The 144,179-nt window shown below is 39.5% G+C and overlaps 4 protein-coding genes and 1 long non-coding RNA gene across 5 annotated transcripts; 1 reads left to right on the forward strand and 4 right to left on the reverse strand.

Annotated features, from left to right (window-relative positions):
• The first annotated feature begins 13,357 nt into the window (after positions 1–13,357).
• LOC104236247 (uncharacterized) lies at positions 13,358–14,442 on the forward strand. Its single transcript, XM_009790134.2, has 2 exons — positions 13,358–13,497; positions 13,609–14,442. Exons 1-2 carry the CDS (start codon positions 13,426–13,428, stop codon positions 14,440–14,442), a joined length of 906 nt encoding a protein of 301 aa, XP_009788436.1. The 5' UTR covers positions 13,358–13,425.
• Positions 14,443–56,928: 42,486 nt separating this feature from the next.
• On the reverse strand, positions 56,929–64,428 carry LOC104248175 (uncharacterized). Its single transcript, XR_011406562.1, has 3 exons — positions 64,256–64,428; positions 63,857–63,923; positions 56,929–57,219 (listed from the first exon to the last, which is right to left on the reverse strand). It is a non-coding gene; the product is annotated as an uncharacterized lncRNA (long non-coding RNA).
• Positions 64,429–68,879: 4,451 nt separating this feature from the next.
• Positions 68,880–73,288, reverse strand: LOC104245728 (uncharacterized). Its single transcript, XM_070173068.1, has 8 exons — positions 72,805–73,288; positions 71,969–72,165; positions 71,758–71,879; positions 71,547–71,648; positions 71,386–71,461; positions 70,897–71,304; positions 69,006–69,321; positions 68,880–68,911 (listed from the first exon to the last, which is right to left on the reverse strand). Exons 1-8 carry the CDS (start codon positions 73,286–73,288, stop codon positions 68,880–68,882), a joined length of 1,737 nt encoding a protein of 578 aa, XP_070029169.1.
• A 19,029-nt stretch (positions 73,289–92,317) lies between these two features.
• On the reverse strand, positions 92,318–92,665 carry LOC138889732 (uncharacterized). Its single transcript, XM_070173069.1, has one exon. It carries the CDS (start codon positions 92,663–92,665, stop codon positions 92,318–92,320), a length of 348 nt encoding a protein of 115 aa, XP_070029170.1.
• Positions 92,666–133,313: 40,648 nt separating this feature from the next.
• Positions 133,314–133,958, reverse strand: LOC138889733 (uncharacterized). The gene is made up of 2 exons (XM_070173070.1): positions 133,680–133,958; positions 133,314–133,577 (listed from the first exon to the last, which is right to left on the reverse strand). Exons 1-2 carry the CDS (start codon positions 133,956–133,958, stop codon positions 133,314–133,316), a joined length of 543 nt encoding a protein of 180 aa, XP_070029171.1.
• Between the last annotated feature and the right edge of the window lie 10,221 nt (positions 133,959–144,179).

Below are 144,179 nucleotides of genomic sequence, written 5' to 3' on the forward strand. Positions count from 1 at the left end.
CCAATAAGTGGACTCAAAGTATCCACGTAGGTAAGGCCGACACTCACCAAGTCTTCTATCGGGCCATGATCTTCTATGCCTGGTAAAAGATTTTTCTCTTTGGCGGGCTATGGTTTTTTCTTCATCTTTTTCTGCTTCTTCACTTTCCTCTTCTCCATCTTCTCACTTTCCTCTTCTTCATCTTCTCCCTTGGAGATACCATTTTCGAAGACCGAGATGAGACCCCCGAGTAGATGGAGCTCGAAGATACTGCCGCCAAGGATGCACCCTCGGGAATTGATTAGGCTCTTGGCTTTTACTATATGTATACTTTTTTGCTTCTTTATTTCTGTGTAAGGACCCCTCGTGGGCTTTTGTAATCATATGTAAGGACCCTTTGTGGGATTTTGTAATCACATGCTTATGAATATAAAGATGTTTCTTCAATTTGTCTCTGATTTATGCTATATCTCTTTTTATCTGTGTTTGTGGAGAATCTGAATGCATGACTCCACCGATGGGTGCGAATATCAAGCCCGGGTGCAAGCATTTCCTCTGGCTCTTGATTGATTAACTCGATTCCCCGTAAAACTCTTTGTCGTACCTTGGACCAAGCCCAGATTGGTTTTATAAACTCGAGTCATCGGGATTCCTGACTTCGAGTTGAATGAGAGTAGGGTTTCAAAATTTCAGTATGAGACTTAGCCTTTTAGACCCCGCGATAGTCTTCGATGGGGGGATTTGCTCGGACGCCTAAGAATAAAGACAGCCTTTAGGCTTTCGGGAGTAGTCCCCGACTGGGGGTTCGCTCAAGCTCGGGCTACTTGGAGACTTGTTTTGAACTCAGTGTAGATAGCCTTAAGACATTGCAGATAGATCCCGAATGAGGGCTTAACCGAGTTTAGATGGTACCTCGAGGCCAAGCCTATATGAGTAGAGTTTTATCACCTATCTTCTTCTTGAGAGAAGCCCTCGAGATCGGGTACCATCTCGAGTCTCGCAATGATATTAATGGCCCCTTAGAGCATATCTCTTCTTGGTGGAGGTCCTCGAGATCGGGTACCATCTCGCGATGTATAGTGATGTCATTGGCTTCCTGGAACCTATTTTCTTCTTGGTGGAGGTCCTCGAGATCGGGTACCATCTCGAGGCCTGTAATGAAGCCAATGGCTTCCTGGAGCCTATCTTCCTTTTGGTGGAGGTCCTCGAGATCAGGTACCATCTCAGGACATGCAATGATGCCAATGGCTTCTTGGAGCCTATCTTCTTTATGATGGAGGTCCTTGAGATTGGGTATCATCTCGGGACTTGCAATGATGTCAATGGCTTCCTGGAGCCTATCTTCATTTTGATGGAGGTCCTCGAGATCAGGTATCATCTCGCGGCTTGGTTGATGTGGGGGTCTCTGACCCCGAAATGTCGTATGGAAGCGTTAAGTGTATGACAAGGTTATGAAATAAACGAGGCGATCCCGTTGGCACATCTTCCCAGGGCGATAAAAGCTCTAGCCAGTATTTTTAGTCGGCCTTTAAGGAAGGTGGGTAGTCGCTGCTTTTTCCATATATAGGGTTGTCTTCGCCCATTTGAAGATTCCGCCAATCTGAGTAGTTATCCTCTTTTGTAGAGTTCTCCTTCCCTGCGTTAGGTCCTCCATCAAATTTAGTTTCGACGCTCTTGCTCAAATTCCCGCTCCAATTCTCTAATTTTACCACAGTCATGGCCGCTACGTCAGGGTACGCTCAACAATAAGAAGGGAGCTCCGCTTCTGGGCACTCTGTTTCGAGAGGGAATCTCCCGTCAAAGAATACTCCCAACGTTTGAGGTTATTGGAAGTATGCCTCAAAGTTCATTTCTTTAATAGGAGAGGAGCACCTTGAGTTGGTGAGGAAGGACTGTGGATGGGGAGAAAAGGTAGCATTGCAGGTACCTTCCCCGTAGGAGAGCATCATGGACCATGTCGAGGGAATTTTGAACGTGTACACATACCCTTTTATGCTAGACCCCCTTGAGGGGTTGTGCTCGACTTCTGTCGAAAGTACCAGGTTACCTTGGCACAGATTCACCCCTCATTTTGGCAGATAGTATTGATGATGAGGTTCTTTGCAGAAGAAGCAGGTCCTGAATTCACTCTTAGTCATCTCATCAGGCTGTATCGGCCCTTTCACCATCGAGGCCTGCTGACCTTGCGATGTTGATCCACCACGCCTTTCGTTGTTGATGACAAAAAAGATAGAGATTGGGGATGGATGAGCTGATTCATCCATGTATGGACTGTTGATATTATTCCAGTAGAGTTTCTGCCATTTCCTGAGGAATGGAATTTTACATATAAGTGATACACTCGTGCCTTCGTAGTTTTGTTTATGGCGAAGACGGGCTCCGTAAATGCTCCTTATTTTCTTTTCTGCAGCAATTTTGTAGATGTCGAGCAAGGATCCCAATCTACCGGATTGGGTTCGGAAGTTGACGACCCACTCAACTTATAATGAGCGTAAGTGGCGAGCTTTATCTAAGGATATGTGGGAGGCAAAACATCAGGGTACATGCTATGTGATTTACTCCCCCCTCTCTCGGAAGGGCGTTTTTTCTTTCTGCGTACTAACTCTATCATCGTAGGCATTGGGGAGTCTCTTAAAGCGAGGTCGTGCCCTTTAGGAGAGGGAGAAAGACAGCCGGCTTCAGGATTGAGGGATGATAATAATAACAATAAGCAAGAGAGGCCTTTGTAGGAAGACAATGATTGTAGCAAGATGAGTCCGAACCGGAGGCTTAGAAAGGGTGTATCAGCCAAACTTGCAGCACCCGAGGTCTTTGGCTCTAGAGAAATGGTCCCTCCTCCGCTGCCATCTTTCTTTACCGTCGAATATGCTTCGAGGAGCAAGGGTCTCTGTTGCTGACTTCTTCTCTTGTCGAAGGCACTTCGAGGGATGTTTGATTCCAAAGGGCGCGTATATCGGGCGACCGTGTCCCAAACCGGGGCGATTCTACCAGGGTAGATGGATCCAGACCAGTAGATGTACGCTAAAATCTTGAGGAAGCTCAGCGGCCCACTCGGAGGTAGGTTTAGGCCATTCGTACTGGTTTTATAGTTTTGTAATTTTCACTTTCTTACCATGTTTCTCTTCCACGGGCTTTTAATAAGCTCAAATCTAAGCTACTTCGCTGTGAGGCCAGATTGCGAAAAGCCATTGACGGGGAGAAATCCCTTAGGCTTCTTTGCGATGAAAGGGAATATGAGTTGGTACATTTACGGTATTAGGCGAGTCAAAGCTTGAATTATGAGAGCTACCTGAAAGAGCAGGTAGTTTTGTTCCGAGGGAGTGTATGTTCCTTCTTCTAGCTCTTGAGGCTAATGTTTTGTTTATTTCAGTTGTCGAAAAAAAAGGAGGAACTGGAGTGCCTTCGGAATGAAGCTGGCCGAGCCAAGCGCGAGTACGATGAGATAAAGTCTCACGCGGACGTTAAGGCTTCAGCGGGGAAGGGTGCTCTGGCTAAAGCCGTCACCTTTGAGGTTCAACTTCACTTAGCTCATGATAATAGCTTGGTTCGAATAGATATGATTACAAAGCTCGAGTCTGAGCTTTTAAAGATAAACGTTGAGGTTGTGGATCCGGGCTGAACCTGTAATGAGCCGAACTAAGGCTGATAAGAAAGTGGCGGTCTATTTGAAGGACGCTGCTGATGCTCAAGCTGAGCTGAGAAGGACTCGTGACCGCGAGGGCAGGAGCAAGGAATACGCTCGGTGTAAATCTCAAAGGGAAACCCTCGAGGATATCCATGCTAGGGGTTTTGACCTCTCGGAAGAGGTGAAGCAGGCGAAGGCGGACGAATATGGCGCTAAGTCACTTCTGTCCGATGCTGAGGATAGCGAGGATAAGGCCGACAAGCCATACTCCCCAAGGGGGACGTAGATTTCCTTTTCTGTTTACGTATATAGTACTTTCAAAGTACGTTGTAAATAGAGCTTGTATTTTCTCTCATATATGTATAAAAGGGAACCTCGCGGTTTTATTACTCCTGCATTTCTTTTTGCCTTGATTATAGCCAGATGAACTGGTCTTTGAGTTAAAAGGAATCCTTAAATTCATAGTATGGCCCTAGGGCTCATTAGGCTGGCCCGTAGGCTCTTACGCGCTTTGGTCGGTACGACCTTTTAGCATAAGCCGACGTTTGAGCTCTTATGCTTTTGCTCTTAGGAATATTTAGTTAACTGTTTCGAGTTTAGTCTCCGAGTCGGGTTTTGACTCGAGCTCATTCGACCCTCAAGTTTTTGTATTTAAAGCTAGCCCTTAGGCTTTTACACATTGGGTCGATATGACCTCTAGTATGGGCTGGCGACAGTGGCTCTTACGCTTTAGGTCGGTACGACCTTTAATATAGGCTTTATTTTTTCCTCGATAAAGATTTTTTGAAATAATATTTGCCTTTCTCTTCGACGGTTTGATAAAAACCTCGATTGTGAGTAGTTATATAGCGATGATCGAGCACCTCGGGAGGTTTGGCTCGGTGGATGATTATCTCGAAGCCTGTATTTAGGAGCTGACATGGTCGAAGCTCTTTTTCCTATGTCGAGGGTAGCCTGTTTAATCGATTCTTTTCAAAGTATATTCGAAGTAATTGAAGGCCTGTGATTTTATAGCAACGGTCAGGCGTCCCAGAGTCATGTTAGTTTGGCTGGTACAGCCTTGTGACCATAGTCATTTGTGTTTGGACGGAGCCTTTCAGTCCCGAGTGAAGTAGTTTTGGCGTCTATATCGAGGTATGCCTTTTTAGGGGTCATACAAGTTAGATATATAGCCTTAACTTTGAGATCAGGTTTATGCCTTTAGTAAGGTCTTACAAGTTTTACATGCCTTTGAGGTCTTACAGTTTTGGATACTTGGTAAAAGTATGGTTCATGCCTTGCTTGAGGTCTTACAGATATTGTCACTTGGTACAAATGTGGTTCAAGCCTTGCTTGAGGTCTTACAGATATTGTTGTTGCCTTATATAGGTCTTACGAGACTGAGGCTGCCCGTATGTGGTCTTATGGCCTCAGGTTTTGATAGGTCAGTGGGGGTGGCGATTGGCGGCAGTCTTCGAGTCATCGAGGGTTTCTTCGCTCGGGAACCATTACTTGTAAACTTGGTATTGCCTCATTGAGGGCTTGCGATTTTGGAGTTTCCGACCCTGAGGTCATGTGGCCTTGAGCTTTCGACGCCAGTCCCCGAGTGTTTGGGACATTTTTGGCTCTGGAGCTACTTTGTGATCTTGATGTTGCCTCATTGAGAGCTTACGAGTTAGGAGCTCCGACCCGGGGGTCACATTATTTTGAGTTGTTGACGCCAGTCCCCGAGTATTCCAGACGTTTTTGACAGAGGAGCCATTTTTTGCAAAAAATACTGAGTTTCTTTGATTACTTGGTACAAGTTTACACGTTTTTGCTGTTACGGGCTCGGTTGTTCTATGCGGACACAGTTCATTCGACCATTTGGCCTGGTACATTATTTTCCTATTGATACCCCACCTAGAGCATCTTGGCTTCAGTAGGTGACCTTCCGGGGGGATGCCCCCCAATATTTGAGGTTGATTGCAAAAGAAGCCTTAAATACTTGTTGGGTCTTCCTTAGTAACATATAGATGTTGCCTCGTTAAAACCTTGCCGGTAAAACCCTTCTTGGGATAAAAACCCGGTCGAAGGAAAATAGTGCAACGTATGCTTTTGAAACCTGAGGCCTTCAAGTTGGGAAGTGCTTCGCCGTTTTGATCGGGTACCTGCATTTAGGTTAGTATAAAATGTAACTGGAAAAAGGGTGATGGCCATACCTTAGTGTTGACGGCGCTTCGGATCTTGATGTGATCCAATCGCTTGTTATGAAGACTCGGTATGGTCCTTTATTTTGTTTAGTTGGGCTTAGCTGAAGACGTAGTTTGATATCGCTATTTTATTATTTGATTACCCTTTGGCTCCTTTGAGGATAGAGGTACTGGTGTCGGTGTCACATCGTGCACCGCGAACATTTCTCTTGCCGCATACTGTTCCCCGTAGACGGTTTTAATCGCATCCTTTGTCGGGAATTTCTTCATTTGATGGAGGGTGGATGGTACTGCTCTCATGCAGTGTATCCATGACCTTCCGAGCAAGGCGTTGTACCTCATGTCTCCATCGATGACATGGAATTTGGCATTTTGGGTTGTGCCGACAACGTTAACTGGGAGGGTGATTTCCCCTTTCGTTGTTTCACTCGCCATGTTGAATATATTGTAGACTCGAGAGGCGGGCACGATTTGGTCAAGCAGTCCGAGCTGCTCTACCACCCTCGACCTGATAATGTTGGTCGAGCTACCTGGATCCATAAGTACACGTTTAATTTGAAATTCATTTACAAGGAAAGAGATTACTAGTGCATCGTTGTGAGGCTAAGACAAGGTCTTGATGTCCTCATCGCTGAATGTGAGAGCATCCTCGGGTATGTAACCCCAAGTTCATTTTTCTCTGGTGATGGATATTTTTGTTCTTCTCATCATGGGCTCCTATGGGGCATCGATGCCTCCCAAGATCATGTGGATGACATGTTGTGGCTCATTTGTTTCGTTCTTCTTTGATGGCACCGGCATGTGCCCTTATGAAAGAATCTGCCAGCATGGAAAATGAGTCTATAGAGTTAGGTGCTAGGTTGTGATACCACATCATGGCCCCTTTCGAGAGTGTTTCCCCGAACTTCTTTAGCAAGACAGACTCGATCTCGTCGTCCTTTATGTCATTGCCCTTCACTGCGCAAGTGTAGGCAGTGACGTGCTCGTTGGGGTCTGAGGTTCTATTGTACTTTGAAAGCTCGGGCATTCTGAAATTCTTTGGAATGAGTTTTGGGGCCGCTTCCTGTGGGAATGGCTTTTGCACGATCTTCTTCGCGTCTACCCCTTTTAGAATCGGGGGTGCACCCGGAATTTGATCAACCCTGGAATTATAGGTCTCTACCTTCTTGTCGTTGGCTTCTATCTTCTTCTCGGCCAACTTGATCCTCTTTGTGAGGTCCTCGAGCATCTTTACAATGGCGGGGTCGGCTGCCGACTCGTTGTTGCTTGATCTCTCTTGTACCTGCTCGGCTGGGGTGGCCGTCCCCGGTGCTACCGTGCTGGGAGTTTTTTGGTGACTTTGCAGCTGAGCAATCGCCAGTTGTTGTGCCTGTAACCTCCCGTTCTTCCCTGGTCAGGGTTCTTTGGACTTCTTGTTGCTCTCCTTGGTGTACGCTCCTGTTGGTCTGGGAGCTTATATCGACGTGTTGGGCATCGTGCAAGACCGCGTGCACGGGAGTTGGTTCTGGTGCATTCTCATGGTTTCGTGGTGGTATACCAACACCTGGAACATCCACACCATTCTCTCCAAGCTCCTCAAGATTGTTGTTTCCACCTCCATTTATAGAGTTAGAAATTTTGACCTGAAATCGAAGATCTTGGAAAAGAAAAGGCGTGAAAAATAACTTGCGTTATGTAGTAAAACTAGCAAGAAAATAATCACTATTATTTTTAGCCCCACGGTGGACGCCAAACTGTTTACCATGAAAATGGTAATAACAATTATATTTGATTTTGTGGTTCTAAATATACGTGATCTATTTTTATGCTAGTTGTAAGGCAAAGAATGCTAAAGCAAGAGACTAGAAAGCAAGTTTATAGTTCGAAAATAATATAATAGTCAAACCAAACAGTTGAAGATCGGGCCTCGAGCTTGCTTATTCAGGGCCTCGGGGTTGGGTCTGATGTCCCGCCGAGGGTAATCGAGGGATGACTAACAATTATCAGAGCTAAAATAATGGCTCTTTATGATCAATGATAAGTGATAAATGAAGAATAATGGATAGAATACAATAAATGTAAGCAATAAATGGGAGTAATGATAGTAAGAGATTATATTAGAGAGCAGAGAGAATGTTCTTGTGTATATAGTATTGAGCAACAGATGTCTACAAAATGACAATGATCCCCTTTTTATATGAGGGGAATCCTAACATAGTACAAATGCATTAATTACAAAGATATGGAGATGGTACAGCTAGTTAATGCCTTGATTCGTTCTTTGACTAGTACACTAGACTTTGTCAGCCCTATTTATGCACCTTGGGAACTCCCCAATTTCTCTCCTTAACCGTCGGTCCGTACTGCCCCGAGGTCGAGAGTCGATGGCCCTCGAGGGATGAAACTCGACTGTAGTCTCGAGCCTTCGAGATGTGCTTACGAGGCGTCGTAACGACGAAAAATTGGACCCTCCGATTTTACCGTATACACACCTCTAATACTTCTATGAATAGAGTCATTTATGAAAGTTGTGCATTTTCTCGTTTCGTTTGTATAGTATGGATCATACCAAAAGAAATAAAGGATAGTCTTTAACATACCTGAGTCGATTCTCTCGAGAAAGATTACACTGTATTCCCTCACTATTGTAAAATCTCACTTTGCGGTATAATTAGGTAGACTTCGAATCGCACCTTACAGTATCTAAAGCAGCATCTAACCCACTACAAGTAGCAGAATCACAAGGCTCCATTCTATTATTATTCCCTCTACTCACATTTGAAGACAATGGAGGACTAGGACTATTATGCCTATTAGTAACTGAATCTAACCATCCTGAAATAGATGAAAATGGCTTACTATCAGGGGATGAAACATCACTCAATTTCTTGGTCTTTGTTGATGATGTTGACCCTTCTGAATCCACTGATTCATTTGGCATTAAATGGATTTTGTTGAGAAGATTTTTCATTTTATCTTTAACAAAAATTCTAAACAAAGTGTTAAAGAAAAATGAAAGCAGGCCATAACCCTCTCCATTGTCTCACTCCAAGCACGAATCTCAATACCAAAAATCACAATAAATACTAAGTGAAATTAGCATAATGAGCTAATTCCCCATCAAGTTTTTCCTAAGTATGTGAGCAAGCTAGAAGCTTCACTAGTGACTAGTGCCCCTAATCTCATATGACTTAAGACTCATACATATGCTTTTGGGGTGCTGCCACATGGGGGTGGGGTGGGCGATGTTAATCTTTATTCACTTATTAGGTAATTATGTAGTATCTCGTTATCCGGTAATTAACCAATTACTCGCATAATTAAGAATTGTCTCAAATTACTTAAAATTCTACTTATTTTTAACACACTTTATATAACTTACTATTACGGTCGTGTGGTACCCAGCAAAATAAATTCACATATTATTATTTTATTAAAACATTCATGTAAATTACATATATTTTCTCAACTTATAATTTTCCTAATCTCATATAAAGAGTAAAAATTTTCATACACTTAATTCATAAAATAATAAAAAAATAACCTTCTTTTCTTGCTAAAAATCTATCTTTACAATAAAGAAAATCCCGTAAACTTTCTCATTTTATGTGTATAATTGAAAGTAGTAATATTAATAACTATTTTTTTACAAACTATTTTACAAAATTGTTCCACTCAAAATATCATATCAAAATATATCTAAAGGTATCAAAGTTGTCAAACTTACAGGATGTAACATCCAAGGTGCGGGCCCGGGGGTCGACTTTTGGACCAATTTTTGGATTTTGTTACAAATTGAGATTTTATGATCCGGAATAGTTTCTTATGTGTTTTATTTGTGCCTTGAAATTAATTTGGTTAGATTTGAGCCGTCCGGAGGTCTTTTCACTCGAGGAGTGCATTTTTGAATATCGGTCTGTCGTCTTTAAGGTAAGTATCTTGCATAACCTTGTGTGGGGACTTCCCCTTAGGATTTGAGTCTTCTATGTTGATTGTAGTTCATGTACGCGAGGTGACGAGTGCGTGCTCGGACTTATATGTGGAAAATTGGCCTTTTAGGGTTCTTAGGTCTTTATATTCACTGTGTATGAATGTGTTCTTGACATGACTGAGTTTTCTATTTACTAGTTTCACCTCTACATGCTTAATTGGAATTAATTGCTTCATGTTTCACTCTTATTGCCTAATCGACTCCTATTTGACTTAACTGAAGAATTTCGTCTTCCTAGTGTCATGCTATCTTTTCATAGCTGCTTGTCTTATTTGGGAATTATCATCATCTCATCCTAACCTTGTTTAATCTTAAGTGAAGCTAAGATCATCTTTCCTTAATTGAATTGTCAAATATCCTCGTAATTGTCCAACCTTAAAATGGAGTTTAGATAACATATATCTTTGTTGACTTGCCTTTATTTGGGACTACGTGACTCGTGTTGATTTCCTTGTTATTTACTTGTGTATTGTGGGATCATCGCTACATGTTAGTTTTTCCTTTGTTGAATTGTTCCCATTATGCCAGCATTCTCTTTGTTGACTTGTCGTTGATTTACAGTTCTTGAGTTGATTTACTTGTCGTACCTTGCCTTATTGTCATTGTTGTTGTTGTACGTGTTGTGGTGATGTACGAGTTTTTTGTCGTGCTGTATAGTTGTCTCCATTGGTTGCGCTGCATATTTACTTTGGGACTACGGGACGGTATCTCGGGAGATCCTCTGCACATTCACTTTGGGACTACGGAACGGTATTCTGGGAGATCCCCCTGCATATTTACGATTTGGACTACGGGACGGTATCCCGAGAAATCCTCTGTACATTTATTTTGGAACTAACCGGGAGATCCCCCTGCATATTTACGATTTGAACTACGGGACGGTATCCCGGGAGATCCTCTGCACATTTACTTTGGGACTACGGAACGGTATTCCGAGAGATCCCCTTGCACATATACGTTTGGGACTACGAGACGGTATCCTGGGTGATCCCCTGTTATTATCACTGTGTTGTGAGCTGTTATTTTTATTGATCCTATCCCTGTGAAAACATTATATGTGCTATCCGTTCTTGTCCTTATGCTTGCTAGCTGGTATGAACTATATTAGGACACTTGCACAAGTATACACGTAGCTAAGCACCCTTATCGGATAGGAGGCTTCTTGATATTGTTGAGTATAGACGCACACCTTTGTTTATTGGCCTTCCATGTGAGAGTGGCTCCATTTGGCACGTGAGTTGTCAATATGATTATGTGGTGTGATGAGGGCACAGAACGCCAAGTGTTAGGGTTCTACTACTGAGACCTGTATTGTATGAATATGAGACGAGGTGTCACAGGGTGTCATATATTCGAAGTTTATCTATTTGAAAAGATTATATTTGAATAGTATTTATGTTGAAAGAACTATTTTTTTAAAAGAACATTTATTTGAAGGAAATATATTTAGAAACACTTTTTTATCACTTGAAAGGTTGACTATTTGATTGACGTTTTGCTGGTTAAAACTTAAGGTGAAAACCGTCGTAGTTGTTGAGTTATGACTTATCTTTACTGTATTGTGATTTCGAATTTGGGTTGTATTCTTGTTTACCTTTCTGTGTTTTCCTTATGGTGTTCCGCTGAGTACTTGCTGTTTTCTTTCCTTATTGCAATTACTATATTGTTAGCTCTATCGCGTAGTCTATATATACATATCATGTTTTGTTGTTTCTATATTTATACTTGTTCTGTTTATTAAACTAGTGGGTGTCTTGACTGTTCCTCATCACTACTCCACCGAGGTTAGTCTTAATACTTACTGGGCACCGTTGTGTGTGCTCATACTACACTTCTGCATATTTTTGTGTAGATCCAGATATTAATCGATAGTAGCTGTGTGGATTCTTGCCGAGGAGACTTAAGGTCGCCCTGTTGCTGCGTTCACAAGCTTCGGAGTCACCTTTCTATTTTGTATTCACACTGTTGTACTTATTTCCATACAGTTATGTTTAGAAGTTGTAGGAAACTCTGTGGAGCTTATGACTTGTACCACCGATTTTTGGGAAGATGTATATTTCATAAAGATTTCTATATTGAGACTGTTAGACGTTCTTTATTATGGTTGATATTTAGTAAATGTTAGGCTTATCTAGTCCCTAAGAGTAGGTGCCATCAGGAGATCCATCTGAGGAAGAATTGGGTCGTGACAATTAATATTAATCTGTGAAGAATATTTAAATATTAAAAGAAAGGTGAGAAGACTTCACAAAAATTTTATTAACTTTGATTGAGAGGGCTATTCCTCGATAGCAATGGTATTATAAAAAATTATGCAATGCTTTTATTTATCTATTTGAATTTGCTTTTCTATTCTATTTTTTCATATTCATTTTTTTCTTATATAGTTGATTTGTAAATTTTTCCTTATATCATCTCTGTTTGTTAAGATATTTTTTCTACAGACCTCTCTAACATGCTTACTCGTAACTTTATGCTGATTTTCATATAATTATTTAAATAACACAAGATATATATGTATAATATTACGAGGAAATTGCCATTTGTCACAAAGGGGAAAGTTTTTGGTAAGATCACTAACAATGAAGAGGAAGTTGAGAAGAAGAAGGTGATGGAATGTCGGATGTATATAGAATGAATGAGTGTATTTATAAGAAATAATATAGTGTTTTTAGAATGTTGTTATAAGGGCAAGTTAGGAGGAGAACAAAGAGAGAGTTTATCTTAGTAATAGAGGAAGTAACAAGTTAGGGGGAGACAGAGAAGAAAAGAAGGAAAGAGAGAGAATATTTCTCCTTTTTCACCTGTCAAAAATTTTGATTTTGTATCTTTTTTAATTCTTAAAACTTTCACATTTTATCTTTAATTTTTGAATATCAAGAATCAAACAATCGTGACTAATTGCGAGGGATAGACAACTGATAAAACTCATTTTTTTTTTTTTTTTTGAAATATCACTAAGTAGGTTGGTTTTTTTCCTTTACCTAAAATAGATTTAAGTCTCCTATGAAGGACTAATGAAATTGCAAATGCCTTTTCATATACACCATGAAAAACTCCTTAGAACTTTTCGCTAATAATGAGACAATAGTGCTTATACTAAGGGAAATATGCTTTTTTTGTGAAGACACCTTTTATATATATAGAGAGAGAAATATAGAAATAGATAGTCCTTTGGAAAAAAGAAGTATTTTTGTTAAGATTACATGCCAACCATTTTAGAAGATTTATTATTATGGTATGAAGAAATGGAAAAAAATAAAGAAAGAGGAAAAGAGAAACAAAATTGTAAAATTGATTATTTGAAGAGTTTTGAAGCTATTCAGAAAAAAATATTGATTTATAAAATTAGTTATAAAATTATAATAGATTTTTTCAAGAATTCACTAATTTATTTCTATGACCGCGCGAAGCGGGGCAAGTTAAATAGTAAAACAATAGAGGAAGAGAAAGAAATTGCGAGAAATGTTTGGATGGTTAAACTAAATGTTGCAGCTCTTTCAAAACCGTAGAATTGCTACAATTGATCCCAACCTACAACTCACAACTAGATTCAACCAATTCTGAAAGACCTATATTCATTTCTGTTTTCCAAATTTTAACAGTTTTAATCCACCGAAAATATAAAGCAGAAAAAAAAAAAGGAACATGAAAAACTACTTCACTTCATACATGTAATCATGAAAATTCTCAATTTTGTGTGGAGGATTACTGAAAGAATTGTCAAGTACAGTGTCTTATTTATGTCCAAGGTACATAGTATGTTATGCATCTCTTTCTCCATTCTTGCTTATTTCATTCTTTTAATCTAAATTTGGGCAGATCCAAAACCCTTAAAATTTCATTCGATTTTGAATTTTCAGGGATCAAATTCGGAAAGCAAAAAAATGCCAAGACGTCGTCCATTGTACACTTGTGTAGCTTCAATCTTTGCAATTATCCACATTGCTTGCAGAAAAACAGAGGACTTTAACGGACCTATCAGATCAATAATAGATAAAATTGCAATATGTATGAGTTATGTAATGCCAATTTTATACACCATGCAATTTCAATGGCTATTAGTCGTATCTTTTATAGATAATTGTATACTCACTTCAGAAATTATGGTAGAAAAGTTATTTCCACCAGCATCTAGACTTTTCGATAAGATAGATGAGCTAGCTTATGCTGCAGAAAGCCTACCTGGAAAATTTGATGATTCCATGGAAAAGTTGCCAATATTTATTCACCAGATACCATTTCTTGATTGGGCACTGTTCCATCTTATAGCGTGGTTGAACTTCTGGATTTCGCGTTTGACTCATTGGGGGTCCAGGAATGCTAGGGAGAAGGATATAACAATTGATGTAAATCACAATGATCAATATCTCCAACAAGAATCAACAGTTAAATCGGATTTGCCTGCTAAACTGTTTAGCCAATTGCATAACGCTGATGCTTCACATGAACAAATCATGGGAAATGATAAATCAGAATGTGGGGTAGATGAGAAAAAGATTACTGGGTCAGAAATTCAAGCATTTGTAGAGGCTATAAGTCCTGCAAGTTCATCGAGTTGTGATCCATTTGAGGACGCGGTTTCATCACCAATGTTTGGTTCTCATGAAGATGTAAGCAAAACAATTGAAATTAGTATGTCGAAAACCGATATTGGAAAGTGTAGCTACAAGGAAATGCTAGAGAAACGGTCTTAAGAAAGCAAAGAGAGCATGATCACAGTTTAGTGAAGACAAATATTGAAGATGAAAGAAGCATCATTAAAGGGGACAATTTTGGCACAAAAAATGAATGAATATTACAGAAAAAATCTCATTTCAGTTTTAGTAGCATATACATGTTTAGGATTGTAAACAAGAAGAAATTTATTGTAAAGCCAAGTAAATTTTGAAGTAGAATAGACTTGTGCATTTGTGTAATTCAGATTAAGCAGTTGTCTAACTCTCTCTTGCATCTTCAAGGGAGAGTTAATATTTTCCCGAGTGCATTACTCAAATAGTCACTCAATTATTTCAAATTATCTCCTAAAGTTACTTTACTTTCATTTGTAGCAACAAAGTCACTGAACTATACTTATTGCACTCAGAAGGTCACTCAACTAGATTTTCCAAATTTTGGATTGCCAAATACCTATTTTACCCTCTAAATTATAAACATTTATCTTCTTTTTATTTTTATTTTTTTGCTATTTAATATTATGATTTTTCCTTTTTAATTATATTATGGACTTACCTATAGAATAAATAAATATTATTTATAAATTAGAAAAATAAAAAGTATTTAAGCATGTATAATGCTGGAATAACAAAACAACGAGCATAGTAAAAAAAAGTTAATTAGAATAATTTGTTAGTAATAATAATTTTAGTATTAACAACAAAACTTCAAAAATTTATACACAATTCAGAATGAAAGAAAATAAAGGTTGTAAAATATATATATATAACATAGTATAATACAAAAATAATTATCTAAATAGAGATATTTTTATAGTATACATTATATATTCTTGAAAATTATGCTCAATTATATTATTATGTTTCTATCAACTTTCTGATGATACAAAGTTATGTCACCGGAAAGTAAGGGGACTATCTGTATAGGGTAAAATATACTATGATAAGTCATGCATGTAATATATATAATATAATTGAGCATAATTTTCAAGAATATATATGTATATTATAAAAATACTTTTATTTAAAAAATTATCTTTATATTACATGCATGGAATATATATTTTACAACCTTTATTTTCTTTCATTCTGAATTGTGTAAATAAATTTTTGAATTTTTGTTGTTAATACTAAAATTATTATTACTAACAAATTGTTCTAATTAACTTTTTTTACTATGCTCGTTATTTTGTTATTCCAGCATTATACATGCTTGAATACTTTTTATTTTATAATTTATAAATGATATTTATTTATTCTATAGGTAAGTCCATAATATAAATTAAAAAGGGAAAATCATAATATTGAAAACTTTAAAAAAAAAATAAAAGAATATAAATATTTATAATTTAGAGGGTAAAATAGGTATTTGGTAATCCAAAATTTGGAAAATCTAGTTGAGTGACTTTCTGAGTGCAATAGACATAGTTCAATGACTTTATTGTTACAAACGAAAGAAAAATAACTTTAAGAGATAATTTGAGAAAGTTGAGTGACCATTTGAGTAACTGACCCATATTTTCCTCTATATTTTTCGGTTTGTCCAAAATGAGGAGAGGAAAGAGAGTGTTACTTTTTGCTCTTTCTAACTTTCAAAAAGAGCAGTACACACATACTCTATTTTTTAGTGCTAATTTATTTTGTTTTTATATATCTATTTATATCTATATCATATCATATCATATTATACTAAAAGCGTGAAGACCTAAATATAAAATTGAATTACCAAAATGTCCTTAAAAACTGAATGACCTTTTTGTCCTTCATTTAAACATCAATCCTATAACATTATTATTGTACCTAAAAGTAAAAGCATCTCATGATAAATTGAGTCTTTTCTACTACTCCTAACATTCCATGGTAAATAAATGAGTCTTTTTTACTACTCCCTATATTAAATCATAAATCTAATTTATATCTTTTGAAACTTGTGAAATCTTTTTGCATTCCCAATCAAATTCATCTAATGCTTCATTTAGTTAGAATAATAATTTAATATTCTTGAGCCGGTGTTCCACCAGGAAGAATAAGCATGCTGATGGAGTCCTTCTCTTCACTTTTCTTTGACAAAATTATGGTATCATCCGTTAATAAAATTATGAATTGGCATGTTCTTTTTGCTTATTATTTCACATGTGTTTACCCAAGAAATTGTGTGCCCTCATGTAAAATTATTTTTCTAAATTTTGTATATTCTATTTCTTGTATACATACCAGAGTTGCATATACTAATCCTTTGAATTGTATTTACAGATTGTGAGAAAAAACAACGAATGAAATTACCTAAAAGACAATTCTGCTTCTGGTAAATTTAAGTGCTCTCATATTTTTGATTCAATAAGAAGTCAGATGATTTGATCCGTGCACTTTAATATTTCTTCTTTATTGCATATAATTAGGGGATAAGGCTTAGCTTTTTGTTTGATTTTCAATGCTCCTGTTTCTACTTTTTTAATAAGCACTTTAAGAATACAACATGAATTTATTTTGCAAATAAAATTAAACAGACGAACAAGAGAATTTGAATTTCCTGATTCTTTAATATATAGGAACTCCACTTATAAATTTTAGCTTGTATTTTTTTACCTTTCAAATCTTGTTTTATATCTCATGATTAACATTTTAAAATAATATATATGTCATTTTAAGAAGTTTATATTGATTTCATGGAATACGCACGTGTCTATCTATATTTATATTATTATAAATATTGAAACATCGAAAGTTAAAAGTTGAATTACTAAAATACCCTTCTTAATAACCTAAATATTTTAATTCTGAATAAGTATTATTTAATATTATTAACCTAAATAAATATTGATGTTTAAATTTCATTTGTCCTTGAAAGGCTGTGACCCTTTAATTTTGTAACTAACCATTTGAATTATAGAATTAATCGTTGGTGGCTTGTATAAAATGCCACATTCTTACATAGAAGTTCTTGTTTATATCTGCCAATGAAATATGAAAAAGCATTCTTCTTAACATTGATCAACATTAAGAAAATTCAAAAGTCACGTTTTTTTAAGAAACTCAAAAGTCAGTTCACAACTACGATCTTAATTATATCTCTTAAGAACAGCAATATGTATCATTTGACTTTACAATGACATAAATACAGAAGAAGAAAACTTTCATTTGTATTCCAATGAGTTGACTTCTCTTTTATTTGATCTTGAGGACTCTTATGCATATTTACGTAATGATTTTGTTGAGTGTAAAAAGGAAAGTAAAGTTTTTGATGCCTGAACTAGTATTAATTGCTTTATTTATCTTATTCCCACTTTTGAAAGAGCATTCTTGTTGAATTTTGCTAATGCTTCTATGAGAAATGGTAAGAATATTTCTTTTGGTGTCTTGAGTGACCATTTTAAGTAAAAAGAACCTAATTTTATTGATTATTTTGTGAAGATTCAACAATAGAAAGTTGCTAAGGGTAAGATAGGCCTTGAACAAACACTTTGGCATACTTTTTGTCAAAACTTTTTCTTTTGCCCAAAAGCAAAAATGGTATGTACGTTTGGGTGATGTTTATCTAAGGCCATTGAGGTAAAGACTCTTAACTTTGAGTATCGTGATATTCTTTATATGATGATTCATGATATTTGCATATCTCTTAAGTTGTCATGTGAAGTTATTGGAAAGCGTGCACATATTTGGGGATTAAAAATTGTGTTTGACCCCGTAGTTGTTTCATATCATGGTGAAGTATCTTTTTTTTTGGATTGAAGAGTATGATTTTTATTGCTTCTTATGATACTTGGTTATGCCATAAAAGTGTGTACTTTTGTTGAGGATTTTACAAGATTGTGGTTTTGTTGGAAGCAAACTTTACGCTCTCTTGATTCTTTTCATAAGTATTATTTTTCTTAGAGTCAAGTTTGTGTCATTCGTGTTGGAGATGTGTTCTTTATAGATTATGACATTTGGATATATCATAAGAGTGTCACTTTTAAGTGCAAGATTATGATCTTTGATCTGTTAGCGTGGACATACAATGCTTTGATTGTGATTGACTTGGTACTTAGGTTTGCCTCTTTCTTGATTTACACGGTCCAAATTCGAGGACGAATTTCTTTCGGGAGGTGGGGGGATAGTACGACCCAAGATAGCCAACACGCGTTTTGAATGTCAGTTGATGGCTACTATTGCAATTGGGAGGCTATGTGTGTAATTTGCCATCAAATGAAGACTGCATGTAATTGGAGGCTATACTTGTAATAATTGACCATATTTAGATCCTTAGAATTGGCTTAGGGGTATTTGATTCATTTGTAGCTAAATAACTACTCTAGTATAAATAGCCCTTAAGGATTTTATTTTAGGTAGACTTGATTTACGATAAACTTGAAGACATGTAAGTCTTACACTCTATTCTTATCTTTTAATTAATGCATTTATGTTTATGCCTTTAATTCCTTTATTGCTTTATTTATGCTTTTATTAGTGTTAAATTTCTCTTAGTTGGTGAGCAATTAGTAGTGAATACTTAATTGCTTAATTACTTTATCCGAATTTTCAAGAGTTGTCAATCTCTTGAGGGTTTTCTGTAACAACTCGACCAGTCGTTTTGAGCATTTGCACTTCACTCAGTATTTTACGGGCATGAGTAGCTCCGTATGATATATTATGACTTATGTGAATCGTCGGTTTTGGTTTTTAGGTTATTCGGAATTGATTTGGAAGAATGATTCTCAATTAGGAAGCTTTAAATTGGAAGAGTTGACCAAGTTTGACTTTTTAATAGTTGACCTCGGATTGGATTTTTTATGGTTCCTTTAGCTCCATTGGGTGATTTTAGACTTAGGAGAGCATTCAGATTGTGATTTGGAGGTCCGTAGTAGAATTTGGCTTGAAATGGTGAAAGTTGAAATTTTGAAAACTTTGGCTAGGAGTGGACCTTTTGATATTGGGGTTGGATTCCAATTCCAGAAATTGGAACAAGTCTGTAATGTCAAATGTGACTTCTGTGCTAAATTTCAGGTCAGTCAGACGTGATTTTATAAGTTTCCGGATCGATTGTGGAAGTTTGAAGTTTCAAAGTTCATTGATTTCGAATTGAGGTGTGATTCATCGTTTTGATGTTGTTATGAGTGTTTTGAGGCCTCGAATAGGTTCGTATTATGTTATTGGACTTGTTGGTATATTTAGATGGGGTTCCGAGTGGCCCGAGTGAGTTTCAGACGAGGTTCAGAGCATTTTGGAAATTTTGGCTAAGGCTGGTGGCTGTTGGTTCTCGTATGATCGCACCTGGGGCTGGTTATGCGCATGTGCGATGGTCGCAAAAGCGAGGGAGTGTTGGCTGGGGAGGCATCACAGAAGAGTCAGGCGCAGAATTTGTAAGGCCCCGTCAAAATTTCACTCAAAATCTGGGATTTTGTGGTGCCGAGGTAGGCTTATGTGTTAAAAGTATGGACTTTTTTGGTTGAACAGTGCGCTGCAAAGTTGAAGGAAAATATTTGGCAGAATTGGGCATTTTTTTAGCTCATTATGCGACCGCATAATCACTCTATGGGCCGCAGAATGGCCGTAGAGTGAGTTAGTCTTTTGGGCCATTTATGATGTCATTTTTGTGGCCCATTATACGACCGCAGAACCATTTCGCGGGCTGCACTCTGATCGCATATCCAACCTTGAAGTTTTTTTAGATGGAGGTTCTGCGGCGCATTATGCGACCACAGACTGGTCGCATACTAAAGCAGAAAATGTCAGTTTTGGAGTGCCAATTATGCGGCCCACTTTGTGGACTGCAGAATCATTATGCAGTTGCATATGCGACCGCAGATCTGTGTCGGGACTCCTATATTTTTAATTTTTGAACCCGACCCCTTCCTAATATAATACCTTTGGGGATCATTTTTGAAGGCAAAGTCTTTCATTTCTAGAGAGATGATACCATAGAGTGAGAAGGAAAGTCCCTAAGCTCTTCATTCATCAATTCTTGCTCAAAGTTGAGGAATTTGTAAGACGAACTCACTAGGTCTTCATCCTAAGAGGTAAGAATCTATACCCTAGGCCTTAATTTTGAAAATTAACTAAAAATAAGTAATTATCAAGACAAATCTTGGGTAGAGGAGTTGTTTATCTTCCATGCATGTGATATCAAAGAGTGTAGGAAGATTGTAAGCTAAAAATTATAAAGGATGGGTTGTGGGATGATGAAGTCTTTCATAAAAGGACCTTAAAATCTTGATGCACACCTAGTGGTTGATAAAATGTCCAAATGAGCTAGAATTATGATCACCTCCCTAATTTTGGTTCAACTTGTTATATTTCCAAAATAGATTGAAGTTGCTAAGAAATTCGGAAATAATTTAGAGTTGAGGGAGCTCAATTGAGGTATTTTGGCTAAACTCCTTCTTCTTAGAATTGAATCCCACGGTGTTCATGTAATTGGTGTAAGTCCCAAATTGATCATTATAGAATTGGTTATTCCAAGTATGCTTTTGTTGAAAAAATATGTGTTCAATGTGTATTCCAAATGCTTTCATCATGTTATCTTATCATTTGAGGATGTGTTCAAAATATGAAAAATGTGTTAAAAATGTTAAGACTTCAAGTCAAGTTCGAATGAAGGTTGATATGCCAAATTGTATGAAAAGTGTCTATGTTCCTAAGACTCCCAAATTGCCCATATGTGCATTTACTGTCTTGAATAGAAAGCCTTATTGTTATTGATGATGACAATGATGTTGAAATGTGGAAAAAGAACTTGAATTATGAAATACGGCCAAGTGCCAAGTATGATATTACAATTATGGACACTAGTGCCGATGAAACTACAAAAATGTGAAAGAAGAATAAAGTGAGATGATTGATAGAAAGTGGTAATGTCTCAGGTGAGACAGCCTAGCTGATCGGGTCGTGATTGGACGCCATGCCGCACACATGGTGGTGGATGTGCTAGAAATATAATTGAAATTGTGATTGCGGTTAATGTCTCAAATGAGAAGGTCTAGCCGATCGTGTCATGATTGAACTCCTGTCACGACCCGGATTTCCCACCATCGGGTGTCGTGATGGCGCCTACTATTGGAGCTAGGCAAGCCAAATATTTAAAACACCTTTCCTGCTTTCTTTCAAACAATATAATAAACGAGACAAAATTTAAGCAGAAGACTTTAAATCTAAATCAACTGAAAACCAAAAGTGTGGAAGTTTAATACACATCACTACCCAAGGTCTGGTGTCACTAGCTCACGGACTACTACAGAATACTACAAACAATGTCTGAAAGGAAATACATCATGTTTGTCTGATACAAGATGAACAAACGAAAAACATGGAAAGGGACTTCGGCCTGCGAACGCCAGCTAGGCTACCTCGAGAGTCCCTGGACTGAAGACAGCTCCCAGAAATCCTACTGCTGTGGTCCGTAAGCTGCTCCCTGATCCGTGCACAAAAATTTGCACATAGTGTAGCATCAGCACAACCGACCCCATGTGCTGGTAAGTGCCTGGCCTAACCCCGACGAAGTAGTGACGAGGCTAGACAGTACCTACCACATTTAACCTATACAGATATATATACAACAAGTGCAAGAAAACAATAACAAGATAATACAAAGTAAAACTGGGAGGGGACATGTTATCGGGGAGTAACAGATAAAAATGAAATATCGGAAATAAGCAGAAGAGACTCCCGTTCCCATGATATATATATATATATATATAAGTGGATATATATATATATATATATATATATATATATATATATATATATATATATAAGTGGACGGCGTGCCACACGATCCCATAATATCATATATAAGTGGACGGCGTGCCACACGATCCCATAATATCATATATAAGTGGACGGCGTGCCACACGATCCCATAATATCATATATATAAGTGGACGGCGTGCCACACGATCCCATAATATCATATATAAGTGGACGGCGTGCCACACGATCCCATAATATCATATGTAAGTGGATGGCGTGCCACACGATCCCATAATATCATATATAAGTAGACGGCGTGCCACACGATCCCATACTATCATATATAAGTGGATGGCGTGCCACACGATCCCATAATATAGTTCATAATATCTGACTTCATATAGTAGACCCCTTCAGGGGAGAATAACAACTCAATACCTTTAACCCAGCAAGGGTACAGCTAACAGCCCAAAATATCCCGACAAGGGAGAATATATATATCAGTCTACACATCCTGGCAAGGGAGTATTTACAACACATTATCCTTTTAAAATCCATTCTTCCTCAACTAACACATTCATGTTCGAGCTAACGCTCCAAAAGTACACCAATCGCAATTTTACCTCAACCGTTCATACTATGTGAAACTCATCAAATAAACAAGGAGTTTGTGTCGCATTATTCGAATTAAAAGCAATCAAGACTCACGATCGTGCTAGACTCCGGTGCATAGATAACTGCCACCATGCCTATACACCGTACTCCATATTAGCAAGTAGCAAATATCATCCTAATCCTATTCCCTCAAGCCAAAGTTAGAACAAACACTTACCTCGAATGCTCCAAACTCAACTCACGCTTCTAGTATAGCTTTACCTCTTGATTCCACCACCAATCCGCTCGAATCTAGTCATAAGTTACTTAATCACATTAATAATTACTAAATGAATCATCCCCAATGCATGAAAATAGATTTTTCAAGGTTTTTCCCAAAAAGGTCAAAAATACCCCCGGACCCACGTGGTCGAAACTCGAGGTTCGGACCAAAACCCGGTTACCCATTCCCCCATGAATCCAAATATATGATTTGTTTTTAAATCGGACCCCAAATTGAGGTCCAACTTCTCAATTTGTAGAAAACCTAGGTTCTACCCAAAACACCCAATTTTCCCTATGAAAATCTTTGATTTGAAGTTGAAATTATGTTAAAAGATGTTAAGGAATAAAGAAATTAAGTTAGAAATCACTTACCAATCGTTTTGAAGAAGAAAAGTTGTTTGGAAAATCGCCTCTTAGGTTTTGGGTTTTTGAAAAGTGGAAAAATGACTGAAAATCCCGAATTTATATATATGTTGGGGGATGGCGCGGACCGCGCAGAAATGCACCGTGGCCACGTGGCTGCCAGCGCGGACTGTGCGGAAATGTACCGCGGCCGCGCCGAGGGAGGGAAGAAGTGGGCTCTCTATGAACCCACCCAGCGCGGACCGCACTGATTTGGTGCGCGGCCGCGCTGGTCGACCCTATGAACCCCACCACGCGGACCACACAGAAAAGCACCACGGCCGCGTGGCTGCCAGCGCGGACCGCGTGGAAATGGCCGCGGCCGCGCTGGGCCTGCAACATCTGAACCTGTATATTTTTTTCTAAGTCCAAGACCTCCCGGGCCCCATTCAAAACTCACCCGAGCCCTCGGGGCTCTGATACCAAACATGCACACAACCTTAAAAACATCTTACGGACTTACTCGTGCGATCAAATCGCCAAAATAACATCATATACATAGGATCAAGCCTCAAACACATGATTTTCTTTGAACTTTCACAAAAACTCAACTTCCCCATTTTAAGTCCGAAACACGTCATATGACGTTCGTTTTTAGCTAAACTTTACAGATAGTGCTTAAAACATATTTAAGACTCGTACCGTGCGTCGGAACCAAAATACGAGCCCGATACCACAGTTTTCTGATCAATTTTCTTCTTCATTTTCCTTAATTAATTTCAGAAAACAATTTCACACAAAAATTCATTTCTCGGGCTTGGGACCTCGGAATTTGATTCCGGGCACACGCCCAAGTCCCATATTTTCCTACGGACCCTCCGGCACCGTCGAATCACAGGTCCGGGTCCGTTTACCCAAAATGTTGACCGAAGCCAATATTATGCATATTAATACTAAAATTCATCAAATGTTTCACATAATTTACATATTCTAACATAAAAACTTTCCGGCTACACGCCCGAACTGTGCACGCCAATTGAGGCAACTAAAAGCGAGGTTTTCAAGGCCTCGGGAGCACGGAACAAGGAAGAATTACGGTGATGACCCCTTGGGGCGTCACATTCTCCACCTCTAAAACAACCGTTCGTCCTCGAATGGACAAAAGAAAAAAGTACCTGAGTCGGAAAATAAATGAGGATAACGGCTCTGCATATCGGACTCGGACTCCCAGGTCGATGCCTCAGGAGGCTGACCTCTCCACTGAACCCGCACCGAAGGAAAACTCTTCGACCTCAACTGTCGAACCTGCCGGTCTAGAATAGCCACCGGCTCCTCCTCATAAGACAGATCCTTGTCCAATTGGACAGTGCTGAAATCCAACACGTGCGATGGATCTCCGCGATACTTCCGGAGCATAGATACATGAAACACGGGATGCACAGCTGACAAGCTAGGTGGCAAGGCAAGTCTATAAGCCACCTCTCCCACACGATCAAGAATCTCAAATGGACCGATGAACCTAGGGCTGAGCTTGCCCTTCTTCCCAAATCTCATCACGCCCTTCATAGGCAATACACGGAGCAATACCCGCTCACCAACCATGAAAGCAACATCTCTGACCTTGCGGTCTGCATAACTCTTCTGTCTGGACTGATCTGTATGAAGTCTATCCTGAATAATCCTGACCTTGTCCAAGGCTTCCTGAACCAGATCCGTACCCAATAATCGAGCCTCTCCCGGCTCAAACCATCCAACTGGAGACCGACATCGCCTACTGTACAATGCCTCATACAGAGCCATCTGAATGCTGGACTGGTAGCTGTTGTTGTAGGCGAACTCTGCTAAAGGCAAAAACTAGTCCCACGAGCCTCCAAAATCAATGACACGGGCTCGGAGCATGTCCTCAAGAATCTGAATAGTCCTCTCGGACTGACCGTCCGCCTGGGGATGAAATGCTATACTCAACTCAACCTCGGTGCCCAACTCTCGCTGAACCGCTCTCCATAAATGCGAGGTAAACTGCATACCCCGATCCGAAATGATAGATAGCGGCACCCCATGAAGGCGAACAATTTCCCTGATATAATTCTCGGCTAACCTTTCGGACGAATAGGTGGCTGCAACAGGAACAAAATACGCTGACTTGGTCAGCATATCAACAATGACCCAAACTGCATCAAACTTTTTCCGAGTCATCGGAAGTCCAGTAACGAAATCCATCGTAATCCTCTCCCACTTCCACTCGGGAAGTGCAATCCTCTGAAATAGACCACCGGGTCTTTGATGCTCGTACTTAACCTGCTGACAATTCAAACACCGAGCCACATGCGCCACGATGTCTTTCTTCATCTTACGCCACCAATAGTGCTGCCTCAGATCCTGATACATCTTCGCGGCGCCCGGGTGAATAGAATACCGAGAACTGTGGGCCTCCGCTAAGATCAACTCTCGAATCCCATCAACATTGGGCACACAAACTCGCCCCTGCAATCTCAATACACCATCATCATCTAAGGTTACTTTCTTGGCACCTCCACGCTGCACCGTGTCTCTCAAGACACACAAATGGGGATCCTCAAACTGCCGCTCGCGGATACGCTCTAATAGTGAGGAACGAGCAACCGTGCAAGCTAACACTCTGCTAGGCTCAGAAATATCCAACCTCACAAGACGATTGGCCAAGGCCTGAACATCCAAAGCAAGCGATCTCTGGCTGACTGGAATATAAGCAAGACTACCCATGCTGGCGGACTTCCTGCTCAATGCATCGGCCACCACATTGGCCTTCCCCGGGTGGTATAAGATAGTAACATCATAATCCTTTAGCAACTCTAACCACCTCCTCTGCCTCAAATTCAACTCTTTCTGCTTGAACAGATACTGAAGACTCTTGTGATCAGTGTAAACCTCACACGTCACGCCATATAAGTAATGCCTCCAGATCTTCAAGGCATGAACAATGGCTGCCAACTCGAGATCATGAACCGGATAATTCTTCTCGTGGATCTTCAACTGCCTCGAAGCATAAGCAATGACCTTGCCTTCTTGCATCAACATTGCACCAAGCCCAATACGAGATGCATCACAATAGACCGTATATGGCCCTAAACCTGTGGGCAAAACCAATACTGGTGCCGTAGTCAGAGCCGTCTTGAGCTTCTGAAAGCTCGCCTCACACTCGTCCGACCACCTAAACTGGACACCCTTCTGGTTCAATCTGGTCATAGGGCTGCAATGGATGAAAACCCCTCCATGAACCGACGGTAGTAACCTGCTAACCCCAGGAAACTCCGAATATCCGTAGCTGAAGCTGGTCGAGGCCAGTTCTTGACTGCCTCTATCTTCTTCGGGTCTACCTGAATACCTGCTGCTGATACGACATGACCCAGGAATGCGACCGAACTCAACCAAAACTCGCACTTTGAGAACTTAGCATACAACTGACTATCCTTTAGGGTCTGAAGGACCACTCTGAGGTGCTGCTCATGCTCCTCCTGATTGCGGGAGTATATAAGAATATCGTCAATGAAGAATATCACGAACAAGTCCAAATAAGGTCTGAACACTCGGTTCATCGACTCCAGGAACGCTGCTGGGGAATTAGTCAATCCAAATTACATGACTAAAAACTCATAGTGCCCATACTGAGTGCGAAATGCTGTCTTGGGGACATCAGACGCCCTAATCCTCAGTTGATGATAACCAGATCTCAAATCTATCTTTGAGAACACCCTTGCACCCTGAAGCTGGTCGAATAAATTGTCGATCCTCGGCAGTGGATACTTATTCTTAATTTTAACCTTGTTCAATTGCCGGTAATCGATGCACATTCTCATCGAACCATCCTTTTTCTTAACAAACAACACCGGCGCACCCCAAGGTGAAACACTGGATCTAATGAAACCTTTCTCAAGCAAATCCTGTAGCTGTTCCTTTAACTCTTTCAACTCCGGCGGGGCCATACAATATGGCGGGATAGAAATGGGCTGAGTGCCCGGGGCCAAATCAATACAAAAGTCGATATCCCTTTCGGGCGACATACCCGGCAAGTCTGAAGGGAAAACCTCAGAAAACTCCCGAACAACGGGCACAGAATCAATAGAAGGGGCCTCCGCGCTAGAATCGCGAACATACGCCAAGTAGGCCAAACATCCCTTCTCGACCATACGCCGAGCTTTCACATACGAGATAGCACTGCGGGTACAATGACCAGAAGTCCCTCTCTACTCTAAACGGGGTAAATCCGGTAAGGCTAAGGTTACGGTCTTGGCATGGCAATCCAAGATAGCATGGTACGGGGATAACCAATCCATCCCCAATATAACATCGAAGTCGACCATGTCCAAAAGCAACAGATCAACACGGGTCTCAAGACCCCCAAACACTACGATACAAGAACGATGAACTTGGTCGACCACAATAGAATCACCCACCGGTGTTGACACATAAACATGAATACTCAACGAGTCACTAGGCATAACCAAATAGGGCGCAAAATAGGACGACACATATGAATACGTAGATCTGGGATCAAATAGCACAGAAGCATTCCTATCACAGACCAGAATAGTACTTGTAATCACAGCATCTGATGACTCAGCCTCTGTCCTGGCTGGCAAAGCATAACAACGGGGCTGGGCCCCACCTCCCTGAATCATATCCCTGGGACGATCTGCTGCGGGTTGACCCCTACCTCTAGCGGTCGAAGCTCCACCTCTAAGACCTCTACCTCCACCTCTATGTCCTCTACCCCCGCCTCTAGCTGGTTGGGCAGGCTGTAGGGCAACTGGTGCCTGGATCATCGGGCGAGGACCCTGCTGATGCGAGCGGCTGGAAGCTCGAGGGCAATATCTGGCAATGTGACTCACATCGCCGCAAGTATAACAAGCCCTCGGCTGCTGAGAATAACGACGTGGTGGTGCACTGATAGGTGCTGATGGTGAACTGAAGAGCTGCTGGTCAGAATACTGCGGCCGAGAACCGCGACCACCTAGTGTACCATGAGAAACTTGGAGAGCTGACTAAAAGGGACTCGAAGGATGGCCTCTACCATAAGAATCCCTACCTCCAGATGAGATACCACTGAATCTACCAGAATGACGGGGCCTCTTATCAGACCCATGACCACCTCCCTGAGAAAGTGCCATCTCTATCCGGCGGGCACCATCTACCGCCTCCTGAAATGAAATCTCACTACCGGCACTCATGGCCATCTGAACACGGATCGGCTGAACTAACCCATCAACAAACCTCCGCACCCTCTCTCTCTCGGTAGGGAGTATCACAATGGCATGGCGTGCAAGATCAATAAACTGTGTCTCATACTGGGTAACTGACATCGAACCCTGCTGGAGACGCTCAAACTGCCTGCGAAGGGCATCCCGCTGAGTAACTGGGAGAAACTTCCCCAGAAATAACTCTGAAAACTGATCCCAGGTCAATGATGGCGACCCTGCTGGCCTGGCTAAACAGAAATCTCTCTACCAAGTCTTGGCCGATCCTGCCAGGCGAAAAGTGGCGAAATCGACCCCATTGGTCTCTACAATACCTATAGTCTGTAGAACCTCATGACAGCTGAATATGAAATCCTGAGCATCCTCTGAGGGAGTGCCACTATATGTAGTAGTGAAGAGCTTGGTGAAACGGTCAAGCCTCCACAAAGCATCCGCGGACATAGCCGCACCATCACTGGACTGAGCCACAATAGCTGGCTGGGCTGCCACAGCTGGCTGAACTGCCACGGCTGGATGAACCGCTGGAACCAGAGCCTGAGGAGCTACCGGCTTTGGAGTACGAGTATCGGGAGTCTGAACTTCTCCCCCAGCCTGAGATGTGGCTGGAGCTACGGAAAGCAAACCCGCTCTAGAAATTCCCTCCATAAAGCCTACCAGTCGGACCAAAGCGTCCTGAAGCACTGGAGTGGCTATGAAACCCTCTGGGACCTGAGCTGGGCCCACTGGAACAGCTGGGGCCAGAACCTCCTCCTCAACATCGACCTGAGGCACCGTCGCTGGAAATGCTGCTCGGGGCTGAGCTCTGCCCCGGCCTCGGCCTCTGGCATGGCCTCGGCCTCGCTCTCTGCCCCTAATAGGGGCTGCTGCTGGGGGTTCAGGCTGTTGCGCGGTAGAAGAGGAAGCACGTGTCCTCGCCATCTCGAGAGAACAAAGTGGAAAGACAATCAGTACTTGAGAAACAGAATCGCACGACAAGAATGAACAAGGTAAAGTTTTCCTAACTCAGTAGCCTCTGCGGGATAAATACAGACGTCTCCGTACCGATCCCTCAGACTCTACTGAGCTTGTCCGTGTGTTGTGAGACCTAAGTAACCTAGTTCTCTGATACCAACTTGTCACAACCCGGATTTCCCACCATCGGGTGTCGTGATGGCGCCTACTATCGGAGCTAGGCAAGCCAAATATTTAAAATACCTTTCCTGCTTTCTTTCAAACAATATAATAAACGAGACAAAATTTAAGCGGAAGACTTTAAATCTAAAGCAACTGAAAACCAAAAATGTGGAATTTTAATACACATCACTACCCAAGGTCTGGTGTCACTAGCTCACGGACTACTACAGAATACTACAAATAATGTCTGAAAGGAAATACATCATGTTTGTCTGATACAAGATGAACAAACGAAAAACATGGAAAGGGACTTCCGCCTGCGAACGCCAGCTAGGCTACCTCAAGAGTCCCTGGACTGAAGACAGCTCCCAGAAATCCTACTGCTGTGGTCCGTAAGCTGCTCCCTGATCTGTGCACAAAAATTTGCACATAGTGTAGCATCAGCACAACCGACCCCATGTGCTGGTAAGTGCCTGGCCTAACCCCGGCGAAGTAGTGACGAGGCTAGACAGTACCTACCACATTTAACCTATACAGATATATATACAACAAGTGCAAGAAAACAATAACAAGATAATACAAAGTAAAACTGGGAGGGGACATGCTATCGGGGAGTAACAGATAAAAATGAAATATCGGAAATAAGCAGAAGAGACTCCGGTTCCCATGATATATATATATATATAAGTGGACGGCGTGCCACACGATCCCATAATATCATATATAAGTGGACGGCGTGCCACACGATCCCATAATATCATATATAAGTGGACGGCGTGCCACACGATCCCATAATATCATATATAAGTGGACGACGTGCCACACGATCCCATAATATCATATATAAGTGGACGGCGTGCCACACGATCCCATAATATCATATGTAAGTGGACGGCGTGCCACACGATCCCATAATATCATATGTAAGTGGACGGCATGCCACACGATCCCATAATATCATATATAAGTGGACGACGTGCCACACGATCCCATAATATCATATATAAGTGGACGGCGTGCCACACGATCCCATAATATCATATATAAGTGGACGGCATGCCACACAATCCCATAATATCATATATAAGTGGACGGCGTGCCACACGATCCCATAATATCATATATAAGTGGACGGCGTGCCACACGATCCCATAATATCATATATATGTGGACGGCGTGCCACACGATCCCATAATATAGTTCATAATATCTGACTTCATATAGTAGACCCCTTCAGGGGAGAATAACAACTCAATACCTTTAACCCGGCAAGGGTACAACTAACAGCCCAAAATATCCCGACAAGGGAGAATATATATATCAGTCTACACATCCCGGCAAGGGAGTATTCACAACACATTCTCCTTTTAAATCATTCTTCCTCAACCGTTCACATTATATGAAACTTATCAAATAAACAAGGAGCTTGTGTCACATTATTCGAATTAAAAGCAATCAAGACTCACGGTCATGCTAGACTCCGGTGCATAGATAACCGTCACCATGCCTATACACCGTACTCCACATTAGCAAGTAGCAAATATCATCCTAATCCTATTCCCTCAAGCCAAAGTTAGAACAAACACTTACCTCGAATGCTCCAAACTCAACTCACGCTTCTAGTATAGCTTTACCTCTTGATTCCACCACCAATCCGCTCGAATCTAGTCATAAGTTACTTAATCACATTAATAATTACTAAATGAATCATCCCCAATGCATGAAAAATAGATTTTTCAAGGTTTTTCCCAAAAAGGTCAAAAATACCCCCGGACCCACGTGGTCGAAACTCGAGGTTCGGACCAAAACCCGGTTACCCATTCCCCATGAATCCAAATATATGATTTGTTTTTAAATCGGACCCCAAATTGAGGTCCAACTTCTCAATTTGTAGAAAACCTAGGTTCTACCCAAAACACCCAATTTTTCCCATGAAAATCTTTGATTTGAAGTTGAAATTATGTTAAAAGATGTTAAGGAATATAGAAATTAAGTTAGAAATCACTTACCAATCGTTTTGAAAAAGAAAAGTTGTTTAGAAAATCGCCTCTTAGGTTTTGGGTTTTTGAAAAGTGGAAAAATGACTGAAAATCCCGAATTTATATATATGCTGGGGGCTGGCACAGACCGCACAGAAATGCACCGCGGCCGCGTGGCTGCTAGCGCGGACCGCACTGATTTGGTGCGCGGCCACGCTGGTCGACCCTCTGAACCCCGCCACGCGGACCGCATAGAAAAGCACCGCGGCCGCGTGGCTGCCAGCGCGGACCGCGCAGAAATGGCCGCGGCCGCGCTGGGCCTTCAACATCTGAACCTGTATATTTTTTTCTAAGTCCAAGACCTCCTGGGCCCCATTCAAAACTCACCCGAGCCCTCGGGGCTCTGATACCAAACATGCACACAACCTTAAAAACATCTTACGGACTTACTCGTGCGATCAAATCGCCAAAATAACATCATATACATAGTATCGAGCCTCAAACACATGATTTTCTTTCAACTTTCACAAGAACTCAACTTCCCCATTTTAAGTCCGAAACACATCATATGATGTCCGTTTTTAGCCAAACTTTACAGATAGTGCTTAAAACATATTTAAGACTCGTACCGATACCACAGTTTTCTGATCAATTTTCTTATTCATTTTCCTTAATTAATTTCAGAAAACAATTTCACACAAAAATTCATTTCTCGGGCTTGGGACCTCGGAATTTGATTCCGGGCACACGCCCAAGTCCCATATTTTCCTACGGACCCACCGAGACTGTCGAATCACAGGTCCGGGTCCGATTACCCAAAATGTTGACCGAAGTCAACATTATGCATATTAATACCAAAATTCATCAAATGTTTCACATAATTCACATATTCTAACATTAAACTTTCCGGCTACGCGCCCGAACTGTGCACGCCAATCGAGACAACTAAAAGTGAGGTTTTCAAGGCCTCGGGAGCACGGAACAAGGAAGAATTACGGTGATGACCCCTTGGGTCGTCACAACTCCGTGTAAGAATATGGTTGTCACGACACAAATTTTCCACCCTCAGGAGTCGTGATGGAGCCTACTAGTGAAATCTAGGAAAGCCAACCGAATGAACTATCTACCTTATTTCCATTTTTAATCCAATAACAGTTAAGAGCCAACAATTAGATAACAACAGAATTGAATAAGTGGAAGACTGCATTGTAAAGATTTAATAATACTGCTAATACCAATCCATAACAAATCTACCCAAGACTGGTGTCACAACTTCACAGACTGTCTAGGAGTACTACAAATAAAGGTCTGAAAGAAATAAATACAACACTGTCTCTGGAAATACATGAAAGAAACATGAATAGTAGATAGAAGGAGACGCCAAGGCATGCGGACACCTGCAGGAAAACCTCGGATCACCTGATGAACAAGAAACAATAATCTCACTGCGGTCCGAAGTCTACAACACTGGGAACTGCACAAAAAAGTGCAGAGTGTAGTATCAGCACAACCGACCCCATGTGCTGGTAAGTGCCTAGCCTAACCTCGGCGAAGTAGTAACGAGGCTAGGACCAGACTACCAAATAAACCTGTGCAATATAGCGTACAAAAATAATAGGAAGAAGATAACAATGATGACAACAATGATCAACCAATGATATAAATAGCAGGCAACAAGAACACCATAAATGTTTCTCAACAAATAATAAATACAAGTGCAATTAATTAATCAAGTCCTTCAAATATAAATTTTTCGCCTATAAATCCTTCAAGTAATAATCTCTAAGATAATATGTTTTTCAATAAATATATTTCAAATATATTTCCTTCAAATAAATATCGTTCAGATAAGCATCTTTCGAATATAATTCTTTCGAGTAAAGGTCACCTTGTGACACTTCATTTCATAATCATAAATAATATAGGTCTCAACCCACTTTCATATTTTCACGGCACCTCGTGCCCATATTTATGTCACAACTGCACGGACAACTCACGTGCCATTAAATAAAATCATAATATGTTCCCCGACACCTTGTGCCAACATATTCCTGTCTCACATTGCACAACAATATTCTCATGTTACTCAAATCATAGGTTCCATAACCCAATACAATTAAGAATGTTCAAGGAGCCTCCTTCACTTAACATAAAGCAGAGTACAACTTCCAACCCAATTTGAAAATCAACAAGAAAAGATGAAGTTATTTTTAGAAATCATTTGATAAAGAAAATACCATTTTCAATTAAAGTACAATATCGAAGGAATCGTTACCTTTAATATGAGAAATTAATAAATCAAAATATAGTAGAAATTCCTTTTTAAGTAAAGTACAATCTCAAACGGTTTAAGGAAACTTTAGTTGAAAAATCAATTGAGTTAAAAACGTAACAATTCTTGAAATTTGAAGTATTGGACATATTAAAAAAATAAGGCGAGGTATTGTAAACACTATGGATTCCAACACAAAGGATCACAACAGTAAATGGATCTAAACAGTTAATACACTTGAATTGTTAATAACAAGTAAACACAGCAAACAGAAAGTGCACGGCATCATCCTTCGTGCTTTAACACTCTCTCACCAAAATAATACACGGCATCACCCTTCGTGCTTTAACACTCTCTCAACAAAACAACACACGGCATCACCCTTCGTGCTTTACACTCTTCCTCACCCAAGCAACAAACAAAAGGCAAATAGGGTAAGGGAATCTATAACATCGAAATAAAATTAAGTAATAACGGAAAATCAGTAAATAAACGTACAGGACAACATAACTCAGTTAGAATCAGGAAAAATCAAAGACAAATGCACGACATCACCCTTCGTGCTTTTACTCTCGTCCTCACCATAAGAATCAATATAAACTGCATGGTATCACCCTTCGTGCTTTATACTCTTCCTCACTATAAAATCAATATAATCGGCACGAAATTGTGCATCGTGCGGCACGGCATCACCCTTCGTGCTTTAACACTCTTCCTCACCCAAACAACAATCACAAGAAATAAGGGCAAGGAAATAAATGAAATCACAATAAAATCCGGTAAGAGAACAATAGTACAACAATCAAATCCCGGCAAGGGAAACAACATCAAAACAATAACATCCCGGCAATGGAGACAATATCATGATTCTCTCTCTCCTTTCTTCTTTCACGTTTACTTCACAATTCTATTCACAACTTGAGCCAATGCTCTACAATGTTCAATAATTCAATTCTCAACTTGAGCCAATGCTCTACAATGTTCAACAATTCAATTCTCAACTTGAGCCAATGCTCTACAATGTTCAACAATTCAATTCTCAACTTGAGCCAACGCTCTACAATATTCAATTAACAATAACACTTCCACAAGTCATATTCCTCAATAGAAATTATCATATAGAGCATATACAATACGAAACGGAGTCACATTAATCAAAGTATAAGACTCACGGGCATGCTTGACACCAATGTATAGATACTCGTCACCATGCATATACGTCGTACTCAACAAATAACACATAACAAATAGGACACAACTCCTAATCCCTCAAGCTAAGGTTAGACCAAACACTTACCTCGCTTTGCAACCGATTCAAAATTCCAACAAGCCTTTGCCTCGCGAATTCGTGCCCGAAATTCTCAAATCTAGTCATAAACAATTCGATTCAGTCAATAAAAATTATAGTAATTAAATCCATATGAAATTCTACATTTTCCATTAAAAATCTGAAATTGCACTAACAATTCGCCCGTGGGGCGGAACCCGACAAGACTTATGAAATATGAAACCTCATCCAACCACGAGTCCAACCATACCAATTTTACTAAAATCCGACATCAACTCGACCCTCAAATCTTCAAATTAAACCAAGAGGGTTTTCAAGACTTTCCCAGCTAAAATCACCAATTAAATGCCAAAACTAGTAATAGATTCGGGTAATCTAACCAAAATTAAGTTAAGAACACTTACCCAGTTGTTTTCTTTGAAAATCTCCCGAAAATCTCCTCTCCCTGATCTCCAATTTGATAAAAACGGAAAATGGGGGCACTGTTCACGCGTTCGGGGTACTATTCACGCGATACTGTTCACTACACTATTCACGGGGGTGCTGTTCACCGACACTGTTCATGGGTACTATTCACGGGCATTGTTCATGGATACTGTTCATGATGCTGTAAAAAAAAGACAGTAGCTTCCCAAAGAGAATTTCAGCAGCTTTTTCTACCCGTTAACCTTCCGAAATTCACCAGAGGCCCTCGGGACTTCAATAAAATTCACCAACAAGTCCTAAAACATGATACGGACTGAGTCAAAACCTCAAATCGCATAAAATAATGCTAAAACCATGAATCACACCCCAATTCAAGCATAATGAAACTAAGAACGTCCAACTTCTATATTCGATGCAAAAACCTATCAAATGAAGTCCGATTGACTTCAAATTTTGCACACAAGTCATAAATGACATAACGAAGCTAAGAAAATTTTCAGAACTGGATTCTGACCCCGATATCAAAAAGTAAACTCTCCGGTCAAACATAAGAAATCTTTAGCCTTAGATTTCTAGATTCTGTTAAATGGCGATAATTTGATCTGGGGACCTCCAAATTCGCTTTCGGGAATATGACCAAGTCCCAATTCATGATACGGAACTATCGAAATGGTCAAAACTTTTATCCGGGTTCGTTTGCTCAAAATGTTGACCGAATTTAACTCAGTTGAGTTTTAAAGCTCTAGTTCACAATTTAATCCATTTTTTCACATAGTAACCTTCCAGAAAATTAGACGGACTCTGCACGCAAGTCGATGAATTATTGATACCGCCTTTCAATGTCTTAAAAATACCGTGATGATTATTTTTTAAAAATGACATTTTGGGTCATCACATTCTCCACCTCTAAAACAAACGTTCGTCCTCGAATGTACTAAAAATTATTCTCAGGTTACCAAATTGATGCTTTTACTTCTACACAAATATTCGCGATTGATCCCACATTACCGCATTCGACATAAGTCCGACAACACCATTTCAATTGAGATTATTTCCTTTATCCATATTTGTAAACTTGAAGACCAAATTTTCTTACACTCCAATCATTTTTAGAAAGGTCCGATTTTCACGTCAACACACGATATTAATCTTGACTAGATATAGCAACTTGTGCCTATGCACCCATCAAATACGGGGTATTACATTCTCCCTGATTTCGGGTCATTCGTCCTTAAATGAGAAGTAGAGTCTGTCCTCCAACACATAATGTAACTTATCTCTTTCTTTGCACATTTCAATATCCCAAATTTTTCTAACTCCCAAATTTTGCAGAAATTTCGGCAGAGTTTCCCCTGTAATTGGGCCTATCCACCTGTCAGAGTAACACCAAAACAACTCCTAACAACATGTCCACAACCCAACAACGCACCAAAAAGTATATATCAATAACACTCATCTCCGCATTACAAGCACGGCACTATCACAATGATATCTTGACATAAAACGCATAATATGTATGACTATAACCACATCTCTGGTCTTAATGGTTGTTCATAATAGATTACAACATCGCCAATTAACCTCGTGTTAACAAAATTTTGTTTCAAACCTCCAGTTTACTAACAACAAGGCATGAAGATCTTATAATTATTTACCCGAATTAACGAGTCACAATTTAACGCCACCTGGGCTCTCACCTTGTAGGTTAAAACTCAATAGTTACAATACAATTTTGGCAAATTATGCACAGAGATATTCATACAAAAATTTTCAAATAAGCCTAATAGGGATGACTCCCTACTAGTGCTATAGCACAAATTTTAATTTTCACAAAAGGAGAATTTAAACACATAAATTTTTTTCACCACCAGGACCTCGTCCTTATATAACATCCACCTCAGCTTGTAGCCCGGTTTAAATATTTCATATCATATAAAATGTGAGGATCTCATCCTCAACTCTGAATCACAAGTATTCTGCACATTGTGCCAACTAAAATTTTCCATTTCCTTTCTTCCTTTTTTCACATGATTTTGGTTAAAAAAATCACAACATACAATGATCCCTCATACTGATAGGGCATAGATTTTACAACTAAAATTAATTATTTAGAAATTACATCAAACTCATCGAATTGATTCACAAAAGTCACTTTTAGCCTCACAACTATTTTATTGACCAACACATAATGATAGACATGACTATCTCCATATAATCTCCCAACATAAGTATTCACATATGTAGATTTAAGAATTACGAAGCTCACTCATAAGTGGAGCACAATAGGAGAACTTTCCTCGATACTCAAAACCGAATCAAGTTAAGGAAATTTTGACTTTATAATAATTCGAGACCGTACTTATAACGATACCGTCTGGTGTAGCAACCTCAGCCATACTATAGAAAATATATCAACGGACTGGGTCTCCACCTCTAGGAGTCTCACCTCCACCTCTAATATCCTGACCCCTACCTATTGTTGGTCATGTAAGTGGAGTAGTAACTGCAATGGGACATGTAGCCTGAGTGCTTTGATGAAATATGTCTCTCCCAAGTCTAGGATAATTTCTCAGGATGTTCCTAGTATCACCATTTTCATAACAACCCATCCGCAGTTCGACTGCTCATACTGAGTCTGTACCGGATAACTTAAATAACTATTGCAGGAAATTCCATGCCACTGGTACATTAAAAGATGACTGCCCCATGCGAGTGTTGTGATTAACTTAAGCACTAGGAGTATACTGAATATGTTTCCATAACCCCGCTGATATTGAAATGTAGAATTATTAAGGACGAGGGAATATCTCAAGTCTCATCATCATCCCATTCAAATATCAACTCTTAATCATATACGAGTTTTTGGAAAACCTTTCAATACCACATAAATACATCTCAGGCCAAAATTGGTATAACACATGACCCCGCAATTTGATCGTTGACAGTGGAATCCCCTCACTTGGCACAAAGCCATAGGTCACAACATCCGATAATCCACAATATTTGACCTTCACAACTCAAATAAATCAACTAGATGTCAAGGTATGTTGAACCCCAACACGATTCATTAGGTGATCTCTTGATACGTCTACATCTTCCGTCGGAGCCATAACTGGTCTAGTAAATACATTATCTTTCCACTACCTCTACTTGTCATCTGAAACACAACAAAATCAACCCCATCACTTTCAACTATTCTCACGTTCTGCAATACTTCATAGCAGCGGTCAATATAATCCTGTGGGTCCTCAAAAGATGCACCGCTGAAAGTGGTAGCGAAGAGCTTGGTGAAACCTATCCAACCTCCGCAAAGCCTCCGAAGACGTAGTTGATTTATCCGGTCTGTGATGTTGTTCAGCTGAAGAAGCGGTATGTGACTTTGCCATTCGTGAAAGGACAAGAGTAGAGGTTTCAATTTAGCAATGAGAGAAAAAAATCGCACGACAGAGAAGAATGAGAGCGAAACTTTTCCTAACTCTGTAGCCTCTGGATAAATACAGACGTCTCTGTACCGATCCCTCAAACTCTACTAAGTTTGTCTAAGAATTGTGAGACCTATGTAACCTAGAGCTCTAATACCAACTTGTCACGATCCGAATTTCCCACCCTCGGGAGTCGTGATGGCGCCTACTAGTGAAATCTAGGCAAGCCAACCAACTGTACTATCTACCTTATTTCCATTTTTAATCTGATAACGGTTAAGAGCCAACAATTAGATAACAACATAATTGAATAAGTGGAAGACTGCATTGTAAAGATTTAATAATACTGCTAATACCAATCCATAACAAATCTACCCAAGACTGGTGTCACAACTTCACAGACAGTCTAGGAGTACTACAAATAAAGGTCTGAAAGAAATAAATACAACACTGTCTCTGGAAATACATGAAAGAAACATGAATAGTAGATAGAAGGAGACGCCAAGGCCTGCGGACGCCTGCAGGACTACCTCGGATCACCTGATGAACAAGAAACAATAATCTCACTGCGGTCCGAAGTCTACTACACTGGGAACTGCACAAAAAGTGCAGAGTGTAGTATCAGCACAACCGACCCCATGTGCTGGTAAGTGCCTAGCCTAACCTCGGCGATGTAGTAACGAGGCTAGGACCAGACTACCAAATAAACCTGTGCAATATAGCGTACAAAAATAATAGGAAGAAGATAACAATGATGACAACAATGATCAACCAGTGATATAAATAGCAGGCAACAAGAACACCATAAATGTTTCTCCACAAATAATAAATACAAGTGCAATTAATTAATCAAGTCCTTCAAATATAAATTTTTCGCCTATAAATCCTTCAAGTAATAATCTCTAAGATAATATGTTTTTCAATAAATATATTTCCTTCAAATAAATATCGTTCAGATAAGCATCTTTCGAATATAATTCTTTCGAGTAAAGGTCACCTTGTGACACCTCATTTCATAATCATAAATAATATAGGTCTCAGCCCACTTTCATATTTTCACGGCACCTCGTGCCCATATTTATGTCACAACCGCACGGGCAACTCACGTGCCATTAAATAAAACCATAATATTTTCTCCGGCACCTTGTGCCCACATATTCCTGTCTCACATTGCACAACAATATTCTCATGTTACTCAGATCATAGGTTCCATAACCCAATACAATTAAGAATGTTCAAGGAGCCTCATTCACTTAACATAAAGTAGAGTACAACTTCCAACCCAATTAGGAAATCAACAAGAAAAGATGAAGTTATTTTTAGAAATCATTTGATAAAGAAAATACCATTTTCAATTAAAGTACAATATCGAAGGAATCATTACCTTTAATACGAGAAATTAATAAATCAAAACATAGTAGAAATTCCTTTTTAAGTAAAGTACAACCTCAAACGTTTTAAGGAAACTTTAGTTGAGAAATCAATTGAGTTAAAAATGTAACAATTCTTGAAATTTGAAGTATTGGACATATTAAAAAAATAAGGCGAGGTATTGTAAACACTATGGATTCCAACACAAAGGATCACAACAGTAAATGGATCTAAACAGTTAATACACTTGAATTGTTAATAACAAGTAAACACAACAAATAGAAAGTGCACGGCATCACCCTTCGTGCTTTAACACTCCCTCACCAAAACAATACACGGCATCACCCTTCGTGCTTTAACACTCTCTCACCAAAACAATACACGGCATCACCCTTCGTGCTTTACACTCTTCCTCACCCAAGCAACAAACACACAAGGCAAATAGGGTAAGGGAATCTATAACATCGAAATAAAATCAAGTAATAACGGAAAATCAGTAAATGAACGTACAGGACAACATAACTCAGTTAGAATCAGGAAAAATCAAGGACAAGTGCACGGCATCACCCTTCGTGCTTTTACTCTCGTCCTCACCATAAGAATCAATATAAACTGCACGGCATCACCCTTCGTGCTTTACACTCTTCCTCGCCATAAAATCAATATAATCAGCATGGAATTGTACATCGTGCGGCACGACATGAGCCTTCGTGCTTTACACTCTTCCTCACAAAATCATGCACGGCATCAACCTTCGTGCTTTAACACTCTTCCTCACCCAAACAACAATCACAAGAAATAAGGGCAAGGAAATAAATGAAATCACAATAAAATCCCGATAAGGGAATAATAGTACAACAATCAAATCCCGGCAAGGGAAACAATATCAAAACAGTAACATCCCGATAAGGGAGACAATATCATGATTCTCTCTCTACTTTCTTCTTTCACGTTTACTTCACAATTCTATTCACAACTTGAGCCAATGCTCTACAATGTTCAACAATTCAATTCTCAACTTGATCTAATGCTCTACAATGTTCAACAATTCAATTCTCAGCTTGAGCCAATGCTCTTCCCAAAGAGAATTTCAGCAGCTTTTTCTACCCGTTAACCTTCCGAAATCCACTCGAGGCCCTCGGTACTTCAACAAAATACACCAACAAGTCCTAAAACATGATACGGACTTAGTCGAAACCTCAAATCGCATCAAATAATGCTAAAACCATTAATCACACCCCAATTCAAGCACAATGAAACTAAAAACGTCCAACTTCTATATTCGATGCAAAAACCTAACAAATCAAGTCCGATTGACTTCAAATTTTGCACACAAGTCATAAATGACATAACGAAGCTATAAAAATTTTCAGAACTGGATTCCGACCCCGATATCAAAAAGTCAACTCTCCGGTCAAACTTAAGAAATCTTTAGCCTTAGATTTCTAGATTTCGCTAAATGGCGATAATTTGATCTGGGGACCTCCAAATTTGCTTTCGGGCATATGACCAAGTCCCAATTCACGATACGGAACTACCGGAATGGTCAAAACTTTTATCCGGGTTCGTTTGCTCAAAATATTGACCGAAGTCAACTCAGTTGAGTTTTAAAGCTCTAGTTCACAATTTAATCCATTTTTTCACAAAAAAAACCTTCCGAAAAATTATACGGACTGCGCACGCAAATTGATGAATTATTGATACCACCTTTCAAGGTCTTAAAAATACCGAGATGATTATTTAATTTAAAAATGACATTTTGGGTCATCACAACGGTGGTATTGTAAATGATGATATATCGGTAATAAAGATCTCCCAACCTAAAATCATGGAAATTTACTTGAAAACTTATGCGTTTCTTAACTTGATATTTTGGTATTTTTTGAGGCTTTTCTTGATTTCATGATTGTTCCTCCTTGTATTGTTGTTCATTTTATTGAGATGATTTTTAGTTAAACATATTAGTACTATTCGACTATACTAACGTCCCTTTTGCCGGGGGTGCTGCATCTTTAAATAGATGCAGGTGGTTCTATAGTAGGCAGTGTTGATCAGCAATAGTGGTACACCCTCTTCCCAGCAGACTTGATGAGCCCCACTTCATCCCGGGGTCATGTATTGTATCTTTAGTTCATATTATTATCAAATTTTGAGGTATAGTTGGAGCCTTGTGTAATGACCCGACCAGTCGTTTTGAGTTTTTACATTTTGATCGCTAGTTCTCGGGCATGAATTGCCCTGTGTGATGTAATATGACTTATGTAAATAGTTGGTGTTGGGTTTTAGGTTAATCAGAATTTAATTTGAAAGAACAGTCTCCGATGAAAGCTTTGAATTTGAAAGATTTGACCAAGAGTTGACTTATTTGTATATGAGCTCGGAACGGAATTTTTATGATTTGATTAGCTTCTTTGGGTAATTTATGACTTAGGAGCGTGATCGGAATTTGGTTTTGGAGGTCCGGAGTAGAACTAGGCTTGAATTGGCGAAGTTGAGATTTTGGCGATTTCCGATTGGTAGGTGAGATTCTGATGTGGGAGTCGGAATAGAATTCCGAGAGTTGTAGTAGCTTTGTTATGTCATTTGAGATGTGCGTGCAAACTTTCAGGTCATTCGGGCGAGGTTTGGTTGGGTTTTTGATCAAAAACGTATTTCGGAAGTTTTTAGAAAACTTAGGCTTGAATTCGATGAGTATCGGGTAATTTGATGTTGTTTGAGGTGTTTTGATGATTGGAACAAGTTTGAATGATGTTATGGGTTATGTTGGTAGGTTTGGTTGAGGTCCCAAGGCTCTCGGGTGTGTTTCGGGAGGTTAAACGGATCAATTTCATGTTTTGAGAACTTAAGAAATTGCAGGTTTCAGTTGCAGGCATTTTGGCCTTCGCGTTCGCGAAGGGCCGGGATTCTTAAGCATTCGCGTTCGCGAGGGTCCATGACATGTTCGCGAAGGTTTGTGAGAGGACTGTATCGCTATCGCGAGGGTGTATACGCGATCGCGTAGGAGGAATTGGATCTGATGGTCAGTTAGTAATCGCGTTCGCGATAGAACAAACGCATTCACGAAGGTCAACGCTATGGAAGCACTGCGTTCGTGACTGGCATGTCGCGTTCGCGTAGGGTAAAGTTGGTCAACGCAATTTTTGTGCTACGCGTTCGCGGGTGGTTGACCGCGTTCGGGAAGAAGGTAAGTCAGGCTTGGGCAGAATGTTTTTAAGTCGTCTTGTCCGCGATTTTTGGGTCTATTTTCACCCATGGCTCCTCGTTTTTGGATATTTTTGAAGGAAATTAAAGAGGGATTCAAGAGGTATCGACTTGAGGTAAGAATCTTGGTCTTAAAACTCGATTATATTGTGAAATCCACCTAGAAATTCATGGAAAACTAAGCCTAAAATTGAAGAACTAAGGCTTGAGAAATTGGACTTTTGATTTGGGATTTGAAGGACCATTTGGGGTCGGATTTGAGAACCTTTGATATGTATGAACTCGTGAGGAGATAAGGAATCTAATGATGTGAAAATTTCTGAGTTTCGAGAAGTGGTCCCGGGGCTCGGGTTTTGGTAATTTTGGGATTTGTGCCGGATATTGATTGTTTTCGCTTGGGCTTTATTTTCCTAGCATATTGTGATGTATTCGTTCTGATTTTGGATAGATTCGACACGCGTGGAGGCCGATTTGAGGGGCAAAGGCATCACGAGCTAGGGATTTCGCCGGTTCGAGGTGAGTAATGATTGTAAATGATACTCTAAGGGTTTGAAACCATGGATTGCATATCGTAGTGCTATATTGAGGTGAGACACGCGCTTGATGATGAGCGTGTGGTCGTTTACTATTGGGGATTGTCACTTGGTCCGTCCTGATTGATGATTTTACCGCGTATTTGACTAAAACTTATTTGTTATCATCATGATTTGGGCTGATCGCCATATTTGGACTTCGTGCCAACTATCTGAACCCTTCGGGGATTTTTATCACTATTTCCTCACTATTTTTGAATTATTACTTGAACTCATTCCTATTGATATCTATTGTTTTACAAACTCAGCCACTTTTACTCAGATTTGAAACTTAAATGATATTTCTAAATGATGTTTTGGGCCGAGAACTACTGTTTTACTTATGCCCGAGGGGCTTGTGATGATTTTTGGACTGAGTGAGGCCGATGGCCATATGTGAGGATATATTAAGTGATATGAGGCCGAGGGCCTAGATTTGATGCCACGAGATGGCTTGATATTGCGTTTGGGCCGTAAGGGCCCCCTCTCGGAGTCTGCACACCCCTAGTGAGCGCGGGTACCCATTGTGATCATAGAGTGAGCTCGAGGGTCTGGTACTGTTCTATGTGTTTACTTTATTTCCATTTGTCTGCCATTACCTGTTGATTATGTTACTTGATGTGTTATCTTCCTGATTGCCTGGCATTACCTGTTAAATTGAGTGTTGAGCCCGAGGGGCGGATTTCTGTGCTTATCTGCACTAATTGTTTTGCATTTATTTGCATAACTGTTGAAAAACCATTTTAAAAAGAGGTTTAAACTAAGCTAAGATATTTCTAAAGATTTCACAACTTCACTTTTTTTTCTCAAGGGTTTTACACCGCTTCTATACAACATGTTGGTTTGTTTTACGTGATTTCTTACTGCTCAGTTGTTATTTACCTTTATTTCTTACTATGTTGGAGTACTCACTTTACTCCCTGCACCTCGTATGCAGATGCAGGTATGTATTCACCTGGTAGCGGGTGTTGAGTTGATCGGAGGCTGAGTCATTGGAGTTTAGCAAGGTGGCTGTCAGCGTTCATAGCACCGCTCTTCTCCCTTCTCTTTCATCAGTCCTGTTTTGTACATTCAGACCTTTTAGTCGTATTTATACTCTAATAGATGCTTGTGACTTGTGATACCCCGGTTTGGGCTGTGTCAGGATGGTTTCTACTATTGTTATCGTTATTTTCGCAAATTATGGTTATTATATCATGTTTTAGAACTACTTATGGTATTTAACTGTTTAAAAGAGGCGGTATATTTTGGTCTGGCTAGACCTGTCTTCACTAGAGGCGCCATCACGACTGGGTTCGGGGTTAGGATCGTGACAGTTGGTATCAGAGCCTAGGTTACATAGGTCTCACGAGTCATGAGCAGGTTTAGTAGAGTCTCGCGGATCGGTATGGAGACATCTGTATTTATCCTCGAGAGGCTGTAGAACCTTTAGGAAAACTTCACATTCTTGAATTCTTATCGTGCGTCTTTGATTCAGCTTGAAAAGTAACTTTTGAAATTCCTTCCACGCATTCGTATGCGCGCATGAGCGCTCAGTATCAGATATGCATCGATGGCTTGTATTTCCCTGATCAAGGGGCGAGATACGATCTCTGTGTGTTGATTTTGGGCCAGTCTGGAGGACTTGAGGCCGGATTTTTTGTCTATAGCTTGAGCACCGAGGTGCTGATTGTGTAAGCAAGTGCTTTTGAATTTATATGTTCGGTATTTTTCTCTATTAATGGAAGTGACGGCTGGATGGCTATGTAATGCGAACGTTAGTGCTGCGAGATGTATTCGTATGATTTAGAAGTGACGAGAAAGGTCTGCTGGAGGATAGAAGAACTATTAGGTTCTCGATTTCTGTCTTAATTCGAGTTATAGCCCGAGTTATGGGCGTGTGAAGAATCTTTTCATGTCTCCTAGTTGGGAGTGGATTAGATTTCATATTGCGGTATGAGTTCAGACTCAGGAAGACTAAGCGACTGCGTAATGGTTATGACGGTGGAAGGTATACATAAAAGTTAGTTTAAGGAGAAGCAGGTGGGTTATCTCCTGTGAAGTGTTCTGGAGTTGTGTGATCTGTATGTTGTCTGTTAGAAGATCCCATTTACAAGTGAAACATATGTATGAATTTAATTTGGGTCACCTAAGAGATTGGGTTTAATTGTTACGAGAGTAAATGCAAGATTTGTAGAAGATATGAAGTACCAGATGGTGTGTGTTCCACGAGCTTATGAAGGATTGAGTTAATCTCACTATGGTATTATGGCAGCAATAGAGTATATGCGTTATGAGTTATTGAGTGTGTTTTGATCTATGGCTTCGGGCCAAGTGGGGGAGTCTGCTATTGATTAGTTGATTGCACGTTTATGTGCTATGTTGGCCCCAATTTGAGGCGTTCGGGTGAATCAGTTATGGCCTACGGGGATTGAGACCGAGGATGGCTCGAGTAAAGTAAAAATTCTTAACAAGGTGTATAGTATGCTTCATAAGTGTGTAAGAATCATGGAATGTCTTGAGTTGTTATTGGTAAAGGATGCTCGGTGCATAGAGCATGAAGTTGCTTGGTTGTAATGGAATGATGTCACATTCTGCGGTGTCGGAGTGCTAATGAGGCATAGGTTGATCGGTTCATTTGATCAGACTAATTGTAGTTTGAGTAGAGTGAATAACTCGTGGGAGTGGTTCTAATGTGTTCAAGATTCTACATGTAACAATAGGGTACGTTAAAGTTGTATATGTGGTTAGAGACTGAGTTTTCATTGGAAGATGTCAAGATTTGTGGTGTTTTCTATATTAATTATGGGATTCTATGTATCAGTATCAGGAGGTAACGAATTTAGATTTGCAGGAAGTTCTTCAGAGCAAAGTATATCGAATGTGGTGCTTTTGAAAACATTTAAGAGAGTACTCAGCAGCTTATGAGCCTTAGACAGTGTAGTTTCATGCTTGGGTCTCCCGTGGTGAGTATGGGTTGAGGAATTGTGGTATTTTAGCAAGAAGAAGTGTCAAGCTAATGGTAGATCAGAGGGAAACTCGAATAGATAGGATAGCGTAGTAGTAGGCCAGATCGGTATGGTAAGGATATGATTAGTTCCTTGGGTGTTTTCGAGGTAACGAGTCTCTGCAGGTGTTTCACCGCAATTCTTTTGGGTTTTAGTGACATGCATAGCTCGGTTGAGTTAGAAGGATTCAGTCCTGATGAGTTAGTGTCGTGCAAGAGGAATTCGGGGAGTTCTAGATGGTTTCCACCACAGTTAGAGAGGTATATTTTTCCTATTGGCATTAGAAGCATGGGATATATAGTGGTTCTTTTCTAGATGGGATAAATGGGAAGTTCTTGGCTAGTGGAATGCATAGTTGCTTGCAGTTCGGAAGGGATATGAAGTTCTCATGGTTATCCTAGAATGGTATGGGTTATGCGGTATGTTGTAAATGATTGAGAATTGCGTGTGTGAGGTTGCGGTTAGGTTTTGAGAGGAAGGTCATAAAATTCTTAGGCAGCACGAGCAGTTTCAGATGATTAGAGGAATGATCTTCAGATGATTAAGGAAATGGTATTGCTAATTGGAGTGATTTGACGAGGTTATATGTTTCAGAAAAGACAATGTGATTTAAGTTGATGGCACTTCGATAGTATTGCGGCACTTTCTCGTTAGATGGACTGCTGACATTCGAGTTTGCTTGGGGGAACAAAGGAATATTTGAATACCTCCCGTGGAGTGATTTGGTATTTGAGGTGTGGTATGTGTTCAGACGACAGAATTGGGATCAAGTATGAAGATTCATGTGCTATATGGAGTTGGAGACTAGGAGTCCTCATGTTTAGGCTATGTAGTGGTTGTGAGTCGCGTGTGTCGGTACTGTGTAGTGACTATCGAGGTTTGGAGACCCGAGCGGATCTTTTGTTGTTTGGTATATTAGATTTTGGATGTGATGTTGGGGTTTAGACTGGTTGTCTCCGTGTTGGGTTATTCCGAACTATTGCGCTTTGGGCTATGCCGAAAATGCCACGGGTTGAGTGGCGAGGTGCGTCGGATTATGTTCTAGTAGAGTGGTTTATATTTCAAGGACCCAATAGATGGTTGGGAAGGATTGCCTTTCTTAATTGGGCCTTCGTGATGGATGTTAGTGCAGAGGTTTCTACCATTGATTCAGTTCCGGTGTTGAGGGACTTTTCGGATATGTTTCTTGTAGCCGGGCATGTCGCCGGGCGAGGTTGCGGATTTCGGTATTGATTTGGTGCCGGGCACTGTATTGTATGGCTTCGGCAAGAGTTATAGTAGTGGAAGGAGCAACTTCAGGCTTCCTTGGTAAGGAGTTCGTTGGCAGGCCAATGTGGATGCGTGTTCTAGCTTGAGTCGGCTTGGTTGGCCCCGAATTGTATTGTTGAGGGATAGGTTGATTCGACTGTTATTGAGTTTATTATTGATATGGGGAGATCTATGAGTTGCCTTTCTGTGTTGCGAAACGTTATAATTTGTTGGTTATGGGCACACATGGTGCGGTTCTATTAGGGTTCGTAGTGGAAGTCGAGCGGGAAGAGTAATTGGGTGTTGCTCGGTGAACGATGTATTGGTTATGTCCTATCGGGTTTGCGTGGTATATGTTACTTGTTTCACCGTGGGTGTAATGATCTGATATGGTTCCAGACATAAAATCGTGCGTGGTTGTCAATTTCGAGCATAGTGACTTGAGGTGTTTCATGTGGAGCAGTGTTTGGATAGGATCGCACATTGCAGCGAAGCTATATGGGATATGACCTTACAGGTTAGATTTGTGTGTTCTATTCTATGATGTGAGACGGGTTCCAGCCTTGTGTTGTGGCGGAACTGGTGAGCTTGAGTTGTGGCTTAGGCCTCTATTGATGTGTCATGTCACCAGAGTTGTGTGTTGGATTATAGGAGATTGTTGGGATCATCAATGAATACGAACGGATTCGATTTCAGCATGTTAGAAGGTTAATATCGAGGTTCGGCTCGGAAATTTGCTATGGAATTTGTCAGAGGAGAAGTGGCTTCATGAATGGGTGATCTGAGAAAATGGTTATGGTTTATTGCGTATTTCATTTATTGTTGGCAGTATATGACAGTGTTGGAATGAGACTTTGGCTGATAAGAGGTTTTCTACCAGTATTCGGTTGTTGTGGACAACTGCTGTGAATAGAAGTTATCGCTACGAGTGTTTGAGTTATGTGGTATATCATGGGATTGCTCCTGAGGTTGCAGGCATGGGTTATTACAGCTGGTTCAGGTCTATTCAGAGTATAGGTGTGAGGTTTTGATCGTATTGATGGTTTCAGAAGTGGAAATGTGGTTCTATGGCTTAAGGGCCAGACTGGATTGGGTAATTTCAGTTGCAATGTGTTATCGGACCTATATGAGATAGGGTGACATGGGATCACCCCCGGGTATATGCATGGTAAAGTTATTCAATTATTGGTTGGCTTCTAGAACAACTCTGGGTACGTTCGAGGACGAGCGTGTGTTTAAGTGTGGGAGGATATAACGACCCGACCGGTCGTTTTGAGCTTTTGCACTTTGATCGCCGGTTCTCGGGCATGACTTGCCCCGTGTGATGCAATATGACTTACGTAAATCGTTGGTGTTGGGTTTTAGGTTAATCAGAATTTAATTTGAAAGAACAATCTCAGATGAAAGCTTTGAATTTGAAAGGTTTGACCAAGAGTTGACTTATTTGTATATGAGCTCGGAACGAAATTCTTATGATTTGGTTAGCTTTGTTGGGTAATTTATGACATAGGAGCGTGATCGGAATTTAGTTTTGGAGGTCCGGAGTAGAACTAGGCTTGAATTGGCGAAGTTGAGATTTTAGCGATTTCTGGTTGGTAGGTGAGATTTTGATCCGGGAGTCGGAATGGAATTCCGAGAGTTGAAGTAGCTTCTTTATGTCATTTGGGATGTGTGTGAAAAATTTCAGGTCATTCGGATGTGGTTAGGTTGGGTTTTTTATCGAAAACGTATTTCGGAAGTTTTTAGAAAACTTAGGCTTGAATTTGATGAGTTTCGGGTAATTTGATGTTGTTTGAGGTGTTTTGATGATTGGAACAAGTTTGAATGATGTTATGGGTTATGTTGGTAGGTTTGGTTGAGGTCCCAAGGCTCTCGGGTGTGTTTCGGGAGGTTAAACGGATCAATTTCATGTTTTGAGAACTTAAGAAATTGCAGGTTTCAGTTGCAGGCATTTTGACCTTCGCGTTCGCGAAGGGCCGGGGTTCTTAAGCATTCGCGTTCGGGAGGGTCCATGACATGTTCGCGAAGGTTTGTGAGAGGACTGTATCGCGTTCGCGAAGGTGTATACGCGATCGCGTAGGAGGAATTGGATCTGATGGTCAGTTAGTCATCGCGTTCGCAATAGAACAAACGCGTTCGTGAAGGTCAAGGCTATGGAAGCACTGCGTTCGTGACTGGCATGTCGCGTTCGCATAGGGTAAAGTTGGTCAACGCAATTTTTGTGCTACGCGTTCGTGGGTGGTTGACCGCGTTCGCGAAGAAGGTAAGTCAGGCCTGGCAGAATGTTATAAGTCGTCTTGTTAGCGATTTTTGGGTCTATTTTAACCCATGGCTGCACGTTTTTGGAGATTTTTGAAGGAAATTAAAGAGAGATTCAAGAGGCATCGACTTGAGGTAAGAATCTTGGTCTTAAAACTCGATTATATTGTGAAATCCACCTAGAAATTCATGGAAAACTAAGCCTAAAATTGAAGAACTAGGGCTTGAGAAATTGGACTTTTGATTTGGGATTTGAAGGACCATTTGGGGTCGGATTTGAGAACCTTTGATATGTATGAACTCGTGAGGAGATAAGGAATCTAATGATGTGAATATTTCTGAGTTTCGAGAAATGGTCTCGGGGCTCGGGTTTTGATAATTTCGGGATTTGTGCCCGATATTGATTGTTTTCGCTTGGGCTTTATTTTCCTAGCATATTGCGATGTATTCATTCTGATTTTGGATAGATTCGACGCGTGTGGAGGCCGATTTGGGGACAAAGGATTCGCGAGCTAGGGATTTCGCCGGTTCGAGGTGAGTAATGATTGTAAATGATACTCTAAGGGTTTGAAACCCTGGATTGCACATCGTAGTGCTATATTGAGGTGAGACACGCGCTTGATGATGAGTGTGTGGTCGTTTACTATTAGGGATTGTCACTTGGTCCGTCCCAATTGATGATTTTACTGCGTATTTGACTGAAACTTATTTGTTATCATCATGATTTAGGCTAATCGCCATATTTGGGCTTCGTGCCAACTATCTGAAACCTTCGGGGATTTTATCACTATTTCCTCACTATTTTTGAATTATTACTTCAACTCAGTCCTGTTGATATCTATTGTTTTACAAACTCAACCACTTTTACTCAGATTTGAAACTTAAATGATATTTCTAAATGATGTTTTGGGCTGAGAACTATTGTTTTACTAATGCCCCAGGGGCTTGTGATGATTTTCGGACTGAGTGAGGCCGAGGGCCATATGTGAGGAGGATATATTAAGTGATATGAGGCCAAGGGCCTGAGATACTTTTATACGTCACGATGTGGCTTGAGTGAAATGAGGCCGAGGGCCTAGATTTGATGCCATGAGATGGCTTGATATTGCGCTTGGGCCGTAAGGGGCCCCTCCCAGAGTCTGCACATCCCCAATGAGTGCGGGTACCCATTGTGATCACAGAGTGAGCCCGAGGGTCTGGTACTGTTCTATGTGTTTACTTTATTTCCATTTGTCTGCCATTACCTGTTGATTGTGTTACTTTATGTGTTATCTTCCTGATTGCCTGACATTACCTGTTAAATTGAGTGTTGAGCCCAAGGGGCGGATTTCTGTGCTTATCTGCACTAATTGTTTTGCATTCATTTGCATAACTATTGAAAAAGCCATTTTCGAAAGAGGTTTAAACTGAGCTAAGATATTTCTAAAGATTTCACAGCGTCACTGTTTTTCTCAAGGGTTTTACATTGATTCTATACAACATGTTGGTTTGCTTTACGTGATTTCTTACTGCTCAGTTGTTATTTACCTTTATTACTCACTGAGTTGGAGTACTCACTTTACTCCCTGCACCTAGTGTGCAGATGCAGGTATGTATTCATCCGATAGCGAGTGTTGAGCTGATCGGAGGCTGAGTCATCGGAGTTTAGCAAGGTGGTTGCCAACTTTCGCAGCACCGCTCTTCTCCCTTCTCTTTCATCAGTCCTGTTTTGTACATTCAGACCTTGTAGTCATATTTATACTCTAATAGATGCTCGTGACTTGTGACACCCCGGTTTGGGCTGTGTCGGGATGGTTTCTACTGTTGTTATCGTTATTTCTACAAATTATGGTTATTATATCATGTTTTAGAACTACTTATGGTATTTAATTATTTAAAAGAGGTGGTCTGTTTTGGTCTGGCTGGCCTTGTCTTCACGAAAGGCGCCATCACGACCGGGTTCGGGGTTAGGGTCGTGACACCTTGTTGCGGGCACTATCATAATACTTTTTTGTATCTTTTAGAGGCTCCGTAGACACGATGTGGGTTATACATTGGTGCTAGAAAAGTCCAACAACCTATATTGTATTTTGATCACTTATTCTACTTCAGACCACATGAATGTGGGTATTTTGAGGCTTTAAACTGAAGTAACTAATGAATTGATTTAGTATTGTATAAATGATCTCTCTATTATCGAATTAATGAAAAATATGTCTTCTCTTTATTCATGAGTGAGTTTGGGTAGAAAGAATCTAAGCTTGCTCAGCCATGTTCACTCGGTTGAGCGTCGGTCGCGCTCCCCAAGTTTGGGGCATGACAGAAGTGCAATCGCAGATGCGACCATGGCCATCGCAGAAGTGGCCTGTCTCGCAAATGCGAGCCTTTTCCCGCAAATGCGGAATCTGCTAGGCAGAAGCTATAAAATTGAGGTTTTGGTTCTTTTATCATATTTTGAGCTATGGACTTTGGAATGGAGCAATTTTTGGAGCAATTTTAATCACAAGGATTGGGGTAAGTATTATACACTCGGTTTTGATTACATTTCATGAATCCATCTTCATTTTTAGCAATTGGTTGATGAATTTAAAGAGAAAAATTGGGGGTTTTGGCCTAAAGTTTCATAATATGACTTTTTGAGTTTTGAACACTAATTTGGACTAAGATTTGAGTGAAACTCGTAGGGTTGGACTTGTAATTGAATGGGTTGTCAGATTTTTTGAGTTTCATCGGGTTCCGAGGTGCGGGCTCGAGTTGGAATTTTCGGCCGATTTTGGGCTTTTGATTCAAGATTTGACCTTGTTCGATTGGGATTGGTTCCTTTAGCATTGTCTGATGTATTTGAGTTGCTTTTGGCTAGTTTTGAGTCGTTTGGAGGTTGGTACGCATGAGATGGCATTCTTGGAGAATCGCTTGGCTTCATCGGTATTGCAATTTTCTTGTTCGAGGTAAGTAACCCTTATAAACTTAGTGCTGAGGGTATGAAACCCTGAATTACGTGTTATGTGATTGATATTAAGGTGACGCACATGCTAGGTGACGGGCATGTGGGCGTGCACCATGTGAATTGTAACTCCGACTACAAGAGAAGTGATTATTAGCGATGAAACATCCAGACGTTAAAAGCCCAAATATGGTCGCTATAGGTCACTAACGACCGGGCAAAAACTGGTCGTCACCGGTCACTAAATGCGCCGTCGTTAAAAGTTAACGACCAGATTGGAGTTCGGTCATTAAAGATTCTTTAGCGACGACATATTTTATGGTTGTTATACTTACTCTTTTGTGACCGAATTTTCCCCTCGTTGATTTGTCATCCGGTCGTTAAAGCTCTTTAAAAACAACCACAAATTCGATTACTATAATTACTTTTAGCGACTGGAGTTCTTTTTGGTTAATTTTCTGTTACTTTTAACGATAATATTTTTAACGACTAATTTTATTTCGCTAATACCTGTTTAACAATTTGACAATCCAATCATTAAATAGTTGTAATGACCATATTTTCCTTCACTTATATGAAATTTTAATAAATGCAATTAGATAATTCATAAATTTTTCCATGTGTTTGCAATAATATTCATTGTTCCATATACTTATACATATACATCAGAAAAAATAATAAATAATCACATGGATTCACATAAAATTAATCTGTCAATTAGAAAGAACAATAAAACAACACATTACTAGAATATACACACATCTAAACTGTATGACTTTCTCACTATCAAATCCTATAAGATAGAAAACAAAATTATAATATATGTACAATGACAACATCCCTACACAACTGCCAAGAGAGCTATACGATCTAATACGCATCAACTTGCTTTGTACTTCTTCAATGACATCCTCATACTTCAAATTTTTTATCTGTTAAAAGAACAAGCTTATGTCAATTTAGTAAAAAATTCTCTAACTATTATATTTAAAAAAAATAAATGAATAAATTTAATCACCGTGTTAATTGAATAATTGGAGTAAATAAATCAAACATGGCAATTATAAATCTAAAGCATAAGACAAATTTTTCTGGAATTCAAATAACCTTTATTAAAAAGTTTCAAACATGGTGAAAGAGAAAGCTAATAATACTAAATGTATAAGCATAGGGTATAACTGTGCAAAAAGTGAATGAGCATGATAAGAACAGATAGTTTGGCCAACAACAAAGGAGAAGACCAAGAAGAGTTGTGCAAGAATGGAGATAAAAAAAAGCGAATGTTGAACAGGGTGATATTTCAACTACAAGTGAATTAAAACAACAACATCAGCTAGTTAAGAAAAGTCAAGAATATGATTGGGAAAACTATCACTAAAGATGCAACAAATCGGAAACATATACAGAGAAGACATCAAGGGAAAGGGACAAATGAAGCCAACCCACAACATTCTTAAGAGGGAAGGATGTGATCACTGAACCAACTAGGAGTGTATAGTTTTGAGGCTTTACAAATAGCAGAACATGTAATTAAGAATACAAAACCACCAAATCATGGTGGAGGATCCTCTTAATAGATGGCTTGGGTGATTTAGAACATAAGGGGCATCAATAAAAGATATAAACAAAAAGGGTTAAAAACAACAGCATTTCTAAAAACAGAAATTATTAGAAGCAGGCAAAATAAATCAGCACACATAATTACAACAATAACAACTCAATAAAAACTCACAAGTGGGATATGGAAGGGTAGCATGTATGAAGATCTTACCCCTACCCCGGAGGGATAGAGAGGTTGTTTCCTAGAAACCCTCGGCTCAAGAAGAAAATAGACAATAGAATCTATGACAACAACAAAAATCAGAAAGATAATATAAGCATTGTAGGAAACATAAAATGGATGGAATTCACTATATTCTAGTGTAAAACATTTTTTACGTGATCAGTTTAAGCTGTGATAGCAAATACAACCATATTTAGCAGATCACCATTTAATAAATATCATACAATCTTGTTGTAATTATCTTACAAGTGACCCGATTGTGTAAATCTTTTTATACCGCCAGTACGTTTTAAGCTCCTTCCTTTATTCTCCTGTCACGTCTCCCAAAATCTTGAAAGAGCTCTTCTGTTACTAACGACTGAGATAACCCAAGAAAGCGAAAAAGATATACTAACCAAATAAGAGGCTGAGTTTCTTATTTTTGTTCATTGATGCAAATCTGTTCACCATCAAGTTAATTTCGGGTGGGGACCTACTCTTGTTTTCATATTTTTTACTAATGTTTATCATCTTCTTATTCATAAGAGTTCGTATAGTATTATAACATTAACGACATTCATATCATCACACGAGCAACATATACTAATAATCACTATTGCGAGTGAACTTTACAAATGATAAGAGCTAATGTACTGTAAAAAGTTTTCCAACTTTAAAATTAACTGATGATAACTGAACAAAAAAGGTAATGTACCGTTATAAGAAGCGGTTGGTATGACTGGTAAAAGGGTGTTACATTATCATAATATAAGAATCAAAGAAAGTGAGGTTCCAATGATCAAAGCTAATGGATGGTTGATGTCCATATAGATAGTCATGAATATCTTAATAATTGAAGTAAAAGAAAATACAAAAATCTGTGCTCTCCTATTTTATGAAATTATGCACCAGTTCAAACCAAGTAATACAGAAGTCAAACATTACTTCACCTACATGGACTAGTTCAAACCAAGTAATACAGAAATCAAACATAACTTCACCTATTCAATATGTGAAAGCCATGATACCAATTATAGTTAAATATATGTATTCACAAGTAAAGCTGCAAATGGCTGGAGATATTTTCTCCAATTAATCTAGGGACTTTCCTTTTATCAAGAATCTTTTTTGGTATCAGCACACATAATACATTGAGATAAAAATATCAAACAAGCTAATTCATGAAACTTATGTCATCTTTTTCCTACTATTATTGTGTTTGTTTGTATCTTGAATGACACTATCTAATGCTGCTCAATATCAATAAAGAGTTAAAAATAAAAATAAAAAAGGCCGCAACTCCATATGGTAGAGACACTACCATTTCTTTTTATACCTACAAGCACTTGCTACTACTTTTTGTATATTACTAATAAAACTATGTGCTAAAGCATATTTGAAAGTGACACTTCGAAGAACAAAATAGATATCTCTGTAGAAATCCAGGAATAGAGGTATCTGATTAGTTGACTGCTATCCAGTAATGTCATGACCCAAATCCCGGTCGTGATGGCGCCCAGCACACTACTAGGCAAGCCCTACCATTATTCAACACTTAACCCAATTTATCAAAAATAGTGGAAAGAAATATCAATTAAGCAAGATTAAAGTACTGAAGATTTTAACAAAATACACAATATAATCTCACTAGGACCCGGTGTCACGAATCTGAGCCTCTAGAATACAGAATATCATCCTAATACATGGTATATCCAAAGTCTGATAATGCGGAAATAAAGAGATAGGATAGGAGGGAGAAGATCAATGGCTGCGAACGCCGTGCAGCTACCTCGATACTCCCAGAAGCTGGATCTGCTGATCAACTGGATCTACTGAGCCTGAGACTGCCCTGGATCTGCACACAAGGTGCAGGGAGTAAAGTGAGTACTCCGACCCAGTGAGTAATAAAAGTAACTACAGTCCGAAGATAAGAAAATCCAGTAAATACACAAAGTAAGCTAAAATCCAAATATACAGCAACATATGGAACTGAGCAGCTAAACACCAGTATAAATACAAATACATGAATGCAATGCAATGCATATGATGGTACATTCCAGTACCCACTGCGGTGTGCAACCCGAGCCATCCATATTTATTTATCGTCGACGGCGCTCACTGGGGGTGGGTACAGACTCCGAAGGGGCTCCTACAGCCCAAGCGCAATATCTTGGTCAGTCATTGTTACCTGACCGGTCAGCCATTGTTACCTGACCAATTTATATCATACAGTGCCATTGTTACTACTGTTCAAGTATATCATCCAGTGTCATTGTTACCACTATTTTAAGTATATCACACAGTGTCATTGTTACCACTGTTTCAAGTATATCACATAGTGTCATTGTTACCACTGTTTCAAGTATATCACACAGTGTCATTGTTACCACTGTTTCAAGTCACTTTATAATCAGTCCAGAAAATAATATAATAAGCCCCTTGGGCATTTACAAAACAGAAGTTCCCAGCCCGGAATACATTTAAAAATATCATTTAAGTTTTCAACACTTAGAATTATGGCTGAGTTTGCAAAACAACATTTAAAACCTTGGACTGAAATTAAATGATATGCAAATCATGCTAAGCAGTAATATCAATCCTCGAAGGATTTTACAAATCGGCACAAGGCCCCAAACATGGCATCAAGCCCAGTAATATCAATGAAGTATGTGTATCAATCACCAGTATAGTATAAACATCACACGGGATGGACCAAGTCACAATCCCCAATAGTATCCGACCCCGCACTCGCCATGGAGTGCGTGTCACGCCTCAATATAGCGTTACGATGTGAAAGTCCGGGGTTTCAAACCCTCAGAATAGCATTTACATCTATTACTCACATCTAACCGGCCGTAGACTAGTCCGCAATGCCCTTTCCTTTTGAATCGACCTCATTGCACATCGAATCTAGTCAAAACCACAACGAATACGTTACAATAGACTAAGGGAATATAACCCAATCGAAAAGACTCGAAAAATGTCGAAAATTCCGAAATTAGCAAAACCCGAGCCCCGGGCCCACTTCTTGAAAAATTACGAAAGTCACATCACCGGATTCCTCGTCTCTCCACGAGTCCGTACATATAAAATTTACTAAAATCAGAGTTCATTTGGCCCCTCAAATCACCAAATCTTATTTTCAAATCCCTAGGCTTAAATCCTCAATTTTTCTACAATTTTCATGCTTAAATCCATACATAATTGATGTACTTAACTCAAAATAGGTGGGGATAACTTACCTTCACATTGATGATGAAAATCCCCTCTTGAAGCTCCCCAAAAATCGTCCATACTTTGAAGAAATGAAGAAAAGTGAGCTAAATCAGTGTATAAAAGAATCTGTATGTGCTTCGTCGAGTTGTACCTTGCACTTGTGCTATACAAGTTGTACATCCTATTAAAAATTTTCCTTGTCGGACACCTTCTGTTTAAACACCCATAATGTCTTGTATAAATATCCAAATGACAAACAGTTTGAAGATTTAGAAACTACACTCAAAAATCTTTAACTTTATAGGTTGTACACCACATAACTCTTTATATATCCCGAGATATGAGCTTCTAAAGTGCATCGTAAATTCTGCCGAAATTGCTCCAGTAGCCCTTTTCGATCCATCGTAACTTTCTGAGATGATATCCAAATCGCAAATGGTTTAGCTTTCCGAAAACTAGAATGTATTTGCTACAACTTTCGTGTTTTGCACTTTTTCTGATTTCTTATAAATTACAAGATATGAGCTTCCAAACTGGACTACTCGCAACAGAATTTCTGCAATTTTCTGCAATTTTTCCTAAGTCCGAAATCACTCCGAGACACCTCCGAAACACTCCCGAGCCCTCGGGGCTCCAAACCAAATATGAACACTGACTCTAAAACATCACACGAACTTGCTCGAGCGATCAAATCGCCAAAATAACATCAAAATCAATGATTTGAGCCTTAAATCCAAGAATTCTTTCAAATTTCATAAACTTTCAAATTTTCCAATTTAAGGCCGAAACCCGTCAAACAACGTCCGTTAGTAACCAAACTTTACAGGAAGCGCTTAACCAACATATATGACCTGTACCGGGCGTCGGAACCAAAATACGAGCCCGATACCATTACTTTCTGATCAAATTTCATTTTCATTTTCCTTAAACATTTTCAGAAAATAATTTCACGAAAAAATTCATTTCTCGGGCCTGGGACCTCGGAATTCGATTCCGGAAACACGTTCAACTCCCATATTTTTCTATGGACCTTTCAAGACCGAAAAATCACGGGTCCGGGTCCGTTTACCAAAAATGTTGACCAAAGTCAACTTTAACAATATTAAATATCAAAATTCTTCAAATTTTTCACATAATTCATATATTTCAACACAAAAATATTCCGGACACACTCCTAAGTCCCAAATAACCTAAAGAAGCTATCCAAAGCATAAAATTCGCATTTCGAATCCGATATCAAAATTTCCACTTCCGGCCAAATTTTCTCAAAATCCTTCAATTTTCCCTCTTTAGCCGAACGACTCCAAAATGACCTACGAACCTCCGAATCCACTTCCGATTGCGCTCCCAAATCCAGAATCACCATACGGAGCTACTCCCAGTCTCGGAATCCCAAACGGACATCAATAACACTGAAATGCATTTTAAACCAAACTGATGCAATTTCTTCTAAAATGCTATCTTCCACAATAGGCGCCAAAACGCTCCCGGGTTATCCAAAACCCGATCCGGGCATACGCCCAAGTCCGAAATCATCATACAAACCTGCTGGAACCTTCGGATCCCAATTCCGAGGTCGTTTACTCAAAATTCCAATCCTAGTTCATTTCTTCAATTTTAAGCTTTCAAAATGAGAATTTCCATTTAGATTTGACTCCAAACTTCCTGAATTTTAATTCTGACCATACACACAAGTCAATATACCTGAGATGAAGCCGCTCATGGCCTCAAACTGCTGAATGACGCGCCGGAGCTCAAAACGATCAGTCGGGTCGTTACAATCTCCCCCACTTAAACATACGTTCGTCCTCGAACGTGCTGAGAACTACACTGAAGTAGTCTGAAATCACTTGTTTAACACATCATGCACCTTCCCATGCTACCACTACTCCGTTGAGCACATTAGCTCGATAATTCTGTAGATATACTTATTTATTCAAGCAAATAAGCCATTAGGCCCAATTCCAACATCCTGAATTTCCCTGCCAAGCCTGTTTCCATCATACGACCACCATATCAATCTCCACACGCTGTACCCAAACATGACTGCATAACTTTGCTGAATTCACACTTTGCATCACTTTACTCATAGAACCACAATAACATTCTTTAAACATAATAGTCGAAATTCCACGAATCTGATGCTCCCATTGCATCTCATGATCTACACAGGTCTTGCTCTAGTTTATTTTATTATTATTTTTTTTACACCGATACGACTGAAGAGATGTGCCGAAATTCACAACCAACTGCTGAATCAACAATTCATTGGATCTACACTCCTGACAAGTTCCATTACCTTGTCCCAAACCAAAGAATGATCTTTGCTCTATAATATACTTCATATAATCAGTTTGCACTGACCCCAAATCTAGTAACCTCGTCTCACCCAGTACGAACTGCTCAGGCAATAAGCCACCTCAGACATAATCAAAAATCCCACAAGACGCCACAATGTGCCAGTATGCTATCAATTCGAACGCGATACAAAAGGAAGGCGAACTCTAGAAGGAACTACTCAACTCGCACACTAACATAGACTTCCTCAGAAAACAGGGAAACAGAACACACAAAAGCAAATATGGGCACTGAACTGAACATCACACTGTTGCGGCGTGCAACCCGATCCAAACAACATACCCATGGCGGTGTGCCACCCGATCCACATATAGAACTCACATAAGGAGATATACGTCGAGCTGAATAGCTCATCACATCAAAATACCGAATATCGGTCATAAACACACTAAGGTGCATAATATCATTCCCAAGGAAACATATAGCGCTATAGGCTACAAACTCAAGCACAACTGAGGTGCGATACATGATCTAAGTCTCATCCTGCTCATATAACATCACCGCTGAGCGGAACCTCAACACATAAGGAATTTACCAAGCCGTCTCACAACTCATACGGTGCAATATATCTTTACATGAATTAACTGACCACGAAATAAGACCGCGACTATCCTTCCATAAAGAGCGCATTGCTGAAATAAACACAACTGGCCTGACGTAAGGCTCACTTCCACATTTAAATCTATCCACCGACCTCAAGTCGATCCTGATCGTGCCAAGCTAGGCCAATAATCTTTCACAGGTCCATAACCCAATAAACAGAGTGCCCTCCAGGCATAAATTCTCAAATGGATGATATTACCAAAATCCTCATACTTGGTTTAAATTTCTAATTAATCAAGTGACTACATGTCACACTTATACAATATTCCTGTGGGACAAGCTCCCACCATCTTCCGAAATAATTAACGTGTCTGCACATCCAAACCACCAGCTGCACTAACGCTGAAAAGCGATCAAGAATCCCTAACCAGGATGCAAAGCCTTTCTCACAGAACACCGACCTCAGGTGATACTGACGTCAATACCCATCTTACTCAAAACACTGAAACTCATATACTGCTCATCCGAGATCGTGACATCACAGTCATTGACCAAACTGCAACCTTGGTCCTTACTTCAAATTCCATACCACTCACTGCACCTCACGTGCCAATATACGATAGACGCGATTTCCATCACAACTCTGGAACCGCCGATAGGCTAATACTTCATCACATAAGACTTTCCATTTAACTCACTTCAGGAGAACTATAGCAGCATACAGGCGAATCCTCATAATCGTCGAATATGCCAATCTCTAAGTAGTTGTCCAAGCCACCATAACACTTTCTGGGATCCGCCTACTCATAATAGGCCCTAACAAAAGAATGCTTCAGAATAACATCAATCACTGCGGCCGACAAGCCTCACATGCATAACTCGATCACGCTGAACGAACCGATCACTGACACCAGTATACCAACTCAACTATGGCTAATCAATCTACTTCCTTCCAATTTATCCTTGATTGCCTTAGAAATAATAATATCTCCCTTTAACACCTAACTTATTTCAACCAAACTCACCCCGAGTGACCTTAAATCACGAGACCATGCTGTCTCAAATACCATGACCATTTCATGTCTCTCAAATGCTACACCGCAAGTCAAAACATCATAGAACATTCTGTGCCTTTCTTCATAAGCTGCTTCAAAAGCTTGACTCTTAACCGTACTTATAGACTCAAAATCATTAGGCACCACACTTTACCTCTTGAATTAACTAGGACCGCTATTGAGAGCCACCCAGCTCTGACTTGGCCCCGAATGCAACCAACTCTACTGAATTTTATAACATATGAATACCCTCTCGATAAAGCACCTAGAGGGATCACTTCCCTCGAAGCCTGCACCTATACGAGGCATAAATCATGAATCTTCCCTCAAGTCTGAACATGAGCCAATAAGGCTAACCATAGCATGCATCCAACAATTCATTTACTCAAATTACCACTCATGGTCCTTTTCCGTAGCTGCAATAACCCACCAATACGCCAATAACCAGAATTCACGCAGGTAATAAACCGTGCAATCAGCTAATCCACAGCAAGCTCCCCAACTTAGCTCGAAGCCATAGATCACAACACATATACTCTATTGATGTCGTAATATCATGGTGAGATTAAACTCACTCCATCATAAGCTCGTGGAAACACAAATCATCTGGAATTTTAACTCTTCTGTAATTCTTGCATTTACTCACACAACAGTTAAGCCCACTCTCTAGGTGACCAATTTTTTTTTTTACTAAGTCCTAAATTTTTCAAAAATTTCGGCAGAGCCTCCTTTGTAATTGGTCCTATCCACCTGCCAGAGAATCACCAAAACCATCCTAACAACACATCCACAACTTGACAAAGCATCACAATGCATATCAATTACATAAATCTAAATTGATACATGGACATGCGTTGCACCTATTTGAATCATAACACATAGAAAATACCCTTCAACCCTTCATTATTGGGCTATTCAACCAAGTAGGAATATATTCTTCCTTTAGTATTTTCGACCTTCGAGGTGGTCTCCTTGACTCAATGATTTCCTCATAATATATTTACGGAAGCGATCTGAGCTCCCAGACTTATCTAACTAGGAGACACGAAAAATATTCTTCACGCACCCATAACTCGGGCTACTCAACAAATTACAATAAGAAATGAATCACTTAACAGTTCATCTACTATCCAGTAGGCTTCCTCGCCACTATCAAGTCGTACAAATACACCTCGCAACACTAACATACTCATCACGTGGATATCCAACCGTCATTCCGGCTAAAAAGGACAATAATGAACATATGAGTTCAATATAGCGTTACGATGTGAAAGTCCGGGGTTTCAAACTCTCAGAATAGCATTTACATCTATTACTCACCTCTAACCGACCGTAGACTAGTCCGCAATGCCCTTTCCTTTTGAATCGACCTCTTCGCGCATCGAATCTAGTCAAAACCACAACGAATACGTTACAATAGGCTAAGGGAATAAAACCCAATCGAAAAGACTCGAAAAATGTCGAAAATCCCGAAATTAGCAAAACCCGAGCCCCGGGCCCATTTCTCGAAAAATTACGAAAGTCACATCATCGGATTCCTCGTCTCGCCACGAGTCCGTACATATAAAATTTACCAAAATTGGAGTTCATTTGACCCCTCAAATCACCAAATCTTATTTTCAAATCTCTAGGCCTAAATCCTCAATTTTTCTACAATTTTCATGCTCAAATCCATACATAATTGATGTACTTAACTCAAAATAGGTGGGGATAACTTACCTTCACATTGATGATGAAAATCCCCTCTTGAAGCTCCCCAAAAATCGTCCATACTTTGAAGAAATGAAGAAAAGTGAGCTAAATCCGTGTATAAAAGAATCTGCATGTGCTTCGTCGAGTTGTACCTTGCACTTGTGCTATACAAGTTGTACATCCTATTAAAATTGTTCCTTGTAGGACACCTTCTGTTTAAACACCCATAATGTCTTGTATAAATATCCAAATGACAAACGGTTTGAAGATTTAGAAACTAGACTCAAAGATCTTTAATTTGATAGGTTGTACACCACATAACTCTTTATATATCCCGAGATATGAGCTTCTAAAGTGCATCGTAAATTCTCTCCAGCAGCCCTTTTCGATCCATCGTAACTTTCTGAGATGATATCCAAATCGCGAATGGTTTACTATTCCAAAAACTAGAATGTATGGGCTACAACTTTCATGTTTTGCATTTTTTCTGATTTCTTATAGATTATAAGATATGAGCTTCCAAAATGGACTACTCGCAACAGAATTTCTGCAATTTTTCCTAAGTCCGAAATCATTCCGAGACACCTCCGAAACACTCCCGAGCCCTCGGGGCTCCAAACCAAATATGAACACTGACTCTAAAACATCACACGAACTTGCTCGAGCGATCTAATCACCAAAATAACATCAAAATCAATGATTTGAGCCTTAAATCCAAGAATTCTTTCAAATTTCATAAACTTTCAAATTTTCCAATTTAAGGCCGAAACCCGTCAAACAACGCCCGTTTGTAACCAAACTTTACAGGAAGCACTTAACCAACATATATGACATGTACCGGGCATAGTAACCAAAATACGAGCCCGATACCATTACTTTCTGATCAAATTTCATTTTCATTTTCCTTAAACATTTTCAGAAAATAATTTCACGAAAAAATTCATTTCTCGGGCCTGGGACCTCGGAATTCGATTTCGGAAACACGTTCAACTCCCATAGTTTTCTATGGACCTTTCAAGACCGAAAAATCACGGGTCCGGGTCCGTTTACCAAAAATGTTGACCAAAGTCAACTTTAACAATATTAAATATCAAAATTCTTCAAATTTTTCACATAATTCATATATTTCATCGCAAAAATATTCCGGACACAATCCTAAGTCCCAAATAACCTAACGAAGCTATCCAAACTGTAAAATTTGCATTTTGAATCCGATATCAAAATTTCCACTTCCGGCCAAATTTTCTAAAAAACCTTCAATTTTTCCTCTTTAGCCGAACGACTCCAAAATGACCTACGAACTTCCGAATTCACTTCCGATCGCGCTCCCAAATCCAGAATCACCATACGGAGCTACTCCCAATCTCGGAATCCCAAACGGACATCAATAACACTGAAATGCATTTTAAACCAAACTGATGCAATTTCTTCTAAAATGCTATCTTCCACAATAGGCGCCAAAACGCTCCCGGGTTATCCAAAACCCGATCCGGGCATACGCCCAAGTCCGAAATCATCATACGAACATGCTGGAACCTTCGGATCCCAATTCCAAGGTCGGTTACTCAAAATTCCAATCCTAGTTCATTTCTTCAATTTTAAGCTTTCAAAATGAAAATTTCCATTTAGATTTGACTCCAAACTTCCTGAATTTTAATTCTGACCATACACATAAGTCAATATACCTGGGATGAAGCCACTCATGGCCTCAAGCTACTGAATGACGCGCCGGAGCTCAAAACGACCGGTCGGGTCGTTACAAGTAATATGCTAGTGAATTAGAATTTTCTAAATACTTGAAATAAATTCATTGTCTATGCATAAAAATTTGTGAAAGTTTTATAGAACATTCTTGAGTGTAGAAAAATACAAAAATTAGATAAAATATTATATAATTTTGTCGATTTAACATAAAAGAAAAGGGAAAACTTTAGCGAAGGAAAAATAAGTTCTATAAGTGATCGAAAAATAAGAGATTGAGAAATATATAAGCCTTTCAAAGTGAAGCAGGATGGTGATCAACCAGTTCATGCACAACAATTATTTATTTATTTCATCCTTCAACAAAAAAGAGCGAGGGACCTGAGTTGTTGACATGAAAAATAGAAGAAAGTTCTGCTTATTCATTTGATTAAGAAATACTCATCATATCATAGTGGAACTATAATTTGCTTAAAGAAAGACATGACAATAGAAAGTGACAAGGTGGATAAATAAATGAATATGACATGTGATAATTGTAACAAGTTGGTAAAAGTTTACTAACCTTTCAGATGCATGTATCTGGTTCAGTTGAAGATGGTGTTGATGAAGGCTGACCAGAGTATGTGCTTGCAAGTTGTGCAACTGTATTCTCCAAGTTATCCAGGCGTCTATTTAGTGATAGATTTTTTTTCCGAGTTGCATTCAACTCATCCAACAGTGCAGCCTTAGAGGAATTACCACCTTTTAACTCCTTAGCGGTTATTCCACCACCAAATCCAACAACATTGCTCTTGCATTGAGGTCCAAAGCACCTTTCTACAACCTCAATATTTGTAAGAGACGGCTCGGATTGTACCAGTTCTTAAATTTCGGCCTAAAAAGGTATAATATTTGAAATAATGTAATACTTTGATAAAAGGAAGGGTGTAAAATGAAATTTATCAATCAACATACATATTTTTCATTGGTTTCAGGTTCGACAAGCTTATCGTCCTTCTTACGAGTCTCAAAGAAAATAGTCTCCATATCTGGTGGATTACCATTTTTGCCTCCCTTCGCATTTAAATAAACAAGTCACACAATTCTTTTAAACAAAGATGGGGTTTCTTAATACAATAGCACAATTTATTTACCAGATCGTAAATAATCTCTCTGATAGGCTTGCTGCCCGTACGATGAGGCATAATAAACTTAGACCTATTCACTGAGTTTCTCATACTTATTTCCTATAACAACAACAGAAAATAGAAGGTGTGGTATGCCGCTTAAAAATTAAGATGCTATAAATATTTATGAAGCCATACCTTAAACTTTTCAGATAAGAAGTACTCCTTGACCAACCATTCCCAATCACTCTTGTCGACCCCCTCTGGCACATCCTTTAGAATGTCGCGCAATGGCTTAGACTTCACAATCAAGTGCAGTTATCCTCTCCAATTACTCCATAACCTTCTCATATGTTTCAAGACATTATCTCTTTGACTATTTATGTCAGCACTATCAAATTTGTCCTATAATATTTAAAAACATCATCAAACATGAAACTCAAAAGTTTGAGATAAACAAAGAAGAAAACTTAAACCAACAATATGAAATTAAATATTTGAGAGTTACTAGTGACAAATTAATTTATCTCTTAAGATGACGTGATTATTAAATGCAAAAATAGTCTCGACATCATAATTCGACCTTATATGAACATTCCAAAACAACATGAGAGAAGAGCAGATTCATCGATATGATTCATAATATACATTCAACAAACAAAATGCTCTACTATAAGCCTCACCAGGTCATGTCATCTTGTTTTGCAAATTGAACACTTACTTTTGACTTTGAAACATCAACTTCTCAAGTTGAACTATTTGGTAAAGTCCATCTCAGCTAAAGGTCAAATATGTTATGTTCAGCTAACTACATGCTTAAAGACATATGTGCTTTATTAGCTTTTGGAGATTAATATATGGCTGTAGTTGGTTTCTAGTGTTGTATAACTTGTTCATGGTCTTTTTGTAGTTGGAAGAAGGGCAAGTGAGAATGCAATCAAGACTGGAAGAGGAGGAGGAAGCCAAGGTAGCTCTAATGAGCAGGATACAGAGGCGAACTAAACTGATCCTTGTTTCTTCAGAGAATTCAATCCTTGGGTATTTGGGTGATGTTGTCGGGCCTCAGAAGCATTCATTTGTCGAACATCTGAGTCAACAAGCAACCAAATAAGACTGATTCACCTAATGGGATGTAACCACAACACACTCGTAGTGCTGATTTTTTATATCTTTAATAATTTATACCATTTCAAAAAAAGTTTCTAGTTCCTATTACATAGATACTTCTCTTCTAAAAGTGTATCAGTACTCATTAACATAAGGAATGACATGATTTGATGATTTTTTTGTACTAAAAAAAGGATGTTATTGTCTTTCTAGGGGAAAACATTTCTTACTACCTTTGATGATGAGAAAAAATACAATAAAGACCATAGGAAAAGATACTGCTAAGAAATGGATATTTTTCTCAGTTTATGATGCAGAAGAAATAGGATATTGGGGTTCTTTAGGAAAGCACAATAAACTATATGTTTCTACTCATTTAATTCTCTTTTTGAATTCCTATAAACCAAAAAAAATAATATAACAACTCGACAGATGTAATGATGTAAAGTCACTAGTATTTTATTTTCATTTGTGAACGAAGAAAAGGAGAAGGCAAAACAACAAGATAATACTTTAAATTCTTACAGTAACAGCTTCCCACATATGGTCCAGTTTATATTCTTCAATGTCTGCCCATGAGTGTACGCGCAGTGGGCACACATTATGGTCACGAACTAATATACCTAAGTGTCTCACAAATGAGGTTGAACCCAACAACTCGATTGTGGTAGAAAGTGACGCTGAACGTTTCTCCAACTTTGAGTCTTAGAACATTTTTACACCAATTCTTCCTCTCACTTTTTTGCCTTTTCAGATTCGCATGGACCTGATAATTTTAAATTTAATTCAAACAATAAAAAAGTGGTAAGTGGCAGTGCAATAACAACAAAAAGATATTACAACTTGAAACAGTGAAATACTTATTTCGTTTCTTTGAGTGTCTTGCATCACTTCAACTTCTTGTGGGAGGGAAACATCATCTTCTAGTGGATCAAAACCAGGAGGTGCAAGACTCCTATTCTGAGCTAGTTCGTTCAGATAAGAAGCTTGTGCATTACAATTTTTACTTTTGCCAATCGGGAGTCTCTGTTCAGCGTTTACTCTTACCGAACCCAAAGTTCTGAAGTTTTGCCCTCGTCCCCTTGCTAAGGCGCCAAGTGCAACAAATGAATGCTTAACAGTCTTTGAAGTTGATTCCATTTTAAACTTCTGAGATTTTGATGGATTCATCTCAACCTAATACAACAAAAGAAAGCAGAGTGTTGCTAAGCTAACTTGATAAGAAAAAATAGTTCAACAATTTGTCAATAAGAAAAGGGATGCCTACTAGCACTTTGACTCTTTTTGAGGAATGGGAGTGCATTACAACCTAAATGTATTAACAAGAAACAATATTTGGATTATGAAAATATCCCCACAATTCTTCACAATTGTTTCCAACAACTGAAACATGGAAACTCAAATGAGTAATCATTCTATTCATAGATATAATTGCAACCCAAGAAGGTGATACAATGTTTATAAAAACTTTATAGTTTAAGCTCTAAGGAGTTCATAAGAGTTCAAGGGTCTTTAACAAGTAAGATGTTGTTTGCACTAAAAGAAGAGTATACCGACTTTTTCTCTCAAGCTTATTAGATATTTACTTCTCTTTCAAAACATCTTGAACTTTAGCCGTAATGTCTATCCGATGCAAAGAGGAATAGCATTCTAATATTTTCTTATCTTTTTATGCACCGACTATCCTCCCACATCCTGAAGCACTCTCCCAAATAGTTAGGCATATTCCAATGGAGTCCATAGAGATTGGAGAACGTGCTCCATAGATCAGTATCCAGCTTTCACTGAGGGAGCAGGTGACTGATTGTCTATTCTTTCTTTTCACACATAAAGCATCTCTTACGCTGTTGTATCACCTTCATAACCTGGAGTAACGCTGCTCCTAAGTATGCTATTGGCACCTCATTTGCCTTACAGAGAGTTAGCTCAATATATGGCTAAGGTCTTGTGAGATATGCAGGTTTGAGGAATCCTTACGTTTCCAAAAAGTTAAATCATTCCAACTCAAAGCCTTCTTGATCATCATGCTGAAGCTTTTCATCACGAACAGGAGAAGCAGAGGAGATATCAGAACTTTCCCTCCCCCTCTCTCCCCCTCCCACCCCCAAGTCCCTCTGGTGAAACCGTTTTGGTCCTCAGACACCAAGCTGTCTATGCCAATTGGCTACACAACACTAGCCTTCCATGTGACCTCTAAGCATCCCATGCTCCTCCTAGGGTGACTTGAACATGAACAGTATACTTGTCCACTCTAATCATTGTCCTAATTTGCTTCAGCTGTTTGACTACCAGACACATATGCATCCTAAGACAACACCTCTTCAGTAATATATAGGGTACAATTAAGGTTCTAGGATTTTAAATTTTTCCAAAGGAAATATAGAAACTGGGAAAAGAATAGATTATAAAGCCTATGCCACTAAAGTAAGGTATACATATGTCCATATTGATCGACAATAAAGTACTGAGATTTGCATGCATGCACTTTAGGTTTCAACGGGGATCTAACTAGTGCAACTAAACGCGCTAATTAGATGAGTCCAATATGAACATTGTAAAGAGTTTAACAAATTAAAAGCAAACATGATAAAGTTCCAAACCTCAATGAGTTCTTTTCCTTTTCATTTGTGTAGAATTATCTAACTCCTCAAAATCACCATCCTCCTTCTTCATAATGTCAACAAAATCATGAGGTTGAACTTTTTGTACAACATGTCATCCTTTATTGGAAAGATCATCAGCATAAAATACTTGTAATGCTTGGTTGGCTAATACAAAAGGCTCATTTATTTTCAGAAAGCGTTGGCGGTTAACCCTTACAATGCCATATTCAACTACTTTAACTCCCTTTTCTTGGTCATATATATCAAACCACTTACATCGAAACAAAATCACTCTTCTACTTCCAACAAATTGTAACTCAAGAATCTCGGTTAGTTCTCCATAGTAATTAATATTTTTATTCTCTTTATCTGTCTCACCAACTACAACCACCCTACAATTCTGAGTTCTTAAATCTTTATCATAGTCTTGCACATGAAACCTATATCCATTAACAACGTAGCCATGGAAACTTGTTACATATGGCGTAGGACCACGTGACAATGAGACCAAATCTATCATTTTCTTACTATCATCGTGTTTGTGCAGACCTGCAACCTATCATGAACAAGTACATAATTTAACAAATACTATTTGCATACTTGGTTTGAAAACTAATAATTTCTTATTAGTACTCACCTTTTCTTTTAACCAACTAATGAATTGCCGATCCAAAGTTTCTTGAGAGTTAATAGCTGGATTTTGTGAAAACTCTCTACAAAATTGAAGAATAATATGTCATTTTAAATAAAAAAGTTAGAGAATGTATAAGTAAATTATTGGATCAAATCATTGCTTACTCGAGAAATGGTTGAACTTCATCACAGTTCTTTAAAATATAAATATGTGCTTGCTCGAATTCATATGAATCAAATCTGTATTGTTTTCCACCTCTTAAAGCTCTTCCAGATTCACAAAAAAAAAATTGTTAAACCTCCATCACATTCTACAACACCACCATCACAATTCCATTCAAGGCGATTAAATTTTGTTTCCATTGTATGTAAATACCTTGAACATAAGGTCAAACATTCAGTTGCTAAATACCCCTCTGCAATAGAACCTTCTGGGCAAGCCCTATTACCAACTAAAGACTTCATAAAGTATATGTATCGCTGCATTGGATACATATGCTGATATTGAGTAGGTCCAGCAATCTTAGCTTCATTAGCTAAATGAATTGGCAAGTGCTCCATGGCATCAAAAAAGTAGGAGGGAATACCTTTTCTAACTTGCACTCAGTTTTCGGAATTTGGCCATCAATTTGTTCTAATTCTTCCATGCTTAAATATTTTGCTCCAAGAATGTTGAAAAATAAAGACAACTCAATAAGTGGTTCACTCACAGATTTGCAAAGCATTCCACGTATCGCAAGTGGGGCTAATATTGTAGTAATATGGCAATCATGACTTTTTAAGCCTGAAATTTTACGATCTTTAAGGTTGACACATTGAGAAATGTTTGATGAAAATCCATCCGGGACCTTCAGATTTTTTAAGAAATCACAAAACTTGTACTTCTCTTCAGGAGATAATGTGTAACATGTTGTTGGTAAGTCATATTTATCCCCATTTTTTATTGGATGCAAATTCTTTCCTTATATTCATCGCTTGCAAATCTATCTGAGTTTTTATGGTGTCTTTGGTTTTTTCATTGATATTTAAGAGTGTCCCCAAAATATTATCACTTATGTTCTTCTCAATATGCATCACATCTAAATTATGACGCAACAATAGAGTTTTCGAATATGGAAGATCAAAGAAAATACTCTTCTTATTCCAATTATCACCCCTGCTCTCGTGTGATATTTTAATCTTCTTCTTTGGATCCTTTGTTAGTTGTAACCCATCTAAATCAGCCACTTGACCAAGTATATCTTCGCCGGATAATATTTTTGGTGGTAATCGTCACTCCTTAGTGTCATAAAATGACTCTTTATCATTCCTCTATTTAAGATCAAGAAAAGAAAGCGTTTATGGCCCATATAACACTGCTTTTTACCATTTTCTAACCTAATTGAGGAAGTTTCTTTATTGTAACAAGGGCAAGCCAATTTACCTTTTGTACTCCATCCAGATAAATTCGCATATGCTGAAAAATCATTAATGGTCCATAGCAAAGCTACATGTAACATAATGTTCTTTCTAGCCGACGCATCAAAGGACTCCACTCCAGTTTTCCATAATTCCTTTAATTCTTCAATCAAAGATTGGAGATAAACATCAATAGCATCTCCCAGACTCTCAGGACCAGGGATAAGCATCGACAAAATAAAATTCTCTTTCTTCATGCATAGCCAAGGTGGTAAATTATAAGGAATAAGTACCACTGGCCAAATGCTATATGGAGTTTTGAAATTTCCAAATGGTTGAAAACCATCTGTAGCAAGTCCTAGTCGAACATTACGAGACTCAACAACAAAAGATTGGTGAAGTTCATCAAACGTTTTCCATGCTATTGAATCAGCTGGGTGCCTCATTATACCATCATCAACTCTTTTGTCATGATGCCATGTCATCAAAGAAGATGTCTTTGAGGACATAAATAATCTTTGAAGTCTTGGCTTAGAGGAAAATAACGTAAAATCTTATATGGTATTTTTTTTTCCACTTCTACATTTTATTTCCCTGCTATGTTTATCCTCTTTCCACCTAGATGCACCACAAACTTTGCAAAATTGAAGAAGCCCATCATCCTTCCGATATAACATGCAATCATTCTTACATGCATCAATCTTCATGTAAGAAAGCCCAAGGTCCCGAATTATCTTTTTTGCTTCATAATATGAAGCTGGCAAATTTGATTCATTAGGAAACAAATCTTCCTTCAACATTTTCAACAACATTGTAAATGACTCATTACTCCAACGACCAATACTTTTAATGTGAAGCAATTTAATCACAGTAGAAAGTTTAGAAATTTTTGAACCTTCGTACAGTGGTTGATCAAAATCCTTTAAGAGCCTATAAAAAAATTTTGCTTCCGGATTTGGTTCCTCCTCAACAAAATCATCACCGCCCGTTTCTATATTGTCTCTATCGAAATTGGGGTATAAATATCTTAAAATCACATGTATTTCATCTTCACCGTCACTATATTCAACGTCATTATCATCTGCAAGCTCAGAATCTGAATGTGGGTCACCTAACCTCTCCCCGTGGTGATACCACAAAGTATAATTTTGAATTATTCCATATACTATTAAATGTGACTTAACCTGCTCACGTTTTCCTGAATATGCATTACCAAATTTGACGCATGCACAACGTATTGTGTGTGTTTCTCCTAGTCTTGTAAAAGCATAATCCAAGAATTTCTCCACCCCAAGTTTATAAGCATCATCAAGTCGATCATGAATAAGTTGCATCCATTGTTTGTCAAGTTCCATAATCTAGTACATGCATAATATGTATACAATAAAATTATATTAACAAAATAATGCAAAAGGAGTAAGAAGTAAATGGAATAAAATTCATTTACATAGATTAAGAATCTATGAATATTCATATAGTTGCATAAATAATTTAACTGGTTAATTAAGAATTTATGAATACATTAGATTGTCAATTATCTTTATCAATGTAATCTAACATGACTTGTAATCTTTGTAGTTTATATAAATATTGGCTTGATTAACCGTATTTCTAATTTTTCTAGCACGAGTTCCGGCATAATCGATTGTGTTCTGGCCATTAACTTTTCCTTTTCCCTAGTTAGAAAGTCTTGTTTTTTGTCATCAAGAGCTTAAAACTATGTACTTTCACAAGTTTTAATTTCAAAATAAAGATGGTAACTTTTTGGTTTATCGGTTGCTAATTTTTATCTGTTTAATTGGTTTTGCAAAATATGAAGCTCCACTTTTGAGATAAACACAGAGATACCATAATGAGATTTGATGCCTATTACGTATTCAGTTTATCAATTTACACAACAAATTTGCATGACAAATTTCCATAAAAATGCAGCAGCAATTGTCCGTTTTCATACAGAAATCCCACCAAATTCATATAGCAAAATGAAAGCAAGGTAACAAATAAGACGTCCTCTGGTAAACCAACAGATTATACAAACTCACAAAATGAAAATGCAGCAAAATCCACTCCCAGTAGCGCTGTTGACCTTGCGAAAATCTGGAATTCTACTTATTGTTTAAGGGGTTCAAATCAGAAGTTATTCTACGTATTTTGAGTCTAGATTACTTAAAGTTGAATGTTCTGTTATATATATATATATTGGTGATCGAGAAATCGGTCTGGGGCCGATCCTTTGGACCAACTGTAACCTTCAAAACTTGGTAGATAATGGGCCCGCCCCTCTACTGTAACGACCCGACCGGTTATTTTCAGCTTTTACACTTTGTTCGTCAGTTCCTGGGCATTATTTGTGTGATGACCCGGCCCGTCGTCTCATGAGTTACCGCCTCGTTTCCCCCATTTTTATGCTTCTTCATGTTTCGTTATCGGTATTCGGTGTTAGAGTTAAATCGGATTGGCTTTGATAGGAAATGAGACACTTAGTCTCTTTAAGGAAGACTTGTTTTGGAAAAAGTTAACCGGATATTGACTATTGAGTTAGAGGGCTCAGATATGATTTTCGGTGATTCGGTTAGCTTCGGGGGATGATATGTGGCTTAGGAGTGTGATCGGAATTTATTTTGGAGGTCCGGAGTAGAATTAGGCTTGAATTGGCGAAGTTAGTATTTTGGCAAATTCCGGTTGGCAGGTGAGATTTTGATACGGGGGGTCGGAATGGAATTTCGAGAGTTGAAGTAGCTTCGTTAGGTGATTTTGGATATGTGTGCAAAATTTCAGGTCATTCGGACGTGGTTTGGTCGAGTTTTTGATCGAAAGTGTATTTCAGAAGTTTTTAGAAAATTAGGCTTGAATTCGATGAGTTTTGGGTAATTTGATGTTGTTTGAGGTGTTTTGATGATTGGAAGAGGTTTGAATAATGTTATGAATTATGTTGGCATGTTTGGTCGGGGTCCCATGAGGCTCGGATAAGTTTTGGAAGAGTTTTTGGAAGATGTTGTCGTTTGAGCATAAGCATGTAATGATCCAAAGGTCCATTTTTAGTTCTAGAGATCGAAATTTTATTTCAAGATTTCCAGAATTTAAATAATGAATTATAGGAGTGATCTGGAAAGTTTGGTCTAACTTAATCAAGTCGCGATTAGGTTTTTGACACGAAACATGAGTTAATTGTTTAACGAGAAAAATGGGTATTGAACTGAGAAAAAGAGCTCCGAATTGAGTTCCGATTGAAGTTCTACGTTCGTACTATTATTTTTGACTCATAGAAACAAGAATCATCGAATTCCGAGTTCGTATGATGGAGTTTGAGCCATTTTAGTGAAAAGAAAAGTGATGCAATTTCTTTGGTTGCTGCTGTATTTTTTTTAGCAGCATGAACAGTAACCCCCGCGCGCGAACAGTGACCTCGCGCATGAACAGTAACCGCACGCGTGAACAGTACTTTCGAAAAATTCTGGGCAGTGAGTTTATAAAACACTTCATCCGCGATTTTGGATCATTTTTCCTCCATGGTTGATCATTTTGAGAGCTTCTTGGTGGAGATTAAAGAAGGATTCAAGGGGGAACGACTGAGGTAAGTTTCTTGGACTTAGAACTCATTTTTATTGTGAACGCCACCGAGAGATTCATGAAATATAAGCCTACAAATCAAGAACTAGGGCTTGAATTTTGAAACCAAACAATTAGGATTTGATGGGTCATTTGAACTCGAATTTGGGAGTTCTTGGTATGTATAGACTCGTGGCGAGACAAGGAATCCGGTGATGGTAATTTTCTGAGTTTTCGAGACGTGGGCCGGGGCTCGAGTTTTGTCAAATTCGTGAATTTTGATATTTTGCGATTGCTTTCGATTGGGTATTGTCTCTTTAGCATAATGCGACATATTCGTTGTGATTTTGGGCAGATTTGTCGCACGAGGAGGGTAATTTGAGAGGCAAGGGCATAGCGAGCTAGACTTCGACCGTCTTGAGGTGAGTAATTGATGTAAATGATGTCCTGAGGGTTTGAAACCCCGAAATTTCACATCATAACGCTATATTGAGGTGACTTGCACGCTGGATAACAGGCGTGGGGTAGAGCACCATTGGGGATTGTGACTTGGTCCGTCCCGAGAGATATTTGTACCGTGTTTTCTACTTGAACTAAATTGAGAATCATCCTTACTTAGATTTAATTGTTACATTTGGGCTTCTTGCCAATTATTTGAATCCTTCAGGGATTGATATCACTGCTTTCGCATATTTTGCATATCATTTGACCTCAGTCCAAGGTTTTAAATACTGTTTTGCAAACTCAGCCATCTTTCTAAGATTTAAAAACTTAAATGATATTTCGGGCTGAGAACTACTGTTCTACAAATGCCCAAGGGGCTTATGATGGTTTCTGGACTGAGCATGGATTGGGTTGCGCGCCGCAGCAGTATTACATTGATATTGAGGCCGAGAGCCTGGTTGAGTACATTGATATTGAGGCCGAGAGCCTAGTTGATTATACTGAGATTGATTTGAGGCTGAGGGCCTAGATTTGATGCCACGAGATGGCTTGATATTGAGCTTGGGCTGTAGGAGCCCCTCCGGAGTCTGTACACACCCCCAGTGAGCGTCGTCGACAATAAATAAATGGATAGCTCGGGCTGCATGCCGTAGTGGGTACTAGAGTGTACCATCATATGCATTGCATTGCACTCATGCATTTGTTTTTATCGGTTATACCTGTCTCAGTATTTGGTACTCTGATTTAATTGACTTGTTGTTTCACTATTTGTTGTTCTAAATTGCCAGTTATAGTTTACTTTGTATTTTTCCATGATTTCTTATTCTCAGCCTTTATTTATGTTTATTACTCACTGGGTCGGAGTACTCACATTACTCCCTGCACCTTGCGTGCAGATCCAGGTACACCACAGGCTGAGTGAGGATTTGTTTAGCTGAACAGCAGTATCCGGGAGTATTGAGGTAGCTGCATGGCATTCGCATCCTTGATCTCTACCCTCTATCTCTATCTTTTATTTCACATTTTTTTTCTAGATAGACTTGTAATAGGTGGATATTCTGTATTAGAGGCTCATATTCGTGACACTGGATTCTATTGGGCTATGGTGTAGTATTTTAATTGAACTTCCGCAGATTTTATTATTAATTATACACTTGAATGTAATGACTTAGTAAATTCTCTATGATATTTATCTATAATCTGAATAAGAATTTGGGATAATGTTGTTGAATGGTCGGGCTTGCCTAGCAGTGTGTTGGGCGCCATCATGACCGGGTTGGGGTCGTGACAAGTTGGTATCAGAGCCTAGGTTAATTGGTCTCACGAGTTATGAGCTGGTTTAGTAGAGTCTCGCGGATCGGTACAGAGACGTCTGTATTTATCCTCGAGAGGCTGCAGAACCTTTAGGAAAACTTCATATTCTTGAAATTCTTGTCGTGCGACTTTGTTGATCCGAACACTAAAAATTTCTATCAATCTATTCTCTCGAAGATGGCGAGGACTCATGCTACTGGACGAGGTGGACGACCACCAGTACCACCCACTGATGCCACCAGAGGCCGTGGACGCGGTCGTGGGCGTGGCAGAGGTAGAGTAGCGCGGGTAGCACCTGTTATTCCACCAGCTACCCCAGTTCCAGATTAGGCTCCAACAACTGTACCAGTTCAAGCACTAGCTATGCCTATTGTGATTCTGGGTCTTCAGGAGACCTTGGCTCAGATTTTGACAGTTTGCACTGGGCTAGCTCAGGCGATCTCAGGCACTACGCCGCAGCTACTTCACAGGCCAGGTAAGGCACCCAGACTCCTGTTAATCGCACAGCTGAGCAGGTTGTGCAGGGATTGCAGACACCGAAAGTTGTTCCAGCTCAGTTGGTTGCACCAGTTCAGAACCTTGTGGTCCCAGCTATGCCAGACAATGAGCAGCGTCGTCTCGAGAGATTTGGTAGTCTCTAGCCTCCGACATTTAGTGGTGCAGAGGGCGAGGATGTCCAGGGTTTTCTCGACAAGTGTCAGCGTATGCTTCGCACCGCAGGGATTTTAGAGTCGAGTGGTGTATCTTTTACTACATTTCAGTTCCAGGGAGCTGCATTTACCTGGTGGGAAGATTTTGAGAGGCGTAGACATGTTGGTGCAGCGCCCCTTACTTGGCAGCAGTTCTCCACTCTATTTCTGGAGAAGTATGTACCTCAGTCCCGCAGAGAGGAGCTGCGTAGGCAGTTTGAGTGGTTGACTCAGGGAGATATGTCCGTGACTCGGTACTAGATGAGATTTTCACAGTTGGCTCATCATGCTACTTGGATGATTCCGACGAATCGTGAGAGGATCCGGAGATTCGTGGATGGTCTTAACTACTCTCTCCGCATTTTTATGACTAGAGAGAGAGTATTAGGTGTTTTGTTCGAGGGTGTGGTTGACATTGCTTGTGATATTGAGACAGTTCTCCGCAGAGAGAGAGGAGAGGGAGGCCAAGAGGCCTAGAGGTTCAGGCAGCTTCAGTGGTGCTCCGTCTAGGGGCCAGTTTCAGCGTGTTAGAGGTCGTTCCTTCAGACCTCCTCAGCCGACCCATCCAGAGTATAGTAGGACATCTTCAGACCGTGGTCATCAGGGATTTCAGCAGGGCCAGTCATTACTTAACGCTCTCCCAGCTCAGAGCTCATCCTATGTCCCTTCAGTTCAGGGTTCATCTGCACCGAGTGCATCGGCTGGTCATTCAGGTGCGAGGGGTTCCCTCCAATTCCCTTCTCTAGTACCTGGTAGTTGCTATGAGTGTGGAGAGTTTGGTCATATAAAGAGGCAGTGTCCTTGACTTCGTGGTGGTCAGTTTCAGTAGAGGGGCCAAGCTTCATTTTCTGCTCCAGTTTCTTCAGCACCCGCCCAGTCAGCTAGAGGTGGAGGTCAGGCATCCAGGGGTCGCCCCAGAGGGGAAGGTCAATCAGGCGATGGCCAGGCTCGTTTCTATGCTATTCCAGGCAGGACAGATGTTATTGCTTCAGATGTTGTCATTACAGGTATTGTTCCAGTCTACCACAGAGATGCCTCTGTATTATTCGATCCCGGATCCACCTATTCTTATGTGTCCTCATATTTTGCTCATCATTTGGGTACGACCCGAGGGTGTCTTGCTTTACCTATGCACGTATTTACCCCGGTGGGCGATACTATTATTGTAGACCATGTGTATCGGTCTTGTATTGTGACTATTAGGGGTTTGGAGACCCGAGTTGATTTATTGTTATTGAGCATGGTAGATTTTGATGTTATTCTGGGCATGGATTGGCTATCTCCATGTCATGCTATTCTAGACTGTCATGCGAAGATAGTTACTTTGGCTATTGCGGGTGTTCCGAGGATCGAGTGGCATGGTATGACTGATTATGTTCCTAGCAGAGTAATTTCCTTCTTGAAAGCCCAGCGTATGGTTGGGAAGGGTTGTCTATCATATCTAACTTTTGTGCGAGATGTTGGAGCTGAGACTCCTAGTATTGATTCTGTCCCAGTTGTGAGGGATTTTCCAGATGTATTTCCTGCAGACCTGCCGGACATGCCACCGGATAGGGATATCGATTTTGGCATTGACTTGGTGCCGGGCACCCAGCCCATTTCTATTCTGCCATATCGTATGGCACCAGCATAGTTGAAAGAATTGAAGGAGCAGCTTCAGGATCTCCTAGACAAGGGGTTCATTCAGCCTAGTGTGTCACCGTGGGGTGCGCCATTTCTGTTTGTAAAGAAGAAAGATGGCACAATGAGAATGTGCATTGTCTACATGCAGTTAAATAAGGTAACAATGAAGAACAAGTATCATTTGCCTCGCATTGATGACTTATTTGATCAGTTTCAGGGAGCGAGGGTGTTTTCAAAAATTGATCTCCGTTCGGGCTATCACCAGTTAAAAATCAGGGACTCAGATATTCTTAAGACAGCTTTCAGGACTAGATATGGTCACTATGAGTTTCTAGTCATGTCTTTCGGGCTGACCAATTCCCCAGCAGCGTTCATGCATTTGATGAACAGTGTATTTTGGCCTTATCTGGATTCTTTTGTTATTGTATTTATTGATTACATTCTAGTGTACTCGCGTAGCCAGGAGGAGCACGCCAAGCATTTGCGTGTAGTGTTGCAGAGATTGAGGGAGGAGAAGCTTTATGCAAAATGACATTCTTGGGACATATAGTGTCCAGCGAGGGTATTCAGGTTGATCTAAAGAAGATAGAAGCAGTGCAGAGTTGGTCTCGACCGTCCTCAACCACAGAGATCCGTAGTTTTCTCGGATTAGCAGGCTATTATCGCCGGTTTGTTCAGGGGTTTTCATCCATTGCGTCGCCCTTCACCAAGTTGACTCAGAAAGGTGCTCCATTTGTATGGTCAGACGAGTGTGAGGAGAGCTTTCAGAAGCTCAAGACAGTTTTGACCACAACTCCAGTATTCGTTTTACCATCATCTACAGGTTCATATACTGTATATTGTGATGCTTCGAGAGTTGGGATTGGCTGTGTGTTGATGCAGGAGGGTAGAGTTATTGCATATGCTTCTCGTCAGTTAAAGCCCCATGAGAAGAACTGCCCTATTCATGACCTAGAGTTGGCTGCTATAGTTCATGCCTTGAAGATTTGGAGGCACTATTTATATGGCGTATCTTGTGAGGTATTCACTGATCATCGTAGTCTTCCGCATTTTTTTAAGTAGAAAGACCTTAATCTGAGGCAGCGAAGGTGGCTTGAGTTGCTAAAAGATTATGACATCACTATTTTGTATCATCCGGGAAAGGCCAATGTAGTGGCAGATGCCTTGAGCCGAAAGGCAGTCAGTATGGGGAGTTTGGCGTACATTCCAGTTGGGGAGAGGCCATTTGCAGTTGATGTTCAAACCTTGGCTAATCGGTTTGTGAGACTGGACATTTCTGAGCCCAGTCGGGTGTTGGCTTGTGTGGATTCTCGGTCTTCCTTATATGATCGCATCAGAGAATACCAGTATGATGATCCACATTTGCTTGTCCTTAAGGACAGAGTTCAGCATGATGATTCCAGGGATGTGACTATAGATGATGATGGCGTATTGAGGATGCAGGGCCGTATATGTGTGCCCAATGTAAATGGGCTTAGAGAGTTAATTCTGGAGGAGGCCCGCAGCTTGCGGTATTCTCTTCATTCGGGTGCCGCGAAGATGTATCAGGACTTGAGACAACACTATTGGTGGAGAAGAATGAAGAAAGATATTGTAGGTTATGTAGCTCGGTGTCTCAACTGTCAGCAGGTGAAATATGAGCATCAGAGACCGGGTGGTTTTCTTCAGCGGATGATTATTCCAGAATGGAAGTGGGAGAGAGTTACCATGGATTTTGTGAGTGGTCTTCCTCGGACTTTGAAGAAATTGGATTCTATTTGGGTGATTATGGATCGGTTGACCAAGTCCGCGCACTTCATTCTGGTGTGTACTACTTATTCTTCGGAGCGGTTGGCAAAGATATTTATCCGAGAGATTGTGCGATTGCATGGTGTTCCAGTTTCCATTATCTCAGATAGAGGTACTCAGTTTACTTCCCAGTTTTGGAGGACTTTTTAGCGAGAGTTGGGTACCCAGGTGGAGTTGAGCACAGCATTTCATCCTCAGACGGACGGACAATCCGAGCGTACTATTCAGATATTGGAGGATATGTTCCGTGCCTGTATGATTGATTTCGGAGGTTCTTGGTATGAGTTTCTTTCGCTTGCAGAGTTTGCGTACAATAATAGCTATCAGCAGATCGCACCGTATGAGGCTTTGTATGTGAGGCGGTGTAGATCTCCAGTTGGCTGGTTCGAGCCCGGCGAGGCTAGGCTATTGGAGACAGATTTGGTTCATGATGCCTTAGAGAAGGTGAAGGTGATTCAGGAGAGGCTTTGTACAGCGCAGTCGCGTCAGAAGAGTTATGCGGACCGGAAAGTTCGAGATGTGTCCTACATGGTTGGTGAGAAGGTCTTGCTGAAGGTTTCGCCCATGAAGGGTGTTATGAGATTTGGAAAGAAAGGAAAGTTGAGTCCACGATTAATTGGACCTTTTGAGGTACTTAGGAGGATTGGGGAGGTGGCCTATATGCTTGCTTTGCCACCCAGCTTGTCGAGTGTGCATCCGGTATTTCATGTTTCTATGCTCCGGAAGTATGTTGGGGACCTGTCCCATGTTTTGGATTTCAGCACGGTTCAGTTGGATGGTGATTTGACCTTTGATGTGGAGCCAGTTGCTATTTTGGGTCGTCAGGTTTGGAAATTGAGGTCAAAGGATATATCTTTTGTAAAAGTGTAGTGGAGAGGTCGGCCCATGGAGGAAGCTACCTGGGAGACCGAGCGGGAGATGCGGAGCAGATATCCTCACCTATTTGAGGCTTCAGGTATGTTTCTTGACTCGCTCGAGGACGAGCGTTTGTTTAAGTTGGGGAGGATATGACGACCCGGCCCGTTGTCTCATGAGTAACCGCCCCGTTTCCCCCATTTTTATGCTTCTTCATGTTTCGTTATCGGTATTCGGTGTTAGAGTTAAATCGGATTGGCTTTGATAGGAAATGAGACACTTAGTCTCTTAAAGGAAGGCTTATTTTGGAAAAAGTCAATCAGATGTTGACTATTGAATTAGAGGGCTCAGATGTGATTTCCGGTGATTTGGTTAGCTTCGGGGGATGATATGTGGCTTAGGAGTGTGATCGGAATTTATTTTGGAGGTCCAGAGTAGAATTAGGCTTGAATTGGCGAAGTTAGTATTTTGGCGAATTCCGCTTGGCATGTGAGATTTTGATACGGGGGTCAGAATGGAATTCCGAGAGTTTAAGTAGCTTCGTTAGGTGATTTTGGATATGTGTGCAAAATTTCAGGTCATTCGGACGTGGTTTGGTCGGGTTTTCGATCGAAAGTGTATTTCAGAAGTTTTTAGAAAATTAGGCTTGAATTCGGTGAGTTTTGGGTAATTTGATATTGTTTGAGGTGTTTTGATGATTGGAAGAGGTTTGAATAATGTTATGAATTATGTTGGCATGTTTGGTCGGGGTCCCATGAGGCTCGGATAAGTTTTGGAAGAGTTTTTGGAAGATTTTTGTCGTTTGAGCATAAGCATGTAATGATCCAAAGGTCCATTTTTAGTTCTAGAGATCGAAATTTTATTTCGAGATTTCCAGAATTTAAATAATGAATTATAGGAGTGATCTGGAAAGTTTGGTCTAATTTCATCAAGTCGCGATTGGGTTTTTGACACGAAACATGAGTTAATTGTTTAACGAGAAAAATGGGTATTGAACTAAGCAAAAGTGCTCCGAATTGAGTTCCGATTGAAGGTCAATGTTCGTACTATTATTTTTGATTCATAGGAACAAGAATCATCGAATTCCGAGTTCGTATGATGGAGTTAGAGCCATTTTAGTGAAAAGAAAAGTGCTGCAATTTCTTTGGCTGCTGCTGTATTTTTTTTAGCAGCGTGAACAGTAACCCCCGCGCGTGAAATGTACTGCATTTGTTGTAGCGTTATGACATGGTTTACGTGTTTTCTTACTGCTCAGCTTTCATTTATTTTTATTACTTACTAAGTTGGCGTACTCACATTACTCCCTGCACCTTGTATGCAGATTTATTGGAGTTAGCAAGGTAGCTGCCCGACGTTTGCAGCATTGCTCTTCTCCCTCTTGTCTTCCTTAGATTGTATTTAGTATATTTTTAGACTCTTCGTTGTATTCAGACCTTAGTAGATGCTCATAACTTGTGACACCCCGATGTCGGGCTTGTGTATTTATTCTGCACTGTTCATTTAGACTTACATTATGAGATATTTAATTAATTAAAAGCTTAAAATGACTTTTGAATAATGGTTAATTCGGGAATTGTGTCGGTCGGCCTAGTTTCACGATAGGTGCCATCACGACCGGGTCGGTATTAGGGTCGTGACAGAATCTCTTTGGAATCAACTCCAGGGCCATACTTGGTTTGAACGATAATAGCATATACTTCTTTGAATCCGGCCCTTTCAATACCGGTGGTGCCCCTAGGATCTGATCCATCCGAGCATGGAAATCTTTAGCATTTTGATCCATCCGATCATTTATTTCCCTCATGAACCTCATGATCTCAGTTTTAAAAGGATCATTTGTGTTATTATCATTTTCGGATCCATTGCCTACACCACCTGCTTATTTATCATTAAATCTAAACTCCTTCCTTGAAGCGATGTTACCGGCTCTTTGCACTATCCGATTTGCAAGCACGCTATTAGGGGCTCAAACTCCTCTATTGGAATTATTAGAGCCAACCGAAGGTGCTAGCTTGAGCTCAATCATAATCCGTTCATGTCTTGACAGATGATTCATAATATCCCTTTTCTGCGCACTCAGAACTTTCCCTATTTCGACAATAAGTTCATCATCCATATCATCAGGGTAGGACTCATCACACGCCGAGGATTTCGTTTTTCTTCCAAACTGGAGTTGTCTTATCATCGTCATTACAAGTTTTAGTTGTTGAATCATCACGATGATCTCCATCACAGAAAATATCCTCACGCTCGTTGTTTTTCCCAACATTAAAAGAGTTGTTAAATTCATTATTTGCCATATCTGCTTTTACTTTACTAAAGAAAAATGTCAAAATACTTTAGTAATAGATGAATAGATCAATGTAATACCACAACTGTCTATGCCCCACGGTGGGTACCAAACCGTTTACTCGTAAAATGGTACAATTGAATTTATAACGTAGTTTATAGACATGTAAGAATAAGAAGTATCTAACTACAGAAATAAATTAATTAAGAAAATTTAAAGAAAATACAAACTGGTTGTGACCTTCTCCGGAAGTAAGAATAAGAACAGAGTATTGAGCAAAAAGATGTAAATAGAAAGCAAGAGTAAGTTTTGCCCTTTTGCTACAAGTATTTCGTGTCTACAATGAGTAGAAATTCTTCTATTTATAGCTAAATTCAAGGAGACAAGATCCCCAAATCTAGTTTTCTTTAATATGAATAAAGACCCCTCTTGATAGATGCATAACGGTTGAGTATAAGTGCAAATATTTTTTGTAACGGTCGCTTCTTAAATGTTTCCTTCTTCAACTAATACCTCACTTTCAAACTTTCATCTCTGGTTCCAATGTCTTCGGAACTCACACAACAGCGGTTACATAGGCAGGACCGATGCCAGCTATTTGCTGACTCATACCTTACTTGTCTTTACTACGTGTTAGCTCGGTGAACGTTCACCTGGCATTCATCAATTATCCCTATACAATTGCTACATAAAATATCTATCATTACGTTTTGAGATGCTATCTATATCTAATTCATCACTAAATTAGATTTATGATGAATTTTTATTGTTTAACTCGATAATTTGCTCATTGCTACTTTTTTCGTTGCAGTTAACCAGTCTAGAATACGTGGTACCTAGAAGATCATATTGTATATAATTAAAATTTAAAAAAAGGAAACATAGTAGATTATTGACTTTCAAAACTATCTTGGTCATTGTATAATTTGTCAGGCCATTTTCTACTTTGTTGATTAAATAGGACCAATATTCTTATTTTTAAGAGCTTGTATTTTTTCAGATTTTATTTTATAACATAAATATACTATTTAATACTTCCTCCATTCCAATTTATGTGAACCTATTTTACTGGGCATAGAGTTTAAGAAAAAATGAAGACTATTTAAAATTTGTGGTCCTAAACATGTCAAAAAGGGGTCCAAAGTATTTGTGTGGTTATAAAAGCTTCTTATTAAGGGTCGAATTGTAAGTTTAAGATAAATTATTTTCAAATTTAGAAATGGGTCATTCATTTTAAGACGGACCAAAAAGGAAATAGGTTCACATAAACTGGAATAGAGGGAGTAATATTTATATATTTTTTAAAATTTATATTCATTGATATAGAATACGCGTGCATTGCCCGTATCCTAGGACTATTACATTTAAAAGTCCAGCTCATACTTATTTCATTATTCAAATAACAAAATAAAATAAACAAAAAAAATTAAATAATGGAATAACGTGTTGTAACGACACGATTGATCATTTTGTATAATTGCGCGTTGTTTACCCATTTCGTGCTTCACACATTTGGACCCTTTGATTCTTGGCTTAGAAGCCTAAGTTCTTTATGTTGACCAATGGTTGATTTTTGTAAAAATGACCCCAAAGCGGTGTTTGATGGCTCCAATAGCTTTGTATCGTGATTTTGAACCTAGTCGTATGCCCGAAATCGAATTCGGAAGTCCGTAGGTTGATTTGTGTTGTTTTGCCAAAAATTGGCAATTTTAGATTTAGAAGTTTGACCGTAGGTTGACTTTTAGCTATCGGGTTCTGAATTTGATTTTGGGACTTGGAATAGGTCTATTATGCTATTTAGAACTTGTCTGCAAAATTTGATATCATTTGGAGTTGAATTGATAGGATTCGAACGCTTAGTTGTAATTCTAGAAGTTCTTGAAATTTGCTTTGAAATTCATGCGTTTTAATGTTTGATTCGTAGTTTTAGATGTTATTTTTTTGTTTTGACTATGCAAGAAAGTTTGTATGATATTTTTAGACTTGTGTGAATATTTGGTTTGGAGCCCCGAGAGCTCGGGTGACTTTCGGACATGTTTTGGAGTGTTTTGGATTGAAAACCAGAAATTTGGTGTGCTGATGCGTCTCGTGTCGCATTTGCGAACACCAGGTTCGTAATTACGACCTTAGTAAGGGATTATAGGTATCACAGTTACAATGCCTGGGTCGCAATTACGAAGGAGGCTTGGGATGGGCTAGGTTCGCATTTGCGACAATTTTATCGCGTTTGTGAGGGGAACAGTGTTCGCATTTGTAAACCTATCTTCGCATTTGTGAGAATTTCTGTGATGACCCGATAGGTCATTCTGAATTCTAGCACTTATTTTGGTGTTACGAGACCTCGATTAGCTTCGTGTAGTGTTTCTTGATTTGCATGCGCAATAAATATCTTTTTCCAGAAAGTTTTTATGTGAAAAAGCTGAAGAAAATATGAATTTTGGCCATAAAAATGATTTGAGTTGACTGTGGTGAATATTTTATATAAACGGACCTGGATCAATATTTTGACGATCCCGATGGATCCGTGTCATGATTTAAGACTTGGGCGTATGCCCGGAATTGAATTCTGAAGTCCCTAACTTGATTTGACATGATTTGTTGAAAACTAGTCATTTGAATGTTTAAAGATTTTCGAAGTTCGACTGTAGATTGACTGTATTGCTACCGAGTTCGAATTTTGGTTTCGGAACTTGGTATAGGTCCATTTCACTATATAAAACTTGTTTGCAAAATTTGGTGCAAAACAGAGTAGATTTGATAGGATTCGTACGCTCGGTTGAGAATTTGGAAGTTCTTGAGTTTATTTAAAAATTTCATGCATTTTGATGTCTGGTTCATAGTTCTAGGAGTTATTTTGGTGTTTTGATCACACGAACGAGTTCGTATGATGTCATTACACTTATGTGCATGTTTGGTTTGGAGCCCGAGGGGCTCGGGTGTGTTACAGACAAATTACGGATCATTTTTGGACTTAAGGAATCAACTGGTTTTGCTGTTGTTGGTGTCTGAGAATTTATGCTTCGCGGTCACGAAGGCGAAATTTGGGGCTAGGGTGGATTCCTTCATCGCGAACGCAATGGAATGGTAGCGAATGCGAAGAATTGTAGGGTTTACCCTTCGCGAACGCGACCAGCCTCTCGCGAATGCATAAGGTTATAGGGCCTGGGAAGGGAGCTTGGCCGTTACTCATCGTTAATGCGATCATTGGATCGCGTCAGGTCTTTCGCGAACGAGAAAAAGACCTGATGCCAGTGATTAAAACAGACCAAAAATTCGGGATTTATCCCATTTCTCAATATTTTCAAGTTTGAACTAGGCCTAGAGGCAATTTTGAAGAGGTTTTTCATCCCATCTTCATAGGTTAGTAGATTTTAACTTGTTTTATTACATTTCCATACATACCCATTGATTTTAACCTTTAATCTATGCTTTTTATGGTAGAAATTAAAGATTTAGGAAGAAATTGGGAATTTTGAGAAATTGAGATTTAGACCTCAAATTGAGGTCGGATTTCGAAACTAATCATAAAACCGGGCTCGGGGATTGATGGGTAATTGGGTTTTGGTCTGAATCTCGGATTTTGACAAGTGGGTCGGGGGTTGACTTTTGTTGAATGCTTTCGAAAATATTAAAAATTGAATATTTCGCTCGTCGATAGTTTCTAAAGCTTATTTTGAATTATTTGAACTATATTTGGTTAGATTTGATTGGTTTAGAGGCTAATTCTTGTCACGTCCCAACCTCCGGGAGCGCGATCGGCGCTCAATCGAGATAGCCCGGTCAAGCAAGCCTACACAATACCTTCTAGCAGAACTCACTCATAATAAAGATAAGATCTATCTCATTAATTGGACAATGGGGAGGATCATTAACAACACCAATTCATTATCATTAGGTACATCGCTTGTAATTCTCATAATACATACACATCCATAGTTTGAAATGGAACGTGTGTATTAATACAATATTACTAGTTTCACTTTCCCAGCACCAACATACCACCCACACTATGTCTACAGAGCCTCTAATAGATACAAAAGAGAACCATGATAGTGCTGGCAACAAGGCCCCGGCTATATCTCAAAATATAATACACAAGGAACAAAAGATATACGACCCCGATATGAAGTGGGGCTCACCAAGTCAGCTAGGAAGAGGGTGTACCACTATCAATGATCAAAGCCGTCTGCTGTGGAACCACCTGCATCCATTAAAGATGCAGCGCCCCCGGCAAAAGAGACGTTAGTACATATGGAATAGTACTAGTATGAATGACTAAGAACCCTCTCAATAGAACGAGTGATAACACAAGGAAGCACAATCATACAATCAATGGGAGCCTCAACAATTCCAAAACATCAAGTTAGGAGCAAACAAGTTTCAAGTAAATTTCCATATTTTAGGTTTGGAGATCTTATCACCGATATACCACCATGATTTTTGCAAGGAGTCCGATCACGGACCGATTGACTAGGCCGTCTCACCCAAAGACACCAACCACAATTACAATCATTATCTCAATCATAATATCAAGCATAATATCAAGAAAAATCACCATTATGTGTGTGGCATGTTGTCCGATCACAACCCGACCGGCTAGGTCGTCTCACCACAATGCCGTGTGGATTGACATCACCCTTTTTCTCCAGCAATCATCTCATCCCAGTAAAGGGGAATATTCTTATCATATCAATCTCATCCCAAATAAGGGAAATAATCACAATGCACTTCTACACCGGCATGTGTAGTTTCGGGGTTAGGTTATTTCAACGTACCCTTCATCGGTGACTAACAATACTCCCAAGTTGTTTATTACTTAAAGGACTTTTACATGTCTCTCAATTTTATTGGCACTAGTGGCCCCAAATGTAATATCATTCTTGGCACGTTGGCCGTATTTCATATTTTATGCACACCTCTTTTCACTTTCAAACATCATCAAGGATCATCAACAACAAAGCATTTCTATGCAAGACTTTAAGTCCACATGTGAGCAAGTAAGAGTCTTAAGAACATAGAGATTTCTTACGCAATTTGGCATAATAGCTTTCATTTTAAACAGGACCTAAAGTTATAACATTTAGATATACAATCCATACTTTGAACACATTCTTAGGTAGTAACACAACATAAAAAGAATATTTGAAACACACATTGAGCATATATCTTTTGTCACAAAGCTTATAAGGACATTGTGGGGTTCAATTCTAAGAGAAGAGTTTAGTCAATATACTTTGCCTCGAGCTTTTTAAATTACTACGATGTTCCATAATTCCTAGCCACTTCGATCTATTTAGAAATATAGTAAAATTTAACACAAATTAGGAAGGAATTCATGGTTCCAGCTCATTTGAGCATTTTATCAAACACTAGGTGTGCATTAAGGTTTCAAAGTCTTCCTATGGAGGATTCCTTCATCCCACTGCCCAAAGTTTACCCAAATGACTTCAACAATCTTCCTACTACCCTTGATGGTACATGCAAGCATAATCAACAACTCCCACACCCAAGAATTTCTTTTCTCATTACCTATTTCCAAATTAAATCCCGGAATTAAAGGCTAGGGAGTAGAATCTTACCTCTAGGATGAAGACCCAATGAGTTTTCTTGTGAATTCTTCAACATCGAGCAAGAATTGATGAACAATAATCTTAGGAAATTCCCCTCTCACTCTAGACCACTTCTCTCTATCTAAATATCAGTTAGGACTAGCCAAAATAACCCACAAGTTGTTTTTATGAAAATGGGATCGGGTGAAATTTTCCAAACTTAAACACTACGAAGAAGGGTCTATGGTCGCGGACCGGACTGCAAAATAGGTATGTGACATGCAAAGGGGATCGCAGAAAAGGGTCCCAAAACTGGGTTGTTCGGGTTGGTTCTGCGGCAAGTCTGCGGCCCACAGACCAGTTATGCGGTTGCATAATGTGTCGCAGAACTTCCCTCCAAAAATCTTCATTTTGGGTTCTGCAACTAATGTGAGGCCCGCGAAACGATTATGCGACCGTATAATTAACTGCAAAAATAACATCCAAAATTTTTCCAACTCTCTACTTCACTCTACGGAAAATCTTTGGTCCGCAAACCAGTTTTGCGACCGCAGAAAATGCCCTGTTCTGCCAAAATTTTCTCCAACTCCCCAGCGCACTGTTCAACCTAAAAAGTATGTACTGCTGTACAATCATCACTACGTAAGTCTATCTTGGCACCACAAAACCCCGAGTTTTAGGTGGAATTTTATGGGGCCTTACATCTTCCCCTACTTAAGATCGTTCATTCTTGAATGAGGGCCAAAATCCGCTATTAGAAACCAATGTGACTCAGTTGCTATTTCACACACCAATAGTTCCAATTTTTGTACTAACTCCCTGAATTTGCAAAAATTTTGCTAGAGTTTCCCATGTAACTAGGCCTATCCACCTGTTAGAGAATCCCAAAAACCAACCCTAACAACATATACATGAACCAATGATGCAACGTAACATAAAACAACAACAACTGTGGCTTCACAAGCAGTATATTACCAAAAAGAAACACCCTTAACATAAACTGTACAAATGATACATAATTCATACGGAACAATTTCATAGTATCGATTATATAAATAATCAAACAAATGGGAGTACTTCATCTTCATCTCTTCCTCGGCATCCCAGGCGGCCTCTTCTACCTGTTGTTTTTGCCATAGTACTTTCACGGAGGCAATTTCTTTATTTCTCAACTTACGGACTTGCCTATCAAGAATGGCAACTGGAGTTCTTTATAAGTCAATTCCTCGTTAACCTTAATAGTCTCAACTGGAATAATAAGCGATGGATCTCCAACCACCTTCTTCAACATGGATATGTGAAACACCGGGTGTACTGAAGACATCTCTAGAGGTAGTTCAAGCTTGTAAGCCACCCGACCAATCCTCTGAATGATTCTGTACGGTTCAACATGCATCGAACTCAACTTCCCTTTCTTACCAAACCGCATTATACCCTTTATGGGATAACCTTCAAGAATACCCAATCATCTTCTTTGAACTCCAAATCCCTGCAATGCACATCCGAATAGGACTTCTGATGACTCTGAGCAGTTTTCAACGGTTCTATAATGATCTTAACTTTCCCCATAGCCTGATGCACGAGGTCTGGCCCTATCAACTCTGCTTCCCCAATCTCGAACCATCCAATGGGAAATCTACATCTCCTACCGTACAAAGCATCGAACAGTGCCATCTGAATGCTAGAATAATAATCGTTGTTGTAGGCAAATTCTATGAGTGGCAAATGATTATCCCAGCTACCCTTGATGTCAAGAACACAAGCACACAACATATCTTCAAGCATCTGAATGGTCCGTTGTGCTTGTCTGTCGGTCTATGGATGAAAGGTTGTACTCAAATTCACCTGAGTACCCAAACCTTGCTGAAATTTCTTCCAAAAGTATGCCGTGAACTTTGCCCCTCGATCCGAGATAATAGAAATTGGAGTGTTGTGCAACCTAACTATTTCCTTTATATATAACTGAGCATATTATTCTGCTATATCAGTAGCCTTGATAGATAAGAAGTGAGCTAATTTCGTGAGTCGATCAGCAATTACCCAAATCGAGTCATACTTACAAGAAGTGCAAGGTAGTCCTACCACAAAGTCCATATTAATCATCTCCCACTTCCACATTGGAATTTCTATGTTTTGTGCCAACCCACCAGGCCGTTGGTGTTTTACTTGCTGAACATTTGGACATCTCGCTGCAAAGTATGCTGCATTCCTCTTCATATCATTCCACCAGTAGACTTCCTTAAGGTCATGATACATCTTTGTAGAGCCCGGGTGCATGAAATACCTAGAAGTGTGAGCCACGACATGATTCTTTCTCGAAAACCATCTATATTTGGAACACATAGTCACCCTTGGTATCTTACTGTACCATCATCCATGGCAAGAGAAAAAGTTGTGGTCTTACGTTTATGAATCCCCTCCTTCAATTTTACCAACAATGGATCGTCATACTGTTTCTCCTTGACTTCCACAACTAGTAATGATTCAGCCCTACTTTGCACAATTACCCCTCCTTCACTAGAGTCTGCGAGACGAACTCCCAAACTAGCAACCTCCTTGGCTAACAACCTTTGATATACCTTCAAGTGAGCTAAATTACCTATAGATTTCCGGCTAAGAGCATCTGCCACAATGTTAGCATTCCCTGGATGATATAGAATATCGATGTCATAATCCTTGAGTAACTCAAGCCATCTTCTCTGCCTTAGATTCAATTCTTTCTATTTGAAAATATATTGAAGGATCTTATGGTCTGCGAATATATCCACACGGACCACATGTCACACCTCCTTTTTTTCATCCTACTCCCCCGGAAAGGGGGGCGTGAAGGAGTTTTTCCATTTAAAGGACAATCGGAATGGGATTTAATTATTAATTATTCAAAGTTGCCACTTGGGAGATTAATGGTGTCCCAAGTCACCGGTTGCATCCCGAACCGAGGAAAAATATGACTCTGTTAACAGTCCGCGAACCAGAAATCCGAGTAAGGAATTCTGTTAACCCGGGAGAAGGTGTTAGGCATTCCCGGGCTCCGTGGTTCTAGCACGGTTGCTTAACTGTTGTATTTAATTGTATCTAATCTTAATACATGTTAGCTTATCTGCCTTTTATTCGTAAACCGCTTTTTATCATTATTTATTTTATAAGAATTACGATGTCGTGAAAACGCGTTTCGAACCCCGTCGCAATCAATGCGCCCGTGGTTGTTGACACATTTCGACTTCATCGAGATTTGCATTTGTGTCGCATCAATGCGCACCCGAATTTAAGAAGGGAATTTAATTAAATCGTGCCTAAAGATGCTAACGTAATATGATTTTAAGGAAGACCATGGAATTTGTTAAATGGCCATCCCAATTTCTAATCATGCTAATAACCCATTGTTGACAGTCCGCGCATGATTTATTCAGGCGAGGCTAGTAGCAATCCCGAAATAGCTACGATTTCCTATTTATTTGTGTGTCTCTACAAGACTAGTTAATTTGGAAATAGATTACACTGAAATAGACTAAGAACCAAATTTAAAAGAGAATTGGGCCTGTCTCATGGCCTTGATGCGGTCTGAACGGCCCAACGAAGAGGGGTATATTTCCATTGCAACAATCAATATAATATCCCTGAGTCATTACACTGAACATGCATACCTTCCTTTTAACAAAAGCCATGAAACTCCAAAAATCCCTAACCGATCTATCCTACCAATTGCCTATTAAGACCTGCTGTTTTTAGTGAACTAAGTCAATTATGAATGAGTTTGTCTCATGGTTTCCAACTGATTTCAACACCAATCTACTTACCATAATTACGATTTTCCTTCCACACGATTTCAGAATCTTAAAACAAAAGCAAGCCTTCTACTACACTATAACGACGAAAATACCAATAATTAAGCTAAATGTAATCAAACTTACTCATGAATTCGCATGTCATGTACATAAGTCTAATTGCTACTGATGACTATTGAATTCACACAAACTTTTAGATCAGACCAGGCCCATGCTCAAAGCTATTTCAAATGCCCAATTCAACAGTTCAAAATTGCGCATCATTCAACATGCAATCGACCCCTACTGAACAAGTTTAATTGTACACATATCTACCAATTACATAACAGGAAACTACACTATCAAAAATATAGGATGCTTTCAGTTGAATAACAGGCCCTGGAACATTTTGTTTCAACTTCACCGAGCATACATCAGTGAGATTCAGGGAAATGTACCTGGAAATTGGAATGTAAATAGAGAAAAGGAGAGGAATCAGCTATTTTCAACAGCAACAGCAACCAACCCAGAAGTGTTACACCATAGAAACACAGGCAGATTGCTATGAAACCAAAATATAAGCAAATTCCCACAGATCAGTTTAACATACTCCTAACATACCCCTGACCCTCACAGCTAAAACCAAAAATAGTAATGAAACTGTGAAGCTGTTTCAGATTTCTCCATATTTTGATGTTTTTGCTTTCTGAATAGTTTTTGGAAAACAAAATGCTGATTGAAATCAAAAGCAATAATGAATGCTCTGATTGAGACTTAGAGTTCAAGGCAGAAAGATGGAGAGCAGACCCCCTTTCCCAAGGCATTTTATGCCGTTTTATAGGCAACCCCAAAGAGAATAGACTAGAATCTGATTTACCAATCAGTCCCTCTCTATTTTCAAATTAGTCCCTCTAGTTTTATCTTTCTAAGCAAGTAACTGCACTACAATTATTTAAAATTTACACTTGAACCCCATTCTAGAAGGCCCTAAGGTATTCCTCTACCCATACAATTCCTATACTGCCCTTCCCTATACCTTGGTATTACTATTCCTATCAGAACTACCCTTTTCCATACCTAGATTACCCCTGAAAGCCTTTCAAAATCACTGAACCTACCCTCATCCTTAACAGCTATACCCAATATCCTAAACCATTCTGAAACTAACTGAAATTAATCAACTAGCATTCAGAAACTAGCTAATCAGACTGACTGAACCAATTTTGTTCAATTATACCACTCAGACAAGCTAAACGAATATAAACTGAGCTTAAGCTACTACGACTAATATTAAATGAACTTAAAACTAATTCTTAAACCATGAACTTATAATCATTCAACCAAATATCAAGCTCAGAATCAACAGTAATTAACAAAACTTAAACTAACACATTCAAACCATGAAATTAACATAACAAATAACGAATAACAACTGTAAATAATACTTCAATCATGAGAGTAAAAGAAGCAGTAAAAAAAATACTCACAAAGGCATAAGGGATTCCGGCGAGTCATGAACATCTGAATCCTTTCAGATTTTTGACGCGTAACATCCCTAACCATGTGTTCTTACAAGAGAAAACATGGTTAAGGATACTACGGTTCGAAATCAAAAGGATTTGGTTTTAGGGTTTGTCAGAAATTTTCAGATCTAAGATTTGGGCCGTTTCAGGGTGATTTGAAAGAAAACAACCACGGATTAGTGTTGAGGAAGGGCTGGGGGTTGTGGGGTGTGATTTTGGACTGATTTGGACGAACTTGTAACCCGGCCGGAAAACTTCAAATTAAGATTCGAAGAGTTCCGGCCTTGTTCAAGTTGAACCAACAGGTGCAATGGAAAGAGGAGAGTGAGGGGGATCTGTGGTGTTAATCTCAGGGTGAATGGCATAGTTTGTGTTCACCGCCGACAAGGGATTTAGGGGCGGCGCGGATTAGGGTTTGAGGAGAAGGGGTGGGGTGAAGAAGACGATGCAAATGGGGGTAGGGGGGAAGGGTTCGGACACTTAAATACTAAGAACCTCGTCAGTTCCGGACCGTCGGATTGATGAGATCCAACGGTCCTGATCCAAGGACCCCGAAACGACGTCGTTTCATTTAAAAGGGGGGGCAGACCGGGTAGGGACTTGGGCTGGACTGAATCGGGATGCTTGGGGCATTTGGGCCAACGGATTAAATGCAAAAGTGGCCCAAATTTGGCCATTAATAACCACTCCCTCTATATTCTTTTTAATAATAACTTTTCCATTTTTCATTTTGCAATCTTGTATTTTTGTATTTATTTTTCTGATTTTTACAAAGATGTGAAATTAAACTAACAATTAAGCTAAAATCAATTAATGCCTAAAATTAACTTAATAACTATTTGCGACCGTTTCACAATTAAATAATAAAATGCAAAAGTGAACTATTTTTGTCATTTTCTTCATATCCTATTCTAAAACAAATTAATTCCTAATTAATACTAAAGTATAAAATTATATCCTAAGTGCGAATGCATATTTTATGTATTTTTTGTATGAGTTAACGTGCACAAATAAAAATGCAATAATTATCAGAAAATGACACCAAAATGCACAATAATGAAGAAAAATCATTTTGTTTGAATTTTGGGAATAATTCATATATAGGGCAAAAATCATGTGCTCACAGCTGCCCCTCTTTGCTCGAAAATATGAAAGGTTTTCGGGCAAAGATAAGTGAGCAAATACGAACGATTTTTGCCCGTTCAAATATTCCGTTGTGAAGCATTTTTGAAAAGTTTGACCGCATCCTGCTTCAGAGGTTGCCTACATAGTTCGGGAGTTCGGGAGTGTCTGGTAGCTGGGACTACCAGGAACAGTGATTGCACTGCGCTTGTTGTTGTTACTGCTGCTGTTGCTGTTTGCTGACCTCCCTTATTACATCGTGTCAAAGATAAAAGAAGCTAAACTAACTATGCTCTATGAATTATAACAATCCTATCTAAATCCTTCAAACTCGCTCTTGTACTTCCTTGTTGCCTTGTTGTCTTGTTCTTTCTTGTTGTCTCATTGTCTTGTGCTTTCTCGATAAAAATCCATATTGCCATTCCCTTAGGCGGACCCCCAACTTCTGAAACTTGAACTGTATGTATTCCTCTGTGATACAGGCGGGATCCTGACATGCTGGACTTAAAACCAAAATCACTCCTCTATTATCCAGGCGGGCTCCTGATTTCGACTGCTTAAAATATTCAACACCTCCATTTTCCAGGCGGGCTCTTGATTGCTGAACTTAAAATTGAAATGCTCCTCTATTATCCAGGCGGGCTCCTGATTGCTAAACTTAAAATATTTAACACCTCCATTTTCCAGGCGGGTTCCTGATTGCTAAAATTCAGCTGTATGCCTCTATTCTCCAGGCGGACTCCTGATTGCTAAAATTAAATTGTATGTCTTTATTTTCCAGGCGGACTCCTGATTACCAAAATTAAATTGTATGTCTCTATTCTCCAGGCGGACTCCTGACTTTCCAAAATTAAATTGTATGTCTCTGTTTTCCAGGCGGACTCCTGATTGCTAAAATTAAATTGTATGTCTCTATTCTCCAGGCGGACTCCTGACTTTCCAAAATTAAATTGTATGTCTCTGTTTTCCAGGCGGACTCCTAATTACCAAAATTAAATTGTATGTCTCTATTTTCCAGGCGGACTCCTGATTACCAAAATTAAATTGTATGTCTCTATTTTCCAGGCGGACTCCTGATTACCAAAATTAAATTGTATGTCTCTATTTTCCAGGCGGACTCCTGATTACCAAAATTAAATTGTATGTCTCTATTTTCCAGGCGGACTCCTGATTACCAAAATTAAATTGTATGTCTCTATTTTCCAGGTGGACTCCTGATTACCAAAATTAAATCGTATGTCTCTGTTTTCCAGGCGGAATCCTGATTACCAAAATTAAATTGTATATCTCTATTTTCCAGGCGGACTCCTGATTACCAAAAATAAATCGTATGTCTCTGTTTTCCAGGAGGACTCCTGATTACCGGGTATATGACCTACATCCTATTATCCAGGAAGGTCCTGACAATTTACACTTGTTCTAATCGTGCCAACTTTGCAATCAAATTCGATTCCCCTTATGCATTTCAAAATTATCTTGTATTTAATCAAACCGCACTTTGCAATTAAACCTGGTTACTACTTATCTTCCTTCTTGGAGAATTTCTTTTCAACGACTAACTTTCTGCCCCTGTTACAATCAAAGAAAATTTCGTCAGTTTAAAATGGTGGTTAATTGATGGCATTCTTGCTGAAAAACCCTTCCCCTACATTGCTTTGTGTTGACTGGTTTCCACATACTGTCCCTGAACCGTTTGACTTTCTGACCCACTTTCAAATTTCCCGACATCCGGCGACCGAAATGTTTTACACCCCTGCTGTTGTTTTACTTTTCTGACCTTTTTGTTTGAGCTTTTGCCTTTCCCACGACATTTCCCAATAATTTCCCCGATGAAACTTCCGTTAATTCCCTGTATTCCAGTTTACATCATGTTGTTTTTGACATGCTCTGACCACGTTGTGCTTTACAATTCCGGAAACTGGTAGTGAGCTTTGAAGTCCCTTCTGCTTGCTTTGACCAAAGCTAGCACTGGAATATCTCAGTTAGATAAAACCCTCAACAGAAAAATGAAATGCAACGATTTTTGAATTAAGGACAAGAAGAATCCAAAACCAGATGATTGTTTTAAGAAGAGAAGAAAAAGAAACTTATCTGAGCGAGACGGCTGGTACCCATGGTTATGACATGTATTTTGGATTAATCGGCCCAATCTGTCCAAATAACCAGCTTTTAATTGTCGTACCTTGTTGCCCAGAACTCCCATCAATGGTTTGAATCACTCAGACCTTACCCTTGTTTTCCTGCGGTACCTCGAAACATTTTTCCACCCACAACCTTTTTGCCTTTTAACCTTCTTTCAACTCCCTTTCGCCTCAAGGTGCCCATGCGGGTTTTCACCAATAAGACTCTCTCATTTATTTTTCTCTCGGCTCCCGTCGCCTTATGGTGCCCGTGAAGGTTTTCACCAATAAGACTCTCTCATTTTACTTTCATTTTTCTTGCTTGAACCGAAGTGTCGCCACTGATACGAATTACCGTCACCTGCTCGACCTGGCATTTCTTAGAAATTGATCAAAATGTCTTTCTTTGGACCGTAATATAGGCTTTTGGATTGGGTTAGAAATAAAGGTATAAAAGGCTCAAAACAATTTGAATGGGTTCAAATTACAACTTTCGGAATCCAACTTTCCTAACACTCACAACTTCTGCCCTAGTTTCTTGCTTGGGGATTTTTGGATTTCTATTTGGTATGACTGAACCTCAGAGTAAGGCTGCCTACGTACCCTTTCGGGATCAAGTCAAACGTAGTTCGTTTAAACCTTTGTTGTTGTGCTTTTCTTTCTTTTCTTTTTCTTTCGCTTTTCTTTCTTTTCCTTTTCTTTTTTTCTTTTCTTTTCTTTTCTTTTCCTTTTCTTTCTTTTCTTTTCTTCTTCTCTTCTTCTTTTCTTTCTTTTCTTTCTTTTCTTTTTGTTTTTATCTTCTTTCTTTTCCTTTTGTTTTTCTCTTCTTTCCTTTATGTTTGGCACCTGTATTCCCTGATAGTGCCGTTGATTCCGAAAGAGGGGTATGAAAAATAAGTAAGGCTCGAAGGGGATAACAAGGGATAAGAGTGTTTGGATAGCTGGACAAAATGCCTTCATCATTTCAATCTTTAAGATATGCCAGACACAAACATATACATTCAGAAAATAAAGAAATCATGCATAGTATCTCTTGACCGCATCAGAATTGATGGCCATTTCTACACATTTTCCTTCCACATCTGTCAAATACAATGCTCCGTTAGACAACACTCTGGTTATTACAAATGGTCCCTGCCAGTTTGGAGCAAACTTTCCTTTCGCTTCAGCCCAATGAGGCAAAATCCGCCTCAGGACTGATTGCCCGACTTCGAATTTCCTTGGACGCACTTTCTTGTTGTATGCTCTTGCCATTCTTCGTTGGTATAGTTAGCCATGACACACCGATGCCAATCTCTTCTCGTCAATCAAACTCAGCTGCTCAAGACGGTTTTTCACCCATTCATCATCATCGATCTCAGCCTCGGCAATGATTCGCAGGGATGGGATTTCCACTTCTGCGGGTATTACTGCCTCGGTACCATATACCAGTGAGTAAGGAGTCGCCCCTACCGAGGTGCGAACGGTGGTGCGGTATCCTAACAATGCATAAGACAATTTCTCGTGCCACTGTCTAGATCCCTCAACCATCTTCCGGAGTATTTTCTTTATATTCTTATTGGCTGCTTCAACCGCACCATTTGCCTTGGGATGGTACGACGTAGAATGCCTATGAGTAATCTTAAACCGCTCGCATGTCTCCTTCATCAAATGACTATTAAGATTAGCCCCATTATCTGTGATGATTACCTTTGGAATCCCAAACCGACAGATGATATTCGAATGCACGAAGTCGACTACCGCCTTCTTAGTCACAGATTTGAACGTCTTAGCTTCCACCCATTTGGTAACATAATCTATAGCTACCAAAATAAACCTGTGCCCATTTGATGCTGCTGGATCAATTGGCCCAATAACATCCATGCCCCACGCAACAAAAGACATGAAGCAGACATCGTGTGTAATTCTGATGGTGGAGAGTGAATCAAATCTCCATAGACTTGGCATTGATGACACTTACGTACAAAACTGATACAATCTCGTTCCATCGTGAGCCAATAATAACCCGCTCGGAGAATCTTCTTTGCTAGAACATACCCACTCATATGCGGTCCACAAACTCCAGAGTGTACCTCAGTCATAATAGTTGTGGCATGCCTTGCATCTATACATCTCAACAACCCAAGATCTGGAGTTCTTTTGTACAACACTCCTCCACTAAGGAAATACCCGCTTGCCAATCGCCGAATTGTTCTTTTCTAATCACCGGTGGCCTGCGTTGGATATACTCATGCTCTAATGTACTCTTTGATATCATGGAACCACGGCTCTCCATCGATTTCCTCTTCTATCACATTACAGTAAGCATGCTGATCACGGACTTGTATCTGCAGTGGATCAACATAAGCCTTATCGGGATGGTGCAACATTGAAGCCAAAGTCGCCAAAGCGTCGGCAACCTCATTATGAATCCTTGGAATGTGCCTGAATTCTATGGCCTGAAAATGCTGGCAAAGCTCATGCAGACACTATCGATACGGTATAAGCTTCAAGTCCCGTGTCTCCCATTCCCCTTGAATCTGGTGTACTAGTAGGTCCGAGTCACCCATGACCAAGACTTCCCGTACACCCATATCCACAACTAATCTCAATCCCAACATAGACGCCTCATTCTGCCATGTTGTTTGTACAGTAGAAACAAAGCCGAGCTGTAACAGGGTAATGCTGACCTGTTTCCGAAATAAGTACCGCTCTTATTCCCACGCCTTTCATATTTGCAGCCCCATCAAAGAAAAGTTTCCATCCCGACTTCTCAGCTTGTTCCAATTCATCAATGTGCATCACCTCTTCATCAGGGAAATAGGTTTTCAAAGGCTCATAATCTTCATCGATGGGGTTCTCAGCCAAATGATCGGCTAATGCCTGTGCTTTCATGGCAGTCCGTGTCACATAGATAATGTCGAACTCTGTGAGCAAGATCTGTCACTTTGCAAGCCTTCCTGTGGGCATGGGCTTCTGAAAAATATACTTCAGCGGGTCCAAGCGAGATATAAGGTAAGTAGTATAAGATGACAAATAATGTTTCAACTTCTGTGCCACCCAAGTTAGGGCGCAACATGTCCTTTCCAGATGGGTATACTTAACCTCGTAAGATGTGAACTTCTTGCTGAGATAGTAGATAGCTTGCTCCTTTCTGCCCGTAACATCATGCTGCCCCAGTACACAGCCGAATGAACTGTCCACAACTGTCAGATATAAAATCAAAGGCCTCCCTGGTTCTGGAGGAACCAACACAGGTGGGTTTGACAAATACCCCTTTATCTTATCAAAAGCCTCTTGACATTCATCAGTCCATTTGACCGCAACATCTTTTTTCAACAACTTGAAAATTGGTTCACAAGTTGCGTGAGTTGAGCAATGAACCTGCTGATATAGTTCAATCTTCCCAACAAACTCATCACCTCGGTTTTGTTTCTTGGAGGTGGCAACTCCTGAATAGCTTTGATCTTTGACGGGTCTAATTCAATACCCCGCCGGCTGACTATAAACCCCAACAACTTCCCGGATGGCACCCCGAAAGCACACTTTGCAGGATTGAGCTTAAGATTGTACCTGCGAAGCCTTTGAAAGAACTTTCTCAAATCTCTGACATGGTCGGGTTGCTGTCTAGACTTTACGATCACATCATCCACGTATACCTCGATTTCCTTATGTATCATATCATGGAAGATGGTTGTCATGGCCCTCATATAAGTTGCCCCAGCGTTTTTCAAACCAAACGGCATGACCCGATAACAATATATTCCCCACGGTGTGATGAATGCCGTCTTTTCTGCATCCTCTTTGTCCATTAGAATCTGATGATAACCCGCATAACAATCCACAAAAGAGCCAATGTCATGTTTGGCGCAATTGTCGATCAGTATGTGGATGTTGGGCAGTGGGAAGTTATCTTTTGGACTTGCCTTGTTAAGGACTTGATAATCGACGCACACCCGGGTCTTGCCATCTTTCTTTGGCACAGGCACGACATTAGCTAACCAAGTGGGGTACCGTGTAACCTGAATAACTTTTGCCTCAAACTGTTTGGTAATCTCTTCTTTGATCTTCACACTTATGTCCGTTTTGAACTTTCTCAACTTTTGCTTGATAGGAAGGAGTGCTGGATCAGTGGGTAATTTATGAACCACCAAATCAGTGCTTAGACCTGGCATGTCATCATATGACCATGCAAAAACATCTTTGTACTCATGCAATACTTTAATTATCTCCTCTTTGAGTTGTGGCTCCAAATGAACACTTATTTTAGTTTCCCGCACATTGTCTTGGTCCCGTAGATTAACTGCTTCTGTGTCATTTAGGTTAGGTTTGGGTTTTTCTTCGAAATGACTTAATTCTTTACTAATTTCCTCATAAGCTTCATCATTGTTACGATCCACCCCATTATCACACTCGATCTCTTGTATTATTACTTCTGAGCTAGATTGGCTTTTAAAACTGGGCCGAAGATTCCTCATGCATGTCACATCATTGATATCAGCATAAAAAGAACTGTACAAAGAAAGAAAAGAAAAGAAAATGGAAAAAGAATTAGGGACGAAGAAAATTGCATTTCATTGAATGTAAAGACAACAAGGTTTTAACTCATCCAAACGGACGGAACATAGCAACTGGATTACAAACCCTGGAATAATCCAGGTGACAAAAAGGAAAACAAAACCCACTACCACGACTCCCTCCGAACTGGAAGAGGAGTAGCTTCCCAATTGTTGATGTTAGCATGTGGTCCGATGTACTGTATGTCTGCTCCGCTTGACCCTTCTCCGGCCTCAACCATGTTTACTTCAGCAAATACTCTCTCGAATACCTTATCCAAATTCCCTTCTGCCCCAATTAACGACCCTGACATCTTTGCCAATGACTGTTTCTTGATACCCGGCCTGACGAATGACCTAGACAATCGAGGAATTGGTTTAGGAAGAACCCAAGCTTTCTTCTTCAATTTACGGGCCCTTCTGACATCTGCCGCTGTTGGCTTGAACCCTAACCCGAAGGTGTCCAGATTTTTGGGCAAGGACACAGGTTGAGTAATGCCCTGAAGTTCGACCTCTAAACCTTTCCCGGGCACGAATCCGTTATTCAGCATTTCCGACACTACCATGACAGTTGCAGCTGGCATCCTGGGACATGGCATGCTTTTACCCTCGGGCACCCTGCTCACCAGAACCGTGTCAAAGACCTGATAAACCCATGGCCCCCTATCATCTTCAGTCTCTATAAAGGGTACAAGGGCATCATTCATGGAGCATGTGGGGTCTTCCCCATGTAACACAATTTCTTGTTTGTCCCACTCGAATTTGACCATTTGGTGCAGCGTGGAGGGCACGGCTTTGGCCGCATGAATCCATGGTCGACCTAGCAAAAGATTATAGGATACTGCAGCATCCAACACCTGAAATTCCATCGTGAACTCGACTGGACCAATAGTCAATTCGAGTACAATATCCCCTACTGTGTTTGTTCCCCCTCCGTTGAACCCTCGAACACAAATGCTATTTTTGCGGATTCTATCCTCATCGATCTTTAACTTGTTCAATGTGGATAACGTGCAAATATTAGCGCTCGATCCGTTATCGATCAGTGCCCGAGTAACCATTGAGCCTTCACATTTGACCGTCAAATAGAGAGCCTTGTTGTGTTCTGTGCCTTCCATTGGCAATTCATCATCAGAAAATGCTACCCTGTTCACTTCAAAGATCTTGTTGGCAATTGTCTCTAAATGGTTCACTGAAATTTTGTCAGGCACATGAGCCTCATTCAATATCTTCATTAAAGCTCGGCAGTGCTCATCAGAGTGAATTAATAATGACAACAACGAGATCTGGGCCGATGTTTTTCTCAGTTGTTCAACAATGGAATAATCTTGTACTTTCATCTTTTTCAGAAACTCTTCTGCCTCTTCTTCCGTTATAGCTTTTTTGACTGGCATTGGATTGTCTTTAGCGCCCTTAACCCTTCTCAATTCTTTGGGAGCGAAACAACGTCCCGATCGGGTTAGTCCTTGTGCTTCACAACTCTCTTCCTTAATTTCCTTTCCTTTGTATGTCACCACTACCTTGTCATATTTCCACGGTACGGCTTTGCTATCAACCATGGGTAACTGGACTACCGGTTTTATGACAACCGGTTCTACATAAGCTCCCTTCACAACCACCACGGGCGCAGATACTGACCCTGGTACCACTATCTTGACTGGCTCCTGCTTTTTCTCGACCACAAACGGTCCCTTTACCATTACTAACACTGGCTTGTCTTTTATTGCTTTTAACTGAACCACTGGCCTTGCACTCACTGTCTTTTCTTTGGCTTCTGTAGAACGAATCATCATAACCACCTGCGAAGGTTTCTTAGGCTCAGCCCCCTTATGTATCAGTTCGATCATGTTGGCCTCATAATGCGCTGGTAACGGATTTTGATTGATGTTCAGGGCCTCTGGAGCCTGTACTTCAATACGGCGATTATCAATGAGCTCTTGTATTGCGTTTTTCAACTTCCAACATTTTTCAGTATCGTGCCCCGGCATCCCTGAGCAGTACTCGCAGCTAACAGAATTGTCCAGGTTTCTGGGAAGGGGGTTTGGTGTTTTGGATTCAATTGGGGTCAACATTCCCAACTGTTTCAATCTATGGAAGAGAGCAGTGTAAGATTCTCCCAACGGAGTAAATGTTTTTCTGTTTGGGGCCTTCTCACTTCTAAAAGCTTGGTTTGGGGGGAAGCTAGTTCCTGGTATGTTTTCCCTGGGCGGTGGATATGTGTTTTGTGGGGGTGGATGTGTGTTTTGGGGGTTTGGTGCACGCCATTGCGAGTGCACTAGGGGCTGAGTGTAGGTCTGGGTGTGGTGAATAGAAAAGTGTGGTTCTGGTGGTGGATAATAGTGTTGCGGTGGGCCATATGGGGTATATTGGTAGTTTGGGTGGTGGGGTCTGGGTTGGTTGTAATAGAGTGGGGGGTTATTGGGCCTGGACCAAGCATTAGCTTCAATTGTAGCAACTTCTTCTTTCTTCTTTTTCCCAAGCACACCACCAGTACCGCTTTGGATGGCCTGGGTGGTTGCTTTCAACGCCGAGTAGCTCAATATCTTGTTAGATTTCAATCCTTCTTCAATCATGGCTCCCATCTTTACCACTTCATTAAACGACTTTCCGACAGATGTTACTAGATGACCAAAATAAGTAGGTTCCAATGTTTGCAAGAAGTAGTCTACCATCTCACTCTCCCTCATGGGAGGATCAACCCTTGCAGCTTGTTCCCTCCATCGGAAACCAAACTCTCTAAAACTTTCCCCAGGTTTCTTTTCCAGTTTCAATAATGACAAACGATCGGGTACTATCTCGAGGATATATTGAAAATGGCCAATGAATGCTTGTGCCAAATCATCCCATGTATAACATCGACCGGAGTCTTGCCTCGTGTACCATTCTAGCGCTGACCCGCTCAAGCTTTGACCGAAATATGCTATCAACAATTCATCCTTTCCCCCAGCACCTCTCACTTTGCTACAGAAACCACGCAGATGGGCTATTGGGTCACCGTGCCCCTCATATAAGTCAAACTTCAGCATTTAAACCCCGCAGGCAACTGGACATCCGGAAAAGGGCACAAATCCTTGTATGCGACGCTAACTTGGTTACCTAAACCATGCATGTTCCTGAAGGATTGCTCCAGGCTTTTGACTTTACGAATCACTTCCTCTTGTTCTGCATTCTTAACCGGTTTCTCAACTTCTCCCGGGATTTCAAAATGGAGAGAATAGGTATATGGCTCAGGCGCTTTGAAAGTGGGTTCGGGAGGGTAATATTGGGTGTCGTGAGATTGGAATAACGGCTCACTGGATGATCTATGTAGTGGAGCTGGGGGAGGTGCCACAAAGACGGGAACCATGGGTGGTGGAGGGTTCTGCTTAGGAGGTGGAGCTGGGGGAGCGTATGAAGTGGTACCATAACCCTGGGCCTGATAAGGGAAAGCTGAAGATGCGTGGGGAGTGGTAGGCTCCTGAGCTTGAGCCAGGGGTGGGATGTAAGATGGGTTAGCAGGATATAGTGGTGCCAGATGTCCTTGAGACCATGCCCGATGCATTTCAGCCATTTGTGCCTTTAATTTCCTCATCTCTTCTTTCATAGCACCCACATCTGTTACCTCAACCTCATTCGAAGGGTCTACGATGCTGATTTCCAAATATTGCCCTGTCATTTTTACTTGATCTTTCGACCGTGTGTTATACGGGTGAGTTGCCAGAATTGCCAATCAACTAACCATCTGTTTGGACTCACACATTTAGACAACCACTTTGTTAGCGATTAGGTCTTATCAGATTTTAATAACCGCACGTTGGCATGAATGCACTTATACAGTTATTCATTTCTATTATGCGTTTGCTCGATTGCATGTATCATCCCGGTATTTCGTTCCTTATTCCCTTTACTATTCTTTCACCTTATCCCTCTCTTGTGTTTTTCTTTTCTCTCTCTGTTTTCCGCTCTTTTCTTTCTTTCTCTTTTTCTCGTTTTTCCTTCTATTCTCCTTTTCATTTTTGTTTGTTTTCTTTACGGTTATGGTCGAATCCTATGAAGATTGCCTACGTATCGTGACCCCGCACGAATCAGACCAAGCGTAGTTCGTGCAGATAAATGTAAAAATAAGGGTGGAAATAAAATGCTCAACTTTCATTAATAAACCAGACTCTTACAAACCCGACATCTTTTGTTTTGGAAAGAAACAAACAAACGCAACCTGAAAACAAACCAAAAACTCTAAGCCTGCAAACATACTCAATCCAGAAAGATAACGGACGTACAAAAGACTGACTCGAAATGGTAGACACTCACAGACACGGACTATGCATATTCTAGTGCTTCAAACTTAGGTGTCCGCGGGGCGTCGTTCGGCCTTGCCGCGGGTCAGGATCCAAATCCCTTTCAAGCTGCTCTAATTCATTCATGGTTAGTTTCACATAGATCATCACTGCTGAGATAAAAGTAGTACGGGTCATGTCTTCATAAACCCGGCATCTCCTGACAATAGCATGAGCAATGGCTCTAATCCTGTATTTTGTTTGCTTCTTTTCTATGAGCAAGCGTCTTATCTGATCGCTGCACGTTTTTAAAGCTCGGGAGTCTTGCAAGTGCTGGTCTTGCAGTTGTTGCACTTCTGCCTCCATTTGGGCCAATAAGTTGTAACAATGTCCACTTTCAGTTTCAAAATCTCTAGCCTGCCTGACTGCTTTACCCTCAAGGGCAACCACTTTTCTCTTTAAATTGGCAACAATGTTCTCATGGTCCCTTTTCAACTGATTCAAGTATTGGCGACGCTCTTCGGTTCTCGTCGCCCACTGTGCTTTAAGTTCTGCCATGACATTTTCAGATTTTTCTAACTCATCCCGCCATTCTCTGACTTCGCTTTCCAATCTTTTTACCAATTGTTCATCGGATCGGCTCCTCGGTTGCTTATCGATGGTTATCTTCAACTGTCGGATTTGGGCCCTAAGTGCTTCATTTTCTCGGGCTAGTCTATTCTTTTCCCCTTGATCCGCGGCAACCTGTACACTGTTTTCGAATTTTAAACTTTCAACTTGCTGCTTTAATTTACCAATCTCAACTCGATAGCTTTCTTCCTTTGCTAACCAGTCCCACTGTTCTTGGGATGACTTAGCGAAATCTTTGAGATGAGGTTTTTTAGCTGGTCTCCCACATGCCACGTCACCTCTGAACCACTCGTGATACCCTGGAGCAATTTCCCCTTTGACCCTATCAGACACACAAGTGTTTGCCATCAGATATTGACACTCACTCCAAATTTGACGAACTTCTTCCTCAGGGAAACGACCGTCAGGACTAATTTCGACCACCTGGGTACTCAAATCTTCATATCTTGGTACTACTTGATATCTCCCGAGTTGCCTCAGAACTCAATATGGTGCATAGGGCTGTATGCTTTTGAGTCCCATCAACAAAAAATGCGGTCGAGCTGCTGGCATATATATGACTTCTTCGATAGGCAACCATCCAAGCACCCACTATATCTGGCTAGCCTGGAGGTTCCGAAATAATAATGCCCAAGCCGTGACTCCTTCAGGTAGACTAGCCCCTTTGATTCTCGTACAAAATTCTCCTATACAAGTTTTCTCAGCCGAACCATAACTCCATAACTGAGAGCGCGGGCACAAATGCTCAATCATCCACATTTGTAACAATAAGTTACATCCCTCAAAAAATTTGCCCCCAGCTTTGCACGCAGTGAGAGCTCGGAAAATATCAGCCACGATCATAGGTGCTAAAGTGCTTTTCCCCATGGTTTGCAAAGGGCTGACGACGCCCGCTACTTTCAAGTCAATATTACCATCTTTCCTCGGGAATATTACGAGGCCCAAAAAAGCTATCATAAATGCCCCTCGTCTGTGTTCCTCCCATTTTTGTCGGCTATTTCTGCTGCAAAGCATAAAGTCTGGATTATTGAACCCGCCCACATGGCCATATCTATCATACATGAAGCGGAAACTGCAGAAACCCTTTGCAAAATCTGGGTGATGAACTGTTCGGGGTATTTTCAAGGAATCCAGCAATCGGTGTACGGTAATGGCCCTAGGAGCAATTAAGTATTTTAAATCTCAATGGAGCTTGATCACTTCCAATGTACCCCGCTATTTCTTCCAATGTTGGGGTGAGTTCAAAGTCTGAAAAATGAAATACATTATGTGCTGAATCCCAATGGGCGACCAGTGCCCTGATAATATCCCCCCGAGGCTGGATGTTTAATAAATCCGGAAGGTCTTTCAAATATTTTCTCACTTCGTCTTGCCCTTCTTTGCCCAAATCATTCCACCACAATTGTAGCTCAAAAGGGATTTTGGTCATTATTGAAAAGGGCTCATTCACCATTGTGCTCATCCTGCACATTTATTAAAGCGTTTAAGCAAAAAGAAAACTTTTCAAAAAAAACTATCCATATTATTGACTCAAAATTACCCCTATATTTCAAATGGCTGTGAGGGTCAAAAATCAAAATACGACCAAAGGTGGCTGTTTATGCAAAGTCAGCCTTCCAGCGCCCCGTTTGGGAACCTTTGGCTATTTTTGACAAAAACGGCATCACCTGGTTTATTTATGACACAATTGAAATTTTGATATTTTTGGTTATTTTTGCAAAGGGGAGGTTGGACCCTGATGAGGGTTGCCTACGTATCTCACGCCCTGTGAGAATCAAACCATGCGTAGTTCGGGCAAATTAACCGAACTATTTTAAAACATGACTCTTTTCCATTTTTATTTTTTGCATTTCATAAGCGAATAAAACTATTTTTAGAAACAAGACTCTCTTTTTTCTTTTTTCTTTTCAACAAATAAAACAGCCTATTTTTCCAAGCTAAAAATAACAGACTCTTTTTTTTCTTTTTCATTTTCAACAAATAATGAAACAACTTATGTTTCTCAAACTAAAACAAAAACTTTTCTTATCCTTTTCTCTATCAACAAACAACTTTCCAAAAATAAAAGACTCTTTTTCTATTTTTTCTTTGCTTTTTTTTAGTAAAACGAAATAAAACATTTTCCTTTTTTTCAAAATTTCGGCAGAGTTTCGCTAGTAATTGGTCATTGATTTTTTATTTCTAAAATAATCAATTAACTCCCTAACTGATATTTCTCTTTTTTTTCTTCTTTTTTTTCTCTTTTTTCTTTCCTTCTCTTTTTTTTCTCTCAATTTTCCAACATTCCCGAGATTCAGAAACCGGTCAACATGCAGGTTCGAAACAAATATATGTACAGAGCAAGTAGGATGCATTAGGATGGTCTTTTCATTTCAGGTTGCTAGTCCTAGACGGACCCAACCCCTATGTTGAGTCCCCTAAGTCGAATGCAACATGATGCAAATAACCGTTCCTATTAGGGATCCGGTATGAAGTCACGTTATTCTATGTTCAAAACCTAGGTCAGTGTTCTAGACTGTGTACCCGAGCGGACAGCTCGGATCGAGGAGGGGGCAACTTACCGGGAACCAAAAGGCCATCCGGCTTCGTAACTTGTCCGGCCTCTTTCTTATTTAAAGGTATGACACTAACAGAATAGGGAGTCTCAACCAGTAAGCACATCCCCGGAGGTGAAGAGAGAAGGGTGTCGGCACAATTTATATATAGTTCAGATAATATCAAAGCGGTAACATTTAGCACATTCAACATAAAGTATGTATGAAAATCAGATATAATTAAATACAACAATTTTTCTAAGCTTGAATTCTGAACCCTGAACCAGAGATTCTGGGTTCGTTCCCCAGCAGAGTCGCCAGAGCTGTCACACCTCCTTTTTCTCATCCTACACCCCCGGAAAGGGGGGCGTGAAGGAGTTTTTCCAATTAAAGGACAATCGGAACGGGATTTAATTATTAATTATTCAGAGTCGCCACTTGGGAGATTAATGGTGTCCCAAGTCACCGGTTGCATCCCGAACCGAGGAAAAATATGACTCTGTTAACAGTTCGCGAACCAGAAATCCGAGTAAGGAATTATGTTAACCCAGGAGAAGGTGTTAGGCATTCCCCGGCTCTGTGGTTCTAGCACGGTCGCTTAACTGTTGTATTTAATTGTATCTAATCTTAATACATGTTAGCTTATGTGCCTTTTATTCATAAACCGCTTTTTATCATTATTAATTTTATAAGAATTACGATGTCGTGAAAACACGTTTCGAACCCCGTCGCAATCAATGCGCCCGTGGTTGTTGACACATTTCGACTTCATCGAGATTTGGATTTGGGTCGCATCAATGCGCACCCGAATTTAAGAAGGTAATTTAATTAAATCGTGCCTAAAGATGCGAACGTAATATGATTTTAAGGAAGACCATGGAATTTGTTAAATGGACATCCCAATTTCTAATCATGCTAATAACCCATTGTTGACAGTCCGCGCATGATTTATTCAGGCGAGGCTAGTAGCAATCCCAAAATAGCTACAATTTCCTATTTATTTGTGTGTCTCTACAAGACTAGTTAATTTGGAAATAGATTACACTGAAATAGACTAAGAACCAAATTTAAAAGAGAATTGGGCCTGTCTTATGGCCTTGATGCGGTCTGAACGGCCCAATGAAGAGGGGTATATTTCCATTGCAACAATCAATATAATATCCCTGAGTCATTACACTGAACATGCATACCTTCCTTTTAACAAAAGCCATGAAACTCCAAAAATCCCTAACCGATCTATCCTACCAAATGCCTATTAAGACCTGCTGTTTTTAGTGAACTAAGTCAATTATGAATGAGTTTGTCTCATGATTTCCAACTGATTTCAACACCAATCTACTTACCATAATTACGATTTGCCTTCCACACGATTTCAGAATCTTAAAACAAAAGCAAGCCTTCTACTACACTATAACGACGAAAATAAAAATAATTAAGCTAAATGTAATCAAACTTACTTATGAATTCTCATGTCATGTACATAAGTCTAATTGCTACAGATGACTATTGAATTCACACAAACTTTTAGATCAGACCAGGCTCATGCTCAAAGCTATTTCAAATGCCCAATTCAACAGTTCAAAATTACGCATCATTCAACATGCAATCGACCCCTACTGAACAAGTTTAATTGTACACATATCTACCAATTACATAACAGGAAACTACACTATCAAAAATATAGGTTGCTTTCAGTTGAATAACAGGCCCTGGAACATTTTGTTTCAACTTCAACGAGCATACATCAGTGAGATTCAGGGAAATGTACCTGGAAATTGGAATGTAAATAGAGAAAAGGAGAGGAATCAGCTATTTTCAACAGCAACAGCAACCAACCCAGCAGAGTTACACCACAGAAACACAGGCAGATTGCTTTGAAACCAAAATATAAGCAAATTCCCACAGATCAGTTTAACATACTCCTAACATACCCCTGACCCTCACAGCTGAAACCAAAAATAGTAATGAAACTGTGAAGCTGTTTCAGATTTCTCCATATTTTGATGTTTTTGCTTTCTGAATAGTTTTTGGAAAACAAAATGCTGATTGAAATCAAAAGCAATAATGAATGCTCCGATTGAGACTTAGAGTTCAAGGCAGAAAGATGGAGAGCAGACCCCCTTTCCCAAGGCATTTTATGCCCTTTTATAGGCAACCCCAAAGAGAATAGACTAGAATCTGATTTACCAATCAGTCCCTCTCTATTTTCAAATTAGTCCCTCTAGTTTTATCTTGCTAAACAAGTAACTGCACTACAATTATTTAAAATTTACACTTGAACCCCATTCTAGAAGGCTCTAAGGTATTCCTCTACCCATACAATACCTATACTGCCCTTCCCTATACCTTGGTATTACTATTCCTATCAGAACTACCCTTTTCCATACCCAGATTACCCCTGAAAGCCTTTCAAAATCATTGAACCTACCCTCATCCTTAACAGCTATACCCAATATCCTAAACCATTCTGAAACTAACTGAAATTAATCAACTAGCATTCAGAAACTAGCTAGTCAGACTGACTGAACCAATTCTGTTCAATTATACCACTCAGACAAGCTAAACGAAAATAAACTGAGCTTAAGCTACCACGACTAATATTAAATGAACTTAAAACTAATTCTTAAACCATGAACTTATAATCATTCAACCAAATATCAAGCTCAGAATCAACAGTAATTAACAAAACTTAAACTAACACATTCAAACCATGAAATTAACAGAACAAATAATGAACAACAACTGTAAATAATACTTCAATCATGCGAGTAAAATAAGCAGTAAAAAAAAATACTCACAAAGGCATAAGGGATTCCGGCGAGTCATGAACATCTGAATCCTTTTAGATTTTTGACGCGTAACATCCCTAACCATGTGTTCTTACAAGAGAACACATGGTTAAGGATACTACGGTTCGAAATCAAAAGGATTTGGTTTTAGGGTTTGCCAGAAATTTTCAAATCTAAGATTTGGGCCGTTTCAGGGTGATTTGAAAGAAAACAACCACGGATTAGTGTTGAGGAAGGGCTGGGGTTGTGGAGTGTGATTTTGGACTGATTTGGACGAACTTGTCACCTGGCCGGAAAACTTCAAATTAAGATTTGAAGAGTTCCGTCCTTATTCGAGTTGAACCAATAGGTGCAATGGAAAAAGGAGAGTGAGGGGATCTGTGGTATTAATCTCAGGGTGAACGGCATAGTTTGTGTTCACCGCCGGCAAGGTATTTAGGGGCGGCGCGGATTAGGGTTTGAGGAGAAGGGGTGGGGTGAAGAAGACTATGCAAATGGGGGTAGGGGGGAAGGGTTCGCACACTTAAATACTAAGAACCTCGTCAGTTCCGGACCGTCGGATTGATGAGATCCAACGGTCCTGATCTAAGGACCCCGAAACGATGTCGTTTCATTTAAAAGGGGGGCAGACCGGGTAGGGACTTGGGCTGGACTGAATCGGGATGCTTGGGGCGTTTGGGCCAACGGATTAAATGCAAAAGTGGCCCAAATTTGGCCATTAATAACCACTCCCTCTATATTCTTTTTAATAATAACTTTTCCATTTTTCATTTTGCAATCTTGTATTTTTGTATTTATTTTTCTGATTTTTACAAAGATGTGAAATTAAACTAACAATTAAGCTAAAACCAATTAATGCCTAAAATTAACTTAATAACTATTTGCGACCGTTTCACAATTAAAATAATAAAATGCAAAAGTGAACTATTTTTGTCATTTTCTTCATATCCTATTCTAAAACAAATTAATTCCTAATTAATACTAAAGTATAAAATTAAATCCTAAGTGCGAATGCATATTTTATGTATTTTATGAGTTAACGTGCACAAATAAAAATGCAATAATTATCAGAAAATGACACCAAAATGCACAATAATGAAGAAAAATCATTTTGCTTGAATTTTGGGAATAATTCATATATAGGGCAAAAATCACGTGCTCACACAACATACAAATAATGACGCCAAATCTTCAATGCAAATACAACCACTGCAAGTTCTAAGTCATGTGTTGGATAATTCTTTTCATGATTCTTGAGTTGCCTAGAGGCATAAGCGATCACTTTACCATGTTGCATCAATACACACTCAAGTCCGATTCTTGAAGCATCACAATATACCACAAAGCCATTTGTATCCTCTGGTAGGGTCTACACCGGCACCATAGTCAATCTTGATTTCAACTCTTGGAAGCTCCTTTAACAAGAATCTAACCATTGAAACTTAATTGCCTTCTGCGTCAATTTAGTCAATGCAGAGGCAAAAGTAGAAAAACCCTCCACAAATTTCCTGTAATGCCCAGCTAAGCCCAAGAAACGGCAAATCTCCGTTGGAGTTGTAGGTCTAGGCCAATTCTTTACAGCTGCAATCCTCTTAGTATCAACCTTAATTCCTTCTCTGGAGTCAACATGACCCAAGAATGTGACAGATTCAAGCCAAAATTCATACTTCGAAAACTTTGCATACAACTTGTGCTGATATAGAGTCTACAGAACTGCCCTGAGGTGGTTGACATGGTACTTGCAATTTCTTGAATATACAAGGATATCATCAATAAACACTATCACAAAAGAGTTGAGGAATGACTTGAAAACTCGGTTCATAATGTCGTGCCCCGATTTCTCACGAAAGCGGGTTTTGACGTTGTGACAACTCTTTTGGATGGGAAATGGAGTGCTAAGAGAAGAAGAGTTGCCACCTAACAGTTTTTAAGGGGCGTTAGGGCACCTATTAGGCAGATAACTCGGTTTGACTAGTCAATACAACCAAAGATCGGGTAAGGTCTCAAATTACCTCAAAGAGAAGGTGTTAGTCACTCTTCGAAACAACTATGGGTCCTAGCCGAACTTAAACTATGTGGATTAAAATTAGGCAAGATAAACAAAGAGAGTACGGGTCAAATAAATCTATTATAACATGATGAGAAATAAGGATTGCAAGGATATAACTATCAAGTCTATGTTAAATGACTAAATGTATAAAGAAAAGAAATGGGGCCCTAAGTATTTTAGCCTAAAGGACCACCCCGTGCAACATAAATAATACTTCGCAACTCCCTTGAGGTAGGAAATTACTCATATTATTCAGCTAGCACAGACTATCATCTCCTACTACCCGATTACTATGTTGAAGTTGTTTACCTAAAAGTGTTCTAATTCAATTCTAAGTCGTGCTCTATGTGTGAACTACCCATCCCATGCTTGTGGTCCGGGAGGCATTGGACCTCTATTTAGGGTGGTTCTAGACTTAACTTAGTGTCACAACCCAAACCAATGGGCCGCGATAGGTGCCTGAGTCCTACCTGTCAAACACCCCTAAGTATGCGTCTAGGATATGAACCTGTATAATATTTGTTGCATTACGAAAATAACATACGTGAAGGAAACCTGTCATCAAGGCATATGTACGTATAGATGCAGAATACTATAGGCGAGCCGACAAGGTTGTTATAGACAATTATACATCCAACACTAAAAATCGACAAGGTCACATACAACCAAACTAGACATACTGTCCACAGACCTCTAACATAAACATAACTGTACAAAGATGAGACTGAGCCACATCATACCCATATACATATATACATACAAACGTATCGTACCAAAATCAAAAGCAGCTCCAGATCAAATGGAGCATGCCAACTCTCGCTGATCAGGGATCCTAAGAAGGGGGGCCGTCAGCTTGCCTACCTGCACCTGCAGGCATGAAACACAGGCCCCATGAAATAGGGCGTCAGTACGAAAAATGTACTGAGTATGTAAGGCATGAAAATTAGTACGTAAAAGATATAGTTGAAACATGGAATAAGGAAACACATCTTTAAATCTGAATAAATTTGTAACTGTAACGTTTATAATGTCATGCACGTGCGTATAAATATCATGTCATGCATAGGTATGGGTGTACATAATATCATCAAGCCACTAAGGGCATCCCACCATATCGTCTCGGCCATTGTGGGCACATCATCAACATATACCAGCTGATCAGGTGGTGGTGCGTATATAACGCCATAACCTCTTCCCATATCCCATATACATATATGTGCATATATACGCGTATATAACGCTGTCTGAGTCATATTTCAGCCATTGTTGGCAACATCATCATCATATACCAGCTAATCAGGTGGTGCGTATATAACGTCGCAACCTTTTTCCCGTATCCCATACAAATACAATATACATATATACGCATATATAACGCCATCTGGTCATGGGTCAATGCACATGTATAAATAAGTGAAATGCATGAAAAATACGTAATAATCTCAATATTCCTTCCGGATAAACTTTTTTCAACTGTGTATTATTCTGAGACCCATGAACATAAGATAATAATATTTTTCATGGGGAATCAAGAATATAGACACCCCTACTATTTCTATGAATAGAGTAATTTATGGAAACTATGCATTAACTTGTTTCTTCAGTATAATTGGACCATTCCAAAAGAAAGAAGGGAGGGCCTTAATATACCTGTTCCTGAAATTATTTGAACGGAATGAAGCTTCTGCTTCTGAATCCTTGAACGAAATAGTGGTTCGAAATTTTGACTAAGGATTTAGATTGTTTGAACGAAATAATTCCTTTCTTGTTCACGTTCTTTGTTTCAAACCAAGAACAGATTTGAAGCTACGAAATGAAATGAAGTTAAAGACACCAAAATGAAGCTTGTTTTTGAAAATGAGATTTGCTTCTGCTTCAACACTTCTTTTGAGCTTAAGGATAATACATTAACCAAATGATCCCTTATCTGATCCTAAATAAATGAGATTCCTACTAAGGATACATTGTACCTTAGGTGGCCACATGTAAAGGTGAGATACGAGTCACCTTAACTAAAAGGGGGGCTGCCACATTTCTTGGGGGTGTGATTTTGTTAATTTTTATCCACTTATTAGTTAACTGGGTAATGTTTCGTTATTCGGTAATTAATCAATTACCCGCATAATTTAAAAATTACCACAAATTACTTAAAATTCTATTTATTTTTAAAATACTTCATATATACTTTATATATTATACTACCGTGGTCATATGGTACCTTCAATGGTACTAGTTCATAATTATCGGGTATTATCGCTCGACTCGTATTTTATTCCAAATTGGCCACTTTCAACGAAACGTTTTTTTCTTTATTCCGTGTACCCCTTTATCCTTCATAACACTTATTTATTGCTTGTTATAAATAGAGTAAGTACGTTAACATAAAGATGATCTCATCCCCGAGTCTATGTCGATTAATTGAAAAACGAAATTTTAATGTACGAAAACACGAGATGTAACATCCCTCTCCCCTTAGGAACATTCGTCCTCGAATGTTCAACTCCCCGTGATCCATATAACTTTGGTAGGGTCTCCTTTGTAACAACACCATTACCAATTTTCCTCGTAGAGGCTTAGTAACCCAACGACATATAGGACCACAATTATGAATAACGACCATGGCCTTACACGACCAATGACAATAGCTAATAAAAGAATTTGTACACGTACCTTATGATTATGACGTCTCAATCGAACCCTTCTCTGGAGGAGGAAATACGTATGGATATCTAGACTTCATGTTTTCCTCGGACTCCCAAGTTATTTCTTCCACATTGTTGTTTCTCTAAAGTACTTTTACGGAGGCTACTTCCTTATTCCATAGCTTGCAGATCTATCGGTATGGAAACCGGAATTTCCTCGTATGACAAATCCTCTGTAATCTGTACATCATTCGTGGGCACCACTCGGGTAGGATTGTCAACGCACTTCCGTAACATAGATACGTGAAAAATCGGATAGACAGACTCCAATTCCGAGGGCAATTCTAACTCATAAGCTACTTGGCCCACTCTCCAAATGATCCTATAAGGCCCATTATACCGTGGGCTAAGTTTTCCTTTCTTGCCAAACCTCATCACACCCTTCATAGGTGACACCTTTAAGAATACCCAGTCATCAACCCCGGACTCTATATCTTGACACCGCACGTTAGAATATGACTTCTGATGACTCTGAGCTGTCAATAGTTGATCTCGAATCAACTTATTTTCTCTATGGCTTGTTGAACCAAGTCTGGCCCATGTAATCCAGATTCTCCAACATCGAACCACCCTATAGGCGACCTACACTTTCGTCCATAAAGAGCTTCGTATGGAGCCATCTAAATGCTGGAATGATAGCTATTATTATACGCAAACTCAATAAGCGGCAGATGATCATCCCAACTACCTTTGAAGTTTATTACACAAGCTCGTAACATATACTCTAGTGTTTGAATAGTACGCTCAGCCTGTCCGTCTATTTGGGAATGAAATGTTGTAACAAGACTTACTTGAGTCCCAATCCTTTTTGGAAGGACCTCCAGAAGTTAGATGTAAATTGAGCTCCTCTATCCGAGATAATAGATACAGGGACACCATACAGTCGTACTATCTCCTTAATATAAAGCCTCACATAGTCCTCTGAGGAATATATAGTCCTGACAGGCAGAAAATGGGCTGACTTTGTAAGCCTATCAACAATCACCCATATTGAATCGAACTTGCGCTGGGTACGAGTTAAGCCTACGATGAAGTCCATATTGATTATCTCCCATTTCCAAGTCAGAATCTCCATAGCCTGCAAGAATCCACCGGGTTTTGATGCTCAATCTTAACCTGTTGACAGTTAGGACACTAAGCAATAAATTCTGCTATATCCTTTTTCATTTCGTCCCAACAATATACTTCCCTGATGTCATGATACATCTTTGTTGCTCCTGGATGGATAGAATAACGAGAATAGTGAGTTTCTCCCATAACTTGCCGACGCAGCCCTGCAACATTAGGCACACATAATCGTCCTCGATATCTGAGGACCCTATCTTCTGTAATTTCAAATGGCGTCTTCTCTTTCTGAAGGGTGGTATCCCTAAAATGAACTAATATAGGATCATCGTACTGGCGTTCCTTTACTTCAGTTACTAAAGAGGATGTTATCGTATCCTGAAGAGTAATTCTAATGTTACCTGATACCAGTAACCGAAATCCAAGACTAGTTAGCTGATGAACCTCATGGGCTATCCCCCTCTTTTCTGGCAGTAAATACGACAGGCTACCTATAGATCTATGGCTGAGAGCATCGGCTACTACATCTGCCTTCCCCGGATGGTATAAAATATCAACGTCATAGTCTTTAAGTAGCTCCAACCATATCCTTTGATGAAGATTCAATTCCTTTTGCTTGAAGATGTACTGGAGGCTCATATGGTCCGTATAGATATCAACATGAATGCCATACAAGTAGTGCCTCCACGTCTTTAGTGCATGAATCACCATAGCTAACTCTAAATCGTGGGTTGGGTAGTTCTTCCCGTGCTTTCTTAGTTGTCTAGAAGTATAAGCCACAACTTTACCATGCTGCATCAGCACACAACCCAATCCAATGCCTGAAGCATCGCAATAGATAACATAACCATCAGTCCCTTCTGGGAGTGTTAGAACCGGTGCTGAAGTTAATCTATCCTTTAATGCCTAGAAACTCTGTTCACAAGCATCATTCCATTGAAACCTTGCTCCTTTTGAGTATATTTTGTTAAAGGTGCTGAAAGGGAAGAAAATCCTTCTACAAATCTCTTGTAATAACCTGCCAAACCGAGAAAGCTACAAACTTTCGTCGGTGTTGTAGGTCTAGGCCAAGTCTTTACTGCCTCAATATTTTGTGTATCCACCCGGATACCTTCACCCGAAATAACATGCCCAAGGAAAGCTACAGAGTTCAACTAGAATTCACATTTAGAAAATTTTGCATACAACCTCCCTTCTTGTAGAACTCTGAGCACACTACGCAGATAATCTGCATGCTCAGCCTCTAAACATGAATATACCAATATATCATTAAAAAATACAATTACGAACAGATCTAAAAAAGGCCTGCACACACGGTTCATTAAATTTATGAATACTGCTGGGGCATTGGTCAGACCGAACGACATAACTGGAAACTCAAAGTGTCCATATCTAGTCCGGAATGTTGTCTTTGGAATATCTTTATCCTTAGCCCAGACCTCAAGTCTATCTTTGAAAAACACTTGGCACCTTGCAACTGATCAAATAAATCATCAATTCTTGGGAGCGGGTATTTATTCTTGATCGTCACCTTATTTAGCTGCCTATAATCAATACACATTCGTAAGGAATCATCTTTCTTTCTCACAAACAAAACAGGTGCTCCCCACAGTGATGTACTAGGTCTGATAAAGCCTTTTTCAAGTAAGTCCTTTAGTTGTTCTTTCAACTCTTTCAGCTCTGCGGGGGCCATTCTATAGGGAGGAATATATTCTTGGGTGAGTATCTGGTAGTAGGTCAATAGAAAACTCTATTTCTCGCTCTGGCGGGAGACCTGGAAGTTCATCGGAAAAAACATCAGGAAACTCATTACCCACTGGGATGGACTGAATGGTTGGTGACTCTACTTCCATATCCTAAACCCGAACTAAGTGATAAATACAACCCTTATTAATCATTTTCCTTGCCTTGAGATAGGAAATGAATCTTCCTCTCGGCGATGCCGTATTATTTTTCCACTCCAAAACAGGCTCCCCTGGATATTGAAATCGGACTATCTTTGATCTACAATCAACGTTGACATGACAAGAAGCCAACCAATCCATACCCATTATAACATCAAATTCTACCATATCTAACTCGATTAAGTCTGCTACGGTAGATCAACTATGAACTACTATTATACAACCCATATAAACCTGCTTAGTTATTACCGAGTCCTCAACAGGTGTAGATACCTCAAAAGGTTTAACCAATTTAGGTTTTATTCCAAACTTACCAACAACTAGCGGAGTAACGTATGATAAGGTGAAACCAAGGTCAATCAGTGCATATACATCATATGAGGAGACTGATAATATACCTGTAACAACATCAGGCGATGACTCATAGTCCTATCGTCCTACCAACGCATAAATACGGTTCTGAGGGTTGCTCGAGCTAGATGCTCTGCCTCTGCCTCTACCACGACTCATTGGTGCTTTGGGACCTTGCCCAGGCAGCGTACTGATGATGACGAACCAGCTACAGATCCCGCTGGCTGAGTTATGCTTGCATCACCTCTCATCAGACAATCCCTTATAATGTGGCCTGGATAACCACAAGTATAATAAATACCTAATCCCATATGGCATTGCCCGGTATGTTGCTTACCATATTGAGTACATCGTGGCAAGGGCGGCCTCATCTGATTTGGCTCACCCCTATACTAAGACCTTGAGGCCCTGGAATTCTGACCAGACCCTGAATATGAAGAACGGTCAAATCTCTTACTGCCAAATTGAGGGGGCACGCTAGCTGAAGGCTGGGATGGATACCTCGAGTACTGCTGCCTCTGACCACCTCGAAACTCACCAGAAGGACCCGAAGACCTTGCTCTCTTATTCTGGGCCTTATCATGCTAATGATCGGCCCTCTATTTCTGTTTACGCTCCTCTACACCTTGAGCGTATGCCTGAATACGAGAAATATCCATGTTTGGCTGAAGTGAGACCGACATAAAATCATTAAGCAAGTAAGGCTCTAATCACATCACGAACCGGTGAACCCGATCCTCCATCTTAGATAAAATAGTGGGAGCATACCTAGCCAACAAATCAAACTGAAGACTGTACTCCTGAAAACTCATGTTACCCTGTCGAAGGGTCAATAACCTATCAAATCTAGCTCGTCTAAGCTCTAGTGGCAGATAATGACGAAGAAAAGCTTATGTAAACTCCTGCCATACTGCTGGAGGGGCATCCTCACCACTGGACAATTCCCAAGACTCGTACCAATTAACTGCAATATCTCGGAGTCTATATGAAGCTAGCTCAACTGATAGTGGCCTTCATTACCCTTAATGTCCTCTGCACCCTATCAATAAATACCTGAGGGTCCTCATTCGGGTCTACCCAGTGAATACTGGAGGGTCTAAATTAATAAAGTCACGAACCCTCGCACTCACGGACCTATCTGCATGACCAATACCTACTTACTAATGCCGAGCCTGCGTGGCTACTAATCGGGTTAATAGCTGAATAGCATCTCTGATCTCCTAACCTGATGCATCTGGCTGAGGAGTTGGATGTACAGGGGCAGGCGCTGGAGCTGGTGCCCCTTGGAGCTCTTCTGCAAAAGGAGGGGTATGTGAAGTCTGAGATGGAACCTCACCATGAGACTCTCCCCGAGCCCTGGTAACTCGTGGTGCTCGACTAGTAGTCTCACCAGCCACGGACTTTCCCTTCTGGGTGGTCGTACTCTTTGGAGGCATTGTTGAAAATATAACGTACTGTTAGGAACATGAATTTTTGTATCACACGATCTGAGATAAAAACAGAGGATAACATCCTATATGTCCTGTAGCCTCTTGTTTATAAGCGTGGTGCACGACACACCCATAAATAAGTCTCTACTAGACACGGTCTATAGACAAACCTAGGATAGAACTGCTCTGATACCACTTTTGTCACGACCCAAACTGATGGGCCGCCACGGGTGCCAGAGTCCTACCTGTCAAACACCCATAAACATGCGTCTCGGATATGAACCTGTATAACATTTTCTGCATTACAAAAAATAACATACGTGAAGGAAACCTGCCATCAAGGCATATGTACGTATACATGCAGAATACTGTAGGCGAGCTGGCAAGGCTGTTATAGACAATTATACATCCAACACTGAAAGCCGACAAGGCCACATACAACCAAACTAGACATACTATCCACAGACCACTAACAAAAATATAATTGTACAAAGACGGGACTGAGCCATGTCATACCCATATACATATATACATACAAATGTATCGTACCAAAATCAAAAGCAGCTCCGGATCAAATGGAGCACGCCAACTCTCGCTGATCAAGGATCCTAAGAAGGGGGACCGTCAGCTTGCCTACCTGCACCTGCGGGCATGAAACACAGGCCTCGTAAAATAGGGCGTCAGTACAAAAAATGTACTGAGTATGTAAGGCTTGAAAATTATTACGTAAAAGACATAGCTAAAACATGGAATAAGGAAACACATCTTTAAATCTGAATAACTTTGTAAATTCTGTAATGTTTATAATGTCATGCACGTGCGTATAAATATCGTGTCATGCATAGGTATGGGTGTACATAATATCATCAAGCCACTGAGGGCATCCCATCATATCGTCTCTACCACTGTGGGCACATCATCAACATATACCAGCTGATTAGGTGGTGGTGCGTATATAATGCCATAACCTCTTTCCATATCCCATATACATATACGTACATATATACACATATATAACACTGTCTGAGTCATATTTCAGCCATTGTGGGAAACATCATCATCATATACCAACTGATCAGGTGGTGGTGCATATATAATGCCGTAACCTTTTTCCCATATCCCATATAAATATAATATACATACATATGCGTATATAATGCCATTTGGTTCATGGGTCAATGCACATGTATAAATGAGTGAAATGCATGAAAAATACGTAATAATCTCAATATTCCTTCTAGATAAACTTTTTTCAACTGTGTATTATTCTGAGACCCATGAACAGAAGATAATAATATTTTTCATGGGGAATCAAGAATATAGACACCCCTACTATTTCTATGAATAGAGTAATTTATGGAAACTGTGTGTTTACTCGTTTCTTCAATATAATTGGAACATGCCAAAAGAAAGAAGGGAGGGCCTTAACATACCTATTCCTGAAATTATTTGAACGGAATGAAGCTTCTTCTTTTGAATCCTTGAACGAAACAGTGGTTCGAAATTTTGACTAAGGATTTAGATTGTTTGAATGAAATAATTCCTTTCCAGTTCACGTTCTTTGTTTCAATCCAAGAACAGATTTGAAGCTACGAAATGAAATGAAGTTAAAGACACCAAAATGAAGCTTGTTTTTGAAAATGAGATTTGCTTCTGCTTCAACACTTCTTTTGAGCTTAAGGTGAATACATTAACCACATGATCCCTTATCTGATCCTAAATGAATGAGATTCCTACTAAGGTTACATTGTACTTTAGGTGGCCATATGTAAAGGTGGGAAATGAGTCACCTTAACTAAAAGTGGGGGGGGGGGCTGCCACGTTTCTTGGGGGTGTGATTTTGTTAATTTTTATCCACTTATAAGTTAACTGGGTAATGTTTCGTTACCCGATAATTAATTAATTACCCGCATAATTTAAAAATTACCACAAATTACTTAAAATTCTATTAATTTTTAAAATAATTCATATATACTTTATATATTATACTACCGTGGTCATATGGTACCTTGCATGGTACTACTTCATAATTATCGGGTATTGTTGCTCGACCCGTATTTTATTCCAAATTGGCCACTTTCAACGAAACTTGTTTTCTTTAATCCGTGTACCCCTTTATCCTACATAACACTTAGTTATCGCTTGCTATAAATAGCGTAAGTACATTAACGTCAAGATGATCTCATCCCCGAGTCTACGTCGGTTATTTGAAAAACGAAATTTTAACGTACGAAAATGCGAGATGTAACACTTAGGCTGCTCAAAATGATAAATCTAGGCAAATACAAAACAAGTTGGACTTCAAATATCGGCAGTTAAGGGCTCAAGTTAGACTCCACACATAAGCAACAAACGCACGCGAAAATAGGTTTTCATGTTAGGCAGTTTCTGAATTAGAATCCTTAAGCCCTATAGACATGATTTCTATTTTGAATTTAAATGTGCAGGCAGTTTCATATGCAAGGCCCCGATTATAGACATAATTTTTAAACAATCAAACAGTTATCGCATGTTGATTATTGAGATTACAGGTTTTCAGTTAATAAACCTATAGAATTTGTGTCTAAATGATTTACATAGTAAGGGATAATGAAATCTGTTGGAAAATACTTAGAATTACTCATGCTTTTTGACAGTGGAATAAATAAGCAATAAACAACATTTGAAAAGCTCAATAGTAACACTTTATAGCGAGTAGTGATACCCTATAGGCAGGATTTCTAAAGGTTGGCGATTGGAACTAAATTTTGGTTATACTTAGCCCATGTAGGCATGTATTGTAGGTGAATAGTATGATACAAATGAAATAACTAAAATCCTATAGGCGTGATTTCTAGTAGATATGTTGTAGTTATGCAAATTGAAAGAAAGTTCATTGGCATTTGTTTCCTCTAGGCATGTTGTCTATTAACACGTAGCAGTAGACATGGAAATAAATGAAGCCTTTGAACTCATGCTTTGATGGTAGACAAGTAGTGTGTATGTGTGTGATTCTCCTAATGACATGATTTCTAACAGTGCACATAAAAAATTGAAAGGCATATATAGCAGGTTGGATAACAAGTAAATCACATGAATCCTATAAGTATGTTTGCTACCCTTTCATGCAAACATTAAGTATACATGTTTCCCCCATTTTACTAACTCCCCTAATTATTCATTATAAAGTTATTACAGGCCCAGTAATGAATGTAATTACAGGGATTATACAAACAATAATAGTAGGCCTACTAAGGCCCAAAAAAATCCTTAAAATTCCCTGTGCCTTCAGCAACTCTTTCTTTACCAATTAGCATACCCAAGTCCCAACAAGAAACCATATCCAGCAGTAGAACCCAGAAACCATAGAGGAGCTCAAGCCAAACCAAACAGCCATAGATTTACCATATGACCCCAACACAAAAATCACTCAAACAAACTAATTTGAAAATTCGATAGACAGAAGGAGGAAAGAACTGAGTGTTAAAGATAGCTCAGGTCTCAGAAGTAAAGAGAGTGGTCAAACGACCCCAAATCCTAATGTGTTAGAGTTTACAAGGGTCTCAAGTAGACCCTGAGCAGTGCTCACACTAGGGAGGTCAATAATGATAGGCTCAGAATAACATAGGTAACAAATAAGAGTGAGTGGACAATAGTTAAGGGACAAAAGTTGAAGAAATACACTTATAGTTTAAAAAATCGACATAGCAAAGTTGAGAACACAGAACAGCTAATCAAGAAGGTCAACAAGACTTAGAAGCAAGATCAACATTTAGCAAAATGGCACATTGGCAAAAAGTATTACAAGAGTTAGAAAGGAACAAGTTTGCAAAATTAATAAGATTATCATACAAAGGTGCATAATACCAAAAACGTTTAAGTAGGGCACTAACTTAAGAGGTTTAAAGCTTAAAGGTCCAAATTATGCTAGGGATTCATCACAATATTATAAGACAGCCATGTTAACTTATATCATGAAGCAGAAAAGTATTAAACATGGTATGGAAACACAAACTAAGATAATTATACTAAAGGTTTCAAACAGTTTCTAGGGATATAGGATTAAGCAAAACAGAGACATGTTGTGAGGCACATTAACAGAGGAGCAGATCATAGTTGATAGAAAAGGTCTTAACATAGGTTATAACACATTATAGATATATGGTATTCATTACAGGGATTCAGAACAAAGTAGTAAAGCAAGCTCATGCCAAATAGCAAATGTAGACATTCAGGCATCAACCAATAGACTAATAAACTTAAACAGGTCCAATTTATTCAGATTAAGCACATTCAAATAACATACCTCAAAATTGGCAACTTTTAGGCAAAATTAAATACTAAAGAGGTTCAAAACAAATGCAAAAGTAACAAAGTTGCATACAAGAGTAGCCCAGAACATATTAGCTAAACGAACTTAAGAGCGTTCAAATTAGTCAAATTAGGCATAAACATGTCTCAGAATTGGCAGCATTATGTGAAATTAAAAGCTAAAAAGGCTCAAAGCAAATGCAAAGCTAATCAAAGATGCATACAAAGTAGTCCAGAAACACATTAAGCCATCAATTTCAGAGGTAAGATATGCAAATCATAAATACATAAGAACGAAATTGCAAAGCCCGGTGACTTACCAGTTAAACGGAAAATAAGAAACGACACATTCCACAATGTTCTGAATATCAATAAAGAACAAAAACCAAAATCTCAATGCGTCAAAGTTCCCAAGGGCTTCAAAGGAACCTCGGGCAGTGCTCGCACCGAGGATAGGTTGAAAAGTTGAATCCCGGTGGCCTTGGCTTTCAGCCGGCCAAGAATCAAGTTATAGAACAAGAGAACAAGAAAACAATAAAGTAATAGCTCCAATTGTTTGTAAAAATCTAGCGATTAAGGGTCTCTCTTAAAGGGGAATGGGTAGGGGTTCATATAATAGTAGAAATTCGGCAAACAAACAAGGAAGTACTGTAAAATCAACATAAATAAAGAAATAATATCAAGCAGAATCGGTAAAAGTCAGATTAGGGAAAATTTAGGTAAACCCTAGTTGATAGAAATCGAAGATTGGCTGGAGATCCTGGCTAATCAGACCCAATATAGCCTTGTCATGATGCATATGGACGAGATTTTGTCCAGATTCAAGCGATTAAAGTTGAACGGACCCAATCTGAGAGATGGTACTTGCCAAGTTTAGGCAAGTACTAAGTGATACCATAGTCTCACAAGTAGTACTAAGATAACACATAAAAGGTAAGGAAATCATGGAAAGAACCCATGATCGAGACGGACTCAGAGAAGATTAAGAGAGCGGCTAGGGTTTATGAGGAGAGGAGAACAGAGGATTCAGAGGCGATGTCTGAGAGGAAATGATCGGGTTTTGGGGCCGGTTAGGTTAATTAAAATAGGGGAATGGCTATGGGTCGTTGATCTTTTGAGATCAACGGCCAGGATTTGAGGAGAAATGGGGTGGGTCGCGGAATGGGTCCTGACCAGGTTATAACTAAAGGGGTCTTTGGTCTTGGGCCAGGGGATTGGGTTAAGTATATTGGGCCAATTTGATACAAAAATTAGTTTAAAGCAAGGCTATTATTTAAATACACAAAAATAATTTATAAAAATACTTGATAAATAAGTAAAAATATTATTTATACACTGAAATTCTTAAATAATAATAGCTTAGTATTATAAAATATAAAATGCTATTTTTTACACAAATAATATAAATAAAGAGCATTTCTGTATGAGTCTGGGCTATTACTGCAAAATTATGCAAACAACTTAAAAATACTAATGTAATTATAAAAATGAGATAAAAATATTTGAAACATATATTATAGATGCAAATAATAATTTTAGATAACTTTGTCAACACAAAATAATTTGAAGGAGTAATTAATAATTATTCAAGTAATTTAAATACAGGAAAATCAATTTAGAAGCTCTAAAAATCATGGAAAATTGTATAGAAATGCTTGCATAGATTTGTAAACTAAATAATGATGCAAAATTATGTTTTGAAAGAATTTATATTATTTGGAAAAAATATGAGAGCAAAAATTAGGTATCAACAGCTGCCCCTTTTTACCCGGGTATGATGAATGAGTTGTTGGGTAAAGAAAATGATGACTAATTTTGGCCGAATTGAGTGAGGAATGATGTGATTTGAAAAAATGGAGGTCGGACCCTGGTTCTTGAGTTGCTTACATATCCCTGGTATTACGGGAATCAGGCCGTGTGTAGTTCTAGATCCAATGGTGAACGAAACCGGTGGAATTGTTCTAGACGTTTCGGGGGAGGGTTCTTTTGGTAAGATAATATCAAATGAAATTATGCAAAGTCATGAATAGATGTATCATGTAGCAAATATCTGAACGGTCATAGAGTAAAAGGCGGGTAATTGATGGTGGTCGGTTATGTTTGAAACAATTGCAGGATGTGTACGTTGTGAAAGGAAACTGGAGCGAAGATTGCTCCTGTTTGAAGAATGGTTACTCCCTGGATTACCTGCAAAACTTAAAACACGATGCATGCAAATATATATGGGTTATTGCGCGAATGTAAACATGATGCAAATTTCCTTTGGACCATGAAGGTTGTCTTCGGACGGTGAGGATGATATCCTTAGACCAAGATGTCTGGAGCCATGAAGCGTGTGATAAGGGATTCGCAGGCCATGAAATGATGTCCTCGAGCCATGAGGATAGTTCCTCTGGACTATGACACCTTTGAATAATGATGTGCAATTTGAGAGATCCTCAGGCCATGGAATGGTGTCTCCCGGCTATGAGGATGATGTCTTCGGACTATGATGCCTTTGGACAAAATGGCGATGTTTCAGCACATGAAATGCAAAGAACGATGCTTGGTCATACGCAAAATGAGACAAGACAAGGCTTAGTTTTGTGTAAGATGAGGGCAATGCTTAGCCTTAGGTGAATAGAGGATAGTGCTAAGTCTTAGATAGCGTAATGGAGATAGTATTTGATCTTATGCAAGGACAAGGCAATGCTTAGCCTTATGCAATTAAGGAGGTTGTGCTTAGCCTCATGCAAGAAGAGGAGACAATGCTTAGTCTCATGCAGGGAAAGGCAGTGCTTCGCCTTATGCAATTAGAGAGGCAGTGCTTAGCCTCATACAAAAAGAGGAGACAATGCTTAGTCTCGATGCAAGGAAAGGCGGTGTTTAGCCTTATGCAATTAGGGAGGAAATGCTAAGCCTCATGTAGGAAGAGGAGACAATGCTTAGTCTCGATGCAAGGAAAGGCCGTGCTTAGCCTTATGCAATTAGGGAAGCAGTGCTTAGCCTCATGCAAGAAGAGGAGAAAATGCTTAGTCTCATGCAATTAGGGGAGACAGTGCTTAGTCTCATGGAATTAGGGAGACAATGCTTAGTCTCATGTAGGGAATGGTCGTGCTTAGCCTTATGCAATTAGAGGGGCAGTGCTTAGCCTCATGCAAGAAGAAGAGACAATGCTTAGTCTCATGCAATTAGGGAGGCAATGCTTAGCCTTATGCAATTAGGGAGGCAGTGCTTAGCCTTATGCAAGAAGAGGAGAAAATGCTTAGTCTCATGTAATTAGGGAGGAAATTCTTAGCCTCATGTAATTAGGGAGGTAGTTCTTAGCCTCAGGTAGGAAGAGGAGACAATGCTTAGTCTCATGCAATTAGGGAGGCAATGCTTATCCTCATGCAAGAAGGGAGGCAGTGCTTAGCCTCATGCAGGAAGGGGAGACAATGCTTAGTCTCATGCACATAGGGAGGCAGTGCTTAGCCTTATGCATGAAAGGGAAGATAATGCTTAGTCTCATACAATTAGGGAGGTAATGCTTAGCCTCATGCAAAGGAAGGCAGTGCTTAGCCTTATATAGGAAAATGATGAGCAGTAGTGAGAAAGTAAAGTATTCTTAGCTAGAGGTGTTTGCGCTAGGTAATTCTTTGTCATGAAGGTAGTGACTTGAAGTATCTGCAGATATTGTTGTCTTATCGTGCCTGCACCCAAAAAAAATCATGAGTTCTGTGGGGGAAGGTCGGTTCGTGCTTTTGCTTTGTCTTTGCTCCTGTCTCGAGATCTTGTTGGAGTTACCCTGGGCAACATTTGGCTGTCATAGAAATAAAGTTTTCGAACAGTTGGAGTTACCCTGGGCAACATTTGGCTATCATAAAAGTTTTCAAAAAATATGCAATGTATTTGATAAATATAGTTATTTGAAATGTAATAGTATGTGATATCAAATAATTTAGATGAACCGGTGACTGTGATACATTTAGAGACATTACGACCTCCTTGCCTTCAAAATTCTACTTCAGTTTAAATGCAATGCTTCTGACAATACTTTTGGTTGTTCTGCATATGACGAAGTTAGTTGAACTTGCGATCTTGCCCCAATTTCGGATCAAGAGAAAATGAAGACTTTATTAAGATGTGACCAAACCCACAGGCCTACCTATGTATCCCCTCTTAAACGGGAATCAGGTCAAGCGTAGTTCAATTACATCAAATGAAGAAATGTAAATAATCCTAAATATAGTATCTCTTGACTGCGTCTGAGTTAATAGGTTTTGGCCAAATCTCTCCGTCCATTTCTGCAAATATGAGTGCTCCTCCTGTTAGTACTCAGTGAACCATTTAAGGACCTAGCCAGTTGGGTGAAAACTTCCCTTTGGCTTCATCCTGATGTGGGAAGATTCACTTTAGCACCAATTGCCCCGGTGCCAATTGCCTTGGTCTAACCTTTTTGTTGAATGCTCTAGCCATTCTATTCTGGTAGAGTTGACCGTGACAGACTACATTCATTCTTTTTCCGTCAATGAAAGCCAGTTGTTCATATCGGCTATGTACCTATTCTATGTCGCTGAGCTCAGCTTCTTGTATGATTCTTTTAGAAGGAATTTCTACTTCGACGGGAATGACTGCTTTAGTACCATAAACCAAGAGGTAGGGAGTTGCCCCAGTTGATGTGCGAACTGTGGTACAATATCCAAAACAAAGCAAATGGCAACTTCTCGTGCCATTGTTTGTAATTATCTACCATTTTCCTCAATATCTTCTTGATGTTTTTATTGGCGGCTTCTACAGCTCCGTTTATTTGTGGTATGCATGTTGTGGAATTGTTATGCTTGATCTTGAAAGTTTCACACATGGCCTTCATTAAATAACTGTTGAAATTGGCAGCGTTTTCGGTGATGATTGACTCTGGTACTCCGAACCGACAAATAATGCGATCACAGACAAAATTTGCTATGACCTTCTTAGTTACAGCTTTGTAAGATATGGCCTCAACCCACTTTATGAAATAATCTATGGCCACCAGAATGAACCTATTCCCATTTGAAGTAGCGAGTTCGATTGGACTGATGACATCCATGCCCCAAGCAGAGAAACGCCAGGGTGCACTTGTTGCATTAAGTTCATTGGGTAGTACTCGTATCATTTCAGCATGTATCTGGCATTGGTGACACTTCTGAACATACTTGATGCAATCTGTTTCCATAATCATCCAGAAATACCCTGCTCTTAGTATTTTCTTGGCTAAGACGAAGCTATTCATGTGCGGTCCACAAGTTCCGGCATGTATGTCCTCGAGCAATCTGGATGCTTCCTTGGCGTCGACATACCATAATAATCCCAGGTCTAGACTCCTTTTGTACAGAATTCCTCCGCTTTAAAAGAAATGGTTGGCTAATCTTCAGAGGGTGTGCTTCTGAGAAAGACATGTGTGCTCCGGATATTCCCCCTTTTCCAAGTATTCCTTGATGTCGTGGAACAATGGATTTCCATAACTTTCTTCTTCAACATGAGCACAATAAGCTGGTTGTTTATAAATTCCTACTGGGATAAGATTGATGAAATTCTTGTGTGGGTGTTGTATCATGGAAGATAAAGTGGCCAATGCATCTGCAAACTTGTTCTGAACCCTCAGATCATGCTTGAACTCTATCTTCGTGAACCTCTAGATAACTCTTGTACACAGTACAGATTTGGTAATATCTTGGTGTTCTTTGTGGCCCATTCTCCTAAAACCCGAGGTACCAAAAGATCAAAATCTCATCACCAACAACTCCTGAACATTGATGTCAACGGCCAACCTGAGTCCCAAGATGGAAGCCTCATATTCTGCCATACTGTTGGTACACAAAAATTTGAGTTTTGCAAATACTGGATAGTGTTGGCCTATTTTTGACACTAAGACAGCTCCAATACCCACTCCTTTGAAGTTTGTGTCTCCGTCAAAGAGCATCCTCCAACCATCATATACTTTGGTGATGTCCTCTCCTACAAATGATACCTCCTCGTCGGGAAAATAAGTTTTCAATGGATTCGTATTCTCCATCTATAGGATTTTCTGCCAAATGATCTGTCAACGCTTGCCCTTTGACCATATTCTAAGTTACATAGATGATGTCAAACTCACTTAGCAATATCTGCCATTTTGCTAATGTTCCCGTAGGCATGGGTTTCTGGAAGATGTATTTTAGCGGGTTCATCCTTTATATGAGATATGTGGTGTATGCACGAAAATATCTTTTGAGCTATCCATATCAAAGCACAGCAGGTAAGCTCCAGCAAAGAGTACCGGTCTTCATAAGGTGTGAATTTCTTAGTCAGATAATATATTGCCTGCTCCTCTCTTTCAGTCTCATCGTGTTGACCTAGAACACAACCAAAAGCCCTATCTAGAACAGACAAATAAAGCAGCAAAGGTCTTCCTAGTTCTAGTGAGACCAGAACAAGTGATTTAGATAAATACTCCTTGATTTTGTCGAAGGCCCTCTAGCATTCTTCAGTCCAGCTTGTTGTAGCATCTTTATTCAGCATTTTGAAGATTGGCTCACAGATCATGATTGATTGTGCTATGAAACGACTGATGTAGTTGAGACGCCCCAAAAAGCTCATCACATCTTTCTTATTCTTCGGAGGTGGCAAGTCCTGGATAGCTTTGACCTTTGATAGGTCAAATTCAATCCCTCGACGACTGACGATGAATCCCAACAATTTTCTGGCAGGGACTCCGAAGGCACACTTTGCAGAATTCAGTTTTAGATTATAACTTTGAAACCGATCAAAGAATTTCCTCAAGTCTTCTATTTAATTTGTGCTTCTTCTGGATTTGATGATGACATCATCCATGTACACCTCTAATTCCTTGTTATCATGTCGTGGAAAATATTTATCATCGCTCTTATGTAAGTAGCTCCAGCATTCTTTAAAACAACCGACATCATTTTATAACAGTACTTCTCCCATGGCGTGATAAAGGTTGCCTTTTCGACATCCTCTTCATCCATCCAGATCTAATGATACCCTCTGAACCACTCCACAAAAGATTAGATTTCATGCTTGGCACAGTTGTTGATCAGTATGTGTATATTGGGCAATGGAAAGTCGTCCTTGGGACTCGCCCTGTTCAAATCCCGATAATCAACACATACTACTCTAACTTTCCCATCTTTCTTCGGAACCGGCACAATGTTGGCCAACCGGGTCGGATATTCCCCAACTCTGAGAACCTTGTCTTTGATTTTCTTAGTGACTTCCTCTTTTATCTTTAGACTCATATGCAGCTTAAGTTTTCTGAGCTTCTGTTTTACAAGTGGACACATGGGATTAGTAGGTAACTTGTGAGCTGCTATGGATATGTTCAGACCAGTCATATCATCGTAGGACCATGCAAACATCTTCATACTCTTTTAAGAACTACACATACTCTTCCTTCTCTGATGGTGATATGTGAATGCTTATATGTGTTTCCTTGACTATTTCAGAATCACCTAAGTTAACTATCTCAGTCTCGTCTAAATTAGACTTACTCTTGTTTTCAAAGTTTTCCACGTCTCTGACGATTTCCTCAAGTATTATATCATATTCCAGATCCTCCGAATCACTATCCTTATGTTGAGTTGTCTCATTACATGTCACAGTCATAGGTTCATTGGGATAAGTGATGATAATGTTGTAGAGAGAAAAATGTAAAGAATAATAATAAATACTAAAACTAGCAGTGAATTAACAAAATCTTGAAAACGTCAACAAGTATGGCTCGATGAGTCGAGCAATTATTTCAAAACAAAATATGTTCAGAACAAAACACTAAAAACGTCTTAAATTCTCAAAAAAATGCTTTAAAAATAATTGATGCTAATAGCCAGGCTACCCAAGAAATCGACGGTCCCGGGAAGGTGCAGTAGTCCAGTTCTTGAGAACAGCTCCTCTCTCCACGGTCTGCATAGTAAGGTTTTTGTCACGCCCCGAACTTGGAGGGCGAGACCGGCACCCAGTGCCTGACCTACCCTCGTGTACCAACTTGCAACTAAGGGACTCTGAACATATGATGTCATACTTTGGCCATGGGCCACATTGCAAGACGACTGCAAATGCTAATTAAATGTCAACATAAAACTGGGCCGACAAGGCCGTCATAATTATTACAGTTGACAAACCAACCCAAAAATACATACAAGGCCTGAAAGCCCGACATACTGCACTAACTGACAGGATATGTCTACAAGCCTCTACTGATGGATATACTGTAATTGGAACAGCTCTCCAACCTACTCATAACATATATAGGTATATATATAAGATGTACATAATGCTCTAGACCCGAAAACTCCGAAAGACATGGAGGTTACCGATCAAGCTGAACTCGGGCAACACTTAATGAGGAGGCCAACCCGTCAGACTGTCTAAACCTGCACGCATGAAATGCAGTGCCCCCCCCCAGAAAAGGGACGTCAGTACGAAATAATGTAGTGAGTATGTAAGGCAATATACTGAAAGTTGAAACTGAACTGATAATATAATAATTGCAAGTAGCTGGAAGTCAAAGATAATCTGAAGATATGCTTACCTGCTGATACTGACTCAATTCTCTCAATATAGTAAGTAAAATAGCTGTCCGGCCCTATAAGGCTCGGTATACATATATATCTGCTCTGCCGTAGTAGGCTCGCTCATAAGCACTCGACCATACTAGGCTCTGTATCTCGACCAACTGGGCTTGCTCATATGCACTCGGCCACCGTAGGATCGTCATATAACTTACCATCTGATCAGAGGTTGCCCAATAGGGGCCTGCCCATCGATTATAGCTCGATGGTAATGAAAATACTTTTAATACTGTATATATGCAACTTCTCTACTCTCTTGACTGGAAAAAGGAAATACTCAACTTAGTATGAAGTCCCGATAAGGAGAATATTATAACTTACAACACTAGAAAAATATACACAATTTGCGAGACTAGCAAAATATACGTAAATTCCGGGATATGAATGTAATGACGAGATCATGACAAATGAAAGAAGAGCTTAGCCTTAACATACCTGGAGTAGAGAAAAATCTGTATGATATTCTTGGAAAAGATTGTATCGTGCTCTCTTAGAATCGCAAAATCCCATTAGGATTTCACAGCATAACTTCGTTACAAAACAGCCAACGTTTGATATTCTTTGATATGATGCAGGGTTGTACCTTCTAGTTGTACTATACCAGCTATCTATTTCGTATTTCGTATTTCGTATCCTGTATTTCATATTTCATATCTCTTATATATTGTTGTTATTTTTATTACGCATTTTTATGGTACTAATATATCATCTCCTATTGCTTTTTTGAGCCGAGGGTCTCCTGGAAACAGCCTCTCTACCCTTCGGGGTAGGGGTAAGGTCTGCGTACATATTACCCTCCCCAGATCCCACTTGTGGGATTATACTGGGTCGTTGTTGTTGTTGTTGTTGTTGTTTGGAATTGAATTTTCAAAGGTAGGTGGAAATGTTCAGGAGGTAATGAAGTGATTTCAGAAAGTACTGAAACCAGATGAGGTGTAATTTAAATTTATATGTTTCTCAAAATCATTTGCTGAAAAAGATCCATACTCAAGATAATTCAGTTCTTGATTTCCAAAAGGCTTATTTCATGATTTCTTCAATCATCAGTTAAAGGTGATGGTCTAGTATTTGCATGAAGTGAAATTAAACTTAATATACTAAACCAGTTTCATTGCAATTGTCAATATGACTAAGCCAACTAATATTCCTAATGTGCCACATATAGGTGAGTTGTTAAGAGTCACATTGTTGTGACTTTGTGGGCTTCCACGTTCGTTGTTCAAGATTTTATCCAAAAAGTTATCCACTTATTAGTTAACCGGGTAATGTCCTGTTGCCCGGTAATTAACCAATTACCCGCATAATTTAAAAAAATTATTCTAAATTACTTAAAATTCTATTTATTACTAAAATACTTTATATATACTTTATATGTTATAGTACCGTGGTCATATGGTACCTTGCATGGTACTAGTCCATAAATACTGGGTATTTTAGTTCGGGCCATATTTTACCCCAAAATGCCAAACTTGGACAAAATTTATTTTCTTTGACTTGCTCCCCCTTTCACCTTCATGAATTTACTAACCACTTGTGAAATAGCATAATCCTTATATCCCCAAATAACCTTTTCCTTGAACTGATGTCAATTACCTTACGATAAATTCAATGTAACATACTGTAGGGTACAAAACGATCGTAACTTAATACAGCAGGACGTAATATCAATCGTAATATATTACTGTAGAGGGTAACATCACCATAATATATTACTGCAGAGAATAACATCAACGTAATACTACAGGGCGTAATATTATTCCCCCCTTTGGAACATTCGAGGATGCACTTATCATTTTCTTAACTTATATCTTCCGAATACTTTAGAACTTTCCTTACCATCTAGGCGACTGTTCTGTGAATAAGTCCAAAGTCTTGGGCATCCCCTCTTAGGCCTCCTTTTCACACCACAACTTGTAGTCGGAATCCTTCCAATCTTGTAACTGTTGTTACCTTTCATCATGCAGCCTGTATAGTTTTGATCTTGTAAGTGTGCCCAATCTCTAGGCTTCACACGTAGAGCTTGATAAGATGTCCATTTGGGCATTTATGAGTATACTGAAGTACTTCGCTTGGTACTTGGTTGAATTCACAAATATTGTTATATCTCATCGCATAGGCCCGTTTAATTATCCGTATGAATTTACTGCCATAACTCTTACTTTAATTTATCGTTGCTGAGGTCTGCTACCAAATCCCAGCTTACTCTCGTTGCTCATTCCATATGTATAAATTTAAGTCCTTTAAAAGAATGACGGTCTAATCTTATCTCATTCTTTATAACTTTTGTCCATCCATTGTTGATTCACCTTAATATTGATCTACAATTTACTGTTGATAACTTGAAACCTCTTATGTAATCACTAGGGCTTGCGTTGATCGTGGAACATTTGAAGTGATTTTTCTGATCCACCTAGGGTGATACTATACTTCCATAACCGTGTTTCATAGCATTCTAGTGTGACTTACCTTATGTGGGTATTTTAATTCGTACAATTCGTGAAATCTTCTTCAAGTCATTACTCAATCGAAGGTCCAAACATCATTCTTTATCCATCACAATTACACCCTCATTATACTACCAGGGCAATATTCCATTTCTTCCAAATGCCATTAGTCTTAGACCCTTTTGAGTTCATTCAGGCTATACTAATCTTTGTATACCTTAGAGAAACCATAAGATCTTTTTGTTTTCATAGGCTTAATCGTGAGGACTTATCCATTCTCGTCGCCTTCTCACTCGCCCTTTCTTATCCTCATTCCTGACTTCCTAAAACCTTGTTGCTTTACCATTCTTTAGTTTGACACTTACACATATCCATTTATACTATTCGCAGTCTCCTTTCAACATGCTTGTATCATAAATTTCCTTGTGTTATTCTAGAACATCAAGAGAGACATCATATCATCTCTAACTCTTATTTACTCTCTTAACTAGACCTCTCGATACATAGAAACCGTAAACTGGAAAATATGCCAGTGAAGATGCCGCTATCATTCCTGGACATTAAATCCTCGTGATACTGCCCCTTTTATCCGAAGTATGGACTATTTACGATCTTCTGCCTTTGAGTATCTCATACGTTGTTCGCCTTTACCTTACTTACCTTAAAATCTCGCATCGTATCTTCTATCTCTTTCCTGACCTCCCTTCCACCTAGGTGTAATTCACGTCAATAACTTGAAGCTCTATTATAATACTCGCACCTCTGGTACATACACAATCAGATGGGAGCTTCGTACTGACTTCTTATGAGGTTGTTACTTCTTCTAACTAGCTTCCTTGTAGAGTCATTATAGATTATGGTTGTTGTGTTATTTCTCTTGAACATCTGATATTAAGAGTGATTCTGTCATGTTCTCAAGCACAATTTATATTATTTTTCTAGGTCCAATAATCAGACTTCTGATTTACTTGGGTGATGTAATTCTTTAGTTTCCTCTTCCTACTAATCAGCCTTTACGTACGCTTAAGCTATCTTTCGGTCTGTGGCTCATGGTATCAGTTATTACCTTAGCCTTTCATGGGCGTTATGGAATATCCATGATACAATCTTCTAACAATTTAATCCTTTGTCTATGCCCTGGGCTCAATTCTCTCTTTTAACTTATACTGGAGTCTTCTATGGCTGTATGATTGTCAACAAATATGTTGCCTGGATAATGCTCCAAAATCTTGCGTGTATCCATAACGTACTAACTCTGGATCATTGATCAAATAATTCTTTCATTTCATCTTAGCTTTCTTTCAATGTAAGCTGTCACACCTCCTTTATTTTTGGATTTTTTGGGAGTAATTCTCATATTGGGCAAAAATCACGTGCTTACATAAGCTATTACTTTTCCTGGTCTTTCTGCCCCCTTGTTGCGTCTACACTTAGCTTATCTTAGTGCCCACACTTGCCAGAGTTTTCATACAACTCATATGATCTCGAATATTACTTTTAATTCTTACTTCCCATTCATTAGCCACGGTAGGTGCCACTTTCCTTTGGAATGCTTACAATATTGTTGCGAGATTGTTGTTACATGACCATTTCCTCTTTAGGTCGTTGTGCTTAGGTTGAAGCCTTCTTTCTTATCTCCTTAGCTAGTCTTTCGTTGTAGTACTTAGGGAGAATCCTTGACTCTTGTAAAGTTGTGAGCTTATTACGGATCTTTTTGATGTCCTTACTTGCATGTAATCATATGTAGTTGCTTACCTCCATGCCCTTGTGCTTGTATGGTTGCTTCTGAACTGATATTTTGACTGCCTTCCCAGTGGCACTTTCTTTTACCCCCGTAACACTCATATGGTATCTTTAGCTACCCCGACTCTTGTTTGAATATATCTCAAGTATTATAATGATATTCTTCGAGGCTGAACTCTCTATGTTGGGTTCTACTATGTTTATCTCACACGATCTGGTATCTCGTTTGTAACCTCCTGTTTAGCCATAACTGGGATCTTCCTGACCAATTCTAACTACTCGTTGTCCCATTCTCATATCAATATTCCTTGTAATCTTTCTTGGGTTATTTCATTTATCTTAACTTACGTCTCACACTGGCTCCTTATTCATTAATAACAGCTCGGGCAGGAACCTTTGCTTTCTCTCCTTGACGTCGTGCTTGCACAATATTCTTGAATCATAATGTATCTGTAAGATTTGGATAAGTGTCATCTCACTCCTCTTTCATTTATCACATTCTTCCTTTACCATTCCATAGTCACTAGAAAAACTTAATTCTGACTTAATGCCACATCATTCCATATTCCCCCCTTTAGGGGTGTACTAAGAGCTGAAGCCACGAGGGTCTACCTATAGATGTTTTACCTCTTCATCTTTGGTGACGTTTCTCAACGTCAATGATACTTACTCGCCTTGCGGCAATCCTTCTGTACCAAGGATGACAAATCCCCTTATTCGTGAGGGTGGCACTTAATCTAACTGGTACATATAGTCCCTTAAGCTTAACTTTGCTAGCATTACTTGCTTTAGGAAAGCATCTTCCTGAATGACCATTCTCTAAATTTCTCATGAACCTTCTTCTATTGTCCATCCTATTATTGTCGGAATGCGATCTAGAATTCTCATGATGCTGACTATTACCAAATCACTCAGTCCCTAATTCATATTTAGTTTATCTTATTCACCAGCCCATACTGATTTCTATTACTCTAGGGTCTAACTTTTCCTTTTGTTAACCGCGCTAGAGTTGCGGACCTATTTCTTGAAATGAGGACATGACTATATGGCCTATATTCTTTTGTTGTCTTAAGGCTTGTCACCTCTTGAATTTCCTTTCACTTGATTATAAACTCTGTAATATTGTCATTTTTTTTCTATCGTTTTCATCTATGTATCATATCTTACTCATAATGCTTCATTAACTCTCTTTATATTTTCTTGCTAACATTTCTGTCAATCACTTTATTCTAAAAACTCGAACAAGACATTCTTTTGCCTTTAGCTTCCCTTTGCTCCATCCAGTGGCTCTTCAAGTTGCTTAACGTTCTCGCTTAACTAGGAACACGAGCCACACTAAGGTAATATGTATCCTTTCAAGGCTTATAGTGCATGTCTTTGTAGTACTCATATCTCGATGCACTATTTTAAAGTGTACAATCTAGGTGTCTCATAAAGAGATCTATTAGCACATTTGCAATATCCTTCAGAAATGTCAGCTGACACAAACAATTCATCCATCATATCTTCTTACACTACTTTTATTAACCCCCATAGGGCATATCTAGAATGGGTGCAACTAATTGAATATACCTCTGTTACTATTGAATATAACTCAAAAAGCTTATGTTCCCCTGCCTCAATTATAAACGTTGTTAACCTTCATTAACTGAGTGCCTCATACTTTTCTTCATCTTACTTCTTTTACTTGTTGATACTTGTATTTACCTTCTAAATCTCTCATTGTCTTTCACCATTAAGGTGTATATGTATTCTTGCCTCAAGATCCTTATCAAGAGGCTTACACCTTTTAGTACGCACATGATCTGCAGGAGACCTCACATTTACTTATCATAAACATGATGCAAAGTTGAGTTCCTCTGACTCAACACTCACATAACTATATCTCTTACCACCTGTCTTTCTGGATGTAGGCATCATCGTATTATGAATAAGGTAGAGTTTAGGAAATTGAGTTCATACAACTGAGCTCTACCACACGATCTAGAGTAAGAAGAAAGAGTGACAGTCCTAAATGCCTTGTAGCCTCCTGCTGATAAGTGTGGTGCACGACACACCCATAAACAAGACTCTACTAGACACGGCTTGTAGACTCTCTAGGACAGAACTACTCTAATACCACTTTTGTCATGCCCCGAACTTGGGGGGCGAGACCGGCACCCAGTGCCTGACCTACCCTCGCGTACCAACTTGCAACGAAGGGACTCTGAACATATGATGTCATACTTTCGCCATGGGCCACATTGCAAGACGACTGCAAATGCTAATTAAATGTCAATATAGGGCCGACAAGGACGTCATAATTATTACAGCTGACAAACCAACCCAAAAGTACATACAAGGCCTGAAAGCCCGACATACTGCACTAACTGATAGGATATGTCTACAAGCCTCTACTGATGGATATACTGTAATCAGAACAGCTCTCCGACCTACTCATAACATATATAGGTATATATATAATATGTACATAAGGCTCTAGACCCGAAAACTCCGAAAGGCATGGAGGTTACCGATCAGCTAAACTCAGGCAACACTTAATGAGGAGGCCTACCTGTCAGTCTGTCTAAACCTGCACGCACGAAATGCAGCGCCCCCTAGAAAAGGGACGTCAGTACGAAATGATGCACTGAGTATGTAAGGTAATATACTGAAAGTTGAAACTGAACTGATAATGTAATAACTGCAAGTAGCTGAAAGACAAAGATAATCTGAAGATATGCTTACCTGCAGATACTGACTCAATTCTCTCAATATAGTAAGTAAAATATCTGTCCAGCCCTATAAGGCTCGGTATACATATATATCTGCTCTGCCGTAGTAGGCTCGCTCATAAGCGCTCGACCATAATAGGCTCTGTATCTCGACCAACTGGGCTTGCTCATATGCACTCGGCCACAATAGGATTGTCATATAACTTACCATCTGATCAGAGGTTGCCCAATAGGGGTCTGCCCATCGATTATAGCTCGATGGTAATGAAAATACTTTTAATATTGTATATATATAATTCTCTACTCTCTTGACTGGAAGAAGGAAATACTCAATTCAGTATGAAGTCCCGATAAGGAGAATATTATAACTTACAACACTAGAAAAATATATACAATTTGCGAGACTAGCAAAATATACGTAAATTCCGGGATATGAATGTAATGACGAGATCATGCCAAATGAAAGAAGAGCTTAGCCTTAACATACATGGAGTAGAGAAAAATATGTATGATATTCTTGGAAAAGATTGTATCGTGCTCTCTTAGAATCGCAAAATCTCGTTATGATTTCACAGCATAACTTCGTTACAAAATAGCCAATGTTTGATATTCTTGGACTATTCCAACGTTTGCTGTTTGGAATTGAATTTTCAAAGGTAGGTGGAAATGTTCAGGAGGTAATGAAGTGATTTCAGAAAGTACTGAAACCAGATGAGGTGTAATTTAAATTTTTATGTTTCTCAAAATCATTTGCTGAAAAAGA

Source organism: Nicotiana sylvestris, chromosome 4 (assembly GCF_000393655.2).
Source record: "Nicotiana sylvestris chromosome 4, ASM39365v2, whole genome shotgun sequence".
NCBI lineage: Eukaryota > Viridiplantae > Streptophyta > Magnoliopsida > Solanales > Solanaceae > Nicotiana > Nicotiana sylvestris.

Excerpts from the sequence above, each read along its gene's own strand:
- LOC104236247 (XM_009790134.2), top strand. The coding sequence starts at position 13,426 with ATGAAAATTCTCAATTTTGTGTGGAGGATTACTGAAAGAATTGTCAAG. Across the intron at positions 13,498-13,608 it reads GTGTCTTATTTATGTCCAAG|GGATCAAATTCGGAAAGCAA; the intron begins GTACATAGTATG and ends TTGAATTTTCAG.
- LOC104245728 (XM_070173068.1), bottom strand. The coding sequence starts at position 73,288 with ATGTCCTCAAAGACATCTTCTTTGATGACATGGCATCATGACAAAAGA. Across the intron at positions 71,880-71,968 it reads CTGAGTGCAAGTTAGAAAAG|CATATGTATCCAATGCAGCG; the intron begins GTATTCCCTCCT and ends ACTCAATATCAG. Across the intron at positions 68,912-69,005 it reads CACTCAAAGAAACGAAATAA|GTCCATGCGAATCTGAAAAG; the intron begins GTATTTCACTGT and ends TAAAATTATCAG.
- LOC138889732 (XM_070173069.1), bottom strand. The coding sequence starts at position 92,665 with ATGCTTGAAGATATGTTGTGTGCTTGTGTTCTTGACATCAAGGGTAGC.
- LOC138889733 (XM_070173070.1), bottom strand. The coding sequence starts at position 133,958 with ATGGAGAATACGAATCCATTGAAAACTTATTTTCCCGACGAGGAGGTA. Across the intron at positions 133,578-133,679 it reads TCAATGTTCAGGAGTTGTTG|AGGTTCACGAAGATAGAGTT; the intron begins GTGATGAGATTT and ends AGAGTTATCTAG.